Source organism: Mytilus trossulus, chromosome 11 (assembly GCF_036588685.1).
Source record: "Mytilus trossulus isolate FHL-02 chromosome 11, PNRI_Mtr1.1.1.hap1, whole genome shotgun sequence".
Taxonomy (NCBI): domain Eukaryota; kingdom Metazoa; phylum Mollusca; class Bivalvia; order Mytilida; family Mytilidae; genus Mytilus; species Mytilus trossulus.
In genome coordinates this window covers 37,325,238-37,469,416 of record NC_086383.1, presented here as the reverse complement: position 1 = coordinate 37,469,416, position 144,179 = coordinate 37,325,238, and the positions used below count along the sequence as shown (strand labels likewise).

Here is a 144,179-nt window from a genome sequence, read left to right as displayed (position 1 = left end):
TTTTCAGCTTTAAAGAACAGTTTGTTTATGTTTGTTTTAAAGATTCCAAAATGTTTGACCAAAATTCTAACAATTTATACATCCATTTAAATGACTATGGTGTGTTGATGTAGCAAATATTTGTGTTGACTTGAATTGACGGCTGAAATAGCAACATATGTGTCGTGTTATTAAAAACTGTAATTATGCAATTACGTTACACATTCTGAATTTTGATCGGATGTATGCTTGTAAAAGACATTTAAGATGCTTCAAATACGTTGTCAATTGTCAGTTTGTTTCGCTAGTGATCAAAAGCAGATCAGTACAAAAAAAAGGCTTGAGCTCGTTATCAGGGAAATTCTTTTCAGAATTAAACCAGTACAATGTAACAGGTATTGCCTAGCAAATTAAATAATATCCTTATGCTCATATGTTACAGTTCATCTTTTTTCTGTTGAATAGTAATGTTGATGTGTTGTAAGGATTTCAAAAATGTTTGTTATAATTGTCGGCACCATACATATATGTGTCATGTAGAGAAAAACAATATTCTATAAATGTATGGTATTAGTTTTTTTCTTATCATTGATATATTTTATGATTGTGTGTATTGTAATGTCTTGCATTACAAATTGAGTATTCATTTATTTTTCCTTTCAATCTATATAGAATAATTGATCAGAATTGAATCGTCCATTGAATAAGTTACGTTTGTTTGCAGCAAAGATTCCGATATGTTTCTAATGAACTTCAAACAATTTATATATTATGCAATTATCAAAATTAAGTTTTCTTTTTAAATAGTAATGTTGATGTGTTATAAGGATTAAGAAATGTCTTTAAATGTCTATAAGCTATTTTTATGAATTTTACAAAATGTGGTGTTTGAATGAAGCAGTCATTGATGTTGCTTTAAAGACATAAACAGCAACAACAATACATATGTAAAGTAGATTCAATCTATATTAAGCTATATACTGCACACATCAAGTTGGTGTTCTTATGTAAGCTTGACAAGACTGATTTTATGATTCAAATATGGTGTCCGTTGTTTGCTCATTTTGATCGTGGTCAACTGCCAATGAGTAAATAGTAGTTATTGTAATATTTGTAAGGGAAAACAATTTCTTGTTCAAACAGATATTAAATTTGTACGTGTATTGCATTACAGTTTGAATTGTAAATACTTCTCTAATCAAACTTGAACTTGCTACTTACTCACTGAAAAAACGCATATTACATGAGTCTTTTTCAGCATCATTGTTTTTTTTTTAAATGTTTGTGTATTGCCATGTAATGAATTCCAAAATTGGTATTAATTTATTTTTCTTTTCTTAGAAATGTTGATTTGTGATCAAGATTAATAAATATATTTTGATGTCTATAAGCTATTTCTATGAGCTTTACAAAATGTAGTGTTTTGATGCAGCAGTCATTAATTTTGCTTTGAAGACTTTAAAAGCAACATACATGTGTGTGTATAGTAGAGAAAATCCATATTAAGCATAAAACTGCAGACATAAAGTTGGTGGTCTTATGTAAGCTTGACAAGACTGGTGTTATGCTTCAAATATGGTGTCAGTTGTTTGTTCATATTGATCGTGGTCAACGGCCAATGAGTAAATAATAGTTATTGTAATATTTGAAAGGGAAAATAATTTATTGTTCTAAGAGCCATTACGTGTATTGCATTGCAGTTTGAATTATAAATACTTCTCTAATCATACTTGAAAGTGCTACTTACTCACTGAAAAAAAAATGAATATTACATTAGTCTTTTTCAGCATCATTGATTATTTTTTTTATATTTTTTATGTATTGCCATGTAATGAATTCCAAAAAGGATATAAATGTATTTTTTCATTCAAGCTATATAGAATAGTTGATCAGAATTGAATTGTCCATTGAATAAGTTATGCTTGTTTGCAGAAAAGATTCCGATGTGGTTCTAATAAACTCCAAACAATTTATAATTATGCAATTATCGGAATTAAGTTTTCTTTTGAAATAGTAATGTTGATGTGTGATCAGGATTAAGAAATGTCTTTAAATGTCTTTAAGCTATTTCTATTAGCTTTACCAAATGTGGTGATTTGATGAGGCAGTCATTGATGTTGCTTTGAAGACTTAAACAGCAACATACATGTGTGTGTAAAGTAGAGAAATATGTATTGAGCTATGTACTGCAGACATCAAGTTGGTGTTCTTATGTCAGATTGACAAAATTGGTTTTATGCTTCAAACATGGTGTCAGTTATTTGTTTATTGTCCTCGTGGTCATCGGCCAATTAGTAAATAATAGTTTTTATAATATTTGAAAGGGAAAACAATTTCGTGTTCTAACAGCTATTACGTGTATTGCATTGAAGTTTGAATTATAAATACTTCTCTAATCAAACTTGAAAGTGCTACTTACTCTCTGAAAAAAATGAACATTACATTAGTTTTTTTCAGCATCATTGATTATTTTTTTATATTTTTTTATGTATTGCCATGTAATGAATTCCAAAAAGGATATTAATGTATTTTTTCCATTCAAGCTATATAGAATAATTGATCAGAATTGAATTGTCCAATACATAAGTTACGTTGTTTGCAGCAAAGATTCCGATATGTCTCTAATGAACTCCAAACAATTTATATATTATACAATTATCGGAATTAAGTTTTCTTTTGAAATAGTAATGTTGATTTGTGATCAGGATTAAGAAATGTTTTCAATTGTCTTTAAAGTCATATGAAACGAGTGAGTGGTGAAAAATAATGTTTGTCCAATTCTTGAATCAATGCATGTATACATCGTAAACTTAGTCCGTTGTGCAAGATTTTATCATTATTTTCGCAAATATATCATATAATCGTCATTTTTTTTCTCTCTGTTTGTTAGGATTAAACAAATATGGCTGCTCATTAAATGCCGTGTTTTGAAGCCGAGTTTGACCGATTGTCACCTTATAGTAAACACATCACAAAAAAACATGGGTATTGAGCACGTGATTAACACGTATAATCAGATATTTGTTTATTTCAATGACAGATCCATGCGTATTGTGGTCAACGGATTTTTACGAGGAGGGTTACGCTCGGGTCACTATGCATACGGAAAATTTGTCGGCGAATTGCTTCCTGGAAGCAAGCAATTAAAAATAAATAAACTTCTTCTAAATGTGGACAAATTAAAGAATTTTCCTCAGAAAAAAAGTATATGTGCATAAGTTGTATAATGAAAACTACCCATTTAGTTATAAAAAACATATGCATATTTTTTTTTAATTTGAGGTTTCTTATGACTTTAAGCTATGTCTATGAGCTTTACCAAATGTGGTGTTTTGATGAAGCAGTCATTGATGTTGCTTTGAAGACTTAAACAGCAACATACATGTATGTGTAAAGTAGAAAAAATCTATATTAAGCTATACACTACATACATCAACTTGGTGGTCTTATGTAAGCTTGACTAGACTGGTTTTATTCTTCAAATATGGTGTCAGTTATTTGTTCATTGTCCTCGTGGTCTTCGGCCAATGAGTACATAATAGTTATTGTAATATTTGAAAGGGAAAACAATTTCTTTTTTTAACAGCTATTACGTGTATTGCATTGCAGTTTGAATTATAAATACTTCTCTAATCAAACTTGAACTTGCTACTTACTCACTGAAAAAAAAACGAATGTTACATAAGTCTTTCTCAGCATCATTGATTATTTTATAATTTTTATGTATAGCCATATAAAGTATTTCAAAATGGATATTAATTTTTTTTTCTCCATTAAAGCTATATGGAAAAGTTGATCAGAATTGAATCGTTCATTGAATAAGTTATGCTTGTTTGCAGAAAAGATTCCGATGTGGTTCTAATAAACTCCAAACAATTTATAATTATGCAGTTATCGGAATTAAGTTTTCTTTTGAAATAGTAATGTTGATCAGGATTAAGAAATGTCTTTAAATGTATTTAAGCTATTTCTATTAGCTTTACCAAATGTGGTAATTTGATGAGGCAGTCATTGATGTTGCTTTGAAGACTTAAACAGCAACATACATGTGTGTGTAAAGTAGAGAAATATATATTGAGCTATGTAGTGCAGACATCAAGTTGGTGTTCTTATGTCAGATTGAAAAAATTGGTTGTATGCTTCAAACATGGTGTCAGTTATTTGTTTATTGACCTCGTGGTCATCGGCCAATTAGTAGATAATAGTTTTTATAATATTTGAAAGAAAAAACAATTTCCTGTTCTAACAGCTATTACGTGTATTGCATTGTAGTTTGAATTATAAATACTTCTCTAATCAAACTTGAACTTGCTACTTACTAACTGAAAAAAAAGGAATGTTACATTAGTCTGTTTCAGAATCATTGTTTATTTTATAGTTTTTATGTATTGCAATGTAATGAGTTTCAAAATGAATATTTTTTTTTTCCATTAAAGCTTTATAAACTAATTGATCAGAACTGAATCGTCCATTAATTAAGTTACGTTTGTTTGCAGTAATGATTCAGATGTGTTTCTAATGAACTTCAAACAATTGATATATTATGCAATTATCGGAATTAAGTTTTCTTTTGAAATAGTAATGTTGATGTATGATCAGGATTAAGAAATGTCTTCAATTGTCTTTAAGCTATATCTATGAACTTTACAACATTCGATGTTTTAATGAAGCAGTCATTTATGTTGCTTTGAAGACTTAAACAGCAACATTCATGTATGAGTAAGGTAGGGAAAATCTATATTAAGTAAAATATGGTAGACATCAAGTTGGTGTTCTAATGTCAGATTGACAAAATTGGTGTTATGCTTCAAATATGGTGTCAGTTATTTGCTTATTGTCCTAGTGGTCATCGGCAAATAAGTGAATAATAGTTTTTATAATATTTGAAAGGAAAAACAATTTCCTGTTCTAACAGCTATTACGTGTATTGCATTGTAGTTTGAATTATAAATACTTCTCTAATCAAACTTGAACTCGCTACTTACAGACTGAAAAAAAGGAATGTTACATTAGTTTGTTTCAGCATAATTGATTATTTCATAATGTTTATGTATTGCCATGTAATGAGTTTCAAAATGGGTATAATTTATTTTTCCATTCAACCTATATAGAATAATTGATCAGAATTGCATCGTCCATTGAAGAAGTAACGCTTGATTGCAGTAATGATTCAGATGTGTTTCTGATGAACTTCAAAAATTGTATATATTAAGCAATTATCAGAATTAAGTTTTCTTTTGAAATAGTAATGTTGATGAGTGATCAGGATTAAGAAATGTCTTCAAATGTCTTTAATCTATTTATATGAGCTTTACACAATTCGATGTTTTGATGAAGCAGTCATTTATGTTGCTTTGAAGACTTAAACAGCAACATTCATGTATGAGTAAGGTAGAGAAAATCTATATTGAGTTATATACGGCAGACATCAAGTTGATGTTCTTATGTAAACAGTTATCAAAGGTACCAGGATTATAATTTAGTACGCCAGACGCGCGTTTCGTCTACATAAGACTCATCAGTGACACTCATATCAAAGTATTTATAAAGCCAAACAAGTACAAAGTTGAGGTGCACTGAGGATCCAAAATTCCAAAAAGTTGAGCCAAATACGGCGAGGGTAATCTATGGCTGGGATAAGAAAATCCTTAGTTTTTCGTAAAATTCAATGTTTTGTAAACAGGATATTTATAAAAATGACCACATTATTGATATTCATGTCAACACCGAAATGTTGACTACTGGGCTGGTGATACCCTCGGGAAAAAAACGTCCACCAGCAGTGGCATCGACCCAGTGGTGTAAATAGTTATCAAAGGTACCAGGATTATAACTTAGTACGCCAGACGCGCGTTTCGTCTACATAAGACTCATCAGTGAAGCTCATATAAAAATATTTATAAAGCAAAACAAGTACAAATTCGAAAAGCATTGAGGATCCAAAATTCCAAAAAGTTGTGCAAAATACGGCTAAGGTAATCTATGCCTGGGATAAGAAAATCCTTAGTAAGCTTGACAAGACTGGTTTTATGCTTCAAATATAGTGTCAGTTATTTGCTTATTGTCCTCGTGGTCATCGGCAAATGATTAAGTAATAGTTATTGTAATATTTGAAAGGGAAACCATTTCTTCTTCTAAAAGGTTTTACATGTTTTGCATTGCAGTTTGAATTATAAATACTTCTCTAATCAAACTTGAACTTCCTACTTACTAACTGAAAAAAATGAATGCTACATTAGTCTGTTTCAGCATCATTGATTATTTTATAATTTTTATGTATTGCTATGAAATGAGTTTCAAAATGGATATTATTTTTTTTCTTCATTAAAGCTTTATAAACTAATTGATCAGAACTGAATCGTCCATTTATTAAGTTACGCTTGTTTGCAGTAATGATTCAGATGTGTTTCTAATAAACTTGAAACAATTTACATATTATGCAATTATCGGAATTAAGCTTTCTTTGAAATAGTAATGTTGATGTGTGATCAGTATTAAAAAAGTCTTCAAATGTCTTTAAGCTATTTATGCGAGCTTTACAAATTTCGATGTTTTGATGAAGCAGTCATTTATGTTGCTTGGAAGACTTAAACAGCAACATGCATGTATGTGTAAGGTAGAGAAAATCTATATTGAGTTATATACTGAAAACATCAAGTTTTTTTTTTATGTAAGCTTGACAAGACTGGTTTTGTGCTTCCAATATGGTGTCAGTTATTTGCTTATTGTCCTCGTGGTCATCGGCAAATGAGTAAATAACAGTTATTGTAATATTTGAAAGGAAAAACAATTTCTTGTTCTAACAGTTAATACGTGTATTGCATTGCAGTTTGAATTATAAATACTTCTCTAATCAAACTTGAACTTGCTACTTACTCACTGAAAAAAAATGAATGTTATATTAGTTTTTTTCAGCATCATTGATTATTATATAATTTTCATATATTGCAATGTAATGAATTTCAAAATGGGTATTTAATTTTGACATTGAGCTACATAGCACAGTTGATCAGAATGGTATATTCTATTAAATAAGTTATGCATGTTTGTTATAAAGATTTCGATATGTCTTTAATGAACTTCAAACACATCATATATGCAACAACAGAAATTTGATGTTCTGATGAAGCAATTATTTGTGTTGGATTGGATTTCCAACTGGAACAACAACATATATTTCGTGTTTAGACGAGTAATAATCAACCAATAACGATAACCATATTAATTTCTGCTGTTTTGTCTGCTTGACAAAGACATAACTTGCGTTTGTTTACATATGACGTCAATTTTGAGTTCGTTATGCTCGTGGTCAATGGCTGATGAGTTAATAAGAAGGCTTGAGATATTTATAGGATAAGTAAAAGCTGTATTTAAATGTATGCAATGTAAAAGGTATTATACAGTTTGTCAGACTGAAATTTTCTTTTGAAATGTTTATGTGATATAAGGATTTCAATATGTTTTTTTAAAAATGTCAAGCTTTTTCCTTACACTGAAACAATGTGGATTTTTTTATGAGGCAGTCATTTGTGTTGCCTTGAAGGCATGAACAGCATCATACATGTATGTGTCAATTGGAGAAAAAACATATTGAGCCATATACTATTATCATCATAGTTGTTGCTCTTATGTAGGCTTGATACGACTGTTTTTATGCTTCAAATATGGTGTAAAGTCTTTGTTTATTTTCCTTGTGTGCAGTGGCTATCGAGTTAATAAGTAGGATTGAAATTCTTATTTGTAGATAGTTCATTTTTTATCCGAACATATGATTTCAGGTTTTGCTTTAATCCTGGTACTTTTGATAACTATTTGCAGTTTAACAGTTTAAGTAAAAACATAATTATCTTAATCAACCTTGAACCTGCCACTTACAATCTGAAACATTAGAATTTTACTATTGTTGATTTGATGATTGATTTTGGTATGCTCGAGGTCAACGGCCGACGGTTGTATAATAACAGTTGCAATAATTTTAAAACCTGTCTGCTATTCCGTATATACTAATAATGCAACCTTTCCTAATTCATTTCAGAAACAAACAGGTTGATATGTACTTAGAAATAAATGCAGACAAGTCAATAATAATGTCATTGTGTATGGTGCCAAAACTGTGCAAAAATGATAGACTTGACATTAACACATCAAGATAGAGCAGCATATGTTAAAAATTGTATCTTTCATGAAAATGATCTAAGTCCTCAAAAGCTGGATCGCCTTTTGTTTGTATTTGTTAACGCCGTTAGTGTATGTAGGAATTGCATACACCGGTCAAAATAGGTGTCTCTATATTTATAAAAAGTGAAGACATGTACAAGTTATGTGACTTTCCTTTTTTTCTTTTGGTCTAAAGCAGACTACAAATGCATAATGTTATTTAAGAATTGAATGCTTCTTTTTGTAACTTTATTGGGGTGTAAAAGCGTTGACCGAGGTAAAAAAAATGTATGCACGGTGAAAGCCTTTACAACCCTATGAAGTTAAAAAAAGAAGAATTCAATACTTATAATTACATTTTTAGCTATGATCATGAAAACAGGAATTTTATATTCTGTTTATTTAATTCACCTGTGCACTTTTTTCTTGAACCACGTGTTGTCATGAATGAGAAGTTTTATTGAGTGATTCAATTACTTAAGGAATAACACGTGGTGTGAAGTTAGCCAATCAGAATAAAATATTAAAATAACACATACATCTAAAGTAGTTATAACTAAATAAAAACAGAACAACATAAAAAATAACAGCGGCCATGATTTTTTTATTTATTAAGATACACAGGTAAAAGTGAGGCTCATAACAATTAGACACGATTAACTGTTTTGCGATTTGTTTTCAGAAAAATGGAATTTACCTTTATATTCATATATGCAAGTAGAAATCTAAATACTTACATGTCTCCAGATGGTATAATGTCCTCACGCCTGAAAATATAAATTATACAGTTAATTGATTTATACTCAAACCTGAACGATAAAATATATTCAGGGGAAAACAAGCAAAATTTGAAAATCGGTAAAATACTCTATTTCTGATCACCGTGTTTTTCTTTAATCCTGTCTTAATACTTATTGAATTATATGAATATATATACGTGTTTTATCTGTAGCAAAAAAAAAAATAAAACATATCTCACAGACAAGTTTAAACCCGTAGCATTTTGGCGCTTTTCCCTAGTCAGAGGCCTCTGGCTTTGTTAGTCTTGTATGCTTTTTTATTTTATTTTATTTTGTATAATTCGGAGTTTAGTATGACGTCCATTATCACTGAACTAGTATACATATTTTTTTAGGGATGCCAGTTGAAGGATGCCTTCAGGTGCACGATATTCTCGCTGCATCAATGACATTCCGCTGTTGTCTGTTCTATGGTCGCGTTGTTGTCTCGTTGACACGTTCCCCTTTTCCATTCTCAATTTTATACTACAATCAATTATGTCTGAGAGTTTACAAAATAACACATAATTAACATTTTATAAATTGTTCATGTCCGACTCACTTTTTTATTCCCAATCTTCCAGAAAACTTACACCAAAAATTGACAGCTTAGGTTGTATTCACTCTTAAATACTTGAAGAGGAATATGTTCCAAATTTATCAAAACAAATTAGGCCGAATACGTCTATTGTGTAATTTGCAGTTAGTTTATAGTTACATGTTTATTTATTTTGGTGCGGAAATTGTGACATGTTTCTCAGACCGTATGCAAATTACCATAAACAAACGGCTGCAGCATGTTATGCCCTAGAAGATTGACAATTAAAAAAAAATAGTCAGAGACGTTTCTTCGAATGTCTGTCTTTGAAATTAAGAATCATCACCTTGTCATGGCAACTTTTTTTAAATCGAGATTATCAATCATCACAACATCGATACTGAATTTGGTGTAGCAATTAACCTGATTATAGTATACAACGTCAATGTAATCTGTATTTCAAAATAATAACATTGCATGTATCTTTCATTATATTACGTTATTTTGATTGGCTAACAGCAATGTCGAGCCCTTCTGAAGTTGACATTTATTACACAATGTAATTTAACTTTCATAAAGGCACGAAGTCCAACAGGTAAATAAAAGCGTGACCGTGCGCACATTTTTAGAATGAAGCGCGGACAACCTACTGCGGTCAACGAATTTACGCCCCAATGTATTTACAATTCTAAAATTTTTTTTTTTTCAAATAGTGCAGCATTTCAAATCTTCATGTATGTTACGTTTCTCCTTGTACATAAATAAATTAAATGTTCATTTTGTTCTTATTTGAGCAATTCTAAGTAGCCATTATATTTATATAAATAACTAAGTAAGTATTCATATCCAATAGTGAATCAATGTAAAAGAGGGACGAAAGATACCAAAGGGACAGTCAAACTCATAAATCTAAAACAAACTGACAACGCCATGGCTAAAATGAAAAAGACAAACAGAAAAACAATAGTACACATGACACAACATAGAAAACTAAAGAATAAACAACACGAACCCCACCAAAAACTAGTGGTGATCTCAGGTGCTCCGGAAGGGTAAGCAGATCCTGCTCCACATGCGGCACCCGTCGTGTTGCTTGTGTGATTACAAATCCGGTAAATAGTCTAACTCGGTAGGTCAAATTCATGAAAGGGAAGGGGATTGTAGTTACGACGTGAGGAACATATCCGATATCATTTGTGAAATGGTTATTCCATAACGGTCAACCATCTCGTGATGGTGTCCGTAAAATTTACGAAGGGATGATTTCAACTTCACCATTTGGAACTCTTGATTTAATAGCTTCCTTGTTAGCAGTAACCCTCTATCAAGAAAATCATGATAGGAAATGCAAGCACGGTAATATCGTATCAATTGAGAGATATATACCCCGTATGCAGGTGCTGTAAGTAACAGGGTATCAATTGTTCGCTGAAAAATGTCCTTACGCGCTATTTACGTTATTTTACCTCTGATAATCAATAGCAAACACCAAAGACAAGAATACAATTGAGGAATTTTGTTAAACGTTAACATATAATACACGTGTTACAAGAAATAAGAAACAAGTAAGTAACAAGGTATCGGTCGATCGCTAAAAAGGTTCTATACGCGATAATAGGGTTATTTAACCTCATAGAACAAAACAAAACACCATAGACAAAATACACGTATTTTAAGCGATTTAGAAACGAAAAAGTAACAAGGTATCAGTCGATCACTGAAAAGGGTCCATACGCGCTAATATGGTAATTTAACCTCTGAGATATAATAGTAAACACCATAGACAAGAATACAATTGAGGATATTTTATCAAGGTCCAACGTATAATTCACGGATTTGAAGCGAATAAAGTAAAATAAGTAACAGAGCATCGTTTCAGCGCTGAAACATGTGTTTTATCGCCAAAGGGTTATTTCATCTCTAAGACGGTAGCTATAACCAATATTTCAAATGATTGGGCAGAGCTAACGTTTTAATTTGGAAAAGGATAGTCTTTTTGAAGATGTGTTTGATAAGTATGATAGCCGTTAAAATTATAATTGATTTATAATCACCTATCAGTGTCACTAAACGGATATACAATTGAACTGAGTGTATGCTAGGGGACGAATAACTGGATATTTCATTGATGAGTTAATCCCGACACACCTTTTGTTAGATGGACTGGTAAAATAAGCAAACAGATTAAACCCCTTCAGGTCAAGTGAAATTAATCATGTTATAACACCAGAGACAAGATTAAAATTGAAAATATTGTTTTTTAAATGTGCAGCATATAACACGTGATACAAGCAAATAAGGAAACAATTATTTAAAAGGCACCAGTCGAGCATTACAAGGGATACAATCGTTCTTAAATTTCATTTAATCTCTTGAAACCAAGAACTGTTACCAACGATATGGCAGTAACGTACAAAAAGAGGGACATATAGTGAATTCTAAGCAATGAACACGAGATAGGCAACAAATAGGAAACAAATAAGTAAAAACAAATATGTAACGAATCGGTAACGATTATAACTAATAAATAAAACATGTAACGAATATGTAACGAATAAGGAAAAAAGAATAAGTAACAAATAAGGAAAAAGAAATAATAACAAATTAATAAATAATGAATGAGTAACGAATGAATAATAAATAAGTAACGAACTTGACGACACTTCTCCTTCCCCCCTTTCAAAAAAAAAACTGACGTGCATCTTTTTGTTTCTGTGTGGTGGCTTATACTGGGTATATTTTGAAGTAGTGTTTACTACAATAATTTGACCAGCAAATTCATTTTTAGAGTGAAAAAATAAAACGTGAATATCAGTCTTTCAGAAAATTTTACACAATACTCTTTTCTTGGATTAATACACAATTTTCAACTAAATAAAATATTGCAGCTAAACCTCTTTAAAACCGGCTGAAAAGTTCAAAATACAAACCAGAAATTGTCTTAAAAACGAATATTCAAAAGCAGATGCGGTGTGTATGCCAATGACCACATGACACAGAAATGAACAGCTATTGGTCACCAAAACGGCATCGAGCAACGGCCAAACACAACGAATAGTCATCTATAAAAGGTCCCGACACCACAAATGCATGAAAGACAATTCAAACTAGAAAACCAACGGCCTAATTATTATAAAAACAAATTAACGAAAATCCAATATGTAACACACCTACAACCGGCAACCACCGAATAACAAGCAACAAGCTCTTGACTTGGGACAAACAGATACATACAGATTGTGGCGATGTTAAATGTGTTCGCGGAACCCAAACTGTCTTCCTTACCTGGGACAGTTGTGTTACAGTACAATTATGAGACAGAACTTTAAAACTCAGTTGGTATTAAAACTATTGTCAGTTAAACACTTGATTGATGTATTTACCTGAACAATACTACTTCGAACAAAGGTATTTAACAGTAGATACATATTACACTATACTAAGTTGTAGATTGTGCATGTTTTATTTAATGTCTAGTTCATTTCAATCATTTGTTACTTGACTGAATAGTTATATCTTGTTATGTTGTATGCATTTATTTTGTATGATTATTAATCTAAAGGATGGGCTGATTCCAAGAACTTACCCACAATCAGAACATCTGAATACGTGCCCATGGCGTTGCTCCTTTATTTCAAGGACTGGTGCACAATTGCTATCAAAAAGATTTGATTTATTTATGTTTTTTATAATTTGTAAATACATGATTTATTTTGAAATTATTTAATTCTATGTAAAAGTACTATGTAAAAACTATTTGAAATTAAGGATAAAAGTACAGGTAAACACACTAATGTACAATGTACAACACTGTTGTTGTCATTTTTCAATAAAGTATAATGACATACGAAACTATCATAGTTTCATAATATGTCTTATCATTTAACAGTATGCTAACATTATATAAAATGTACATTTGGATATTTGAAATATTCTTCAATATTTGATAATGATGTTAACTTTATAAAAACACTCTTTTGTAGATAATATTTTGTTTTCATATTAATCAATGTAAAGTGATTACTTCTATTATCAATGCATATACTGTTATGATTAATTGTGTTATCAATATGATCAATGCAGTGCTTGTCATATGTTTTGTATAACTCACTTCATTATGTCGGCCTGTTCAATACAGTTGTATTAATATAATGCAAGAATTCTTCGACTTCTTAACAGTCTGTTTATATATTCTGCTATTGTCATGTTTGGACCTTTTATACCTAACTGTGTGACGTGGGATTTGCTTATTGTTGAAGACCGTACAGTGACTAATAGCTGTGTCATTTGGTTTCTTATTAAGATTTGTCATGTGAACAATCATCCCGACTCTGCTTTTTCTTATAAAACATACAACTTACATGATTACATCTGTCATCTATGCAAATAGTATTATGATTACGTGTGACGTGTGATTTTTTTTAATATAAAGTTTGTATAATACAACAGTAACTACTAGGACGTCTCTATTTACATTTCAAATTAATGTTTTTCGTTAACTTGTTCACGCTTCTATACCAAAAGCACTAAAATTATTAGAAAAACATCAGGTTTTATTTTCGAATTTTAGTCAGTGATGACCTTTGCAATATTAGTGACCTAATTAAAAAAAAATGTTACCTTCAAGTTATATCGTCTGATACGTACGGATGATATGCATGAGAAGTGAGAGTAACTATCTAATTATATTTTGTATTACTTGTGGACGGTGTTATTCCATTACTTTAAACGCTTCGTTAATCGGAAAACACTGTCAACGTCAGTAGTTACCAATATAGTTTATTTTACTTATCAAAAAGAACGTGTTTATTGAAGATCTATTTAAAAAGAGTAGGCATGTTTCAAGCTATCAATCTTAAGTTGTGGTATGTGTATTTGTCAATCATTTCTTGAAACAATGTATATATAAACTTTAAAAATAATTTACCCCTATATTTTAAATTTTTGCAAGGTTAATGATGAAAAATATATCAGTTAAAAAGACATCGCATATTTTTTTTATTTACCTAATATTATATGTCCCTATCAGTTGTCTAATGTCATCTTCAGCTACAGATTTACGACTAAATGATATTTTGCGAAACTCTGGAAGAGAATTTAAATGTAGTTTGTCAATTTCTTCTTTTAGATTATTGATCTTTTGTACCAAACTTCCATCCTGTCGGGTCTTATCTAGTTCATGTCTCTTTCGGTCTAAGTTGTGTCCACCAACAAGCACGGATTTTGCATCTGACAACATATTCATCAGTTTGTCTTTCTCCTTTTTGGATTGTTCTTTTACCAATGCAATCATCTGAGCTACAGATTTGTCAACCATGTGTTTAATCATGTTGCCTTCATCATTTATGTCTTTTATAACATTCTCAACGGAATTATCAAGCACATTCAAGCTTTCCTCAATCTTCTTTATGTTTTGATTTGCTTCATTCGTCTTGCCACGAAGTTTCGTTTCATTATCTCCACGTAGTTGAAGGAGTATATCGACAATCTTGGAAAATGTATGCCCATTGTGTTTTCCTGTCACACAACTTGTACATATCTGTGCATTACATGTGTTACAAATTAAGGTAAGTTCTTCTTTGTGTTCACTACATTTCGATTTACCTTCCGGGATACGATCGGAGGCTTTCTGAAATTGATGGTTTTTCGATAACTTCTGTCTATTATGTACAAACTTACAATTTTCACAATAGTATTCTTCACAGTCTATACAATAGTGTGACCCAGGGCCACTCATACAAATCTCGCAGGTTTTAGACGCAGCTTGAGCCATTGTGGATTTAATCAAAATCACAGGTATGACAGGTGATTGTATCACATGACAGCGATTTCTAATTTTAAATCATGGACGATAACTAGTGTATGTAAATGATTGACAAGATTGTATTTGAACAATTTAAACATTATGTGTTATTGTATGTTAAACAAACTTTAGTTTACAATAAATACAATAAATACATGTATAATATTAATGGACATTTGTATATTTTACGTGTAATATGATTACACCAATATAGCTAACGTTTGCATAATCGTAGTGTGTTTTAAACAGGATATCACCTAATATTTACAAAAACGTGTATTTTAATATAGATATTGTACTCGATAGCATTATAAATATTGTTTATCGTCTGATTTATTTTTCACCAAAAGATAAACAAATATTAAGATTAGATTTTATATTGAAAATAATGATTGATTTTATAACTGCAATTAAAATTTTAAGACATTTTATCAAATGCGTATTCAAATATCATTATATAATTCACTACCATTCATAGCCTTAAAGTTGTCTACTTAATGCATGTATCTTTAATTAATTGATGATTGCAACGAAATATGTTGGTGTCTGCAATATATATACTCTGTATTATTTTTGATATTCAAATTTATTTTCGCAGATATATTCTTCTGAAACATACACGAGCACATATTGTTACCAATTCATATGTAAAATCAATAAACAGATGTGTTGTAACACAAGGAACCAATAAGGCATCAATAGTAAGGAGAAGTATGTGTGTGATGTCAGAATTGTCGTTTTGCTCTTATAAACATATTTACTCTGAGTTCAAGAGAACAAAAAAATCAAAATTCATACATTTGAAAATGTCACATTATAGATAAATGGACGAAATTACTTCAGCCTTGAAGTGGAAGACGATATATTATCATCTCATTGTTCTTCAAAACCGCATGTAATGATCAAGATAACGTACGACACAGAAACGTCCACTTATGACAAAGCTGTTGATATGAGCGACGGGGGAGATCAGAAAGATTTGCAAAATCAGAACTTCTTGTTCACTATCAAACAAATAACCCAAATATATAGTATGTGTAAATATCAAATTGCCGTCTACTGACCTTGATATCATGTTCTTGATGTTGGGCTATTTCGTAGACCCCAAATATAAGCAATAGGTTGACTGTATTTGTTTATGAATTATAATATTATGATAGACCAAAATGGCATTGCAAAAGTTATAGTCAATACAATTTGTTCTGATGTTGTTACGGCCAGAAATCGCCTTTAAATTGTAGCCAACAAAAGACACAAATCAATAGTAAAATTTAACAATATTTAATATACAAAAATTTACAATAGGTATTACACAAATATTACTGTCAACTTAACTGTCAAAATATGAGTCCAATCTTTTATCTTTATCTGTATCCAGAAATCTTTCGGAATCCAATCTGAATGTTACGTTCACTACTAGGGTCACAATCCAGTATAATGTTGTTTGTAGAATAAAGTGTCAATCCAAATGCTGTGAATACTAATGTATATCAATGTCTATGTCCAAGTTTAATTATAATTATGAGAGTTTAACTTTAGTGTCTGTATATATATAGTTGTGACAAAATATTCTAGAACACGCTAAAACAGAATGTGCCAGAAAATTACAACGGAAGGTTCTAGTAAAAAGTAGAAGTTTAAATTACGCATCTTTTACATCACTGGGTCGATACCTCTGCTGGTGGACTATCAATCCCCGAGGGTATCATCAGCTCAGTAGTCAGTATTTCGGTACTGACATGATTTAACAAACTTGACTAAAATTGTCCGTTTATAAATTTATAAATTATTAAGAAACTAAGATTTCAACTCCCTCAGGCAAAGTTGGTCTTAGATGAATTTGGCTATTTTATTTTAGGTATTTTTTTATATATAGCTCTTCAACGGTTTCGGTACTTATACATCTTCGGATTTCAAATGTTTGGCTTTGAGCGTTCCTGATGAAGGTAAATCCAGAAAAGCGCTTCGGACGCAAGAAATTAATTACGTGTTGTTTTCAATATATTATAAGGATCATTCTAGAATCGTCAAATAGAAAGTTCCAATCATTCCATAAGTATCTGTGATTGTTCCTGAACAGTGATTTCTAAACTGCACAATTATAAGATTATTGGGTAAACAACTATAGGCCATACAACACAAATTAGGTCAACATAAATAAACATAATAATTACAATATCATAACAATGTGTTGCACTAATTAATATTCAATTGGCATGTTTTGATTGAAAGATTATTTTTTTTGGAATGTTAAAATGTAATTGGAAAATTTCAATAAGAAGACTCGAGTTCTCAATATAGTTATAGATAAAGCAAAAAGACAGGCAAGTACGGTAATTTCAACCTTAAGCGTCTATTATATCACTCAGGGGTCATCGATCAGTCACCGATCAGTATTCACGTCAAACTCACATTACCAATCAGCCTGAACTGAAATACATTTTTCAAACCCTATGAGTGATAAGACGTTGATAATGGCGACAGTTAAATAAATTGTCCGAAAATACTCTTAAAATTAAATGTACTGATCTTTCATCGCAAATTTTGATACAATTAAGAAATATGAATGTTAGATACTTTAAACTAATCCCATACAATATAAAGTTTATTTTCTCTAAAGATCGAATGAAAACAAATAAAAAGCTGATTACATTTGTTATAAGATTTTTAATGAGCTATTGAATTATCATATGACAAGACAAGTTAGTGTTATGGGGCAAAGTATTTTACCCAGTAATTTGGATAGGCATAAAGGAAAATATACCTCAAGTTTTTGAGAGGAGGTATTTTAAAAATGCTACAAAAGACAAAAAAAGTATCAAGTTGAAAAGCATTGAAGACCGAAAAGTCATAAAAGTTTTGCAAAAGACAGCTAAGGTAATGAGAACATTAAGTTTAAAGTAGTTCGCTTCTCCGTTAAAACATTATTTTCATAACACTGGTATATATTGAAAGGGGATTTTTAAAAGTGCCAACACAATATATAGGTCAATGTGCTACCTTTTGTGGATATAAACCATTGAAATGATGGCGGAAAAATGTTCTCTCTTGACTTTTCATAGCTTTATCATTAACATGATGGCTATACATGTAAAATATTTATAAAAAATAAATGGGGTCAGTTGGCAAATTTTTCAAGGCCTTCAAAAGAATAAAACCAGAGGATTCCGAAAATCTGTCAAAAATTCCAATACATGACAAGCAAACATCCTTTAGTCAAACCTTATATGTACATGTACAAACATGCTGAGTAGTTCGCCTCGCAATGTACATGTGTTTTGTTGATGTGAGAAAAACAAATCTAAAAATTGTTTAGCTGACACAGTCCTCTATCATGGAAATCATTATAGGAAGTATGTTCGGGAATATCTACTGGGAGAAATATACTGTGCATGCAGTTTCATGTTGATATTAAGATGAATCAACGGTAAATTCCTGATTATTCTGTTATCTTTTCATTTCAACATAGAAGAACTGACTTATAAGCCAAAGGCAGCTTCGGGGGTCACCAATTTACGTCAATGCCTAAAAAATGAAACAAACCTTTCAACGTCATTAAAAAATAATAATAAACATTTGAATATACTTAAAAATCATACACAACGTGTTACACTGAAGACAACTCAAGATTCCAACATTATAAAACAAAAGCCGGAAGTTTTAAAAAACGAACTGAGATTATCACCGGAAATAATATATACATAACACATTTATGTTTATTATACTGAACTTATGTCGCATTCATATCCCGTGTTCCAATAATAGAAAACATCATAAATATGGCATTAAACATTAACAAAATCAAATATATTGAAATATACATTCAATTGATTCATCTCGAAAATATAAGGACAACAATAAGAAAGAATTATTTCATATCGGCAAAATCATTCTCTATATGACTTTATTATATGCGAAATTAGCCGTTTTACATTCTGATTTTGTTTGATTTTTTCTGATTGACGTGATTTATGTGAAGATTGAAACATTTCAAAGCATATTAAAAAGGAAAATGTGTAATAACAAACACAAAAACATCAAAATGAGAAAAAAATCATTGAAATCCATAAATTAAAATCAATTCAAGTATTTTTATAATTCTATAAGCACAACATGGAGAACTTTCTTTTGGGTTGTTTTAAAAATGTATTGAATCAAAGACTATAATTTACTCATTTTCTTATCTACATGTCATTAAGTGATTTTGATTGTGAATATTTTTTACGAAAATCGATTACGCATGACATGGATTGAAGATACATTTATATCGGGTTGTCTTTCTGCTTACGTGATTTATTTTACAAGGGGACAGACACTTTCACGTTTTAAAGGAACTAACATCAGATTGAAGTATTTTAACGGGAGCATGGCTTATTAGTTTGACGGAAGCTAACATGGTCTTGAACTATCTTGAATGACCGACCGCAAGGAAATCTATTTGTCTGTATGGAAATAATTTGAAATGGAGGAAAAAAGATTGAAAACCATTTTTTTATTTGTTGTTAATCTGATTCAATATTCAAGTAACCATTTTCAAAGATGGTTACAAATGTAATACCTATTTGTCCGATTAAGCTAATGTCAGAATAGTAGTGTACTGTATTTATGTCACGCAGTATTGTCCTTTTAGTGGCATTTTCAAAGAGTATATATAAGGAGAGTTTGACTAGCCAAAACACGAGATTCAGCCAACCAATGTTTCTCTTAAAGTCAATAATTAGGCAGTTGTTATCAAATAGTCCGTTTGTGTTGTTTGCTTTTGTTGCAGTTAAGTGTTTCTGTTCTTCCGTTGCTTTCCTCTTATACTTGATGTCTTTCCCTCTGTTTTATTTTGTAACACGGATTTGTTTTTTCTTCATTGATTGAAGACTTTTGATCAGGGGTATGTTCCTGTTGCCTCTTGAAAATAGAATACATGATATAGATGACAACAACAAAGCACAAACAGTCAGTATGTGTTATGTTTACACTCATACTACTTCCACTTAAGCTGGGTTTTTTCTTATTCAAACGTGTAGTGATAAAACAAAGAAAGACTTGATTTGTATTGTCCATGAGACAAGTATCTACTGATGTCTTTTGTCGTGAATGTAAGTGAAATAGTTCCTTTTGATTCATTAAAATTCATAAGATACCTTATATACAGGTGAACCACATAATTATGTGTTCCATGAATTACAATCATTCTATAAAGGAAAACGAAGAAATCGACAAAAGCACGCATGTATCCGCGAAATCTTACCTTCTTCTCAACCCACAAAATATCGTACCCACGGAAATACATGAACCCACAGAAACAAGATTTATTTTCACAACAAATTTGTTGCAAACAATATTGTTCGCCTTTACAAACGTCAATATGATTTTAGATCTGAAAATAGCAAATAATTTGTATTTCTAATACTCGGAGAAAATTATTTAGATATTGTTTTCTTCTGTTTTTTTATTATGAATACCGTTGATAAATGATAACAATTACCCTGTTATAGTATCCTTCGAATTTTGTTCTTCGTCTAGACTGTTCCTCTGTTAATGTGTACGTTCAAAACTGACTTGGTGTGCTTGTCTAATTGAAAGCTTAGTTATAACTGGAGTTGCTGCTGGAACTGCAACTTATAACTGTCTTAGAACTAGAACTTAAATTTAGTTAAGATAAGATAAAAAAGGTGTTAGGTATAATTTTGTTAAATAATCATAAAAATACTGAACTCAGATGAAAATCTAATCGGAAAGTCCATAATCACATGACAATATCGAATGACAAAACACATAAAAAACGAATGGCCCATAACTGTCATATTCCTGTCTTGGTACAGACATTTTCAAATGTAGAAAATGGTGGATTAAACCTGGTTTTAAAGCGCTAAACCTCTTACTTTGATGACAGACTCATCAAATTCCGTTATATTTACAATGATGCGTGATCCAAACATACATAATAAATAAAACAGTCTAAATATGGGTACAGCAGTCACCATCGTGTTAAGTGATATGCAAACATTTCTTGTTAAACAGACATTGTTCTTTTTTCAATCGTTGGTATTTGTTTATTGTTTTGTAATATGAAAATATAAGTATGAATTCGTGTTGCTGTTGACCAAACGCGGACCCTGACATGTTCTTTTCTTTCAGTCTCTTGGCTATGCCATTTTTCTGGTTCTCGCCATAATATTTTCTTTGTATAGGTATCATACATTGTTACAGGACACATAACATTATTGTGTCTCATTTCCCTATGTTTCACAACTTTTCAATCGTCTATTATGGGCATCTATTTATAAACATTAACTAGTATGTGCTAGTCGTCGATATTGAACATAACCACCACCTATAACTACCTGGGAAATTAACCTATCAAGTATCATGGAATAGACCACTTAAACCATGATGATGTGGGATGTGCATAATAAGTATAACAAAACATGTTTCGGGTATTTACACTAGCAGAGCGTACAGCTTTTAATTATCTCATAAAAGATGACAGCATCTATATATCTAAGGCAGATAAAAACAACACAACTGTGGTCGTAAACACACTTGATTATATTAATGCAGGAACTAATCACTTAAACAGTGATCATTACAAGAAAATAAATCATACAAACACAGAGCTTATCGCTAGATCTATTTCAAAGATTGTAAATAAACTATTTACAAACAAAGAAATTGATGAGCACACTTATAACTTCTTAAGTGACTGCAAAAATCCTAAACATGGATACATGAACCTTCTTCCAAAGATACATAAAATTCGGCAAGACTCATTAGAAGCTATCAAAATAGATGGGTATAAAATTGGAGAATTAGATGTGCCTTTTAGGCCTATAATCAATAAATGCAATTCTCCAAAAAGAAGAATTGAAAAGTTTTTAGATTTAATATTAAAACCTTTATTGAGGAAACTAGAGTTTTACATTCAAGACAAAACAGATTTTATTAATAAGACCTGTGTACGTAGCTGTACACTAATTACCTATGATGTAACTTCGGTGTACACAAACATGAACATCGACAATTTACTAGATACAACCAAGAATTTCTTAGATCAAATTGATCGAACAAAGTTTAAGTTTAAAGTACCAAACAAATCAGATCTAATATCTTTTGCAAAAATTATATTGGAAAACAATGAGTTCCAATTTAATGGGACTTTATATAAACAAGTTATAGGGGCACCACAAGGTGGAATATTATCATCCACTGCCACCGATCTGCATCTGTCAACAATACTTACAAAAATCTTAGACAAATTTCAATTTAAAAATAGCATTAGTATGATTTGTCAATATCGTGACGATGGTTTCATGATTACAGAGTGCAACAAGTCACAACTTGATGAGTTCTTTGCAATTGCAAACAACATTGACCCTCTACTTAAGTTTACGTATAATTTCTCCAATACAGAAGTGACGTACTTAGATACTTAGGTGTACAAAGGGGAGCGTTTTAAATCGAGTGGTCAAACCAACTGAAACGTATCAGTACCTCCCAATTACAAGTGCACATCCTAAACATACTTTAAGAAGTATTATAACAGGTGAAACAATTCGTCACATAAGAAATAATAGCAACGAACCTGATCTCAACAAACATCTTCTGACTTTGGAGAATAAACTTATAGATAGAGGCTATGATAAGTTGGAAACTGCAAAAAACATTAAAGATGTGAAATACAAGATTAAACGATGCAGTACTCTGTCAGATAATTTTAGACAAAGTGAAATTCTACTTACACTAGTAACTAAATATAACCCTAAAGTTATAAATCTTAACAGAGCTATTAAAAAGCATTGGCAAATTTTGCAAAGAGATGAATATTGTAAAACAATATTTAAACAGATGTCTATCATTGCATATAAACGCAGTAAACAATTAAAAAAGAGCACCTAGCAAAAACAAGACTTTTACATAGGGAGACTTTTGAGAAGGGGCCCTTGCTAAAATAAAACTTAGCTAAACAATCCTGAAACAAATGGTATTGTATCAATGCTTTTTGTTGCCTTGACGACTGGAACAGCAAGTTGTATGTATGTGTCATGTATTGAAACACCATAGGGAGCTATATACTATAGCCAGCATTGTGTTTCCTCGTATGTATGCGTGACAAGACTGCTTTAATTTATGCTCCAAATATGGTGTCATTGTTTTGTTCGTTTTACTCGTGGTGGTCAACAATAAATAAAGGACAATGCTAATCATTGTAATATTTGAAATGGAAAATAATGTCCTTATTTTACAGTTACTTATGTGTATTGCATTGCAGTTTCAATTATATATACTTCTCTAAATCAAACTTGAACTTGCTACGTACGGACTGAAATTTAAAAAAAAATGGTTACATGAGATTTTACACCGTCATTGATGAATTACATAATTACATAAGTTTATGTATTGTCATGTCATGAAATGCAAAATGGTTATTTAATTTTAGACATTACAGCTATATAGAACAGTTAATACTTGTTTGTTATGAATCTTGTATAGACGAAACGCGCGTCTGGCGTACATTTAACATTTTAATCCTGGTATCTATGATGAGTTTATTTGCAACCACTGGGTCGCTGCCACTGCTTGTGGAGATTTATTCCCTCTAGGGTATCACCAGACAAATAGTTAGCACTTCTGTGTTGACTTGATTTTTAATCGATATGTTCATATTTATAGATTAACTTTTAATTTTTGAAAAACTAAGGCTGTTCTTCCTCAGGAATAGATTACCATACCTGTATTTGGTAAAATTTTAGGTATTTTTAGTCCTAAATGCTTTTCAACTTCGTTCTTTATATGGCCTTTTTAAACATGTTTTGATTCCAGCGTCACTAATGAGTCTTACGTAGACGAAACGCGCTTCTGGCGTCAATATAACATTTTAATCCTAGTATCTATAATGAGTTTATTTGCAACCACTGGGTCAATACCAATGCTGGTGGAGATTTATTTTCTTAAAGGTACCACCAGCCCGGTAGTTAGTTAATACCAAGCTATTTCAATTTGCATTTGTAAAATATGGTGGGTTGATAAATAAGTAATTTCATCTGCCTTTGCGGCTTGAACAGTCACATACATCTATGTGGCTTGTAGTGAGCACCCGTTATGCACCATATATTTTGAACATTATAGTTGCTGCCCTTATATATGTTTGACAAGAGAGGTTTTATGCTTCAAATATCAATTTCCATTCGTTTGGCTAGTGGTCAACGGTCGATGAGTAAACAATAACGATTGCAATCTTCAAAGTGGAAATTGATTTCTATATTTAAGAGCTTAGCAGATATCTATGTTGCCTTGAATACTTGAACAGCAACATCCATATATGTCTTAATTAGAGACAAAAATATTGAGCCATATACTGTCGAGATCAAAGTTTTTGTTCTACTGTATTTGATTTATGTTTCAACTGCGGTGTCAGTTTTCTGTTCGTTGTCCTAGTGATAAGCACAGCCAACGAGTATATAATAATGACTGCTATATATATTGAGGGGAAACTATTCCATGTATTGCATTACAGCTTGAATTATAAATACAGTACTTATCTTAATCAAACTTGCCCTTGCTACTTACTCACTGAAAAAAATGTTACTTTAGTTTATTCACCATCATGCATGCTATTTTTATAAGTAGGTGTATTGCCATTTCATTAATTGCAAAACGGGTATTTGATTTTTGACATATGACGCTATAGAGAACAGTTTATCAGATTGTATTCTTCTAACGAATAAGTTATGCTTGTTTGTAATAGAGATTTCGAAATGTTTTTAATGAACTTCAAACATTTTCTGAATGCAATGAAAGACATATGAAGCAATGTTTTGTATTGGCTTGAGTTGACTCCTGGAACAGCAACATATGTGTTGTAAAATAACAAATGACGTTAAATATCACGATTTTTGGCTGCATGTTTGCTTGAGGAAGACATATGTAATGCCTCAAATATGGTGTCAATCTTATTGAATTGAGTAATTAACAATGGTTGTCATACTTGTTTTATTTGACTGCTTTACCATGTGTACTGATAATTCAACCTTGTCTAATTCTTTAGAGAAATAATCAGATTGACATTTATTTACAAAATATATATGCAGAAAAATATATTATATTGTCACTGTGTTTGGTGCCAAAAATATGTTCACATTGACATAAACAAATTAATGCAGAACAGAGCAAATTGTACCTTTCTTAAAAATAATCTAAGTCGTTGAAACAAATACAATAGATATAGGAAGATGTGGTGTGAGTGCCAATGAGACAACTCTCCATCCAAATAAAAATTAAAAAATTAAACCATTATAGGTTAAAGTACGGCCTTCAACACGGAGCCCTGGCTCACACCGAACAACAAGCTACAAAGGGCCCCAAAATCACTAGTGTAAAACCATTCAAACGGGAAAACCAACGGTCTGATCTATATAAACAAAACGAGAAACGAGAAACACGGATATATTACATAAACAAACGACAACTACTGTACATCAGATTCCTGACTTAGGACAGGTGCAAACATTTGCAGCGGGATTAAACGTTTTAATGGGCCCAAACCTTCTCCCTTTTTTTGAAACAATAGCATAACATCACAAAATATAAAAACATACGATAAAATATCAATTAGCAGACTTAACTCAATCAAAAAAAAAGTATACATATACCGTAAGCATATGTCTAAAACAGTATTCCCATACCCTGTAAGTTACATCTTATTAAAATGAAATCCCCAACAATAATTACTAAACAACAACATAAGACATGTAGGAGGTTCATTATTGCAGGATATTAGTTATTTGTCTACAATATAGTAGACATACATTCCTTGTATAAATACGGCATTGTTTTTATGCCCGGGATAAGAACATTCTTATTACTAATAGTATATAGAACAATTCATGCTATTGCAAACAGTAAATTTTATCAAATGAATATGAAAAAGATATACACAAAGAAACTGAAGTATTGACTAATTACAGAAAACTAAACCCGAGTACAAAATAGACACACATCCGAATCAGTCCAGGCGTCAACGTAATTAAAAAAATGTGACGTCACATACGATGGCGAAAAGGCAGAAACGTTATGCCACATTTGAATTTATAAAATTTAGAAACAGCATGACGTCACATATGAAAAACTATCATTCAGAAATGAGATAGAATTAGGATTGATTTAGAACTAAATACTGATAATTCATTTAAACAAAATGCATATGGCAATACTTATTAATAGCGATTAACTGTAATATATATATATGTCCAGTTTGTTATGAATCCAACTTCAAACGTAAATAATCGTACAAAATTTAATATAATTAATAAAGAGGAGGTGATTAATGTTTCTATCCGTCACACCTAAATATATAATAAGAAGACGTCAACACATTTGACAAAATCTGATGAGAATTACAAATATATCATTAAACATGTAAACTAGATACATGAATTTGGGATAAACAAGCACAGAAACACGTCTTATAGTAATGCGAATACACATTCAGCAAAATAGTCACAATCGGGAATAAGTCACGTTTGGTAATTAAAAGATTAGACGACATAATGACAAATATGAGTAGTTCACTGTATGTATTATAGGTTCAGGTTATGTGTTCAGTCTTGTAGTCTTTGAAAGAAAAGAATAAACAATGCGTATTATTTAAGTATGAAATGTTTTTACACACTTTATAATCAATGTTGTCCTTATCCTAAACGTATAGACAGTTGTCAAAATAGTTGACAGAAACATCAATAGATATAAAACAAAAACATGGAAATCCCAAATGTGTATTTGTAATTTAATCACCTAATCAACAGTAATGTTAACTCTTCATATCGTTTTATATATTCGCTTGGCATGCATTTTAGCACATTTGACTACCAACATTTTGAAATTATTAAGAAACTAGCGGAACCATTATACAGAATGTATCAGGAAAAGTAATAGATTTAAACTTGTTGATGCACGTCAATCTGCATTTCATGAAATTCTTTTATTTTATCGTGTATGCAGGCATGTTTTTATTTTTGATTTGAAAAAAAAATGAACCTTCATTGTATGGGATATTAAACGTTCAAATTGTGCACAATACAAATTTTCATTTTATCTAAATACTTTACAAATCATTTTACATGTTGGATTTTCATATACCAACTTATAAACCATACAAAACGGCATGTGTAATCTTTCTTTAAAATTGAAATTTTGTTTTGATGCTGGTATAATGTACTTTATAGAACTTTTAATAGATTGAATCAGACCGTAAAATATACCATACGTGTCACTATGATTTCACGAAGTTAAATCTCAACACCATGAACAGTTCTAATGTCTTTTCGTGGCTTAACATAGCAGAAATGTCTTTGCTACTTTAGTTAACTATTAAAAAAAGATGAACCTTCATGTAATGGGATATTAAACGTTCAGATTGCGTACAGTGAATTTCTTTTTGTTTTTTGTGGCTCAACATAGATGATTTTTTGTTGCTGCGTTATCTAACTATTAAGATATATTTTGAAGAAAGTTAATAACCAAAACGCTACTTTTAAATCCCACTAACCTTTAATCAACGTTCAGATTTGTTCAATTGATCTCAAAGATATTTGTGTTGGCTTTGTGCAGTTTATGATATTTGTAGGAGAGATATACATGTATTTTGATCTTACCATATGAGTAATGACCTATAAAACATTACGTTATGTACTATATATTTTTTGTATTTTTTTTATTAACACTCTTTTTTTTGAATTTTAAAAGATAATATTGGATCAGGGTAATCATCTTACTCTGCAGAAAACTCAATTTCACTTTGTGATAGATATGGTATGCGCTTTTGTTGAAAGTTTGATCTTGTTGACGAAAAGAGAATAATGATAGTATGCAGTTTGTATTGCTCTAATAAATGCTTGACAAGACAACCTTTATGCTTCAAATATGGTGTTAATGTTTTGTTCGTTTTGCTCGTGGTGGTCAACAACCAACCAATTATAATGATATTTATTGTAATATTTGAAAGAAAACCCCTTGTACGGATAAAATTCAATCTTTATTGACTAGAATTTTAAGTTTTTCTAGTCGGTCGTGTTTTTCCGGGCATTCCGGATTCCTGCACCAGAAAAAAAACTAGCCGCCACGAAATGGCTAAATGTGGTGCTAAAAAGTGATGTTGAAACACAGACAAAAAGTCAATCAAATCATAAAGCAAAATAACATTATAACAAGAGAAAATTTTAACAATACATTGGAAAACAAAACATCATATTTTGGAATGATTTTCAGGGTCATAGGTCTTGCGAAACATGTAATTGGTAAGCTTTCTTGACATAAACACCTGTTTAGTGTAATGGTTATTACAACTGTTTTAGTGAACACTAAACCAGAATCGTTAAAATCCATGTTAAGGTTATGTATTTTCCAGTTTGTTACATGTTTGAAATACCATTTCAATCAAAAAGTATCATTGATTATAGTTTCTGGTACATATTTTCTTTTATATTTGTTTTTTTTTTGTATTTCAACCAACTTTAAGTATGTTCGAGTACTCTCAAGTCGTATTTATGTTTTAAATTGAGCTGTTGATACAATTTGTTATGCTTTTTTTCATTCAATGTGTACTTATTAAATATTGTATCTCGTCAGTCTATTTTTCATATACACCAGTATTGATGAACGTTTGGTATGACTTTAAAAAAAAAAAATCATAAAAAAATGAATTTGAATGACAAAACCTAATGATACAACACATCAAACGAATGACAACAACTGTCATATTCCTGACTTGGTATATCTATTTTCAATTGTCGTAAATGATGGATTAAACTTGTGTTCATAGCGCTTCACGTTATATGTGTAAATGTATGACAGTTGCATTAAATGTCATGAAATTACAAACGATGCGTGAACAATGCAGACATAAATTTAATAAAATTGTCAAAATATTGGTACAGCATTCATCACTGTTCCACAATCTTAAAACAAAAAATATTAAACAAATAAGCAGAACACACATCAATATAACCCAACAACCCCCTGTTTGATTTGCGTGTCTGAAGTTAGAAAATGCAAACGTCACACAGGAAGAAACACAAAATAATGTTGTCGTTCAAAGAATTTTAAAAACACTTAAGTTGACATGGGAAATGGTGGTAGACTATTTTAAGAATTCCAAAGTTTAGTTAGAACTTATTTCAGAGAAAGATTAAGATTTAAAATTATCACGAAGTTCTATAGAATTTTTAAGAATCCACATATGGCAATACCATTACGCAAGTAATATAATTTTGTCATTCAAAGTATTTTCACAAAATTGTAATAAATCAATAGCATAACGGTGGGAACTTTAAACGTACTGAGCCACGTCATATGTACGAAATAAACACAAAAAGTCACACGTACAAAACAGAACAGCAAAAATAAAAGATAATACAAACACATTGACGGGATGTGAAAGTACCGAGCCTCGTCAAAGGAATACCAAAGAAAACAGACAAAGCAGTTAAAGTAATATTAATAATAGAACAAAAATTAATAAAAGAACAATATGACATTGTATGGGATAAAATAAAAGAAATATCTTAACGCTTGATCAAAATTCAGTCACGGAGAGCATGAACATTTATAAATATGGTTTAGAATTGGTTTTAAATACATACGCTATTATGATATCAACCAATGTCACTACGCATGATCTATACTTCAAGACAATTATGAATTATGTGTGAAGTTGATACGGAATATTTGTAAACAAGGTCTTAGACAACACATGGAAGTGTTCAAAGACCTTGACTGGCTATACAGCCCTTGCACGGTCGGTAGTTATAAGTACCTTCCGATGAATTTTTTGTAAAACTCAGACTTTTTTCAACGTCACCAGTGCTTGGGAAAAAACAATTGACGAACCAGGTGTATGTCAAAGAACTTCACGTCCTTTTTTTATAAAAAAAAGTTCAAGGTCTTAGTACCATCGGATGAAGTTTTTGTAGAAAAAAAGGACGAGAGGAACTTTGACATACACTAGGTTCGTCAAATTGTTTACCTCAAGCACTAGCGACGTTTTACAAAGTCTGATTAGAAACTGCAAGCTCTTGAAAAAATAATGTGTCATATATTCTGGAAATGTATGTCAAACTCCAGGTTTAAGTCTAAAATGAGCTGGACGAAGCCGTGTCTGTTACTCAGCTACTTTCTAGTCCTGGAGGATATATAAATGGGACCCAATTAGAAAGTTTGGTTTGTAAATGTAACAGCTCAATATATCGGAAAGTGAAATTAGATAATCTGACCTCTTTGATCTTCTTGTTTTTGACAAGTGTCTGAAGGAAATCCGACTCATATGAAAATAAAAAGAGGCGCACAGTTCGTTGCCATAGGAATGCCGACAATTGGTTGGAAAAGTTTACCTCCAAAGTCAACAAATATGTCGTCGATCAGAAACTCAAGCATGTTGATCACTTGTTAATCTGTGCAGCATGCTTTACCTTTGTGTTTACATGTAAAATATACTGAGTTAATTTATGTTCTCGCACTATGTACAGCCAACTTATTTTTGTATATTCATATAAGCTTAACAGCAAAGTTAAGTTTTCGTTAAACTGTGACATTATTCTGTTTGGCCGCATTTTGTTCAAGTCTAGGTTCTATCGAAATTGATTAACTTGTTTTTCCCCTTATTTTATTTATTTTGTATTAAGATAGTGCCACGAATAAGCTATACTCGTTTCGTGTTTATTCACTTGATGCGTTAGTAAGCTTTCTGGTTGAGTTGAGGTGGTACCCAACACCTTCACTACATTTAATTTGGCTCGTTTCATTTTCATAAAATTTTGACAAAGTATTGACAAAAATATAAAAAAATCAAAACAATTGAACCAATCATTTTCTTAGAAAAAAATACACTGGTTATATAGCAGTTTGATTGACACACGCTAATTTTGATCATTGAGAAGCTTAAAATTCCCACAACAAAACAACGTAATTAAACTGTTTAGCCGATTTTACAGAGATATCTCCCTGTTATATCCCACCTTAAGCCATTTAAATTGATATTTGGCAGTGTGTCTTTCTATGTTGTGAAGATGACATAATTGTTTCGGGTAAGGGTGATTTTATTGCATATTAAAATGATTAAACCCGATATATTTGAATGCTTTTGTTCTTATTCCGGAACATGAGGTACTGTGGTTGTCGTTTATTGACGTAGTTCATACGGGTTCATCGTTTTAATAGATATTATACCGTTGGTTTTTCTTTTTGACTATTGTCCAGTCAAACTAAGATTTAACCTCAAACTAATTGCAACAGAAAATGTTTCAAGACTAATCTATAGCATTATGCCATATGTATACACAGAAAAAAAGTCCCATACAATCTAATTTGAGAACAACTCAAAATCAGTATTTTAAATTTCCAAGGGAAGTACACATTGGAACTCTTGCAAAAATGAGTATGTTTTGGTCGGATTTTTTTTCCTGAAATTTATGTTAACTATGATGCTTTGTTGGGGTTATACGTTTGTATTTGACTAACTTATATTATATTCTGCTCATGAAATATACAAACTGAAGTATTATGAGTAGTTTTATTTTTTTCATGCATTTTTTTTTTTAAATAGCAAACTTGAAGCTTTGTGACCATTTTGAAAAGAAAAAAAAAATTAACATTTGGTATAGTTTTTATCTGTCTATTATATTACTTTAGCATCTTACTTATCTCAAGAAACTTAAAACCCCAAAAAGAAGAATACATGCTTAATTATTTTGATTAAAGGAGTAGGTTCATTAAGATCACCTTTTGGCCCCAAAATATAGCAGTTTAAGAAAATTGTGAATATCTAATCGTTAAGATATTTATTGAAAAGTAGAATACTTCTGCTACATAAATATGGGTTGTTTTTGACAATAAAATGCACATATATCGACTACTAGACTAAGTATCATTAAGTCATGCTAAATTACTGAAATCTTCACAATTTGTGCATTTTCGTAAAAATTTAGACGGTTTCCGCCTTAAATGAAAATGTCCGCGTTCGTGTTTATCAATAATATTGAAATATAAGTTGTATTTGATGATAATACATAATATATATAAAGGTTGAGGATGAACACGGATGCAGCCACTTTCATTTTTAACAAAAAAAGATCTGAAAAGTGACGATTTTTGTCATGTTTGATAGATATTTCATATTTAAGTTTGAGTCGGAGCGTTTTTAATGACTTAAGATATTGTACATAACCTACTTGCATCAATTGTAATAGACACTTTTACAAGTGTTTAAAAAGAAATGTATAAATTCTTTCGCTAGATTAACTTGAAAATTGAGGCCAAAATCGCCACTAACTGGACCTACTCCTTATAAATTCTTTACCTTGCCATGTTGAAAAATTCAAGAAATGGTCATCTTCAATATCATATAAAGTGCAAATCTAAAATATGTAAATAACAGTGTACTTTTTGCGTACTGTCGTGTAGAAAATCAGTCAATGCAGCAGAAGTCCGGGTAATAATAAAATTAATCTGATTGACTTGTGAATTTTCAATTGCATTAGTCATTGACCAACCATGATGTAAGACAAATATAACCTTTGCATTTAAAGTGACTATGCTAAAATATTGTTTTCCTAGCATAACTAAAATGACAACATGGACAACAAACCAAGCAAGACTGTTGACATTTATTTGAATTCGTTTGTATTTCAAGTAGTCTGGTATAGACATGTTTGCAATGACAATTACTTTTGCATACGATAGTCTTTAATACAAGTCAATATGAACGAGGCTTTTGGGTTGCCGGGCTACGGCATATATCATGTGTTTATATTTTGTTTTAATTTCCTGGATCAATTGAATTTTACGTTTTAAAAATATTGATAAATCAAAACAAGGTGAACATCCACCAATTTTATATCGATATTTGTATATCTTTACACTTCTCATTGTTACTATTTACATTGTATATACGATTTTGAGGAACAGGTAAGGTGTGTGACACGATTCCGTTATAAATAGTATTAACGTCTCCTTTTACATTGAAAAGGGATTGGAAATAGTTTTATACTAGTTTGGCTTCATAAATATTTTGATATGAGCGTCACCGATGGGTCTGATGTAGACGTCATGCGTACTAAATTATATTTTTGGTACCTTAAATAACTATATTCTTCTACACCTATACGAACACTTTTTTTTTATATTTGGCAAATTATGTAGGGACTGACTGCACTAGGGTAACAACAACACACACACAACTAGAACAGTGAAGTTCACACATAACACGCCAAGAAAAACATGAACACGGAATAGATACACCAAATATTGTTTATTCCCTTCTACGCTGATAAACTGTGCACTGCCTCTTTTGAAAAAAACACATATATATATATATGAATTTATTTCTGTATGTATATAGATATAGGAAGATGTGGTGTGAGTGCCAATGAGACAACTCTCCATCCAAATGCATGTATTATTACTCGAATTAATTATTTTATTTTTTATTTAGTTTCCCGATCCTCGAAAAATTCAAAACCTAATCTTGGTATAAAGTGGGTTTTTTTTCTCAAGGGAAATTAATTGTGTCCGTCCGTATACACTTGTTCATTTGAAAACAACACGGACTTTCAGAGTAAAAAATGTCTAGACATATCTGCTAAAGCATTTGATTTTAATTTTTTAAGCATTTCTAAGCTTCATTGCTATTAAGATATCAAACGTGCTTACACTAATTATAAACGCTTGCATCTGTAGGTAATGAAACTGTCATAGCATACTATTTATTTGTTTAATTAAAAGAAACAAAAACACCGCTTTAATACCTTTAAATAACATTCCTGATACTTGTATAATCTATCACAAATCAATAAAGCGGTGAGGTATAGATTACTTACAGATCATTTAGGCTAACATGAAAACGTGTATATAATTGCTCACTGCGTTATAAAGCTATATATGTACCATGGATTCACTTTTATTTACAAGTATATGCAGACGATATAGTTAGCATAATGAATATGACATTTCTAAAATTTCTCTTTAAATAGACGAAACAACTCAGGTTATATGTAACTTCAAATAACAATCGAAAACGGGGACATACAATTTTATTGTAATTCTTTCACATAATGTATCACAGTTGGATATCCATAGAGTGACATTTAAATTACGTTACAAAGTGGTTTTTTGTTTTGTTTTTCATTTTGAAATCAATAGTCTACCAATTACAAAGTCTTTTAGAATGCGCTATGCATTGATTACCCATCGGTGGCCTTCTGTCGTTGTCTACTCCTTGATCGGCTTTGACACTAAGCTGGTTCTCGGCTGACTACTATACTTTGTTCATAGACAGCCGGTGTAAGCCGATCTATTGTAGAATCTGATAAGTCGACCAATCAAATTACGTGTATTACACAGCACTTCATATTGTACAGATGAAGTTTTATTTTTAAAATGCTACAATCCAAGAAATGTTATCGCAAATAAGAAGGAATAATCTTTTTTCCTTCAAAACATCCGATGGAACCTTTTTTCACAGGTCAAAATGTATTGTCAAAATCACAGCATTCGGTTCAAAAGTTTCCATTTTGTATGACGTCACGTGAAAATCGTTCATGCAGTTTAGCGGGATTTTATTTTCATGTCAAATTTATACCCTTTTTCGATATTTTTTCTTTATGTAATGCAATATATTATTTAAATTTAGAATGAGGATGTATTTTACGCATTAATTAATGCTTTTCTATGCAAAAGGAAACAGATTGTTCTGTTTGTTTACGTGTTCTGATATTGTACGTTGCTATGTAACAAAGTATCGCCTAATCTCGTTGAAATCTCCAGGGCAAAATGTTGACCTAACAATCGGGTCATACCGGTTGTTTAAGTGAAGCGAATACACGCGGATTCCAGTTTACTTTGACACATTCCATATTTCCTTTCTCAATTTTATGATTGGGGTACAATTTTACAAAAACAAATGGCTAGTACATTTTAAACGACAAACTAATCAGTCCAATTCTCATATGAAATAGAAAATAATTTATGTTTCGGTGTTAAATGTTGTTATTGATGTCAGCCTTCAGTCGTCACTGTTCTTGTCAAATGATGGTTGAATTTGATAATATACCAGTTTCTCAACGTTTGACATTTTACAAACAAGTTATGCAATTTGGATAGGAGAACCGATATGAAGGAATGTTCAAACTAACAAGTAGAAAACTATGTCACTATACGAAATTAAAAAAATCACAAGCAACTGTTTTAAAAATTAAAGGAAAACTACCTCAACCATATTCAGGGGGATATCATGTCAAAAGGCGTTATACTCTGGTACGTATTCGATGAAATGCAACCAACAGTTCAAACGTTTGCCAAGGTATATATATGCTTCTTTTATATGTCAAAACTGAATAACAATACATTTCAGTTATGGTTAAATTTATCATAGCAAAATAAATGTTGGTGCCAATATCTTCATAGCTTCTAGTTTTAAACAATGTGTTTCAAATGATCAATACGTTGATATGATTCGCAGGGAGGAAGTGTATTTTTTTGTCTACGAAAACATTTGCAAACCTTATGCATATATCTTAATGGTCGTATTTCAAATACTATTTCAATAAACACGGATGCTATAGATGATTTTTGAATGTACGTTTTATACTTTCAAGCTTATTAACTAACACTAGTCTGAAGTTGATGAAATCTGGTTACTGCATTATATATTTGAAGCTGCATTTCTAAAAACACGTTATTACATGGATCCCTTATATTAACCTAATAAGAAAGTCTGGGTTTTGATATTAGTTTTTCTTCCAAATGACATACTGACATATTTCTGAATTTTAATATTTACACTGGCAAATACAACTGTGTCACTTTTAATCCATTCGTCTCGGTATGCTATTAAAACATTAAGTTATTCATGCGTCACATGTACGAACAGTTTTTTTTTTAAAGATATTCTGTTTATAAACATTACCTTGGCAGTTCATCAAAATTATTTGAATATATCAGATATCAACTGCCACCAAGGTACACTTGTAGATATATTTTTGGAAGTGAAACCAGTGAGTATGACGTAATTGTATTGTTGTATTTATGTAATTGCATTGATTTGAAACATAAATAGTTAAGATGGTACACCCTTAGTTTCTGCGATTAATTTCAATTTAAAAAGAAATTCGTTGGCTTGATATTTGCGTACAAAAAGTTAAATATGTAGATAATTATGTATATGTATAAGCGCCTACAAAATGTACAAACAAAACAAATAACGAAACAAAAAATTAGATGCAAAAATTTATTAATATTTCGGATAGCATATGTCCCTCATACATAAATATATGTATACAAGTCTCAATTGAAAACAACGGTCAAACTTATGATTGCGTTGGATAAAAGCTGCAATTTTTCTACGTCTGCATGTAAACACATTTCGTTTTAGAGAGGTCGCAATTAAGCACAAAGACCATGTTCCAAAAAGACCACAAATGGAATATGCATATAAATACACTTTTTCACTTTCTTTGTTTTTTGTCCAACGCAATCTTAGGTTTGAACGTAGTTTTAAATTTAGACTCGTATATATTCATTAATACTTTTCCTTTACGGAGATAGTGATCAATGTTTATATATATACAACTCGTCTAACCATCAACCCAACAATGTTAGACCTGCAAATTTGTTATATATATGCATACCGTCTTCGTTAACGGTACACATAAAACTTACGAAACTGTGCAATTGATTCTCCTGTGTCTTGTTGAGAGTTGTATCAATGGTATCATCCCATATTATCTGATATATCTATTGTGTGTTCAGATTTATTTTCCCTTTGAGCTACTGTTATATCGTCAAGAAACTAAAACGCAGATTTGAAGGGCCAGAACGCGAACAGTATCAAATTGATCCAGTCATAAAATTCTTTTAAATCAACCGCCATTAAATTTAAAAAAAAATGTGTTGATTTATATACAACAATTAATCCGGACACTTGTAGTAACTTAACTGTTATATTTGGTACATTTTTACATTGATCACTATGTCCGGAAATGAAAGTTATAAACACATTGGAGATAAATTAATATATAGAAATGTATTCACTACTGTTCTGTTAAGTAATCTCACATGGGAGAGACTTTTTTCTAATTATACCATCCGAGTCAGGATATTGGAAGAGTAGTAAACATTTTTTTATTTATACCCGTTCACTAAAAAAGTTAAATTCTATTGAAAATATCAAGGCCGTTATACAATTGTGCATATTTAAAAAGATAGCCATGTGACAACAATTATAATGTCTCAATCATAAGGTATCTAACAGATAATTTTGCCATTTTGTATTAGTCAATTGACGTGTACTAACAAATTAAAAATAAACCATTTTTAAAAAACATCGATTTTGTTTTTGTTGAAATTGTATTATACATTTAAATAAACACTTCGTTACAAAAACTAAATTCTTAAGTTGTTTAAATCACATATTGTGTCTGACCGAGTTCATATAACAATGTATGTGTCCCTGTTCCTCATGTTTACACAACCTTGGTTTGTACCCTGATATATTCGTGTATTTGTCACAAAAAAGTAAAAGACGTTATGTTATTATATGGTATTAATTCCATATTATCTAACTGGTATGCAAGTAACGTTTGACCGCATTTTGAAAAATAGTTTTGTTTGACAATTTGTTAAAAAAATCCATCACTTAGTGTTATGTACGGTATTGCTTTAATGAATTTTAGGTTAGAAGTTCAGTGTGGGATTGTTTTTAAGGACCAAATTGTATAAACAATGTTGTAAAAGTAATTTGTCAGTTATAATAATTATATTCATAATTTAATTTGCGTCAAAGCTTTGTGTGATCATCACAACTTAACAAATATGTGCATTTGTATGGAAAATATAACTAGTGGTTATTTTTTTACACCAATATACCAAGAGGTAGTTTGTTTAATGCACAAGTCAACGTTATATCAATTAGTATATTAATTTCAAAACGTTTGTCACATGTCAATTTGTTTTCTGATATAATACTCGAAATATATCCAAGGTGAAATTGAAACAATGTATATCAAAACGATAGACAAGGATGAGGTATTTTATACCATAAACATACAAAGTTTCGGAAGCATAACGGAACTAAATTCCCGTGTCGAGTAGATAGTTAAACATTGTTTCATGTACGGAAACATAACACTATACCTATACAAATTGCTATAACTGCCATTTGTTTATAAGTTCCCGTTTTCAGTTCAATCAAAAAAAAAAAGATCTGGTTGGAGTAGAATTTCCCTTAATCGTCGCCCAATTTACAAAGTTTACCACTTTGAAATTATATAATATTCCGGTAAATGAAATATAGAACATTTGAGTACAGGCTTACCAAACACGTAAACACTATACACATACAAGGTACGACTGAAACACTTCCAGTTACAATCAGTTCTGGCAGACAGTCAATTGATGAAATGTAAAATTAAAAGTCTTTGGTACGATCCTGTTATGGTATCCTATGTAGTTTTAAAAAGATTCTTAAAATAATTATAGATATAAATAAAGTAAATATGACGTAAAACAATCCGACAAAGTTCGATAGTTCTGAGGAAATTCATACTTTAAATAGTGAATATCTCCCTGTTTTGGGAAACTGACAATAGAATTTATGTCGAAAAGTAGTTTGGTTTACACACATAATATTTTTATTGCTTCAAAATAATTATGTTTTAACCCAGTTTTCTACAACTGGTTTTGAATGATTGGGAATGTGTTTTGTGATTTTTTTCTAAGAGAAGAATCCAAATTTATATATATTTATTAAAGAAACAAATCTGTTATAATAAAAGTTATTATTGCAGATATCACAAGTAACTGCTAATATGAGATCAAATCGAGAAACATCTCACGGGGTTTTAATCGTGTACTAATGCATTGAACCACTAATTAAATAAGTTTGATCTATCACATTTGAATCAGTGCTGTTGAAATAATTTTAAGTTTAAAAATTTAAACGATTATTTTATGATATTAATCAACTTTTCATTAGGGGTGCCACATATGAAATGGATTTTTTTCTTTAATTACACCTTGTTGGAACAGGGTTTATGTATATCGATTATTGTCAGTTCGTTATCGACTGAAACAAATATCATATACAACACGTTATGCTATCCGACTTTTTTTCCGAATTTATAGAAAACTGCACCACATACATCCTGCTGTAGTGCAGTAGTCCTAACTGACGCTTTAATTCATGAGCTGAATTAACAAATTATCTTTTTCTACAGGCGGATTAAAACAACTGATGTGGATTCTACTTCTGACTGCGATGAAATTGGCATGTGTGGTCAACTGTCAGCTATCGGGTTTGTTACGCAATACATTTCTGCATTTCTAGCACTCATATACACATTCATTTTGATGTGACCTTTTCATCGAAAAACATATATCAATACGTAGAAGTATTTTTTTTTATAATTATACTGACTTGCAATATCAAACAATCCCAGTTAGCTTATTTGTGATTTAAATGTTGGTTGTGTGTTATCTACCTATGCATATTTTGATTATTGGACCCATTGTGTATCTTATTAAGTGCATAATCGAAGATATGTCCTAACTAATCTATCTGACTTCTTGGAATTTTAGGCATACTGTTAAATAGAGTGCACCAGAGAATGAGTTGGGTTTTTTTCCGAACCAATCTTCCTGATTTTTTTAAATAAGAGCAAGAATGTCTTTTTTCAGTATTTTGAAATGTTTTGTGCGGTTTATTTTTATTTATTTTTTTCATTTATCGAGCACTCGTCAATTTTTTTAAGGTGGTTTGCGCATTACATCGGGTTTAACTGAAAACCGCGGACGACTAGAAATATATCACAAAGGTGAATGGGGAACAGTTTGTGACAATCACTTTGATAATGTTGATGCAGGAGTAGCTTGTAAACAGCTTGGATACTGGTATGAGTGACATTTTTCAATATATTAGTATTACATTTTTACAAATTGATACTAGTCATTTTTTTCAAGCACAATGTGTACATAGTTCTGGTTTTACGTTAAACTTTGGAACTAGATCACACCCGCGAAATTGCGGGCATTAGAGCTTGTGAGATTTTGTGTCTGAAGAATTTCAGTCAAAGATTTCATACCTGGATAATATAAAAAAGGTATCAAAATGCATAAGTTCATGGAAACATTTTTAGTCCTCTCCCTTGTTTCCAAAGTCCAAAGTTATTTTGTCTGTTCAATTCCATTATTTTCGCGTTTCTGTATACTATGAACATACGTAGAAACTTTCTGGTAGTAAGACCCTTCACGGCCAAGCTAGGAAACTGGATACGTAACTCACATTAAATATGTACCAATACAGTGTGTTTAATGTCTTTCCTTTTACAACATAACCCATGGTGGTGTTCCTACTAAAGGAGGAAGATAGAGAACATACATACATACATGTACATACGTATATTATAAATAAAGTATGTGTGTTATTAACTATGAATTGTTTCTCCTAGACGATCACTGATTTATTTTTTTGGATAGTTTCTATCAACGCAAACATATTGTTATGTCCACGAGTACTCTTAATGTGTGTGCTAGTTTAAAAGCGGAAGTCCTGTTTGACTTACATTTAAAAGCAAAATTGCGGACATTTCAAGCTTGGTTGAAAGCATGTTTACTATTTAAGCCTACTTTTTGTAACAGAAATTATGTCTGGAGAATTTAAGAAATGAAATCAAAAGTCATATAGGTACACGAAGACAGATCAATATTTCTAAGCCCTCTCTTTTTTATTCAAAAACCATTATGTTGGTTTCTGTTATATTCCCCGGTGGTCATGTCTGACTTAAAAGTCGGTTTGATGGCGGAAACTCAGTGCTATATTATATAGACAGTCTCTATATATTATAGTAGTATAAATGTAGATAATCGCAAAAATAGTTGTCCTTTTTTTCCACGTCCGAGAAGATATAAAAACTATGTGTAAAAGTTACGATATACAAACCACGATATAGACAATGCTCTGATTGGCTTGTTTATATTTTCATTTTTGTTATCTATCATACGATTGGTTCTCAACACGATAAAACCGGAAGTCATGTGTGACATGCAAAGCGAATTGATGAAGGAAGTAATTTTCAAAAGCCTTAATTTTCGTTTTTCTACCAAATTATCCAAACTAATAGTCATAAGAATGGATGACAAATGCGACTAATCATGGTACCTATAGGACAAAGAGGCATGATAGTTCAGTCGAAATGTGAAACAATTGCTCAGAATGTGGTAAAAGCATCAAACTTTGCAGAGTGTTAGTTGAGGTCATTACTAACATTTATAGCTATGGACCCAATTCAGAAAATCAAAATGGCGGCTCTGGGCGGCCATTTTGAAATCATGTCCAAAAAGTTAATAAAAATTATTAGAAAAAATATAAAAAATATGTAACTTAACTAATTTTGATAGACTTTCGTATTTTTTATCACAAAGAATATAAAACTGAGGACTATTTAAGTAATAAGTGGCCATTTTGAATGGTGGCCATCTTGAATGGTGGACTACTTGAATGGGGGCCATTTTGGAAAGGTAGATTTCCAATATATTATTATTCGCTATCCTAAATTTTTTAAAAATTAATACTTAGTTTTTAATGCATTTACAACTGGTCATTTATTTATGACTGTTGCTTTTCATATAAGATACATTCACCAAGTGTTCCAATAAGGTATGCATATGTTAACAAATACGTGTATTTCAAGAAATACGTAAATTCTTTCGATTGCAGTTTAGCATGGCTTAGGTACTTTTTTTACCATAAAAAACGTTTATATACAATATGAGCACTGTATGGTGAAAAGGAAAAATACGTAGGTATCAAAATCAATGGAGCTGAGTAAATCTAATCAATAAATAGACTTGAAAGAATTCCGTAACGGGAAGAGAGGACATGTGATGATTTACAATGCCAAGCAAATACAAAAAGAGCAGATATAGACATTTGAGCTGGTAATCAGTCATTTTTTGCAAGCATACAACTGTTCCACGTTGATAAAGGCCATGTAATGGGAGAATCACAATGCGAAAGGTACTAATCCTGTCAAAGCAAATTTTAATATATTTAGTCAGGAAAAACAAAATAAGTCACGGATTGAAAATACCAGTAGAATAACCAGCCACAGTTGTGATGAATCAACAAGAACAATGATTGAAGAGATTTTTGTGATGAGGTATCTGACTATCATCATGAAGCATCAACAATTGTGATCGACAATAGAGTATGTGACTGTCACTTTAACTACTAACCATTGTTCTTTTAGCCACACTCAGTGCTGAATATGAATGTTTCAGTAGCCGATATCATGCTAAATGATCGTTAAAACTGCACGACAAGGCAATTAGATAGAATTCGAGACACAGAAAGAAAGTAAAAATCTGTTATCCATTGAAATGGGGCTTGCCAAAAATAATAGAAAACAGTGACGGCTCACAGTCTGGAACAGATATTGTTTAAATATTTGAAATTGATGATATGGAAAAATGGTACAGTAAACGTTCTTAGTAAATATGAGTTGTCATGAAAGGAATGATTAATACAACATTTATGAAAAATTGAATACTAGCTACCATAGATGATATACAAGCACACATGAAATGTCGCGTCTTTCTCTGGATTCTCAATGAATATGTTGGGGAAATTCTGAAACAGGCGGCCTCTTCACAGTCAAAGTAACTAGAATAGTTTGAGAAGTTAGGCTTACTACTTTAAAAAGGTTTACAGGGACATTCATTGCAGGCTATCAAAATGAATCCGTTCCGCAATCTTTGAGACATCTTACTCTCTATCGGAGGACTGATAAGTTACAGTTGTATCCTTTCGACGACCAATTGCACAATTGAACTATTACAGAGAAATGGTGAATGTTGTATTCCACAGATCGATATTACTTGATTTTGTCTCGATGTTTGGCCATCCTGTATCATTCATAATACGGAAACTTATGTCTGGTGAAATGCTTCCTGTTAACAGCTGTTATTGAGTGTCCCTGTTAAGCTTTTCTTAGTATCAAGCATATATATTTTGCCTGCTATGGCTATGGTGGTACCCTTTAATTATGAGTTCTGTTTCAAATTTTCAAGAATACCTGTGTTGAAAATCAAGAGAACTGATTTGTCTTGCGTATATGCTTGCAGATATCCTTTGTTAGCTACATTTCTATTTTGTTAGATACGTTGTATTAGTTCTTAATTCCATGATAACTACAAGTTGTTCCAGGCATTTATTGTACAATTTAGCGTGATCTGCAAGCTTGAAGATTGGTACAATACCTCTGCCAGACCGTGTGCCGTCATCCTATTTTTTTTTTTTGAAAGCACAACTCCAAGGAAAAAAGATTCTTGGCTTTCTTTCTGTAGTTTTTTTTGCTATGTTGTCAAGTTTTGTCAATCATCAAGCAGGATACTAGTGATTTGACATCTCCAGCTCTTACTTTAGCTAAGGAAATATGTTTTGGAGTACAGGTGCACAGTGACAGTCATGTCCCATTTTGGTCGATTTTTAAATTTCGATGTATCATGTAGATCTTCAGATACATCACCATAGAAAAAATTCGTTGCAGGCATTGTTTGTGTTGATTCAGTATCACTTTACAGTGTCTAGTTACTTCTTGTTTTCGTTCAACTGGCAATTTATCTTCAACATCAGAAGTATGTTTTTCCTTTTACGGATGAAATATTTTGAGGTCTGAAATTCGTTTGACAGGACTTGTGTCCTTTGGAGTGCTTCTGCAGTTACATTACCCTCATTCAACTGTTCAAATTGAGCGAAAGGAAAACCAATTCAAGACCCAACATCGTCGTATACCTGCGTCAAAAAGAGTGATTGCCAGCTCAAATGTCTATGTCTGTTCTGTTTGTATCTGCTTGGCATTGCATGCAAAACTTCACATGTTGCAGTTTCACACACTCCGTCGAGTCTAAACGCCCATTATGTTCTTCTGATATCTAGCTCCAGTGTTTTAGAAATCTTCAATTTTTATCTTTTCCAACAACAACGTTCGGTCATAAATTATATCATATATACGTAATGTCTGTTTTAAAAAGTTACTTAGATAAAAGAGAGACGAAAGACACCAAAGGGACAGTCAAACTCGTAAATATAAAACAAACCGACAACGCCATGGTTAAAAATGAAAAAGACAAACAGAAAAACAATAGTACACATGACACAACATAAAAAACTAAAGAATAAACAACACGAACCCCACCAAAAACTAGGGGTGATCTCAGGTGCTCCGGAAGGGTAAGCAGATCCTGCTCAACATGCGGCACCCGTCGTGTTGCTTATGTGATTACAAATCCGGTAAATAGTCTTATTCGGTAGGTCAAATTCATGAAAGGGAAGGAGATTGTAGTTACGACGTAAGGAACATATCTGATATCATTTGTGAAACGGTTATTCCATAACGGTCAACCAACTCGTGATGGCGTCCGTAAAATTTACGAAGGGATGATTTCAACTTCACCATTTGGAACTCTTGGTTTAATAGCTTCCTTGTGAGCAGTAACCCTCTATCAAGAAAATCATGATAGGAAATGCAAGCAAGGGAATATCGTATCAATTGGGAGATATATACCCCGTAGATAAACGTGTAAGTAACAGTCAGACATTCTTATACTGATATCTTTATTTTGTAAACATGTGCATGCTTTATCTGACCATTTTATAAATATCCAATACAAATTAGTAAAAAAAGTGTTAATGTAAACAGTGAATTAATAAGTTTAGCGAATAATGTTATATTGGAAATACATGTTTTCAAAATGGCCATCATTCAAAATGGCTACCAAAAAATCAAAACATATGAAGTCCTCAGAGTGATGAACAACAAATGATGAATATATACCATATAATAACGTCCTGCAGCAAGCGCTTAAGTTAAAGTGAACACAGTTACTAAGGAAATGCAAATGTGTAAAGGCAGTATTGTTGCTCTACTCTATGTAAATGTGGATGACAATGTGATAGAATATGATAGACAGAGTGTGGTTTGACAAAACATGTACATTTCATTTTTGTTAGATATTGTTACCGTCAATTGAGAACATTTGAGCAGTTGATGTTCCTATAACATTTACTTGTATGATATGAAATTCATTATGTCTGCAATCAAGGTGTTTGAAAGTTGTTTCAAATGAAAAATATCAACAAAACGAATTATCCTGTAATCAGCCAACTATTATAAAATACAGGTATACAAAAATCGGTGGCAGGAAGATTGTTTTTAGAGTAATAGTTCATTTTATGATCTTCTTCGTGGTCGCGTTTTAACTATGTCGATTACTTTTGAACATTAGAGTTAATGATTCAGATTTCAACAACTATAGTTTCAAGTGTTGGGTGTGAACTTTTGGATAATAACAAAAAAATGTACATTGTCGGAAAATATAAAGTAATTTGTACCCGTGACGAAACAGAAGAATAACTCGGGAGGGGTATAGGCTCGCTTTTCGTCCTGTTTATATAGCTCAAACAAATACATTTGTATATCTTCGACATTGTTTTTTTTTAAATTTTTATCAAATAATGACTACCTATTTTGGCTTAAAAAAGATTTTTAAGATGGCCGCCATTCAATATGGGTAAATTTTCTAAAAACTTTGTTTAACAATACAATTTGAATCAGAACTGTTATTCTATTACCTAGGTTTCATGTCAATATCTTCTCTAATATTATTTTCATGATTTTTTTTATTTATCTATAGAGATAAAACGGCCGCCATTTTAAAATGACTGCTCTTCCGCAAATTTCAACTTTCAGAGTGGGTCCATAGCTTAAAATGTTGTCCATGACATACACTAACACTATGCCAAATTTCATGCTTTTACCACAATCTGAGCAATTTTGTCAAAAATATGCACAAATCGACTGGACTATGATGATAATTCATCGTGGGAGGAAAAGAAGCGACACAAAAAATGATGTCTTCAAGTTTAATGTTATAGATGCATTTTTTTTTAAAAGATTTTAAATAGTAATTCGGCGTCATAAACATTCATCTAGTCTAAAGTCACCTGAAATCACCCCTAGTTTTTGGTGGGGTTCGTGTTGTTTATTCTTTAGTTTTCTATGTTGTGTCATGTGTACTATTGTTTTTCTGTTGGTCTTTTTTATTTTTAGCCAATGCGTTGTCATTTTTTTTTAGATTTACGAGTTTGACTGTCCCTTTGGTATCTTTCGTCCCTCTTTTTTTTGTTATAGTTGAACATATTATATTTGCAAAAGTGATGAAAGGGAATAACCCAAGTTATACAAAATCATAAATGACGTATTCATTCTATGTAAATACAACACAAAGTACATACGATATTGTCGAAATACAAACCATCGGATAAGAGTTATCAAATCATCAGCAATGCCATTAAATAAATGAGAAATATTAGAGGACACTATAAAGAACCTTATAGAACTCCTGTGTAAATATTCTAAAGGAGAAAAAGTGAACTCGAAACACAATCGCTTTTATATGGATAATGTATTGCACATTTATTAAAAAAATAACACCTTACAGAAAAACGTCAAAAAATAATTTTATTCTTTATTTGTTTTGTAATTATGTCATCAATTCGTTTCACGAGTCGACAATGAATTAATCCTATACATCAGTAGTGCATTTCTTTTTAGAAAAAAACTGTATCAATAAATACATATATTCATATGAAAATGTGAAAGTACCTGATACTTCATGTAAATTTGTATATATGTATATGTAGCTCAGGAAAAATGCACCCTGCATCTCTGGTTACTGATGGTAAAGGTGCAATTTGGTTAAATGAGGTGCATTGCTCTGGTTCAGAAAGTAAATTACTAAATTGTGCATACAATGACGATTCCACTAACTGCCGTCATAATGAAGATGTTGGTATCCATTGTTTCCTCAGCTGTTCAACAGAAGATCAAGGTATGAGTTTGTTTTTAAGTATAACTAAACGTTATAGTATCAACGTGTACTAGATAATGTTATTGTAGTTGTCCTCAATATGCATTTACTATACTGTGTAACGGTTAATAGTATGCAATGGTCACAACTCGTGTCTACTCAAGATATCTGTGATTGAAATCATAAAACTTTGCTCAGTGATCGAAGAACAAAAATCATGCTCGAAACATGAAATCCAAGATTTTTATTGGTTGATTTTGAAGAATGAGTACAAAAAACTGACTCGATTGTTTTATGACCGCAAGGCCAGATGTTTGCTATGTGACCGATATTTAAAGCTACGACTGTTTACATAAAAAACGTTAAAAGCTACACACGTTTACGTTACTCCAGTTTCTGTCAATCGTTTGTTTATGAGAAGAGTGTACCTATACAAAAAAAATACTGTCTACATTGTACTAGTGTTCTTGACTTATAGGATTCAAAACTGATCAGAATTCATTATACCTCTTACACAAGATATAACGCAGAGTTTCAACTATACTATGACAGAAGCTTCACGAATTCCTACAGTTCCTTTTAGTCTGACTAAATTAGATCGGAATTGTTAAGGGTTTAACCGGACAAATTTCCTCAAACACTTCTACAATGAGATATGTTGATCACTAGTAAAATATAAAACTTACATTCCTGCGTATCAAAAAAAAAATGTTTGAACAAATGTTATAGTTAAATACACAGTCTGTTTTTTTATTATTCATTCGTTTTGACATAGCAATACATGTGTATATTTATAAATGCATTTTTGTTCTATGTAGTAACATTCAGCTGCGCCTTTTTTTTATCGGTAATATAGTGTCTCCGTAAGATGCACATGCATTTGATTCCAAAATAAGTTTTCGTTAAATTTCCTTTGCATCGTAGGCCTTACATTATATGTTCATGTTATTGGTCTGAAAGGTATATGAATGATAATCGGCGCCTATAACTAAACAAAATGTTTCGAACATTTTCATTTTAAGATAATCTAGTTTTCAAGTTTCAAATAACAAGGCATTTTTATTCATAAAAACACATTATCCAGTAGTGCTATACACAACAACATATACTAAATCTACCAAATACTTCAAATTAAAAAACCGGTATGTCATCATAATTTGAAGCAGCGATTACCAAAAAAAATCATCCTATGTAGATGAATAATTCTTCTTTGCAGGTGGGTTGCGTATCTCTGCAGGTATTGCTGTGAACCAAGGACGACTTGAAATAAATTATAAAGGGGAATGGGGAACAATTTGTTATAAAAACTTTGATAATGTTGAGGCAGAAGTGGCATGCAAACAGCTTGGGTATTGGTGAGTATTACGTTAAAAACATGACGACAAAGATGATTGCATGTAATATACTATTTTGATAGAACAAATTTATTATACAAAAAAGTATGAAGTCTGATTATGCAAACATTATCTTAAAAGCAAGTTCAAGTTTGTGTTTCATCATTATATACATGACTTTAAAATGTAAGTACTGATTCAACAAGTATGTGCGATCCTTTACAATAAAGTACGTTTTAAGCTGAAAAAAACAAACCATGCCATCTTCTGAGACGGGAATAGTTTTATCGTTCTGTGTGATATACTTTGCATTCCATCAGTTCGGTTATGAATATGCATTATCTGACTTATATATACCGTCAACAAAATATTTTTTTTATAAAGATTTGCAATATTTAGTATCCTATTTTATCTATCTAAAGTGGTATATTCCTGTTCAAAACTTTCATGTCTTGATACGCACTACGCCTCATTTAGAATATGAAATACAACTCAATAATTAACCTATACATCACCTTTTGAAATTGATCATTCATACAAAATAAAAATATTACTGCAACTGCATGAAGAAAGACAAAAATGAATTGTGACCATTTAAGAACAGTGTATGACAAATACAAGTCACATTGTACGTAATTTATTGTAACACCTTAGTTCATATTAAAGGGAGTATGTTTATTTTGTATTTGTAATGACCATGATGATACATCTATCGCGGATTTTTTTTTTTAAACAATTTAAATCAATTGGATGAAATATTCAGAAAGATTGTCTTTTGAATAGCAGTCCATATTTTTACCAGATAATTATGATATAATTGTTTACCCTTCCCAATCGACCCTTTTGGGAGTCACGTCAAGGTTATTTAATAGAATATACGAATATCTTAAAAGTTGATAATTTGATGGACTAAAATGTATGCATAATTTTTAAAAAGGATAAGAAATGACACGATGACGAGTATAAGTACATGTTAGTCACAGTTTTATTTCCTGTACAGTGTGTATCGTCCTGAACATCCATGAATATTTGCCTTTAGACTTTAAACAATAAACCAAAAATCAAACAACCTATTCAGCTTGTCCCAATAAGATTTTAAAAATCTTATACACGAATATGTTAAATCTGGCTTTATTCTTTATAAGACTACATTAAAATGCATTGCACATATATCATGTATATATTAATGTTTCTGTCTGGTAGCAATAAATTAACAAAACTTCACGTTATTAATGTTTTAACCAATATGCAACCAACGACGATTTCTTTTACACTTATCATTGAATATAAATTCCCAAATCGGCAACAACAAACTAATAGACGAATATAATTTTAAAGTAAATTATAGTTTTCTTTTTATCGAGAAAAATATTGACCTCAAATAGGTCATTATTTTATGCTTTGGAGCATATTTTATATTTTATATATGACATCACTTTAAGCGTTGCGTTACTTATAGCTAACTGGGCTATGAATTTGTTATGTATTCGTTTTTAATTCTAAACCTAGTCACTACTTCAGTGTAATAATGCATATCTTTTAAATAGTCATTTTTTTTTTAAATAGTTATCAAAAGTACCAGGATTATAATTTCATACGCCAGACGCGCGTTTCGTCTACATAAGACTCATCAGTGACGCTCACATCAAAATAGTTAAAAAGCCAAATAAATACAAAGTTGAAGAGCATTGAGGATCCAAAATTCCAAAAAGTTGTGCCAAATACGGCTAAGGTAATCTACTCCTGGGGTAAGAAAATCCTTAGTTTTTCGAAAAATTCAAAGTTTTGTAAACAGGAAATTTATAAAATGACCATATAATTGATATTCATGTCAACACCGAAGTGCTCACTACTGGGCTGGTGATACCCTCGGGGACGAAACGTCCACCAGCAGTGGCATCGACCCAGTGGTGTAAATAGTTATCAAAAGTACCAGGATTATAATTTCATACGCTAGACGCGCGTTTCGTCTACATAAGACTCATCAGTGACGCTCACATCAAAATAGTTAAAAGGCCAAATAAATACAAAGTTGAAGAGCATTGAGGATCCAAAATTCCAAAAAGTTGTGCCAAATACGGCTAAGGTAATCTACTCCTGGGGTAAGGAAATCCTTAGTTTTTCGAAAAATTCAAAGTTTTGTAAACAGGAAATTTATAAAATGACCATATAATTGATATTCATGTCAACACCGAAGTGCTCACTACTTGGCTGGTGATACCCTCGGGGACGAAACGTCCACCAGCAGTGGCATCGACCCAGTGGTGTAAATAGTTATCAAAAGTACCAGGATTATAATTTCATACGCTAGACGCGCGTTTCGTCTACATAAGACTCATCAGTGACGCTCACATCAAAATAGTTAAAAAGCCAAATAAATACAAAGTTGAAGAGCATTGAGGATCCAAAATTCCAAAAAGTTGTGCCAAATACGGCTAAGGTAATCTACTCCTGGGGTAAGGAAATCCTTAGTTTTTCGAAAAATTCAAAGTTTTGTAAACAGGAAATTTATAAAATGACCATATAATTGATATTCATGTCAAAAACTGTTTGCAAAATTATGTATTATTCTTGAAAATGACGATGTTTCGTCCCAGGCGGATAATCCTGGCTTAACAACTTTTTGGAACTCTTGGTCCTCGGCGGTCGTTAACTTGGTAGTTGTTTCAAACTTTTTCATCTGAGCATAGTTGTGTGTGGACGTAGCGTGCGTTTGGTGTATACAAATAGTGTTTAACCTGTCACCTCTGGATGGCTATTAATCGTTTGTTTCTCTGTCCTATATCTTCTCCCATTCATCTTTTTATTTATTGTATCAATGTCGTGTAATGTTGTAATTGTAATATTATAATTAACACTGCCATTAAAGCAGGAGGGTTGGCATGCCACAAAACAAGGTTCAACCAAACATTTTTTTCATTAAACGCCATGTACCAAGTCCGGAAGATGGCCATTGTTATATTATGGTTCGTTTCTCTGTGTGTTACGTTTTCAGTTGGGTCGTAGTTCTCTTGTATTTGACATGTTTCTTTCAGTTTAAGTTTCTAACCCGCACTTGTTTTTTTCTCTACCGATTTATGAATTTTGAACAGTGGTATACTACTGCTGCCTTTATTTATTGGAACCTGGTATCGTTCAGGTTGATTCTGAAAAAGAATTACCTATAGTTTGAAATGAACAAACTATGTTTTAGAGCAGATATAATTGATATATGCAATAATAACGTTAATACTTGAATTATGTTTCCCTGCTATATTGATCATAAGAATACACTTGACAATGGTAATTAACAACATTTGTTTTTAACTGTTAATAAATTATATATATGTGTTTAGTTATACATATCTGCAGTGGCTTTTAAAAACCCCAAAAAATTGTACAATTGTATTGAGACATGTTAGTGTGTTGCTGAATCAATTCAGAAAGTATCGAATATCTAACACTAGATATCTTTCATTTATCTATAGTTCAGGAATCATGCATCCACCTAGAATCACACATAATGGCGACGGTGTAGTTTGGTTAAATGATGTTACGTGTTCTGGTTCAGAAAGTAGATTGCTGAATTGTTCCTTTGATATCAATATAGAACAATGCAGCCATCGTGATGATGTTGGTGTTCATTGTTTTCTAAGCTGTTCACCAGAAAATGAAGGTATGGGTTTGTACGAAAAACACCTATTAAGCAATCACGTGGATTTTACGTAGCTTTTAAACCGTTACCCTTCCGCAATATTTATGCAATATAACACTGAACTTCGGTTACATTCCTGCAAGACGAAACAACATCCTATATAGAACGTCGTCGCTAACAATTCTGTTTTGTAAGCATGTACATACAATTTAGTAATGCCTGCATTTTAGAGTGCAAGCTATATCTTCAGTAACACACGTGCGTTATTACCTTGAAAATGTTTCCTATTTATACGTTATCACGAGTTTTTGGTAAACGAAACGGTGAAATAAAAAACAGGTCAACACAAGAAAAATAAATGATACTATGTGACTGCATATAACTAATGAAATGTACGTTTTAGTCAGAATATTTTTAATTTTCTACTGTTCTTGAAAATAAACCTTTTTGTTGTTGGTTGGAACAATGCTTCTAATATACTAGTAATTGATCCAGGAATCTATATGCAAATTTACTTAAAGTATCTTAAGGTAAGGTTTGCGTACAGAGGGAGATAACTCGAATTCAAATAATTGAAAAAAGGAGAGACCCGCCATATTGATCAATTGCTTTGATTAACCAATGTTCGAAAACTACAATATTATCGAAAATAAAACAACACGTACCTCAAAATCGTCGTTTTGATGTCATTTTATCAAAATTTGAATCGAACAAGTAACGTGATGAACTTCAGTTTGTTAGTTTTCATCTATATGAGGTTTAGCCATAACGTCTTTGTGCAAAAACAATTCATGAAGTTTCGCGGAGTTTTATCTTATTTCATGAATGTACATTTGTATGCCTCCGCCGTAGCAAAAGGGGCATTGAGTTGTATCCTTGTTTGTTTGTACATTGCTCCAAAAGTACTTATCATAGTGTACGTCCGTTGTTACAAAATTAGTTTCCATTCTCTAACTGTAGTATTCCTCAACCAACTGATATAAAACTCATGCACAATGCTTTTTGCCACAAAAACACAGAACAGATTTGAATTTTGATGTCGTCACTTTCACAGTTCTAGATTTATGAATGGTCGGAGAGAGGATACCTTTCTCCATTCTCCCGTCCCCTTTCTCTTGTCTCCAACCATATTACCAAAAAAGAAACTAATGTACGGGGAGGTGATTTCAATAAAAATTGGTCTAATATATTGTGTTTTTATGGCTTGTCCCCGTCTTGTCGTTTCACCACATAGAAGTTTTCTTTATTATTCTTCAAGAACAACGGTCACATTTTCACTGACTGCTAAATAGTCATTTTATTTAGTTTGTAAGTCTGATGCACGCCGATTCCGATTTTTTTATACAGTATAAAAAGAAATCATAGAAACTCAGGATTGAATGAAAAATTAACATAATGCGCCATGTGTTTTACTTATAGCGAATGCATATATTCTCAGATTATTTTATTGCATAATTTTTACGAATGACAGAATGTTGAACTTGGTCTTTTCCGCAAATACGACAACCAACGCGTTTACATCATTCGAAATGTATTTTATTTTTATCAATCGCTGTTACAACTGACGGAGTGTACTAATAGTATTTTTTTATTGCTGCATTAAGACACAACTATTGTATTGTGTCGTCCTGGACATGTCTGAAGTATTTGCCACTGGACATTTTACAACCTCTTATCAAACAAACTTCTATGCATATCAGTCATAGTATCAAGTAGTGCTATAAACAACAACATATACTAAATATACCAAATACTTCAAATAAAATAACCGGTAGGTCATCATAATTCGAAGCTTCGATTACCACAAAAACTCATCTTATGTAGATGAATAATTCTTCTTTGCAGGTGGTTTGCGTATCTCTGCAGGTATTGCTGTGAACCAAGGACGACTTGAAATAAATTATAAAGGGGAATGGGGAACAATTTGTTATAAAAACTTTGATAATGTTGATGCAGAAGTGGCATGCAAACAGCTTGGGTATTGGTGAGTATTACGTTAAAAACATGACGACAAAGATGATTGCATGTAACATCCTATTTTGATAGAACAAATTTATTATACAAAAAAGTATGAAGTCTGATTATGCAAACATTATTGGTGAATCTTAAAAGCAAGTTCAAGTTTGTGTTTCATCATTATAAACGTGACTTTAAAATTTAAGTCCTGATTCAACACGTATGTTCAATCCTTTACAAAAAGTACGTTTTAAGCTGAAAAAAACAAACCATGCCATCTTCTGAGACGGGAATAGTTTTATTGTTCTGTGTGATATACTTTGCATTCCGATAGTTCGGTTATGAATATGCATTATCTGACTTATATATACCGTCAACAAAATATTATTTTTTATAAAGATTTGCAAAACTAAGTATCCTATTTTATCTATCTAAAGTGGGATATTTCTGTTTAAAACGTTCATGTCTTGATACGCACTACGCCTCATTTAGAATATGAAATACAACTCAATAATTGACCTTTACATCACCTTCTAAAATTGATCATCCATACAAAATAAAAATATTACTGCAACTGCATGAAGAAAGACAGAAATGAATTGTGACCATTTAAGAACAGTGTATGACAAATACAAGACACATTGTACGTAATTTATTGTACCAACTTAGTTCATATTAAAGGGAGTATGTTTATTTTGTATTTGTAATGACACATATATCGCGTTTTTTTTTTTGTTTTTTTTTTAACAATTTAAATTCAACTGGATGAAATATTCAGAAAAATTGTCTTTTGAATAGCAATCCATGTTTTTACCAGATAATTATGATATTATTGTATACCCTTTCCAATCGACCTTATTGGGAGTCACGTCAACGTTATTTAATAGAATATACGAATATCTTAAAAGTTGATAATTTGATGGAGTAAAATGTATGCATAATTTTTAAAAAGATAAGAAATGACACGATGTCGAGTATAATGTTTCTGTCTGGTAGCAATACATTAACAAAAGAGGGACGAAAGACACCAAAGGGATAGTCAAACTCGTAAATCTAAAACAAACTGACACTGCCATGGCTAAAATGAAAAAGAAAAACAGAAAATTAATAGCACACATGACACAACATAGAAAACTAAAGAATAAACAACACGAACCCCACCAAAATCTAGGGGTGATCTCAGGTGCTCCGGAAGGGTAAGCAGATCCTCAACAACAAAACTTCACGTTAATAATTTGTTAACCAATATGCGGCCAACGACGGTTGATTTACACCTATCGCTGAAAATAAATTCCCAAATCGGCAACAACAAATTAAAAGACGAATATAATTTTAAAGTAAATTATAGTTTTCATTTTTATCGGGAAAAATATTGACCTCAAATAGGTCATTATTTTATGCTTTGGAGCATATTTTATATTTTATATATGACATCACTTTAACATGTTTAAGCGTTGCATTGCCTATAGCTAACTGGGCTGTGATTTTGTTATTTATTCGTTTTTAATTCTATACCTAGTCACTACTTCAGTGTAATAATGCATAGCTTTTAAATAGTCATTTTATGAAAAAAAAACTGTTTGCAAAATTATGTATTATTCTTGATATGACGATGTTTCGTCCCAGGCGGATAATCCTGGCTTAACAACTTTTTGGAACTTTTGGTCGTCGGCAATCTTTAACTTGGTAGTTGTTTCAAACCTTTTTGCATGTGAGCATAGTTGTGTGTGGACGTAGCACGCGTTTGGTGTATACAAATATTGTTTAACCTGTTACCTTTGAATGGCTATTAATCGTTTTTTTCTCTGTCCTTTATCTTCTCCCATTCATCTTTTTATTTATGGTAACAATGTCGTGTAATGTTGTAATTGTAATATTATAATTAACACTGCCATTAAAGCAGGAGGGTTGGCATGCCACAAAACAAGGTTCAACCAACCATTTTTTTTCATTAAACGCCATGTACCAAGTCCGGAAGATGGCCATTGTTATATTATGGTTCGTTTCTCTGTGTGTTACGTTTTCAGTTGGGTCGTAGTTCTCTTGTATTTGACATGTTTCTTTCAGTTTAAGTTTCTAACCCGCGCTTGTTTTTTCTCTACCGATTTATGAATTTTGAACAGTGGTATACTACTGCTGCCTTTATTTATTGGAACCTGGTATCGTTCAGGTTGATTCTGGAAAAGAATTACCTATAGTTTGTAATGAACAAACTATGTTTTAGAGCAGATATAATTGATATATGCAATAATAACGTTAATACTTGAATTATGTTTCCCTGCTATATTGGTCATAAGAATACACTTGACAATGGTGATTAACAACATTTGTTTTTAACTGTTAATAAATTATATATATGTGTTTAGTTATACATATATGCAGTGGCTTTTAAAAACCCCAAAAAATTGTACAATTGTATTGAGACATGTTAGTGTGTTGCTGAATCAATTCAGAAAGTATCGAATATCTAACACTAGATATCTTTCATTTATTTATAGTTCAGGAATCATGCATCCACCTAGAATCACAAATAATGGCGACGGTGTAGTTTGGTTAAATGATGTTACGTGTTCTGGTTCAGAAAGTAGATTGCTGAATTGTTCCTTTGATATCAATATAGAACAATGCAGCCATCATGATGATGTTGGGGTTCATTGTTTTCTAAGCTGTTCACCAGAAAATGAAGGTATGGGTTTGTACGAAAAACACCTTTTAAGCAATCACGTGGATTTTACGTAGCTTTTAAACCGTTACTCTTCCGCAATATTTATGCAATATAACACTGAACTTCGGTTACAATCCTGCTAGACGACATAACATCCTATATAGAACATCGTCGCTAACCATTCTGTTTTGTAAGCATGTACATACAACTTACAATTTAGTAATGCCTGCATTTTAGAGTGCAAGCTATATATTCAGTAACACACGTGCGTTATTACCTTGAGAATGTTTCCTATTTATACGTTATCACGAGTTTTTGGTAAACGATACAGTCAAATTAAAAACAGGTCAACTCAAGAAAATACATGATACTATGTGACTGTATATAACTATGAAGTGTACGTTTTAGTCAGAATATGTTTAATTTTCTACTGTACTTGAAAATGAACCTTTTTGTTGTTGGTTAGAACAATGCTTCTAATATACTAGTAATTGATTCAGGAATCTATATGCAAATTTACTTAAAGTAAATAAAATAAAACAACACCTACCTCAAAATCGTCGTTTTCATGTAATTTTATCAAAATTTGAACCGTACAAGTAACGTTTTGACCTTCAGTTTGTTAGTTTTCAGCTATATGATGTCAGGTTTAGCCACACCGTCTTTGTACAAAAACAATTCATGAAGTTTCGAGGAGTTTTATTTTTTTCATAAATGTACATTTGTATGCGCCTGCCGTAGTAAAAGGGGCATTGAGTTGTATCCTTGTTTGTTTGTACATTGCTCCGAATGTACTTATCATAGTGTACGTCCGTTCTAATATATTGTGTTTTTATGGCTTGTCCCCGTCTTGTCGTTTCACAAGATAGAAGATTTTTTTATTCTGCTTCAAAAACCACGGTCACATTTTCACGGACTGCTTAACTGTCTTTTTATTGGGTTTGTAAGTGTGATGCACGCCGATTTCGATTTTTTATACAGTATAAAAAGAAATCATAGAAACTCAGGATTGAATGAAAAATTAACATAATGCGCCATGTGTTTTACTTATAGCGAATGCATATATTCTCAGATTATTTTATTGCATAATTTTTACGAATGACAGAATGTTGAACTTGGTCTTTTCCGCAAATACGCACACAACCAACGCGTTTACATCATTCGAAATGTATTTTATTTTTATCACTCGCTGTTACAACTGAAATGTACTAATAGTAGTTTCTTATTGCTGCATTAAGACACAACTATTGTATTGTTTCGTCCTGGACATGTCTGAAGTATTTGCCAATGGACATTTTACAACCTCTTATCAAACAAACTTCTATGCATATCAGTCAACTTTGAATCAATTAATCTAAAAACAAGGATGGCATTGTAATATGTGACTCTACACATGCACGGACTCATTATAAAATTCGGGAAATTGTTAGTTTCTAGTCTTTCTCCGTACAAATGTATGTATAAGAAATAATAATAAAGTAGTGACAACGCTCGGAGTACTTTTGTGAGTTTTTTTTCTAAATTTTTCGTTTCTGTTCTCCAACTTTAGTTTGCTTTTGTTACATAAAAAATACCTAATACTTTATAATGTTCCATGTTTATGTAAGAGGGGGCATCAACAGTTTCCCATGTACACATTATCCATTTATTCCAAACTCTCTAACATATTATTTCTTTGTGTAATGCATTATAATCATAATAATAAAACTGTGATTGAAGAGAAGCCATGATCAATTTGGATTTGACGGTCTCAAATTTCTGTTTTACTGTCTTCCCTACGCGTGGACAGTAAAACTGCATTTGCAAACATGAAATCGCCAATTGACGATGGGGATTCCTCAACTACAATGCCGTTACTCCTGTGAACTTTATTGAACTGATTATAATTTATTAAAATGTGGAAGATTTTCATATTACAGGTCTACATAACTGCATTTCTTATGTTAAATATCAACAATACATATACGCCTGGTCATTTGTATTCCAAGGCCATCGTCTGTTTCGTCTTTCATCATGCACAGGAGCATGTAGTTTGTTTGTTTGATCAAAGACTCCAAATCTGAATATCATGTGTAACAATTAGACAAATCATACAAGTTATCTGTCTTTCTCCTGCAAGGCTTTCCACTGCTTCGTCATAAATATTTGATCATATTTGAATAACATGTGTTGATGTCTAGATTCAAATGAATGGAATAAACACGGCTTCTGTAAATGACTTTACTATAGTCAAAACTGATGTCTTTTCATCCAAATGCTGCATACAAACAATTGACCAAACATGGGGCAATGAAACAATTTTCATTACTTTTAATGGCAATTTGAATGCTTTTCTAAGATTTAAAATATTGCAGTTTGAAGCACTGAAAGAATATAAGAGTTTCCTTCAAAATCAGAGTCTTGTTTATGTATTACACTAGTTTGACCAAGTTAAACACCTGTTCTTCCGACTGATAGCTGTGGGCAGTCAAGTTAAGAGACGACATCAACATTTTAATGTAGGATAACAAAAACTTAATTAATATAGTTTGTTCACTTACTCTATTTTAAATGATTGGGTAGCCCTCCTGGAACAAAATGATGTATTATATTGATATAATATCACCAAGAAAAAAATCAAGGTTTCATGCAAACCTTACCTTAAATAGTTATTGTAGACTTGTCAATCCAGGACAGACAAAGAATAGCATATTCAACATATGCCATTTAAAACGGAAGTTATATATAAGAACACAAACTACGATAATCCCAGTTAGCTAAATGTTTAGATCACATATATCAACAATATAATCCAGTTTGAATCACTTCACATGGAACATATGGAAAACATCTGCTTTATCTTTTAAGTTATTTTTCACTGCAGGTTCGTTGCGTATAATGTCTGGTTTTGCTGTGAATCAAGGACGACTGGACATTAATTATAAAGGTGAATGGGGAACAGTCTGTAGTAGAGACTTTGAGAATGTTGATGCAGAAGTAGCCTGTAAACAGCTCGGATATTGGTATGTTTGACGTCTACAACAAAATAACCAACATTGACTTGAAAACAAAACAAAATAAACACACCTGAAAACCAAGTGTACTTTACAATGATATTCACTTTCCCTGTTCAATTTAATATTAACGAATAAACATCAATACCAAACAACATATACAAATCATAATTCTAAAATAAACAAGAAATAAGCTTGATAATGACTAAGAATGATCTTCGCCAAATGGACTAATAAGGGCATATTACTAAAAACAACACTAGCTTTGGTATATGTGCGATTAATATTCGGACATGCATTCGGGATAAAAAGCAGATACTTAGCCAAGTATCATACAGCGGTTTTGCTGTTGTACTCATCAAACACATCTGTATTGCACATTTAAATAATGCCAGGTCAAAAACGATGATCTTCAGATGCATACTACATATGTTTTCCACATATGGTACTTCTTTAAAAATGTTTATAGTTTAAATAGTTATTTTAATGATTAAGATTGTATTTCATAACTTATTAAAGCTTTTAACCACGCTTTACGATATCCGCAGCAAATTCTTTCATTAGGTTGACTTTGTCGTGTTTTCTTTAGACACATTCAATGATATTTTGTCAATAAAAGGGTACATATAGGTAAATATGAATAAGCTTGCTCACTTCTGTTGTAACAAAAACATAAACAAAACAATTGGATGACACACTAAATTACACACACCAAAATCAAACGCATGGTTTTTAAGAGAAAACCATCAAAATATCCCGACGCTTATATTACTCCATTAACAACTGCAACGTTGCGCATGTTTTCATTACACCACGACGTTACACTTCAAATGCAGCGTCGAAAAACTAGTGTTATTCTTTTTTTTTATGTTGTTGGCTGATTCTGGTTCTGGTCACTTTGTGATGTCATTTTCTCATTAATGATTTCATGTTGTGTACATCGATTTACTAATGTTTACCATATTTTTTATGTCACCTTTGAATGCAGTACTGTCCTATTAATGGAAGAAGGATAAATTGGACGGAAGTACATGCATATGGTTAAATTTCCATAAATATTGTTTTAGATGTACAAAACTTTTGTCATATGAAGTTTAACTTTAATGGTGCATATCATCTGTCATTGTAATTTTTCTATATTCAACTAGATGCAAATATATCTGACAATCTGCAAGTAAATCGAAACATTTTTACCTTTGGTTTATTTAAAAAAGAATAGTATTTGTCCTGGCACATCATTTGTTGAAACACACCCCTTCAATTACTTGAAAATTTGCTTGAGAATTATTTCCCAAGTCATCTACAGTTGCTTACTTAAATTGTTTAACTTTTTAAAATATAGTAATCTACTCCTGGATCGCGTCCGCAAAAAAAAAGGGCTAATATAATCCCTTGTTTTAATCATTCATCCAATAAGTTGTCGTTGCTGTTTGTGATAAGTCTTTTTTCAATAACCTCCATTTCATGCACAACTTTGTGCACAACGCAACTAACACATCGAACTAAAGATAAAGGATACAACAGATACAGTTAAGTCAGTCTCAAATCTTGACATCTAGAAAATGATTATGAGGGTCCGTTGAAAAAACAAATACGACAAAAGAAATGATTTCAGCTTTCCAATTGTGTACTTTCCATTTCGAAGTAGCAATATTTCAGCAGCATCTTTTATATATCTCCAAATTGATACAATATCCCCGTGCTTCCCTTTCGTGTATGTAAACTACCGTTTTAGACTATTTACCGGATGTGTTATGGAGCAACACGACGGGTGCCACACGTTTAGCATGATCTGCTTACCTTTCCGGAGTACCTGATATCACCCCTAGTTTGTGTTGAGGTTTGTGTTGATTATGCCTTTGTTTCTACGCAGTGTCATGTGTGCTAATATTTATCTTGTTTTTTTTTCATTTTGGCAATGGCGTTGTCAGTTTTTTTTCGATTTTTGAGCTTGACTGTCTATTTGCTATATTTCGTATCTCTTTTATCATGTTTATATTGAGGAAAAGTTCCGACTTTGGTTGGACATGAATTACTTTCATCACTACAGTTATATCATGAATAACAGAACAGATTGCGAAGTAAAACATTCTGTGGATTTTTATTAAGTTTTTTTTTTAAATTGGTAAATGTACATTACTAAAGTGACGGCTTAGAAATATCTATTTGCTGAATACTTCTGCAATATAAACTAAAAAATTAAACTAGTTATCAAAGTATAAGGATTATAACTCAATACGCCAGACGCGCGTTTCGTCTACATACATGTAAGACTCATCAGTGATATCTATTAACGATGAATAAAAAATGAAGAAACTTAACCTATGTCGGTCGGAATTAATAGCAACATGCACTATTACTTGTTCTGCAGCCATCAACATCTTTTTTTCAAAATTTCACCACACAATTTGTTTTCAATATTATGAACATTTGATTGAAACTTTAGCTTTTTTGTTGGATTGTTTGACATTTTCAGACTTTGAAAAAAATCGGTCACCTTTTTGTAATGTGTGGAAGCATTTTATTTCACCCAAATATGTTGCTAATAAAAACAAGAACTATCTTTAAAAAAGATATCCGACGAATTTAAATTCAAGTATATTTAAAACTATCATTTCGATAATTGTCAGAAGCACAATGATTTAATGATGCAGGACCTCTAATACAATCTCCATCTGAATGTTACTACAAGAAATAATTTACTAAGTCTACTAGTTATATTAAGGCAATAGTATATAAGAATATTGTGATGATACCTAAACATTTTATTTGTCAAAAAAACTAGTGCACATAAAAAGAAACAAATATACATTTACTACTGTTTACATTAAACCCAATTCATGGTTAACAAAGCTAGAAACTATTGGAAGTATAAGTAGTTTCTTTCTGTTTACATTCACCAAAACCCCGCAGAAATCTCACATGCGTAGGTGCGTTCTAAAAGTCATGAACGTTCGTACAACAAAGTTTAAATTAAAAATTAAATAATTATATAATTGTCCCGAATAAACAGCTGTCATGGATGCAAAGGGCTATTGGAGAAACAATTGTTTTAATACAAATATAAATCTTTGTAAGATCTAGTTCAACTATTTATAGTTTTTCACTTGCTTTCCATCACGATATAATTTTCGAGACGTTTTTTCAAACACAACTAAATCACCCTGCATGACATCATTTTGTTCAATCACAGAAAGGATTTTTTCTTACCCCAGGAGTAGATTACCTTAGCCCTATTTGGCACAACCTTTTGGAATTTTTGGTCCTCAATGCTCTTCAACTTTGTATTTATTTGGCTTTTTAACTATTTTGATATGAGCGTCACTGATAAGTCTTATGTAGACGAAACGCGCGTCTGGCGTAAAAAATTGTAATCCTGGTACTTTTGATAACTATTCGAGCATGCGTAGTCTGTTGCCATAGTGAAGCGTCCTTATGTTCAAAGTGCACAAACCGAAACTATACCGACTATGTCGGAAAAAAGAATAAGTGCATGTTGTACTCTTCGTGTATCTACAGTACTTGCAACCTTAGGCGTTACTGTTTGACGTGAACTTGACTGATCGGTGAATGATCGGTGACGGATGTTTGACTGATCGATGACTGATCGGTGATCGGTGACCCATAGGATCCGTCAGATAAGTCAAATAACCTATGTGAGAGTTAACGTGACAACGGTCATCGATCGATCGGTAAATCAAATTTATGCACGGATCGGACGGATACGTATATATTTCAAATTCTTATGTAAACCGAACTCAACAGTGTTTACAATCCAAGCGGACCTCGACGAAGACACCATAATTTACACGTTAATTTGGTTGCAATAAAAAAGTAAAAATAGTACAACAGTTATATTAAATGTCAATTAAAGCGTTATTAAATTGTTTGTGTTTATTAATAGTTTTGTATTAAATATTGTAAACATTAGAAACATAAATAATACATAATAGTATATAGATAAAACTACTTTTTATGAATTTTAAATTTACATACAACTTTATCCGAAATAATTTCACCATGAATTAAAATAAGTCAATAAAATACATGCAGCGTATATTGTAATTTTATATAACAAAATTTACTCACGGTACCGGCACGCAGACATCATAAAAGTAATCATCTTCCCTGTGTATTACTATAATCCCGGGAGAAAAAAAAAATCCCACTTTTTTGTTGTTGTTGACACTATATTTACATAAATTGCACATACACACGTTAGAATAATCCAATATACTGGTATTCTATAAATGAATTCTCATTTCCTTTTTTGTAAAGTGCGAATATCCTTTCGATCCCCAGCAATGTTGGCGAACAAAAATGTATATATTAAACATTTTTTATACGTTTTGCACCCAATGCAAATCTTAAAAAACTATCCGATATATATATATATATATATATATATATATATATGCAAAAACATGAATCCAGTGATATGCAATGCAATCCACAGTTCTATCAAAATACATATTTGCCATTATATAACTGTGTCCCATATTCGTACGTCGGCAAGAAAAGGTAAACAAAATTATCAACAAGAATGTCTGTGTACCTGTGCACGTGTATTTCAATCTGTAATTGGGTCATTTATAGTAAAGGTTGTAAATTGTAATGTTGTTATGTATGAATGAAAGTTACATGTACTTTAAACCGTAACAGGTAAACCTATAGTGTTTTGTTTTTATTAATGAATGAAAGTTACATGCGTTTTATTGAGAATGAACAATGAATATAACAAACATTAACATTAATTATATGGTTTAGGTCAGGCAGACCGAACAGAGAGAAGTCTCCCTCTTTTTGTATTGTATTGTATATTTGATATGTTTTTCTGTATTTTGTTTCTACTTAGTTATATAATGTTCAACTACGTTCAGTGTATCACATTTGAAAATAATAAGACTGTAAAGCCAAAACTAGAAAATGGCTAATTATTGTATCAATTTAACTTCTCTTAATGTAAATGGCTTTGGAAACGATTTTAAACGCAAATCCATGTTTCTTTGGTTAAAAAAATTTCAAAGCGACATCATTTTCTTGCAAGAAACACACAGTACTGAATCGTATGAAACTTTATGGAAAAGGGAGTGGGGTGGAGATATTTATTTTTCGCACGGGGAAACGAACTCTAAAGGTGTTGCTATTTTGTTTAACGGCTCAACAGATTATATATTAAAGGAAAAAATTGCAGATGAAAACGGAAGGTATCTCATTCTAACTGTTGAAATTGATAACACAGATTTTGTTTTTGTGAATTATTATGCACCGACCAAAAACTTTGAAAATGACCAAATTGAATATATTGAAAAATTAAAGATTTTATTAAATGAAAAGTTAGAACAAAATCTCGTTTTGGGTGGAGATTTTAATACGATACTAAATCCATCTTTAGACAAAATGGGTGGTTCAAAATATAACACACCTGTCAAATATACGAGTAAATTAGAAGATTTTATAGAAGAATTTGACTTATGTGATATTTGGAGGACAAAAAATGTTGACTCTAGATTATATACTTGGCGTCAAAGAACCCCGCTTATACAATGTCGTTTAGATTTTTGGTTGATATCGAATTTTTTGTCAAGCAGTGTTACAAAAACATCCATTGTTCCGTCTATAAAATCTGATCATAGTCTTATCAAGTTGACACTGTCAGGCGAAAACTTTAGTGAGAGAGGTCCCGGTTTCTGGAAATTCAACTCGGGTTTATTGACAGACAAAGATTATGTGGATATAGTCAAAAATACTTTATCAGAATGTGATGATAAATATCAAAATTTAGAAAATAAAAATTTAAAATGGGATACCATTAAAAGTGAAATAAGGGGCGCAACCGTCAAATATTCCAAATATAAAAACATGAAATTGCGGGAAAGAGAGTCCAGTTTAAAAAAACGACTAGACGAAATTCAGAAAAATCTCTCTCGTACATATTTAGATAAAGATATAAATACACTTTTAATTGAATTAGATATTGTTAAAGAAGATTTAGAGCAAATAGTAAATAATCAAACAAGAGGGGCTATTATACGATCACATGCCGAGCACTGCGAAGGCAATGAAAGAAATTCAAAATATTTTTTATCATTAGAAAAACGTAATTATAAAAATAAATGTATTAACAAATTAGTTGTAAACGACATTGAAATATTGTCACAAGAAAAAATTCTAAACGAAGAGAGAAATTTCTACGAAAATCTGTACTCATCAAAAGAAGACCCTGATAAATATTCAGGTGATTCTAACTTTTTTGATTTAAATTTTATTCCTAAGCTAACTGATCTGGAAAAGGATATATGCGATGCAGATATTTCAGAATCTGAGTGCGTTAAAGTTTTAAAAACATTTAAAAATAATAAAAGCCCTGGTACAGATGGGCTTACCGCTGAGTTTTACAAATTTTTCTGGATTGATGTAAAAAAATATGTTTTGGAAAGCTATGAATATTCCTTCGAGACCGGAACCCTCTCAATAGACCAAAGACGGGGTATTTTGACTCTTATTCCAAAGAAAGATAAAGATAGAACACTCTTGTCGAACTGGCGACCTCTTTCTCTCTTAAATTTTGATTACAAATTATTAGCCAAAGTTATTGCGGAAAGAATGAAATTATTTCTTCCGAAACTTATAGATCCGGATCAGACAGGATATGTGGCTGGTAGATATATTGGTGAAAATCTACGACTAATTGCTGATATTATATTGTTTACTACTTTAAAAAATTATCCAGGGCTTATATTACTAGTCGATTTCGAAAAGGCGTTTGATACGCTAGAATGGAAATTTATTCAAAAAGCATTGGCTTGTTTTAATTTTGGTAGCAAGTTCCGGAAATGGGTCTTAACTTTATACTCAAATATATCTAGTCTTGTCGTTAATAATGGATTTAGTTCTAGTCCGTTCAAAATTGAGAGAGGTGTTCGACAAGGGTGTCCTTTGTCTCCTTTTTTATTTATTTTGGCCGTTGAACTGCTGGCAATAAATATTCGTAAGAACAACCATATATCAGGTATAAAAATTGGGGATACTGAAATAAAAATTTCACAGTTGGCTGATGATACCACTTGTTTTTTGAAAGATGTATTTTCTGCGCAAATTTTATTAGATTCCTTTAATGATTTTGAGAAGTGTTCAGGGTTAAAAGTCAATTTTTCGAAAACCGAAGCAACATGGATTGGAAGAAATAAATTTAACAAAGAAGGTTCCCTTCCTATTAAATGGACAGATGGTTTTAAAACCTTAGGTTTAAAATTTAACGCTTTTGATGAAATGGTTTGTTCTAACTTAGATACATGCATAGAAAAAATGGAATCAATTATTAAAATGTGGAGAATCAGAAACCTTTCCTTGATCGGTAAAATCGTAATTCTTAAATCACTTGCAATATCGAAGCTTATTTATGTCATTTCATCTACACATGTACCAAGATCTTATGTAATTAAAATACAAAGGGACATTAATAACTTTTTATGGAATGATAGTACTCCGAAAGTTAAATCGGAAGTTATTCAAAAGTCTCCTAGCGAGGGGGGACTGAAAGCACCAAATTTTGAAGTACAGCTGTTATCCTTTCGTATCATGTGGGTAAAACGATTTTTGTCAGAACATGACTCTAAATGGAAACATGTTTCCAAAGCATTCTTCTCCCTTTTTGATTTAGAGGATTTATTTATGAGCAGATGTGAATTCGAGTTTTTAAATTTAAAAGCACCTCTTTTTTATATAGAAGTGCTATCTGCTTGGAAACGTTTCAAGGGTATTTTCATCCCGTTAAATGCATTTCATGTTAGAAAAGAATTTATTTGGTTCAATCCGTTTATCAAGGTTAACAGAACGAGTATTTTTTACAGATCTTGGTACACGAAAGGCATAAGGTTCATTAATGATATTGTAGATGATAAAGGCGAATTTTTGTCTCATGACGCTATTAACAAAAAATATAATTTGAATGTTACTTTTGTAGACATTCTTTCTATTAAACTTGCTATACCACGTGACTGGAAAGATTTGTTATTACAACAACACATGTCACCTAAGAGCAACTCTTTTGGATTCGTTTTTGAGCATGAGAATAAAAAAATGCCTATTAGCAAATTATATACTAAAGATGTATATTCACTTTTTATCGATCGGGTAAGTGTCTTCCCATTTCACAACAAAGGTGGGAAGAAAGTTTTAATATAGAAATTAGTGACGAAAAGTGGAACAATATTTATTCGCTAGCTTTTAAATGTACTATTGAAAGCAAACTACAAGCTTTTCAATATAAAGTGTTACACAGAATAGTCTCACATAATTATCTCCTTGAAAAATATAAACTTTCTTTAACTAATGAGTGTGCCAGTTGTAAAGAAATAGAAACTATAGAGCATAAATTTTTTGAATGTATAGAAATAAAACGATTTTGGAGAGAATTTTCTAATTGGTGGCATTTAGTTTTTGGAGTAAAAATATTTTTAAATAAAGACAGTGTCATTTTTGGTATATTGAATTCTGATAACTTAGTGTTAAACTATTGTATTTTACAGGCAAAATATTACATTCATTATGTAAAGTACACACAATTAGACAGATTGTTTATATCTGTGCAAGCTTTTCTCAAATTTTTGAAAAGACGTCTGGAGATATTAGAATATTTATATCTTTCAAAAGACAAGCACGAGTCATTTGTCGACAGATGGGGGGAATTTATGGAAGTTATTAATTAATTAAATTTTATTCTCGATATGATCATGTATATTTAATGTATTCCAAAGTATCTTTTACTTGTATCATATACCGATTATTCAAATCATTTACTTGTATTTGTTTTTACTATGTCTTATTCGTAAAATATCAATAGTATGACTATGCCATATGTCAATCACTTATATATTGCAAAAATGTATGTATGTATGTATGCACTGTAGCTTGAACACCAAAAAGATCAATAAAAAATAAAAAAAAATAGTATTATATGTCTCAGTTAACATGAACTTCTACCTACGAAAATGCCGATAATCCACCTTTGGAGTTTTGAACTTTTCTTAGTTTAGAAAAGGTCGTTTTTCATAAAATTAAAAAATGTCAAATAAATCATATTTGAATTTTATTCACATTGTTCAAAACTACCAAAAAAGTATTTTTTATTTAAAAAAATGACACTGTTTTATTTTGAAATCAGTTATTTTCAACAAGGACGTATATTTAGATAAACGTCCTTGTTTCCAACAACTCGAGATAAATACTTTCATTAGAATTGAGATATAGTAAGAATTAAAATACTTAAACTTTTATTTTGTGGAACAAGCATGCAGTTATTGAATACTTTGATAATACTTATCAACCGCCATATATGATTTCAGTACTTTTGGTTCATCAGGATTGGTTGTTTTTCATAAATTATGTTTACTTTAGGGACAAATATATCAATTTTTTGTACGCATTGCGTAAAATGCTAATTTTTCTTCTCATATTTGACAATATTGTAATTTCAATTGCAATCAGTTGCTATAAATTCCCTTTATTGACAAATTTTGTATAAAATTTTAATATTTGAAGAAGTATCTATTTACTTTTGATTTTGTTGAACCAGAATGTAATCAATTCTTCATTTGAATTGAAATTATTGACAAACATTTGATTTTTTTACTGTATATAGGTTAAAATTAATGGTTTGTTCATAAAATCAGAGACATATAATTGTATTATATGTATCTGATAAAATTTAAAGAATGTTAGAGAAATCATACAAAATTTATTCGCAGTATTTAAAATATCCAAAATGTTTTAATTAGAATTTAGATGCAATAAGATTTAGAATCTTAAACTTTTATTTTTGTGTGAATAGGAATGCAAATATTACTTTATTTTTATACAAATTATTAATCGCCATATTTTTTCAGTACTTTTTGTACATCAAGATTGGCTGTTCTTCATGAAAAATGCTTACTTTAAGGAACAAGATATCAAATTTGTGTATGCTTTGCCTAAAATGCAAATAGTTCTTCATTTTACTCAAAATTATAGACCACCATTGGATTTTTGTACTTTTTAGAGTTAAGAATAGTTTTTATTTTCATGATATTAAAAGAGTGTCAGAGAAATCATACTAAAATGTAATTTGCATTGTTTAAAATAACCAACATTAGTCTTATTTTTATTAAAAAAGATGCTTTTTTATTTGGAATCAGTCATTTTTACCATCTTGAGACAAGTCATCTAATCAGAATTGAGATATACTGAGAATTTAAATACTTTAACTTTTATTTTTGTGAATAGGAATGCAGATATTACTTTATTTTGATACACATTATTAACCGTCACATCATTTCAGTACTTTTTATACATCAAGATTGGCTGTTCTTCATATAATATGCCTAATTTAAGGAAATAGATATTAAATGTTTGTGCACGTTGCCTAAAATGCAAATATTTCTTTATTTTACTAAAAATTATTGACCGCCATTGGAATTTTTGTACATTTATAATTTAGTGTTTTTTTTTCATGAAATTAAAAGAGTGTCAGAGAAATCATACTAAAATTTGTTTTGCGTTGTTTTAAATAACCAAAATAAGTCTTCTTTTATTCAAAATGATGCCATTTTATTTGAAATCAGTTATGTTTACCATCTTGAGACAAGTCTTCTAATCAGAATTGAAATGTTATGAGAATTAGAATACTTAAACTTTTCTTTTTGTAGAATAAGAATGCAATTATTGATTTATTTTAATACACATTATTATCCGTCATATCATTTAAGTACGTTTTGAACATCAGGATTTGCTGTTCTTTATAAAATATGCCTACTTTAAGGGAAAAAAATGTTAAATTTTTGTATGCGTTGACTAAAATGCAAATATTTATTCATTTTGCTTAACATTATTGAAGGCCATTCAATTTTTGTACTTTTTATAGATTAGAATAGTTTTTTTTTCATGAAATTGAAAGAGTGTCAGAGAAATCATATTAAAATTTTATTTGTGTTGTTTAAAATAAACAAAAAAATAGCCTTTTTTTATTAAAATGATGCTATTTTATTTGAAATCAGTTATTTTTACCATATTGAGACAAGTTTTCTAATCAGAATTGAGATGTAATGAGAATTAAAATACTTAAACTTTTATTTTTGTGAATAGGAATGCAGATATTACCTTATTTTGATACACATTATTAACCGTCATATCATTTCAGTACTTTTTAGACATCAAGATTGGCTGTTCTTCATATAATATGCCTACTTTAAGGAAAAAGATATTAAATTTTTGTGCGCGTTGTTTAAAATGCACTCAGGCGTTGAGTTAACGAAGAACGTCGTCGGACATTTTCGTATTCCAGCGTAGTATGCAGCCACTGATTAAAATGACATTTGGAATAAAAATGGCTTAAACGACGCAAAGAACAAACACATGCCATTGTTCTTTTTTAAGTTTCAAGAAAATCAGAGAATAAGATACAATATCATATATAAAAGAGTTAAAACAGTTTTTCATAACTGTAACGTTGGATATTCGTTTTTTTTTTCCACATAACTTTGTTATTTTAATCCTCAAATATATTAGATTTTATTTAGTATATGATAACAAGCTTTACAAACATAATTTAAAACATATATTGAATTTGTGTTAATATTGGTCCGTGTTTGCTATCATTTTTCTTTTGTTTTGCGGAGGAAATTTCGGAGATTCCGTGATCAATCCTAGGGGTTGTAGGAACGTAACGTAATAGCAATTTTAAAGGTAATACACCAGGACTATGTCAGCTTTTGAGACGGGAATAATTGTATTGTTCTGTTTAATGACATTGTATTTCAATACTTAATGTATCGATACGTATGTGTGTTAATAGCAAAAGAGGTTTTATAACAAACAAAATATGTTTTAGAGCAGATATAATTTTGACAAGGCTACATGCAACATTAATGCTAGTAATGGTCTTGTGTAGTCTTCCCCTGCTTAATTGATCGTCGGAAAGCATTTTAGTGTGATAGTTAACAAGATGTTTTAATTTTTGATAACATTGAGTAATATGCATTTTAATTACCGAGAAAATGTTGAGTGTCAATTTAAGAACGTATATACGTCTATAGCTTTACGTAACATGCGTAACTGCAGACCCTTCTTCAAAGTCCAAAGAGACAGTGCATTAATATTGAAACAATTTTGTGTCGGCATAAATGCATAGACACAGTTCTCGTTGCACAATCAATGCTTAAACTATTCTCATGATTTCAACTGAATACTCAAAATAATTGACATATCCCAAAACAAAAGTTTCAAATATTTAACACTACATGTAGAGCTTTCATTTATTTATAGTTCAGGAATCATGCGTCCACCTAGAATCACTAATAATGGTAACGGTGTCATTTGGTTAAATGAAGTACAGTGCTCTGGTTCAGAAAGTAAATTACTGAATTGCTCCTTCAATAACAATATAGATTACTGCAGTCACCATGATGATGTTGGTGTCCATTGTTTTCTCAGCTGTTCTTCAGAAAATGAAGGTATGGGTTTGTCAAAACTTTGTGAACATTTCATATGTCTGCGGTTTTCTCTTCTCAGAAAAAAAACATGATATCAAGTGCCTACAAAACTTACGAAGATTGCATTTTCGTCAGAATAAGTTTATTATTTTACTGTACTTAAAAAAAGTCTTTTATACTTATATTTGATTTTAAAATAAAAAAACAGAAAAAGAATAGCACATTCAACATTTGCCACTTGTAAAGGAAATCGACTTTCGAGTTTGAAATATTTTTAAAATATCGTGTTTAATGTACGCAGGTAGGTTAATGCTGTTCGAGAGTAAATCGGCTATTTATTCATATAAAAAACAATGAAATTTGAAATAATTTAGATTTTTTGTCTTGAAACTTCCATACCCAGAACTTATTTATAACATCCCTAATATCATCCAAAGTTTTAATTTAAGGTGTCTCAGAACCCCCTACCTGGTTGCCATGGTAACGGGCACCTTTCAAAAATGGCGTGTAAACGTCCAACTTCAAGAGCCTGGCGCACCCCATAGAACTAGACAAATGAATAAAAATAAAGTTGTATTTGGTTGACAAACATGTTATCTTTCACGTAACAGCTGTTTCATTCTTTAAATGTGCCCTTTTATAATAGAAAATGACAGAAGTGACATACAATCCAACCGTGGCCACACCAAAAGTCAACTATTTTGCCAATTTTAGAAATGTTGTAATCATTTTAAAAACAAGAAACAACAATCTTCGTATCTGTGAGCTTTCCAAGAATAAATATGCCAAGTTGTAAAGAGATCAATAAATGTTAACGGGGTGTGCCAATGCTATCTTTATAGATGAATGATATCCAAGTCCTTGCTCGGCGACATTTAAACACTGAATTGATTCAGATCATGACAGATGGATTATTCCCCTTTTCGGCGTGAAAATGCTGGGAAAGAAATAATAGACATTTTGATAGTTTCTAACTAGAGATTAACACATTAAAGATGTAAAATAATGTTGTTGTTTTCACATTTTCATTCTTGAGTTGTTCATGAATCTTTAAAGAATCACCATGCATACGAAGAGAAAAGGGGGGGATACTCTGACGTTATACTTTGTAAGGGTTTTCGTAACCAAATGTTCATTTCTATCTACACATACATATACGTGTGCCGATTGCAAAAGAATTATCTTGCTTACTTCCTTAAATTTTAATATCATAGGGTCTTTACGACTTTTAGATTACCAAGGTTAGCATAGTGAAATAACGCGATAACGAACGGCAATACAGTATTTCTAAAACAAAATGATTCTCCAGATAGAACACTTTAACCAATCACCACTGCATGGTAGTATGAATCCCCGTGAAGACTTCTATCAAACTCATGTTTTACGAGAAATATTTATCTGCCCAGACCTGTTAAAGATTTTTCAATGTTTTTTTTATTTAAAAACATTTTTAATTAATTCACTGAATTTGAAGGATCAGTTACTGTCACATCACATGTGTGAATGGGTCTTTTTTTTTAAACTATATCAGCATCAGCTATAAGCAATAATTTCTAGAGCTTTGTTCATTTTTTGAACATGCATCACTCATTCATTGCCGTTTTTCCAGTACAAAACAGTAAATTAAAAAAAACATTAAAAAAAGAAATTTCTTTTAGATAAAACTATTTGTTTATTCAATAAAGTTGTATGCATGTGACAACCTTGAGTTCAGTATGAGTATTTTCTGCCTATTACAATCATACAAGTATGACTATTGATATTTCAAAGGTTCAAAGTCAAAGAAACTTATAATTTTTCATTCATTTCAAAAAGTTTTCTCAAAATTAAAACAAAAAGCATTGCATATGTCACATTGAATTAAAACTGATAATTCTGATATAATAATGCACACAATATATACTTCCTTGTAGTTTCCATGATCCATAATAAATGTAGACATATATCATTCTGCTGGTTTTCATATGATAATGCTGTACTAGATAATTCCTTATTCCTTTACTTGTGTTTTTTTTTTTATCTCACATGTATCATTCAAAGAATATTCCTATATATTCATGTAAAATGTTGTGAATTACAATTTCGCTAACTCTATGGAAATTTATCCCTTTCCGAACCCATTGTATAAAAAAATTTAATCAACGTGTGGTTGCTGGTGATCTCAAAAGATCATTGGATGATTTTAAGGGTCATGACCTTTTTAGCTAACTGAATGAATCAAAATATGATAACAGGTGTTAATGAAATTGACAACTTCGTGCAATGTGAAAGGCACTCGAAGGGGGATTTTCGGTTAACAAAAAAAGAAAATGTCTTTTTAATCATTAGAGAAACAGATTCTTACATAGTTACTCGTGGATTATCGGATTTATCCAATCTCAATAGTTAAATTATAGATTTTAAAGTCCTCGCCGAGGCGGCTTGGACTTTAAAATTGATAATTTAACTATCTCGATTGGATAAATCCGATTATCCACTGGTATCAATGTAAGAATCTATATATATATACCAGTAAGTACATGCTGGTACCACATATGATGTTTGAATTATAATTATCACTTAGTTCACAGTTTTATGTATATATCCAAAATTATCTCAACTACTGCACATGATGCATAATGATATGAACATTCCCTTGTGTGTGTTGATCCTTCAAGAAAGAAGTGCACAGTCATTTCCTCTGATGTAAAACATTTGTTTCTCTGTCTTCAATGTTTAAGAGTCAGTTTTAACAGTAATGAAATCCTTCCTTTTAGTGTCATACTGAAAACTGCTGCATTCCAAAGTTACATGTGACATGGCATGGTGTTTTCATATTCAACACTGTTATATTTTTGTCATATGTCATCAAGATTTTATCTTAAAAATATTGATTTCACTTTCTTTTCATGTATATATCTAAAGCTATCCTTATACATGGTTACAATTGTCTGACAATTTCCTTGTATATATATATGTTGATCTTCATAAGACAGAAGTGGTCACTCTTTTTCTTTGATAACTTTTTTCAAAATTCAGTTAGGCTATCATAGTTAAAACTAACTTGTATGACACCATTGCCTCCAAGTTATCTTCATGCATGTACTGAAAAAAATATGTAAACCATTAATGGCATTTAAAAGTTATTGATATTCATGTTATGATACAAATAGAAAACTTCAGTCAAAATTGTCACATTTGTATATTCCTTAATTATTTTTGAATTAAAAGTAAACTTGACACAAAGTTTAATTGATGAATTGTCTGTAAAAGTACAATAAATTGTCATACAACTTTCTATAACTGATATTTACCCATCACATTGCTTTGCCAATTTGTTATTAATAATCAATATGACTTTTATAATCAATATGGGGTGGGGGTGACTTAATACACCAGATAACTTAATTATATTCACCTAAACTGAGGGTCTGGATGGTGTTTACAGAATAGTTACACCAAGCATGTAATAATCCCTTAAGCAAAAGTGCAATATTTAAAGATTGAGAAATTAAAGATTAAGAAAACACTGATTTATAAAAGAAAATGATGGTGTGTAAAAATACAAAGAATAGAGAATACTGGGCAAAATAGATAAAGATTAATATAGAAAATGGTATATAAAATATAGAACTGAAGGACCCTAGCAGGAATCATTCATTATAATATAACTGATACTTACATTTAATTGTGTATAGACCTCATATTTGATGTTATAGAAACTACACTCTTTATGCATTAACTGTCAACTTATGTGTGCCAGTTGTAAATCAATCTGAAAAAGAAGTTACAACAATTACTGAAAGGTTTCAATTAATACTCAATTGTATACACACCAGGTTGTAAAATAAAATACACCAAATTAAGATTGATCAGTTGATGTAAATTGTTTAAAACAAGTGTATAAATATTTGAAAGGATCTACACAAACACACAAATACTTCAGATACACATTATCATAGTGAATCAATATTAAAAATACATATTTAATTTAATCTTATGTCTATATATAAAATAAACATAAAGGCATAGGTGAAAGGTGGCGGGCCTCAGCCGGCATGTTGATCGGGCATTTTAACAAAAATTAATGCTACTCCTTTAATACGTTGCATGGTTGATCATGGTTTCCCAAATTTAAACATTTGACCCGCATGAATGCATCCCTGGTCAGTCTGCAAAATGTGGACGTGAAATTATATTTGTAAATAAGTCAATAGTCAATAAAGATTGGATTGTTTATAAGCAAGTAAGATAGTGTAAGCGTGAAAAATTATTTCAAATTATTTCAAAGGAAGTTTCAACAGACTGACCACATCATGTTGACAGCGAAACGTGTAAATAACCATATTTTTTAAGTAAACATGCAGCTTTCTCTTCAGATTATATCCATAATCGTGAATGAAATGGATATATCCAAGATCCTCGGCAGAAGGCTAAAATAATTTAAAACTAACGTACCTCAAAATATTAGCAACCCACATCTATATTCACGTGTTGTCGCGAACTGAAGACACTGACTTCTATCATAACAAGGTGCCCGATCAGCTGTTGGTGACAAGCTAAAATCTGACGTCGACGAAACGTTCTAGCCAATCACGTGTCGAATAGTTGGGAAAATGACGTCAGATTTATATTGCGATGCAAACACCGAAAATCATTGCTATTTTTTCATAAACTGCATTAACCTACCTGCGTACCAAGCACACTGTGTAACCACATCAGTAGATGAACTATATCCCTTAGAGTTTTGATGAATTGGCCGAGTTTTTGATGAGTAGAAAAACCGTGTAAATCAAATGATTATTACAATTTATTTGTTTCTGGCTCAAAGGGGTCAGCCTTTAAAAACTTTATTTTTTTCACCACTATAAGATAAAGTATTTGATCGAAAAACTGTCCATCCAATTCAGTTAACATTATGTATTTACTAACCGCTCCATTGATCAGGATATACCGCCTACAGTCCGATCCTTACGGAGGTTAAACTTTGGTATGCCGGCTACTTTTTGTCTCCTAGTAACAACAGTGAGTCGTTATTGTGTTTTTCGTTTCGATAGTTTTCGCTTTTTTTGCGTAACATTTCGTCAACCAATCAGCGAAACCATTCTCCACCATCTTCTTCCTCGCGGTTTATGGAGCAGACACGCCAATCAAAATCAGAAACAGAAACTGATTTTGAATGCATGTTTATATAAAGTTGTTATTCTCTCTATGGCTTTCTCATTGATGTTTGTGCAGACAAAAAATAAATCCCGTAGGACATTTTAGTAGCATGACATTAACTCTCTCCTATTTAACTTTAAGCATTTAAATGTCATTGCATGTTGTGTATATTTGTAGGACTCTAAAGTGCGGTGGTACTCTTAAGTGCGATGGTCATGCTTAAGTGCGATGGTTGCTCACGCTAAAGTACGATGGTTGTTTGTGTGCGATGGTTTAGCACTATAAGGGCGATGGAACAAAAGAGAAAATTTAAAGGGGTCTAATTTTAATAACAAGTCTTTTTGCAAAATCTAGTTTGCTATAATATAACATTTAATGCGATTGGCTTTTACTTTACTTGTAGTCTTATGTGACTATTTCTAAATTTAGAAGATTACCTAGTAATAATTCCTTAAAAGGTGATGTAGGTGTCACAAAAATTCTATGTTTCCTTTAAATGAATTTTAAACAATGCGGACATATATTATTGACTGTTGGTTGATTAACGTTCAGTGACAAATATTTCATGCATGTTCAGGACGAGAGCGTATTGGATACTTGATGTAGCTTGCAGTTTATATAGCCTATTAATGTAGACACATCCCCTTGTCAGTTTCAAATACAAAATTTGGTCATTGTCAGAATAGATTAAATCTATTTTTAAATGCTTTAATCTAAATATGAGAGAAAGGGGTTGTTGTTCGAGATTTCCCCTTTTTCGTAGCGAGTATTAACACATGTATTTTACTACAACGTACACACTGATATTCTAATGGACAATTTATGAGTTACACTAGAAAACGTGTACCTTAATTTTACCGACGATTATACTCTTCAATAAAATCGACAATATTTTAAGGTAAACCTTATTTAAATAATTGAATATGCATTTTGTCGAGTCCATTTTGAATTTCATCTTCAAGCATGTCCTTTATCGGTGTGTATAAACGACTGTCAACGTCTAAATACAACTACGTTTCGTACATCTATACTTTCGCGGACCATGGCACTTTGACGTATAGAGATCATCGGACTTTAGCGTAGACCAACGCGCTTTAGCGTGACCATCGCATTTTAGCGTCCCCGTTGCACTTTAGAGTCCTACATCATTTACATATTTAATGTGTTCTCTATCACTTTTGCAGGTGAACTTAGTGATGCATCTAAAAATTTAAAAACTTCAGGACGCCCCGCACATTGATGTATTCTTCGTTTTTCCATGTAACGTTTTATCATTGGGTTTTTTTTGGGTGAAAAATAAAAGCAAGAATCAGCGCAATTTCAGATTGAGACTAGAATCTTTTTTAGTACAGCCGCAACGTGGAATTGTATTTTGCCAACTCAAAACGAGTTCTATGCAGTTATTATGAAATTGACACTGTAATGTAGACAAATTGGATGTGTAAAATATATATGAATATATGCAGTGAGTGCAAATGAGATAACTCATCATCGAGGTCCCAATTTATTAAATCAAAGTACAAAACAAAAAGACATAAGGGGCTAACAATTAGCTTCTGAAGCCATTCAAACGATATATTCATCTTTATAAAAATGCATGTTATCAATTATTTTTACCATTCACTCTCATAATATTACAATTGGCTTGGACATGTTGAAGACTATTTTTCCCCACATTTAATGAAAGAAATCACCGATGTTTTGATAAGCAAGATAAACCTGCAGCAGTTTTAAAAAAAAATCAATTTCATTAAATGAAAATGGCTTAGGGTTCGATAGATAACGTGTCTCGCCTACTTTATAAATCTTATCAATGTTTAAAGAACTTAGAAAGTAGAAAAAAGGGGGGATTCACTATATACGTGATTATAGAACGTGCCGCTAGAATAAATAACATTTTTTGCTTCGAAATATGTGAATCGGTCAACTAAGTTCCCATAACCAATTCGTCTGTCGTCTTTCTAGTTGTGCCCAGCTGATTGTTTTTCATACATCTGTCAGTATTTATTTTTTTTTGCCGAAAACCCGTAGTTCATAGCTGGTTGAAAGTCAACGTTTCGTTTTTAATGGGAGTTATAAAAAAGTAGAAGTGTTATGATTGCTTATGAGACAACTATCCACAACAGACTACAATGATGCAAATATTAACAACTATAGGTCACCGTATGGCCTTCAACAATGAGCAAAGCCCATACCGCATAGTCAGTCATAAAAGGCCCCAATAAGACAATGTAAAACAATTCAAACGAGAAAACTAACGGCCATATTTATGTAACAAAATGAACGAAAAACAAATATGTAACACAGAAACAAACGACAACCACTGAATCACAGGCTCCTGACTTGGGACAGGCAGATTCATAAATAATGTTGCGGGGCTAAACATGTTAGCGGGATATCAACCCTTCTCTAACCTGGGACAGTGGTATAACATTACAACATAAGAACGAACTATAAAAATCAGTTGAAAAGGCTTATCTCATCAGATAGACATAAAATACAAGTAGACGTGGCCGGGTACTTATACATCCCGACACAAAAAGACATAATGCACAGATATGATAGTACTAACAGTTATCTGACAGCTAGTTCAAAGCCACTAACAACCAAAAAAAATCATCCCTCTAAGACTAAACAATCCGTACACATCCAACATACAATGGATTTAGTGAAAAGACGTCATAAACAGCCAGAAAAAAACATGACTAAGTTACGGGTATCGACGGATGGTAGATCCATAGAAATGTATATGTATATAACAAACTAGTAATATTTAGTTAGCTTTTAATCTTTGATAACAAAATCAATATTTTTACCAATTAAAACAATATTCAATGACCTTATTACAGTGTTGAATAACCAATAAGGGTAACCTTTTAGAATAAGTTTATGTAAAGAAGAAACACGTTTACATGGATCATTTTTTTTATTTCCGGGCACGGCTAACAACATTTACGTAAGAATGAGGATGTGCTATCCAGTTTGAAATAAGTTTTTTACAGGTACAACCAAACTTCAAAACCAAATCTTTATACCAGTGATACATAGTTTGCGTTCGTTAAAATCTAAAACGTCACAACAGACACGGGCTTAGCGAACAATTTGTGAAATATAAACACCGTAAGATGGTGCCAAAAGAACATCACCATCTAAAAATGGAAAATTAACAATATGGAACGAAAAATCGTCTCGTAAATTTTAGTGTGTAATTTCCCTTTAAAACCGAAATATCTAAATCCAGGAAAGGACAGTTATTACCGAATACATTTGATTTATTTAAAAGTAAGTTCCTTGGGGTAAATTTTAGCAGTATATTGAGAAAATTCAAAATTCATTATGTCCCTTTCATAACTTTGCGTAACGTCGCGTTAACTTTGAAGACGTAGATGTGTTCTCCCAAACAAAACATCCGGGAAAAAACATAGACAACCATTGCAAATAACACGCATTTAGACACTTTCAGGATGACACAAGGTACGTGAAACGTCTTGTTATTTTCTTCATTTTAAGAAAATCGCTGTTTTAAAGAAATATTTGCACAAATAAAAAAAGTCATTGCAATTTTGGACGGATAGCAAACCTTGAGCCAGACTATAGTATCTGCTTACCCAATAAAGATCACAAAATGGAATTTTTAAAGTTTCTAATTGAACATATGACTTAAATTATTTTAGAAAGTCACAATATGTGCATACAGATAACACGATATTTCTAACTGTGAATGTAATTTTTGTTAAGTGTTATCAAAACACAAATTACAATTTAACCGGGTAACCAAATGTGTAACAAATAATCACAACGATATATTAAAAGTTTGAACACAAATGCATCTGCTTTATTCATTTAATTTTATTTTACTGCAGGTTCGTTGCGTATAATGTCTGGTTTTGCTGTGAATCAAGGACGACTGGAAATTAATTATAAAGGTGAATGGGGAACAGTATGTAGTAGAGACTTTGAGAATGTTGATGCAGAAGTAGCCTGTAGACAGCTCGGATATTGGTATATACAATATAACATTTAAAGTTTTGTAAAAAATGCTTAATTCAAACCCAAAAAAACTCAATTTTATCAAATCAATGAAGAATTCCAGTTCAAAATAATATATCTAACAATTTGAATGTAATTATCAGCTACATTTCACTTAAATTTCAAAACTGATGTATTCGCCGAATGTTTAAACAAATTATGTACTGAAACATTTTTGAATGACTCATTAAAACCATTTAAAAAACTGTATACAGTTTGGCAAAATATTTAATTGGAGTACGCTTTGAAAAATATATGCTAAACAAAAAGTGATAAACTTTCATTGTTAAACATTTGTTTGCATTTAGAAACTGATTTAAACATGGACTGCTTAAAATAACTTTGTACTGAAATGTTTTTGTTTTCAAATGACTCTAAACATCATTTAAAGGGTTGTAACATGTCATAATGTCTGTGTGGAATGTATAGTTGATATGAAGTACTTTACTGTATGTTTTTGGTTTAAAAAATACAAACTGCAATAGTATAGTAGTTTGGGTTCACAAGAATAATGCACTTGCTACCATGTGTTAAAAGCTTTGACTAAAACAATCAATTTTTCATACTATGTTTCTAATAATGTTTTATTAATGTTAAGGGTACCGCAAAACTGATAGTGTTCAACATAGCCTAGGCATAAAATGTAATGGTCAACAAGAATTGCCAGATAATGTAAAAACTTCCTCTGGATAAATGTAGTAAACAGAAGACAAAATTGATAAGTGCAATCAATTTGGGTACCTCCTTAATAAGGAATGGTGTTGATGATGCAAAAAAATGTCTTTAAACGGTACGAAGAGTTGTTATACTGGTTTGTATTCCACTGAATATTGAAGGGACCTTACATAATATAGATTCATACACAGAAAGTAGATAATATCTAACCTCGTGTATCTGAAATGTATTTATAGTTCAGGAATTATGGATCCACCTAAACATACAGCAAATGGTAACGGTGTCATTTGGTTGAATGATGTGAAGTGTTCTGGTTCAGAAAGTAGATTTCTGAATTGTTCTTTCAATAACAATATAGAATACTGTAGTCACCATGATAATGTTGGTGTGCATTGTTTTTTAAGCTGTTCAGCAGAAGATGAAGGTATGCATTTATTCAAAACAAACAACTCAAGCAATACAATTTTACTATGTGACTGTGATAATGCTTCTCCTTCCCAATATGTATTTCTAGTAAAATAACACTGTAACCATACACGCATCCAACAAAATTCAGAAAACATACAATGAAATTTCGGAAACTACTTACATGTTATCATACATAGTAAAACATTCGTTCCCAGTTCAGGAATTAGACATTAAGCTGATATTATAAATAATGGTCACGGGATCATTTAGGTAAATTACACTATCAGAAAGTAAATAACTAAATTGTACCTAGACAAAAAAAAATAATACACTGCTATCACCTTGATAATGTTAAAATATATTGATTGCTAAGCTGTTCGTCAGAAGAAGAAGATAAAAACACCGCTTGAGGCAATCCAAACGTGTATAACTATTGAACTGATACTTTTAATTTATATTTACCACTGGAGGTTGCATAGCAAACCATTCTTTCGACAAAATCCAGGATACAACAACTGAGGTTTTTAACGTGTCTGTCTTGGTAACAAGCACACACTACTGATTAATAAAGGGTCAATTAATGAAGCAATCATGTTTTGTGAACATTTGTCTTGATAACGTCGACGCGATTTTTGATAAAAAGCTGTGGTCACCATAGAACGAATTTACAGTCAAATTAAGAACATTAGTGTTTAATACATGCCTGCAAAATTTAACATACTAAAATGAAACATATACCGAGACCATTTCATAATAGAAAATCAATAGGAAAATGGCTTATGTTCTATTTGTCATACCAAAATTATGAGATTATCGGTTACAGTGTACATTTGTAAAAACATGCATGGTAAATTTTTTGTAGCTATCTCCATTTCGCCCTGAACATTTGTTTTTATACTGCACACGATAGTTTCTAGATATTAATGCAGATTTAAAAAAAAGAGACTATGAACTTTAAACTTATAATTTTGACAAATACGAATATGCAAACACACAAATTAAAACGGTAAGTGTGTTTTAATTGGCGGCTTACGCTTAAGACATTAGCATGTCGCTTGTGTGTCCATTCATTTGACGCGTACTGCTTATTTCGTTTTTAGTTTACTTGTGTGATGTCGTGAATTCATGACAGATGTGCATTGTTGATTGCGTTTTATATGGTATACTTTACACTTATTGTATTACGTTTTCTTTCGTATTGGGTAGTCTTGTGTTTATTAATACTGTTTGACTGAAGCGTATTGTTTTTTGTCAACATATCTTTGATATCCCAAATTAACGGGGGTTTGGCTAACCATACAATCAGATTCTACCAATTTTTGAATCTTAAACCCTCTTTTACCATGTCATAAATATGCCAAATATTGTCAACAATACGTAGTTTTGTGTTTGCTATTTATTTATGACAATTTATACTACTCATAGTTCTTATTTAAATACTATCTGCACATTTGCTGCTTGTGTGCAAATTATAATTGATGGCGATCAGATAACAAGATTTGTTTTATTGTCAACGTTATCGTCAGGTAATATAATATTGAAAAAAAGCCTTTATATACAAAACTATAACATGACAAAGAATTTATCTGTTTTTTTAATAAAGACAATCTTCTATACAGGTGGCTTGCGTATTATTCCGGGTTTTGCTGATAATCAAGGACGACTGGAGATTAACTATAGAGGTGAATGGGGAACAGTATGTATCAAGAACTTTGATAATGTGGATGCAGAAGTAGCGTGTAAACAGCTCGGATATTGGTATGCATAACGTATATAGAAGATTAACCATTATGCACTTCGATTATAAAAGTTTAATGTCAATATGTTGCTAATCCAGAAAAATACTGGCCTGGGTTAAATTTTGTAATTCAATATATAGCAATTAAAAGGTTTATTCGACAGCTAGGTTCACGAATTGGAGCAAAATACACCAAAAAATCGAATCAAATAACAGTTCAAATGTGAATCAAAAAATATAATATCTAGCGATTTGAAATTTTATACTTCAGCTTTATTTTCATTCTTCAATAGATATCGATATATTTCAAAATAAGATAGCAAAATGTCAGTTACATTAGCAGTGAGCATTTTGTAGTAAGAAAGTCAATAAAATGAAAATAAACCAACATTGACTTTAAAAGGTATGTTCCGATAAACTATGTTCACATTACATTGTGTTTTCTTATAAAATAAGTATAATACTACAAATTAAATTCATCTGCATAATATATTGATCATTTGCGCAAGTAACAAATAATGTATATCCAGTTAGATAGCACACGACAGTTTCATGTCTTCGGCTTTGCAGGTCAAGTCAATTTCACACGCTATAGAATCCAAAGTTTAATTTTAATAGGCTTGGATTTTGTTTTTGTTTTTAATGTATCTGAGAAAAGTTTGTATATAGCCATACATAATTATACTGTTCTTGCAACTATTTTAAAATAATCAATATTGATCATAATGAGGTTCTAATGTTTTGGACAATCTCACTAAGCCAAAAATGCTAGGAAAGGTGGGGTTCAATCTTACCATGATAACATGACTGGGAACATTTTGACATTCAATTAAGAAAAATATAAAGCGTATTCACCACAGCAAAACAGATTGCACGTAAACAAAGAGTCAGTTCGGTTTGGGATGAATATTATTAATGTATGCAACGTTGCATTTATGTGAACAGTTGTTAAAATGATATACTGTATTCGACTCAATATATAACATGTATATGATGTTACTGAATTAGAAAGTAGCTAAAGAAATAGCTAAACCCGTGTATCTTTAATTTATTTACAGTTCAGGAATAATGCATCCAGCTCATCTCATCAGCAATGGTGACGGTATCATTTGGTTTAATGATGTCAAGTGTTCTGGTTCAGAGAGTAAATTACAAAACTGTTCCTTCAATAACAATATAGAACACTGCAGTCACCATGATGATGTTGGTGTCCATTGCTTTTTAAGCTGTTCAGCAGAAGATGAAGGTATGAATTTTGTCATCATACATATTGTATGCCCTGCTATTACAAGTTATGTGACTTATGTACTACTGCTTGCTCTTCAAATTTATACAAACTACAAGCAAACACTTGATAACACAACATGCATCCAAGAATATTTTGAAAACATACAATGACATTTAAAAACTACTTTAAGGGGGCTCCTGGGTATAAATAATTTTTTTTTTCTAATATAGGATTTCGCTATATTTTTTAGTAAATGAACTTTATCATATACTTAAAAGAAAAATGAAATAAAAAAATGGGGTCACCGTTTATTTAAGCTAAAATCTGCCTCTGGAAAAAGCATACATTTTTGTTAATGTCCTTTTTTTCTGTTGAACTAATAGGAGAAAAAGAGGAAATATCGAAATAAAAAAATAACCTAATATAAGAAATCGCTTAAATTTTACAATAATTTAGTTCATGTACAGCTTACTTGAAAACAATAATAAAAAATATAGGTCACCGATGAGTTAAACAAGATATTTCAAATTCAAGGCCAAAAAATGGCATTTTAGCACCAAAGGGAGATAATTTGGAGCTTTTTCAAGTTTTAAAGTCATCTGGGGCCAAACCAAATCATTTTTGTGGGTTGTTTTTTGTACCACATCAAAAAGTAACAACTAATAGTGTAATAAGTAAAATTTGTAATGAAAAGGTAAAGGTTTAATTTTTTGCTAAAAATGTTGTACCCAGGAGCCTCCTTAACGTTAGCATATATAGAGTTTCATTTGTAGGGTTCACAATTATTACTTTAACAAAACCCGCGTTAAGGTTTGTGTTGATTTTCGTATCCAAGTTTTCGTATCCAAGTTTCGTATCCAATCTTAGGGAGGGATAAATCATACTTTGTAAAGAACCATTTTGATTCAAACAAAAAATTCTCTGAAACCGATATTATCAAGATGCTTGATTTCTTGATTGACAACATATTTGTTACGTTCGGAGGACGTGTTTTTCAACAGACTGTCGGCATCCCAATGGGAACAAACTGTGCCCCTCTACTTGCTGACTTGTTTCTTTATTATTATGAGGCTGACTTCATGCAGGAACTTCTTAGGAAGAAAGATAAGAAGTTAGCAATATCCTTTAACTCTACTTTCCGCTATATAGTTGACGTCCTTTCACTAAACAATTCAAAATTTGGTGACTATGTGGATCGCATCTATCCCATCGAATTGGAGATAAAGGATACTACAGATACAGTTAAGTCGGCTTCATATCTTGACTTACATCTAGAAATTGACAATGAGGGTCGGTTGAAGACAAAACTTTACGACAAAAGAGATGATTTCAGCTTTCCAATTGTGAACTTTCCATTTCTAAGTAGCAACATTCCAGCAGCACCTGCATACGGGATATATATCTCCCAATTGATACGATATTCCCGTGCTTGCATTTCCTGTCATGATTTTCTTGATAGAGGGTTACTGCTCACAAGGAAGCTATTAAACCAAGAGTTCCAAATGGTGAAGTTGAAATCATCCCTTCGTAAATTTTACGGACGCCATCACGAGTTGGTTGACCGTTATGGAATAACCGTTTCACAAATGATATCGGATATGTTCCTTACGTCGTAACTACAATCCCCTTCCCTTTCATGAATTTGACCTACCGAATTAGACTATTTACCGGATTTGTAATCACATAAGCAACACGACGGGTGCCGCATGTGGAGCAGGATCTGCGTACCCTTCCGGAGCACCTGAGATCACCCCTAGTTTTTGGTGGGGTTCGTGTTGTTTATTCTTTAGTTTTCTATGTTGTGTCATGTGTACTATTGTTTTTCTGTTTGTCTTTTTCATTTTTAGCCATGGCGTTGTCAGTTTGTTTTAGATTTAAGAGTTTGACTGTCCCTTTGGTGTCTTTCGTCCCTCTTTTATTGTGATTTCGAGTGAAAGTAATAGTGCAGTCTCATAGGTAAACAGCCGATTGTTTACTTTGGTTGGAAAATATTCATTGGTGTTCCTGTATTCGACAATAAACGCTTAATCATTGTTCGCGTTGATTCTGTTTTGAATCGTCCAAAACGTACATTTGACAATGTTTACAAAAGATGTGTCAAATGAAATTTTTATAACACTTCCCTGTTTCTTCTAAATGTCAATAATATGTTTTCATGACCAATTGGTCAGACGATAAAGTATATGGGTTTCTAATTTTCCTAACAGAAAATACTTTATATATAATTGTTCATATTCGACTGTAAACATGGTCCACATTAAAAGAAAACATGCACACGAACAGATGTTTTAGACCATACACTTATACATGTATTACAATCTTTGTCAAAGTATATATGTTATTCACTGAAATGTTAAAAGTTATTTCTTATCTTGATATCGCATATATTGATTAAACATTTATAGACTGAAATTATGTTGTCAGTCATGAAAGGATACTGAATCGAACTAATATTATGCAAGTAATTATGGTATCAGTAGGACGCAATGATTAATCTATTCTAATGTTAATGTATCACTGTTAGTATACAGTCGAATATAGTCAACAAGTACATTTATTAAGATATCAAGTCATAACACATTTTGTCTTCAAATGAGGCAATACGAAATAACAAATAAATCATAATAAGATACAAACGGGGTCGGTAAGTTCCATAATGGATAAGAGAGAACCTGTAATAGTATATGTAGACCCTATTTGCCATTATATCCAGTAATTATGGCATTTTGAGGTTTTTGCTGAAGTGAACATTCTTTTTGTTTAACAGTTATCGTATACTAACTCTAATTTGATTTTTTATCCACTTTCGTCCTATCTCATGATAGAATGTACATTTATGTTCTCAAACCTGTATTGCATTTAGGTCGAAGAAACTGTTTTTTTTTGTGTTTATATCTATATATCTATAATCTGTCAATTTACCATGTTTTATATATATATTGGTTTAGGCTACAGTAGTCAATGGTAGTCGTTTGAAAAGAGAAATATTATTTTTCCTGCGCAAACCCCGAACATTTCATTTTTCGATGTTTGACATTTGAAGAATCAAGTTATCATTTTTCAAAATTTATCACTGTAAGGTATAAGTAAATAGTAGATTCACAATATTATGATTTCCTCCAGCTGGGTATCACAATTATATTTTAATTAGAAATCATTATCTTTCATCATTGCGATCATTTATTAGAAAAACCTTATTACATGAATAGGCAATTTTCAGTCAAGTATATTATTTTTTTTCTCTTGGCTATACAAAAAAAAACACCAATCGCACCAACCTTAACAAACATTATTCCTAACCTGAGGTTTAACTTGTATGAATTTGTCTAAATATTGAAACGTTTAAAGTTTTTTCTTATACATTAAGTTATTTGAACATCAATATATTAGGGTGCAACACAAGAATGTTTTTTTTTAAATAATATGTAAAGATTTTTTTTTGGTAAAAAAATATTGTCAATTGTTTTTATAAAAAAAAATGATTAGTTTGAATTTTATAGTAATTTTGTAAAATCAGAAGCAATTTTTGGCCGGTGTAGTCTCCTCCTTTGTATTGGTCTTGTAAATTGAAGGAATTTGATATGATAAATTGATTTCAAATAGGGAATCGATGTGCTAATTTCCGATATGTATTTTAGAAAATGCGTTTATATTTAGCAATACAAGACTGCAAAAAACGTTCAATATCCGCTATTTATAAAAACAGGGTTTCTTTCCAGTTGAGATAAAGGTTATAGTTGTATAACAGTGTTTGAAAGTCACGAATTGATTGAAAGAAAACAAACTAGAACCACGGAAAAAATCAAAGATAAGAGGAAATCAAAGGAGCGATAGGAACAATATAGAGCAAAATATACAAGCAACATCATACTATTCAAGAACTAATCAAGAACGACTGTCATATTTTGATTTTGTAAAGGAAATGTAAAAACAAAATGGCGGACCAAATCTGGTTTTAAAGCTAGTCAAACCTACCGGCTATATGAAATCGGTAAATTGTTTAAAACCACATATATAATACATATCAAGAACATTGTTTTTTGCAGGAGATTTACGTATTATTTCGGGTTTTGCTGTGAACCAAGGACGACTTGAGATTAAATATAAAGGTGAATGGGGAACAGTATGTGCGAATGACTTTGAGAATATTGATGCTGAAGTAGCATGTAGACAGCTCGGATATTGGTGTGTATTACATTTAACCCAGATGTAAATTCAGTTTTGATTTTAACCGGGTTTTTTTTCAAGTGCATCTAGGAAGAATTTTATAGTTTAGAAATTCGAAATTGTATGTCCAAAGATTGGAATATTTTTTTACAGCTAAGTTGTGCAATCAAAATTTCTTGTTCGATAATAGATGATTACTTTTAAAGTTAAAGGTTGAAGTCTTCAGTCCGCATAAAGCCAATAAAAATATGAAAACCTATGGAATAAAAATAGAAACAGCAAAAATTGACTGGTGAAAGTATGTTTATACAAATTCCGTAGTAAGAATATAAGATTTAAAACTTTTACAAATTGTAACTTGAAAGTAGAGTTGTATAATTAGCTCTCATACCGCCTCTTTGTATATCCCTGTATCGTGTCATACATATATTACACTAAGATAATTATAGTAATTCAATGATGCATTGATTTCCGAACATGTGTTTTTATTCAAGGAATCAGTAACATATACCGTTATTTTAGTTCAAAGGTATCGGTTAAGTATTGGTTAACCATTTATATTCGATCTCACATACTATAAAAAGTTTCCAAACCAATCAATACAATAATGGTTCATTTGCATATACGTGAATACATACATCAATTTGTATACGTTTAGAATAATCTTGGTTTGTTTAAACGGAACACAGGCTTAGTTGTAAATAGATATAATAGAAAAATCTTTACTTATCAATTGCTTCAGGTATCATTGGGGTTGAACAATATTTATATAAAAATTAAAGTGGTCAGCAATGCCACCTTGACACTTGACAATGTTTACAAACCGCCCACGTTAATTCTTCATGAATTGATAGTGAGTACATTTAAGAATCAATTCGACAAACATATATTTGATTGTATCAATAGTGCCAAACGTTACTGCATGACCTACAGAACCAGTTTTGAAATTGAGTTAATTTTATTATATAAAGCTAAGTTTTCTTTGATCAATTGGTTGTACAAATATGTTTGTGATAATTTATTTTTAAATCTAAGTACTCTAGAGAATACAGATCTCTAAACAGTAGCTATCTTATACTTTGTTATCTTCCATTAATTTACAGTTCAGGAATAATGCACCCGCCAGGTTTTATAAGTAATGGTATTAATGCCATTTGGTTAAAGGACGTGAGGTGCTCAGGTTCGGAAGGTAAATTACTCAATTGTACCTACAAGATAGACACATCACAATGTAATCACCATGATGATGTTGGCATACATTGTTTTCTCAGCTGTACAGCCGAAGATGAAGGTATGATCTTAGTTAACACAAAATAACAAAAACAAATCTACATACCTCTGTACTTGAACTTATATTGAATATGTATGTTAAATACCATTTGAAATTCGATAAAACTTCATTCATATGACAAAATCCTGAATACCTACTGTGAAATAGTCAATACACATGTCGTGTTAATAGAAAACGGAAAGTGTTTATTCAGCGTTGTGATGCACAGTGCAAAACAGTACGTTTGGTTAAGGGAACAAGTTTTCTATCCAATTGACGTTTTCAGATGGTCGAATTGTCAAAATGTAATTATACAGTATTTTGGAAAACAACCCCATGAACACGGTTTTCTACATGTATAGTATGTAAACTGACTAGAGTTTATACTACATTCTGAAAGTATTCAATTGTGTCTTCGTGAGAGAAAAAATGGCTTGCCAGTGGTTCGCGTTATTTCCCTGCTTAAATCATTTATTACGTGTAGTTTGTCTTGCTATAATGCCTACAATATTTTACAAGTAAGAAAACTTGGGGGGTTGTTCTACTTCCATTTGATCATAAGAGATTACATATTCAACGTGTTCAAGTAAGGGATTTTCATTTAATTTTTAAGATTATTTAGAGTATCATGATGACTGATACAAGCATTCATCATGTACATCGCAACATAGACATATCAGCTGTATTTATACGAGGCTAGGAAACAAGGTGTATGCCAGCTTTTATTGAGCTATTACACCTGTTTCGAGCCGAGTACAAATACAGCTGATATTTAAAGACACCATACAGTTATTGTCTTTATCCTGAAATTAATTCTGTATATTGTTTTTGTTTTAAAAGACACAACAACTAACATATTTAGCATTTATTTTCGATTTGTAATCCCTTGCGACCCCTGTAGTTATATCAAAATCACACATTACGCTGAAGACGGGATTGCAAAACAAGGTGAATAATTATATTTTTTTAACATAACACCTATTTTCAACAATAAAAAGAAATAGCAACACATTGTTAAATTTGAAACAGAAGCGTACGAGTTGTCCTACGCTTCAGACTTGACATTCACTAAACATGCATGCTGAAATTGATTTGGTTGATTTTGTAACACAATCATACACATTCAAGTTTTGAAATTGACAATTGTCATCGTCATTGGTATGAAACTGGAATACAAATTCTGAGGTCACACAGGTTCAAACAATACTCAGTCCGGCAGTGGACGAAGCTTTTAAGCGATATCTGTATAGTATACAGATACAGCATAGCGATATCTGTAGGGCTGTATTTGTATAGTGTATTATCTGCAATAGGTTGCTATTGAATTTTTTTTTCTCGTTTTTTAAGCACTTTTCAAAAGGGAATGCAATAAAATAAGTCAATATTTATTACTATATACTCTTCGTTAATAAATATTGTTAACTTTAAACCAGCGATGCAAGAATTTAATGAAATACTGAATTATTTTTAATTGTAAACGTTTAGACTTGTCAGTATAGGAAATACAACTTTCTTTAATCATGTTAAACCAACGTGCCAACATAGTTCTATAGAGAAAATATGTGTCACCGAAATAATCAAAGTTTGAAGCAACTCATAAACGATCCTTTGTCTAAAGTTATTGAAACATGTGTTGTCTGTAGGTGAACTCAGAATTTCTGCGGGATTTGCTGTGAATCAAGGAAGACTGGAAATCAATTTTAAAGGTGAATGGGGAACAGTTTGTGATAGAAACTTTGAGGATGTTGATGCAGAAGTAGCATGTAGACAGCTTGGATATTGGTTGGTATTACGTTTACAAAAAAACAATAAGTTTCTTTTAAGTATGCATCTTACGTTTAACAATCGAAATATAACTTCAAACAAAATAATTGTTTTATTTTAACACCCCCTTCCAACCATCCCATTCTCGGCCCCCAAAAAATGAAATACAAATAGTTTATCCTATTTTTTTTTTATTTTGCACGGTACACCATCGGTTATAGTTAATATAAACACATTTAAGGTCAAATATTTGTTATCATATATCGTTTTTGTAGAAAGTAACGTTTTACCTATAGTAGAGTGAAAACGTCAAAATGACGTCAGTAATCGCCAAACAATGAACGATATGCAACTAAGAATCAGAGAGACGTTATCATATTATCGTATAAAGTTAAATTTGAATCAACTATATGGAACGGGGACCCAAGTATTTGCCCCATTGGAACGCATTGAAAACCATAGTAAATACATAAGGTCCTGTTCAATAAATAATTTTGATAGCCACCTCGGGACTTCTGGTTCATGTTGAGCATTGATATTGAAGTGTCTCAGTACATTCTCAGTGCTTCATGACCGACATTCCGTTGTAAAATTTTGTTTTTTATTGACAACAGGGTCAGTCTGTCTACCTCCGGGAAATAATAAAGGCTATAATTTAGGCAATTTACTCTTTCTACTGACGCCAGATTACATTTAAATCAAGCAATTTTTTTACAGAAATTCAAACTAGAAAGCCAACCCTTTCAAATATAAATCTATATTCAGTTACAGAACTAGTGATATGATAACACTACACAATTTATAACAACAGTTATGTGTTTTTCTTAAGATTTACATTCGTGGATACCGGACTGGTTGTCCTAACTGGGATCCTATTCCATATTACCAGCTGCTTCAAATAAGACAATAATACAAAAGTGTGTTTCTTTCATTTCTTAATGGATGACTTTTGACCTATATTTAAAAGCAAAAAATGCACCATATTTCACTCTTACGACCGGGAAAAATGGGATCTAAACATGTTTTCTTTTCGTATGATATATAACATAGCTGTGTGTTATATAGGTGCATTACAAATGTACACATATGTTTAGGTCTGAATTTCACTCGCCTATACGTTCAGCAGCATATAAGAGTATCTAAATCAATGAGTATCGTGTGTATATATTCAGTCTATTTTACACAAAATATATAATTTATGAAGCGACTCAGACAGAAGTGGTCCATATAGATTATATTGATACATCTGAGAACATGTATATGATGAAACAATATTCCATATTCAGCAGAATTAGAAAGTTTGTATATCCCCATATTAAAATTAGCGACAATAAACTCATAAGTAGCTTTCCTCTATTTATAGCTCAGGAATCATGCATCCAGCTGATATCATTCCTAAAGGTAACGGTGCTATTTGGTTGAATGACGTACAGTGCTCTGGTTCAGAAAGGGTATTATTGAACTGTACCTACAATAACGACTTATTACACTGTAGTCACTATAATGATGTTGGCGTACATTGTTTTCTGAGCTGTTCGACAGAAGATGGAGGTATAATTATGTAAACCAAAATGATTGAAGCAATCTAATGAAAAACATGCTTTTAACATACCACTGGACGTTTGATAACAATCATTCGAATTGGAGTATAGTCAACCAGTATACTCATAATATAGGTACATTTAGCACGAACACAGTAATATAACAAAAGGTTTGTCCGTGTTTGTTTATGTTACCAGATAATGTCAATTTTCAACATAAATCATCCCGGTCTACGCAGCCAAGATTCAGAAACAATATATGTATCTCCATTCTACAGCAAAACAAACAAATCAGTCCATCTAAAATAATTCTTCATGGTAAAATTAAAAAATCGGAAATTACGCGAAATGATTTTATTGTCTTGACATGACAACGAAACGTTGTAACGTCACAAATATTTTTTCGTAAACCACAAATAAAAAAAAACAATTGTGCAGCGAACAATTAAAAGGCTGTTCCACATCAAATGAATTTTGAAAAGAAGCTAATAACTGTAAACTGATGCAATACATTTATGGTTTCGATATATCTTTGAGTGAAATAAGGAAGATTATTTGCTACTTCTTGTGAAGAAACTGTCTTTTCCAGTCTCATATGATAGTTTCTTTCACATTGATTAAAAAAAATGTAGTTTCTATATAGTTTAGCCATTCAAACAGGAGAAAAGTGGCTACTACCGGTTTATCGAAAGTCATTTTTAGTTTTGAGTAATAGGTAACTCTGAATACTTTTTAACGAAAAAATATCAAAAATGGCTACTTCCAGTTTTTGAAAAGGTCTGTTTGATGCTATATACATGATATAAGAAAATATATAAACGACATATAGTGAAAATATTTTTTCAAAAACTTTGCGGAAGAAAAAAAAAAATTTTTAAAGGAAGGCCTTTCCACATCAAAGTAATTGTAAGGAATCTAGTTCCATATGATAGCTTTTTTCACATAAATAACAACAATATTTCGTTTCTATATAACTTTGTTTGGAGAACGGGAAAATAATTTGCCACTTCCGTACAGCGAAAGTCAGTTCTAGTCTTCAGTGAGAAATTTATCTATATAGATATATTACAAAAGATATGGATTCCAAGTACTTTATATGAAAAATAGTGCAAAAATAACTACTACCGGTTTTCTTAAGGTCACTTCTGGTTGTTATTTTTCAAGGTCATCTGCCAACTTACCTTTGTTAAAAGGTCATATGGCTTTATGATGAAGCAAGTTGAAGTTATTTTCAAATAACCTTATATAAGAGATGTCCAATAAAATGACATACGTACCTAACTCGACGTACGCAGGTAACGTGACCGGTTATTCCTAACAAATCAATTTTATTTACTGTGTTACTCAACTTTTAACTAAGTATTCCTAAACTGAAATTCATTCAATATAAATTTGATCAATATCACATATTTATAAGATGATGAAAAACTAAAGAAATCTGGATTTTTATAAATGACGTGATTATTGAGATTCCAGCCTAACTTTCACAATCATAAGATCACGTTTATATGCGTATATTAACCTATCTAGCATACGACTTATTTGAGTTGTATTTCATGGTTTTGACAATTACTTTGATTTTCCGATATACTTTGCAAAATTTAATGAACCTTTTGTTATTTGATATTTGAATTGATTCTGTGTGTCGTTATCAGATAGATGCTTCTTTTCTACTTTTAATGTTTTATATTTAATTTCCGTGGGTATTAATCATGTTAATTTCTATCGATTGTTTTGTAATTACAGAAAAAAAAATTACTCAAATTGATAATCAGAACGTTTCTCTGTTAAATTTGAAAACTGGGATTGAGTCATACTTTATTAAACATCATTTAGCACTCAATATCCTTAATTTACAATCTCCTTTTTTCAACAGGGGAAACGTTTAAAGTCAACGGGAAGTGTATATTATAAAATAAAACATTGATACATGGCTGGTACTTCTTTAAATTTAAATAGTTGCAAACTTTTCTTTAAAATGAAAGTCAACAAACATTAAAAGAACGAATATTGCAGTTGATAATAAAGTGTGTACAAAAAAATAAGAACACCAATCCGTTTTATAGATTGTAATTTGGTAGGTGTACTTGATTAGCCAATGATGACTTATAATTTGCATATAAACACTGACCACTGTGGAAAGTATCAAATTATAGTACATAGTGTTTGGCATGTCCCCAAGTATCTCTGATTTAATTGAGAAGACTTCATAAGTATGAGTTGTGTGTCTAATCCATTTTGCTTTAATTCAGCAAATACAATATGTTTAAACTAAACTCTGATTAAAAATGGATGAGAATGCCAATGTTCATAGTTGTTACTTGTTTTAGACAACCATTAAATCATTTCAGTCTTTCCGGAAATTTTCTGTTACTCTTGTTCATCTAAATAGAAGTAGATTCTAAAGCTATCGCATATATTGATTGAGGTATGCGACAGATCCAATGACAGAATCACCAGTGAAGGTGTTACACGACTGACAAAAAACACATTCATTGCTATAATCTTGTATATGGGATTGACAGGTAGCAGGCTAGCCTCGAATACAAATTCAATTACAGACAACTCTCGTTATCTCGAAGTCAGGTTGACAAGAGAAATATTTCGAGATACACCGAAGACGCCGATTCAGTAGTTTTTATGTGATTTTTTACGAAGGTCATAATCCTCATTGTATACACACCCAAGCTCACAATTAATTGTTTTGTAAATATTTTTAATACTTTGTTATAATATTACCAATTTATCACTTATCATTTATATATATATTCTAGATTAACACTTGTAGAACAAAAATAGCATGTCTTAAATTAATATAGTGGTTAGTGACCAGAAATTTTATTACACGTGTTCGTCAGATAACTTTTCGATCCATTTATATTCCGGAGGTCATGTTTTGACATATGTGTATAAGTTCGAGATAGATAATGAATTTTGAAAGCTTTTGTTTACCTCAGGATCGTAATTTTTGTTCGACTAAAACCGAGATTTCGACTCATCCAATTTCGACTCACCAGGAGTCGAATTACATTCATTGATATTGAACAAAATTTAGGACCACTTGAACAGCGGTATACTACTGTTGCCTTTATATAGAAATGTGTACAATTATACTTCACCCTCTTTTTTGTACATATCACAAATTAAGAATAACAATAATCACAGACAGTCCAGAAAAGCAAGATATTTTGTATTGTCAAATCGACAGAGTGGCTGTACCACCATAAGTGGTTATAACTGTATAACAGCTTAAATGAAGTGCCCAAGTGTCCATTAGATTACACGTCAGTATAACATTTTTGTATTCAGTGAGCTACTAAATAACGGGGAAAATCCAATTCAGTATGTAGTCTTAAACTTTTAAATATCATATAAGATCCCTAATGTTCAGACATTGCTGTTTTTAAAAGTAATGATCAAACGCAAACGACAAATTTTCCAATATTTAAAAGAGGGTGAGGCGTTCGATCATTGAATTTATACTTACAAGCGGAGCGATGCAAAAACTAATTTGGACAGTTATACGCTAAAATAATATTTTTGAAAACATGAGATTTTAACAATTATCTAGCGATCGAAAAGGTGGGAGTACGCTTTATACTACTGTGTTCTCGGATGCAAATTTAGGTATACATGGGCAAAAACCTCGCCCCATAATTTGGTATAGGTAACGACGAAAAAGTACTTTTGAAAAAATAATTCAATGGTATGAATGTATAATAATTAAATTGTGCAAGTAACATTTAACTTTTTTAAAACAAAACTGTCATACAATAGACATTGATATCTGTCAATTACTTTCATACTTGCAATTCAAATTAATAATCATGTGATATTTTCACATATTCTCTTTTGTAGTACATGTACAAAATGTAATTCCTAAGTTAACCCTTCCGGAGCATCTGAGATTACCCCTAGTTTTTGGTAGGGTTCGTGTTGTTTATTCTTTAGTTTTCTATGTTGTGTCATGTGTACTATTGTTTTTCTGTTTGTCTTTTCATTTTTAGCCATGGCGTTGTCAGTTTGTTTTAGATTTTCGAGTTTGACTGTCCCTTTGGTATCTTTCGTCCCTCTTTTTTCAATTGTCTACCGAAGTAAACGATTAACATTACTACGATACTATTGAGGACTGTCTCGGTATCAGTAGTAATTCATTGTAACGTAACACAATGTCAATTATACTTTTAGACTTCACCTGATCATCAGCATCCTATTTCTTTAGCAGAACTAAGTATGCCAATTCTTAACTTATACAATGATATGGTATAAACATCATCGTATCTGAATAAGACATGTAGTCGTAGAAATGTCTTTGGGTATTGATATTGATAGAATTAAAACACAGATCGAATGCATACATATTTCAAAAAAGATGGCGATGGTTGTGTTTACCATGTTTAGGACTTTTGACATGATTGAAGCTATAGTATATTCAGTATAACTGTTAAATGCAGATAAAAGTCTGTCTTATATGCTTTGAACGACAAAATTATTTCATTTACTTAAATTACTCTTACTTATGGATTTTTACATACTATGAATGATAAAATTATTCATTAAAATACTTTAAACTTCTGTTAAGTCTGTTTTTTATTTTATACATTTGACGTGATACTGTACGTATGTATCCCATCATACTTTGAACCACACCTTATTTATTTATTTTTATTACATTTACTGTTGAGTCTGTTGTTTGTTATATCAACTTGACTATGCATGTATATATACCTTCATACTTTGAACGACAAATTTATTTTTATGTCTACCTGTGCGAATTTCAAACGCGCAATTTTACACCAGCAATGAAAACCTTCTATTCTTTCCGGGTAGACTTTATATAGATAAATTAAGTGGTATAAGAAAAGCAAAATGAGTATATTAAATTTGATGTATGCCTTTTTGTGATTCTTCGTTACATTTGTTGTTTTTATAGTGATGCAAGTATGTTTGTTTTGTTCAAACTTTTAACGACAAAATTATTTTTATGTCTACCTGTACGAATTTCAAACGCGCATTTTTACACCAGCAATGAAAACCTTCTTTCCTTTACGGGTAGACTTTATATACATAAATTAAGTGGTACAAGAAAAGCAAAATGAGTATGTTAAATTTGATGTATGCCTTTTTGTGATTCTTCGTTACATTTGTTGTTTTTATAGTGATGCAAGTATGTTTGTTTTGTTCATACTTTTAACGACAAAAATATTTTTATGTCTACCTGTACGAATTTCAAACGCGCATTTTTACACCAGCAATGAACACCTTCTTTCCTTGACGGGTAGACTTTATATACATAAATTAAGTGGTACAAGAAAAGCAAAATGAGTATGTTAATTTTGATGTATGCCTTTTTGTGATTCTTCGTTACATTTGTTGTTTTTATAGTGATATTAAGATGATAACACAATAATGACTGCTGTACCCCTATTTTAGACATTTTTACTCTTTGAGTATGTTTGTTTTGTTCATACATCGTTGACAATGTAATGGAATTTGATGCGACTGTCATACAAGTGAGAGGTTTAGCTTGCTATAAAACTAGGTTCAATCCACCATTTTCTACATTAGAAAATGCCTGTACCAAGTCAGGAATATGACAGTTGTTATCCATTCGTTTGATGTGTTTGGACTTTTGATTTTGCCTTTTGATTTTTGATTTTCCTTTTGAATTTTCCTCGGAGTTCGGTATTTTTGTGTTTTTACTTTTTACTGGTGTATTCTTTCGAACCAACTGACAATTCTATAAGCAATTTTAACATATAAACATCTTTGTGAAATTTAAAGGCGAGTCAAAAACTGCTTTATTAGTAGTTATTACAGGGTTTTACTTAGATTTAAGTGATAAGCAATTCAATCGGAAACAAAACATTGCGTTTTAACTCTTTTTGTTAACTTTTACTCGAATTTTAGGAAACACGTGCTATTTATCAAATCACACGTAAAGTATTTTGAAATGCGTTTGATTAAAGACAGTTCAACTTTATGCTATAAGTATAGAATGATGACGTCATTGAATGTATAACATAAAAATAAGAATATACAATTTAGCTGAAATCTTTAAAAAAAAAAATATGCCCTTATTCGTCCTTGATCTTGAATAGTTGGAAATTGAACAATACTAAAATGTTTTACGAGCGAACAAAACGCATATAACAGCTTAAATACATAGTTTAGTTGTGTGTTAGGTGGGTTCAAATATCGTCAACAAAACACACAAATGTTGAAACAACTCTCACACATATTAAAAATCATTATGATAGAAATTTCTTCTCTGTAGATGAATTGCGTATTGCTGATGGTTACGCTTTGAATCAAGGACGACTTGAAATTAACTATAGAGGTGAATGGGGAACAGTATGTTACAAGAACTTTGGGGATGTGGATGCTGAAGTAGCATGTAGACAGCTTGGATATTGGTTTGTATCTTTTAAGGTAGTTTCCGATATTAAGGGAGATAACGACGTGTAACCGATGTTAAACTGGTTCCATGTTATAGTCTTAGAACATATCGCCTATATATATACCCGTTCCGTTGTCGTCTGTTCTCCAACTTACAACTTGTGAATTGGAAAAATGCTGCTTCTAATCACAGACAGTGCTAGAAGCGTTTCGTTGAAAAAAGGGAAGGTCGGTGGTCAGATCTGTTTCACCACCTAGCGCAGAATCTGTTCGTTAATATGTATTACTGTCCCTTTGCGGATAGTGTCTTCGAACGGATATTCGACCTTGGACCATAAGTAGAAGGCCGTGGATCTTTTTGTCCATACCATGTCGTAGTACTAGTAGCTGCAGTGCATGTAACCTGAAAATAGTGATTGTGGAACAGCGTAGAAACGGGGAAAAGAAATCGAGCTGGTTGAATTGTTATCAAATCAATAGCTGCACATGGTAAGCTATTTTAATTTGTCTATTCATATTGTCAATACTCATTTCACTGGGTGGAGAAGATTTATGGTTTCGTGTCTTGTATAAATTACTTGCCCAACACCTCTTGTTTTTCTTTCTTCTGTTCCCTTCTAATATGGTCTACGGTTTATATTGTTTAAGGGTAAAACGCATTCTGGCCTTATATCACACTATTATATTACACGCTTAATGAGTGCCTTTGTTAGTCCGTTTTTTTATTTTTTTGTTTATGCATGATTATATTTATTTTGCACTGTTATATTAAATTTCACACCTTTTCATTACAAATACATTAAACTTTCAGGTAAATGAAGCATCAGATGATCTCCACAAAAATGTACGCTGAAAGTTTTTGGAAAGTATGAATAATAACTGTAGAGGCAAAGAAATAACCAGAAAAACCAGAGGAATTGAAATAAAAGGAAAAGAAAGAGGCCCCACGTAGTTCAAATGATAAAGATGGAACAACATAGTTAATAGAAATTGACGTCAACGGTTGATTTAGTGCTTGTAACATTTCGCAAATCCCTTCTCAAATTTCTAATACATATATATAGATCAGTGTTAAGATTTTGATTTTCGAACAAGACGTCCTTCAAAAATTAGGTACACCACTCAGGTAGCAGTTGTCAAACCTATTAGAGTGATGTTATATATAAAGCTGTGACAGTTTAAATGAATCTAGCAAAATAACTGGTATTTTTATTCGTAATGCCACTAATAGCAATATGATATATCAAATTGGTAGCAACCTGTGGTAATCAATATGGAAGGATTGATAATTTTGACTTAGAATACAGTGAACTTTAATGATGCGATGACTATCACTCAGTATTTAACTGAATCGGTGGAGTAACAATATACATATTCTGAAATATCCCAGTCTGTATGTTTGCTTAATTATTGAGGAAAGTTAAAAAAAAAATTGAAAAAGTTATAATTTCATCATGTTTTTGTTATGTTACTCAGACAACTAAAATTATCATTTTGTTTCATAGAACTTAAATTATTAATAAAGGACAAGGTCACAAAGTCGTGACAATTTTTTGTTATCATTTACTTGCGTGACTGGTAAGGTCTATTTTAATTGTTAGTTGTAAGAAAAAAATATATGGGGATTTCTGCTAACTGCTGAATAATTTATTTTGCTCATTTCAGACAACAGTAATGCTAATATATATCGCATTATCTAAATATATGTTTACATTTACATAACAGCCATGATTTGTAGCTATGCAATCATTGTAATTCATCTCTTTTTGTCTGTAGTAATTCTTTCATACCAGAAAATAAGCAAAACACATTTTGTGTTCCATCTTCTTGTCCTGGTGCCACGGTAACTGTTGTTCGTAGTAACTAAAATTGCTTACATTTGATTGTCTTGTGAAACAGTATTATTCTGTGGAATTTTAACAAAGGATATGACAACATGTGTCACACTTTGTAAACACAATTCTATCAGATATACAAAAAACAGCTGTTCTCACTGTGTCGTTAGAGTTCGAAAAAACGTTTCAGGTCAACAAATAGTCTGGTGACCCATATTATTTTTTTTAAATTTCATCGTTTTGACCATCTTATGTCAAATTAAAAACAAAATCAAGACACCGCATTTAAGAAATTTAAGAAGAAAAAAATGTGTGTCTGTGTGCAGCAGTGTTGTGTTGAGGAAATTGGAGCCGAAATGTAATAAATATAAACAAAACTGCCTTTACTCGTGTTTTATTTACCATTTTAATGTTAATTTTGTAAAAAATGAAGAACAAACCTTTCAAAATACATGCAATGGCTTGAAAAACGTCAGGTATGTACTTATGCAAACACGTGTAATTCTCATCGGATTTTGTCAAATCTGTTGACGTCTTACTATCATATGTATGTGTAATGATAAAGAAATATAATTTCATTTATTAGATTTGATTTTGTTCAACGTAATCTGAACGATATTTTACGTTTGAAGTTAGAATCAAAACAAACCGCACATGGCTATATAATATAGTTAATTACTACCTCAGTTTGCTATTAACATGAAGTATAGATAGCTATGTGCATTGTTATAACATGTAATTTCAGTATTTAGTTTCAAATATAATTTTAAATCAATTCTTATATTATCTTATTTTTGAGATATAGTTTAAGTCATTTAAATATAACGTATTTTTTGTGCTGTTTTAAAATTTTAAATGTGACGTGATTTTTGTGCAGTTTCACCATTTCGTATTTGAGGCCTTGACTCAGTCGGGTATGTCTATATTTTTGTTGGTTTATGCAATGTCTCTGTGTTTTGTTTCTGTAATAAGTTATACTTCAGTTTTATCATGTATATATTTTTTTTAATTCACTTGATAAATGTTGATAGAATTTATTGTTTGCAATAGCGTAAATTGTTCTAAAGATGTTCTTATCCAAGGCAAAAAACCCTTGCCGTATTTGGCACATTTTTTTTTGGATTTTTTTATCATCAGTGCTGTACAACTGTGTTCTTGTTTTGACTTTCGAACTTTTATATATGGGCGTCACTGGTAAGTCTTGTGTGGAATAGGCGCGTTTCTGGCGTATAGTATTTTAAACCTAATGCCTTTTGTTAGCTTTTATTTGTGTGTTGCTTTGTCTAATATGTTCTCCACTTTATTTGTATTGTAGTCCTGTAATTTTAATGTTATATTTAACATTGCCATTAAAGTGCGAGGTGTGGCATGCCACAAAACTAGGTTCAAAACACCATTTTTTTTCTTTAAAAATGTCCTCTACAAAGTCAACAATATGGCCATTGTTATATTATAATTCGTGTCTGTGTGTGTTAAATTTTTACGTTGTGTATCCGTTGTGTCGTTTGTTTTCTCTTATATTTGAGTGTGAATTCACATTACTATAGGAAGTGTCACGGTACTCTTCTATCCCAAATTCATGTATTTGGGTTTGATGTTATACTTACTATTCTCATCGGATTTTTTCTAAAGCTTAGTCCGTTTCTGTGTGTGTTACATTTTAATGTTGTGTCGTTGTTCTCCTCTTATATTTAATTTGTTTCCCTCAGTTTTAGTATGCTACCCTGATTTTGTTTTGTTCATGGATTTAAGAGTTTTGAACAGCGGAATACTACTGCTGCCTTTATGTACCAATTTAAGTGACTGTTACCATGGTTTTTTTTTACAGTATATGAAAAAACATGCAATCGTTGAAAAAAAAAATTGCTATATCTGCAAGAATCCATCTTACGTAATATCCAACAATGGAACGAATCGTTCAAAATTTTTAATTTGAAATTAAGTACGATTGGACCGTTTAGTTTATACATGTAATACCGTATTCGATGATTATCGATACATTTTTGATTTGATTTCCATAAAAAGTACATGATTATATGTTTCTCTGTATGAAACCTTATTTTATTTACAGTTCAGGAATCATGCAGCCATATGATCTTATTAGAGATGGTCGCAATGCTATTTGGTTAACTGCAGTAGAGTGCTCTGGTTCAGAAAGTAAATTACTGAACTGTAAATACAATACAGATACGTTACAATGTAGTCACTATCATGATGTTGGCGTTCATTGTTTTCTCAGCTGTTCAGCAAATGATCAAGGTGAATATTTGGTTAAAACCAAAGCTGAAAGCAATGCTATCACACAATTGACATGGCTGTGATAAACTTTTTGTCCTTAATTTGAAGTGATACGCCACTGGATGTTGGATAAAAACCTTTATATCCCTTTCATACGAGCAAATATTGAAAATTTGCAATGTAGTTGTCGAGACTTTTGTCTTATTTGCATGAACCGACTTTAAGATTGTTGATTACGGTGCAATTTTTTTGAAATAGACATTAAAAAAGTGCGAAAACAATATGCTTACAACCGTCTTATTTTTGTGGCGATTTTTGGGGGAAAACAACCTCAGCTGTTGTTAGCAAGAACTTTTGGTACTCAATGCTCTTCAACTTCGTACTTTATTAGGAAGTTCTAACTTTTTTTTAATTTGAGTGTCTTTGATGAGTCTGTGTAGACGAAACCAGCCTCTGGCGTATATACGAAATTTCAATCCTGGTTTTTATGCTGAATTTATTTATTTCGTACCGGTTTAGTGAAATGATTTGTTTTTAATCTACATATATGAAATATGGACGGAATACATCTACATCTATGCAAGTTTGTACGTCATTACGTATACCAACAAGTTCCGGTTGAATTTAACATTACAATTGAAACGTTTGATTTTATTTAAATGATCATTCCCGCTGCAATTGTTTGTACTTTTCGGGAATTTTAAAATCCAGCTATTGTCATTTGTTGATGTTATTCATCATTATCTCTTGTTTTTCTAACATATATTAAACCGGTTTTTTTTCTGTTTGAATTGTTTAACACTAGTTATGTTTAGAGCCCTTGTTGGCCTGCTGTTCGTTGTGAGTCAAGACATCATGTTGAAGACATGAGAGATTACATTTCTCAGTTTGGATTGGGAGTTGTTTCATTGGTTCGCATTTCACATTTTTGTATATTCAAGTAACAATTTATTGTAATCTTCGTTGTCATTAGCATTTAATAATATGAGAAACCAATTCATTATCAAAGATATTTATCAACAATAGGTCGAACGAAAACATTTAAGTCTTTTAAAAGTACATAAATTTGAACACCTCTCACGGCGAGTGTTTCTGAATTTTATTTATTCCTTTCCTCTACAGATAGTTTACGTATTACTGATGGTTTTGCCGAAAATCAAGGACGACTAGAAGTTCGTTATAAAGGTGAATGGGGAACAGTTTGCGATAGATACTTTGATAATGTTGATGCAGATGTAGCCTGTAAACAGCTTGGATATTGGTGTGTATTACGTCTGAATCAGATTCCTTATCCAAAATTTAACTATATCCAAACATTCCAGTAAACAATATTATGTTAAAGATGATAACAAATAGTTTAATTTTACTGTTAATGAGATAATTATGTCAAATATGATACTAACTGATATGATGCCTTAATTATTTACACATCGTATGCGTATTTTAAGAAAGGTTCATTCCAGTTGAGTTTAACCTAATGTCATTTTAGCAGTTCTGGGTAAGCGTTGATCTCCATTCTTATCATAGTTTTATAACCGGTTTAAATAAGTGACGTTGTGATTGCATAAATGTGGTCAGTAGAACTCATATTCGTATCATGACGACATGTGCACTTCATATTTTAATGTCATTGCTTTTCATCATGTCTGTTGATGAATAACTTGACAAGGATGTGTCATTGCGATACATCATTATGCATACAGTTCACTATTGACCCAAATGATCATTAGAATTAATTGCAGAACAGAGTGCGTTTTCACAAAAAAAAATCAATCCGATTAATGAATCAATATTTTGTATACAGACTAATGATGTGTTTATAAGCTGCTGTTAGGAAGTTGATTTCTCTAACACTGAATGTGAAAAGTATTTGACTTGATTATACTCCCTCAACTTGTATTTAAAAATGTCTGAGCCTTATACCTCTTTTATTTTTATAGTTCAGGAATCATGCAGCCAGCTGATCTTATTAGGGATGGACAGGGTACTATTTGGTTAACTGAAGTCAAATGCTCAGGTTCAGAAATTACATTACTGAAGTGTATCTACACTACAGATACATTAAGCTGTAGTCATCATCATGATGTTGGAATCCACTGTTTTCTCAACTGTTCAAAAGAAGATGAAGGTATGTTACTGTCAAAACATATACGGGATATGTATCTTCCAGTTGATTCACTATTCCTTGGGTTTTTTTGCCAAATTTTATTTCCTTTAAATAGAGGAAATACTCACAAAGCTATAAAATGAAAAAGTCTAATTTTTATAGTTGTAATAATACTTTCAAAAATGTAATTGATTCAATCAAGAACTGGCTGAGATTATGGAGTATTTGTTTTACCTATATGTTCCAATTGTTTTAACCTCAACAAGTTACATTGTATGTCCTTTGTTTCCTGAATATGATTACTTGGAGCAGATGTGTACTTACATCAGAAACCCGGTGGATATCACTTGTAAAGCATGATTCATTCCCTTTTTGTGAGCATCTGTGATCACCTTTTTTATGGCGATGTTCATGTCGGTCAGTCTTAAGCTTTCTGTACAGTGTACAATTAAACTTCAAAACAAACTATTTATATCTTTTGATAAATATAGTAAAGATTTTAAAGAATTTATAAACAGTTAAAAAATCTGTTATAAAAAGGATTTTAAAGTTAGTGATCTTCCAGTGTCAAATTAAATTAAACATATAAAGTAACTATACATTCTGCCAGTGCGTTATTGTGCTACTGTTATATTTGTAATTTTGGCTTTTAAATTTAAACTTTTAATTTGTGTATTTAGATTTTATAAGTCATGTTGAAATAGTTAATTGTTTTATAATGATTATGCTACAAATACAATGCAGTTTGCTGAGTCTCAATCGTTGAAACTCGAGCATCTGTCGATTAATGCTGACGTAACAATGATGTGTCAATATCATAAAAATGTATGCGAATGTCAGGAGATTAGCTTGCTTACTATAAGAATTAAACCACTTTTTTTTTATACATTATGTAAAGTCATGTACGAAGTCAGGTACTTGATATTTCATAAAAAGCTTTTGCTTAAACTATACGGAACTTTCCATATCGAAAATTCCTTTGTCGTCGATTTTTTGCTATGTTCTATTCTTTCGTGTTGGCAATTTGTTTTATCAATATGGAAAAAATAGACTGTCTCGTAGATCAAGGTCGATATTTTTGTTTAAATTATGACATTTTAATTTACACACTCTTAACATCAAGACTGCTAATGTTGGAAGGGGGTGTTATACTTAATATTCTAACATGACGTCCTTCAAACGCTATGAGTATACACCCGTGGTAAAATATGAATATATTGCTAGGGCTGTTCCTATTGTACCCCCACGTCATATGTATATTTTAATGAATGAGCTACCCGACGTCATAGAACAACGACGTCAGCATATAAGCATTTTACGGGAAAATACACGCTTTTGAAACCGAAAATTATCAAAACAAGAAAACGTAAACAAACGATGCTAAAATGTGATATTAGGCATTGTTTTTTGTTTTTTTAAACATATAAGACATTTGAATAAATTATCATTAAATTCACCCAAAACTATCTAGTAAATACATTATTGTAAACAGTTTAAGCATGTCACTTATTCAGTTTGTTCCATTCTTTTACGCAAATTGAATGGTGCGTTTATTTATGGGAACGGCAAATATCAGCCTCCACCTAGAGCGCTTTGATCCAAAAGAATTGGCGTATTTGTTCTATTAGAATCGAAATAATTCATTGGGGCTTGAATATATTTATATTTTACCACGGGTTGTCCCTTTATGCAGATAGTTTACCCCTCGCTTCCGCTTAGGGTAAAATATTTGTCATAAAGGGCCAACCCGTGGTAAAATAACGATATTTTCAAGCCCCCATGAATTATTTCTTAATCAAACTTAAATTTCTTATCAACAGGTGTCACACCGAATGAAGATGTCACACAACCAACAATTAGTGTTGTTGTCGTTGTTATTATATTTGGTGTTGTTGTTGTTCTAATTGGTGCTGTTGCTACCTTGCTGGTTTGCTGGTTTCGACGACGTAGCTCTCAACTTAGAACTGCAAGATCCACTACAGAACCTGGACATCGATCAACTCCAGGACCTGAAAGGTCCTTTGACGAACCGAACAATCGATCTCATCCAAGAAATAGAAGATCTCTTGGAGAAGCTGACAATCGTGATACAATAGTTTCTCGCTCCAGTAATGATCATTATGACAGAATTAATAACATGGAACTTAGTTTGTCTTGCTCAAATTTAGATTATCTGGAACCAAGTCAAGGAGAATCTACTTCTAATACAGAGCAACAACATGATTACTGCGAGCTGATAAACACAAGCGGAAATCCGAACGTGATTGAATCAAGTGTGACAATTAATGCTTCCCCGGCTATGCCTACAACAAGTTTGACAACGAGGGTTAATTCGGACATGCCTGATCCAAGGGCGAAACGACATTCTCATTCGGATATGCCTGAATCAGCTGCGTAACTAATTTATTGTATCCGGATATGCCTGAATTTTCAGAACACGATCTATCTATCCGGATAGTGCAGATTCCTTTATGTGACAAAAAATCATTTAATTAAGTACCGTTATATGTTTATGATCACAACAGGTTTCGAGCATTTTGATATTCAGTCTCATATGGCACCACCGATAAACATTGGCATGGTGGAAACATACAAATAATATTAATTATAAATGTTATCTGTTTTTGACAACCAATTTCAATTGTTAGTTTCGAATTACTTACTTTTTTTTCAAAAGTTGCTATTCATTTTTTTTTATGTGTAATAAATGATGTTTAGTAGGTTGGTTATTCTGTTATGCCTTCTTTTTATAATGATCTGTTAAGCATTGATTTTAATTGTCGTCACATATTCAAATATCAAGAAATAATTCAAACATATTATTATAGACGTTACCATTTGTTTACAAACATATTGTACACATTTTACGAGTATTACGTTTAAACACATTTATTTAAACCTTAAAAATATATATCGGAAGATATGTATGAGTGCCAATAAGACATCTCTCCATTCATTAAACAGTTTACAAAAGCAAACAATTATAGGTATTTTTACGGTTTTCAACACAGAGGCTTGCATGTCATATCTTGTTTGGAGTTTTAATGTCTGGTTTTTTTTAAATGGTTTTTGGTATTAGTACAAGAGTTTCCAAATTATCTACATACGTGTAATAAATTAAGAGCAAAAATACCATCCATCACTATGGTAATGAGCAGTAAATAACAAAAGTATAATAGAAATGAAACTTCTGGTTCAGGTCAATATGTTAGTCGTACTCATGATTATGAATCTTAAATTTAATACTCGAATACTTGATCATGATACTCGAGTCCTCGCGAGTAATGGGATGAATCTTAATCGTTTATTGAAAAGATAGATTTTAAGTCGGATGTAGTGTCTTTGGTTTTAACCTTTCATAAATTTATTAACGAAAGATAACGCACTCACACCACATCTTCCTATATCTAATAACATAATTTGCTTCTCTGATTGTATGTGTCAATTAAACAATGAATTACCGACCAACGTGTCTACAGCTCACCTTACTTAATAGCAATTAGTCTTTGTGTACGTGTTCATGAACCACATTCCAAAAAAAAAGAATGTTTGCATATTAATTCCGACAAAGAAGACAATATATGTAGTATTTGTTCCTGAGGAGTTTTGTTTTCTTATATTACGACTTGTCCATTAATAAGTGTTGCTCTGTCTTTCTTTTTGAGGGTGTTTTATTACGCACTATATTTCGTCTGATGTTCTTTTTTTTGTCTTGACGGGGTCATTTTTTTCCATTTTTGATTTGTATGTCTCATATTATCGCCTATCTTTAAATTGTAAATCAAACAATTATCTCATATTATCGCCTATCTTTAAATTGTAAATCAAACAATTATGGTGAAGTTTCAAATAAAGAGTAATTAAACTAATTTAAAGTACATCTCATACTGTACGAATCACGTTTAAATAGAAGTTCGGATTAACAAACAAAGATACGTTTCATTATTAACCCCTGAGAGTGTTAATCCGTGTAAAAAAAACGTTAACAGAGTCTCAAGTCAGTTGCTAAGGGTTCACCACTGGTAATTTTGATGTTTTTCGTGTTTAAATATTGATCTGGTCAACAATTTCAGACGAAAGACTGTTTAATTTTGTATTTTTGATACAAATAGTTCACCTGAAAATATCCCTTTGGAAGGAACGAACGTTGCTGGTATTACAATTATATATAGTAGTCGAATGGTAGACGTATCTACGAGGTAAATGGAACTAAAGTGAGTGGAAATGTGAGGTGAAATATCTGTATTCAAGTACTATAAATGTGCTCGAGTACTCGACGTTTCGAACGATCACCTGAGTACTTGAGTACTCGTTGCTTTCCCTTATTTTTCACAATAACATGATGCAAACCATTATGTCTCTACTTTTAAGATAAAATAATGACACTATTGTTGTTATGAAGATAAGTGATACGTTTTTCATTGCAATTAACATAAATTTGTTTTGAATAAAATATAATGTAGTTTTTTCCATCAAATTGGACGCTCGTGGTGTACTATAAAACTATGTTATGCGAAAAAAATGAGCATAAGCATTTGATTACAAAGCTATTTCTACTGGTCATATTAAAGAAGATAAAAACTTCATCAAAACGTAAAAAAATCAATATCGCCATCATCCCAAGCAGAGGACAAACAACTTTTACACTACCAAATCATGTGAGCATGGCAATTGACTTGTAAGAGTAAAAAGTTGGATCTCTACAGGTATTTTCATCCCTCAAACGTATGTGTTGTCTAAGTCAAGCATATGTCCATCAGATCAGAGATTATGGTACGTCGATCAACGCAATTGTATAACACCATATCATTCTCAACGAGAAGAATACGCATACAAATGGAACTTTTACACGGAATAAAACATCCCGAAACCAGCTTATTTCGACAAATATATAATGTGGCTTGTTGAAGTAGAATTTTTATTACGCATGTGAGAAATGCATGTAGAAAAAGATGCACTATTATCTCAAACACAATTATATATCGAACTAGTAGCATCTGTTGCTATGCTCTGTAGTGTCTAATAATCATAAATTGGTACTGGCATGCAATGCATGATAACAGGTTTCAAATATATAAAGCCTTATGTAGGTTCAAATGTAAGCATTATGTAGATATCCCTCCGGTATGACTTTAAGTAACAATAGCAAGAGTACGTATTGTCTCATTTCAAATTTTACATTTCTCGCGTTATGGTAAAACCTTTCTGTTGTTAATGTTAAACAATATATCTGAGCATTTTCTAAGTAGTAAAACATTTAATTCGAATTAAGTTCTAAAGAAATTAAATGAGTTTATTGATGGAGAAATAATGTACAGTAATCAGAAAGACTAAACCCATTAAAATATACTATTATAAGTCCTCATTTCACTACTGTATCTCGCAAAGTTTATGCAAATACAAATGAAGAATTTAGCACTTTGTCCTTTCTGTTCAACATTTAGTTGTCGTGTGGACGGATGTGTGGAGTTTTGTGCGGACTGTTATCAGTAACAAATGTTATAAGGCAGTGTAATAATAACTTAAAAAGTAACATATCACTTTATTACTCTACATATATATATACATTCAGAATCGTTTTTTTTTTGTTTTCACATATTAAAAAACAAATAGCATGATATTAATAATTAGCACGACAGCAACAAAGTGAACAAATGGCAAAAGAACACAATAATCTGAAATCACGGTAGATTTAAAGATAGACATGGTATATACATGTGTAGGCTATATGATTTTCTTTTTCTTTGTTACTTCTTCAATGCGTTATCTAACGAAAATTAGGTGTATATTGTAAGTTACATGGTGTGTGAATGACCTAATACGATATATATGGCGTAAGTAAATTCCATATGGGGTGACAGCGAAGCTCGAATCCCCATATGCAATTTACTGACCCCATATATATCGTATTAGGTCACTAACAAAACGTGTAACGAATGTATATTAACGACTATCTTCATCAGTGGTATGTTGACTATCGGCCTATCAAAGTGCTCGAGTATTAAATACTGTGTATTAAGATCCTACTTCCATTTGTCTATGCAGAAAACAAAGGCCAATACAATCAACTTTTAAGTTTTAAATATATTTTCTGAATTTATTTCAAACGTTCATTACATGTCACAATTGCGTTGACTGTTGAATCCTATCAGATTGTTTTGAAAGGGAACTAATTCAGCTATGTCAAAAATAACCATGATAACAACTTTTTAGCTTAAAAATGTTTTAGGAAATTGTTTCAACATTTCATTATCAACTTATTCGTCTGTTAAATCAAAGATAACCCTCAACACCGTGTTGTTTTTCTAAATAGGTTTTGACGTATTTTTTTCTTTTGAAAGTGAAGTAATTCCTTACTAACCCTATATGGTAACTGACCATGTGTGGTTGCTAACCATATATTTTCTAGGACATCATATAACAAATATCCATAGTCACCACTTGTATCATATATCTATATATCTATAGAAGGTAAGATAACAGTGAATACAGATATTGTATTTTATTTAATGTACAATAACTTTATCAAAACTATACTACAAAATATTAAAACGATAACATCTATAAACACATTGTACAGACATAAATGCTCATTATGTTATATTTTTCATTAAACATTAACCATGTTAAAATAAACTACAAAATAATATGTATATTGAAAAGAAACCAGAAAACAGGCTTTAACAAATTGTTCGATGTGTTGATAATTATTAACCTGACTTGACTGACCGGACTATAAAAGGCAATAGTAATACTTCATAAAATAAATGAATTATGCATATGTAATTTTATCTAACGTTACTGAAAGAAACTCGTTAAGTCGACAATATTAAAACAGCACATAACCGCTCTTTTCAAGCTATTGGCATGTACTGTTTAATGTATTTTGTTTTATTGAAGGTTTTCACACACAGCTACAACCAAAATAGTCTTGCATAAAAATGCACAAATTATTGTAAACATGTAATAAAATGACCCGGTCATTTGGAAGATATTGTGTTGTTATTTTCAAAGGAGTCGCATCAAAGTACAACTGTATACAGTGCTGTTCTTTTTTCATTTATTTTCCATCACAGAGCGTTTATTTGATGATTGTTTTGAACGTTTGTTTTCTGTTGAACTGATGAGAAAACAATTGATGCCAACATCTTCAGAGTGACGGCCATTTGTTGCGTCAATAGTGTAAGTAAAATTCAGTCATGTACTTTCTGAACAAGAGCAGTCTACATAATTAAACCAAATAGTCCCTTGTTTGTCATTTACAACTGATGTAAAACAAGGAGACAATCTGTCGCCTACATTATTTTCAATTTTCATATATGACCTAATAGCTGAACTGACTGAATTGAATATTGGCATAGACATCTCAGACAGGAAATTATCTGCTGGAATCATCTGTCCTGAACTATGAATAAACAAAGTCATTATAGATACGTGGGTCTCAATATTCTCTTCTTTCCTTTTTGGGATAACTATTCTATCATGTTCTTTCACTATCAAATTGAATACTTACAGATTACGTTGTTCCTATGAAGACAAGTTTGGAGACGCGTCATTTTAATTCTGAGTAAATCAAACCAATAAAACATATAGCTGATTAGATATGTTAGATATTTGTAATATTCGCTTATCCGGTTCCTAGAATGGTTGTTCGATTTTGGAGGAAATCTTCGAAGTCTACGACATACTATACGTATCAGCACTACAGTAACAATAACAACAACATCTACTATTGTGTATATGATTACGTGTTTTGATGTGCTCCTGTAAAGAGAAAATAAAATGTGATATGTTGTTCAGGCCTGCCATTACAAGTAAAACAGCTTTGTGAATATGACAAGGTTTCACCCAATTGGCACGATTGTCGTCTGGCGATTAAAACTACATGAGATCCAATTAAATTTGTATGTAAAAATAAATGATCAAATAATACATAAACAGAGTTTGTTTTTTCAATGAGATGGTTCCAATAGAACATCTAATTGTAAGGTTTTAACTTGATCACACAATGTACTATTATGCTTTCGATATTTTTTTTAACTCACCGTCTATTGTTATGATTACTTGGGCAGCATGCCATATGTTTTGCGACCCAGGTTCTACAGTTTTATCTCAATGTTGGTTTTTTTCTGACAAAGATAAATTTGTGATTTATGGTTGCATTGATTTTTTGTAAATATGTATGGCTGCATAGTATATCAGTTATATTTTTATGTCAGTATGGATTGTAAGAAAACAAATGACAGCAATATTGGAACTTTAATATCGGATAATGTTAGTGCATAGTCGCATAATAAATCAGTAACACAGTCTTTACAATTTTGTCTGCGTCAATTAAGAGTGCCAGCATATCTTCTTTTATTGAAAACATTGAATCATATTTGTTGTTTCGATACCTCAGGCTGACTCGCATAGCAAAATTATTTGACCGCATCAACCAACACTGACCATTTTGTAGTAAATTTTGTAAATAACAAAATAGATAACCTCATAATAAATCAGTAATATTTCTATGTCAGGGTGGATTGTTTTATACTTATGAACGCAATACTGGAACACAAAGACACCATTTTGTCTGCATCAAAAAAGACATGTTAGAGTGCCAGCATGTCCTTTTTTTATTCAAAATGTTTAATTGTAAAAAAATGAGTAGCTTAGATACCTCCGACTGGCTCTCGTAAAAAAATATTTGACCGACTCAATAAAAACTGAATATATTTGCACTTTATTATGTGAATCTTATAGTCGCATAGTAAATCAGTAATAGTTGTACGGCAGGATTGATTGTTTTATATAAATGACAGCTATATTGGAACAAAATGCCTACAAAATGATATCCGCATCAATTTAAGTGCCAGCATTTCCTTTCTGTTCCCTAATAAATGATCCGTCACCAAAGTCAGTAGTACGGCTTAGTTTATATAACGGCATCATCCAACACTGATATGACTGATTCCATTTGTAGTTAATAATAGAAGTGGGACATTTAAGAACGTATCGTATCTGTTTCGGATACGTTGACTTTTCTGAAGATATCTATTGGTTATTGTTACATTAAATTCATGTATTAATTGCGAATACGGAAAATAGTTTGAAAAAATTGTGAAAGGGTGATGACACATTTTGGTCACTTTCATTTTTAATACCTGAATTGTTTTTTTAAATAATTGTTTAATAAACGTATTATATGTGTTTACATACTTGATTCTTGTGTGTCAACATCCTGACTTCTTATATCTGTTATTACATTTATTGCCACTAAAGTGATGTTTTAACGGAATATATTTACACTTCGATCGGGTTAATGCAATTACAGTTAATGCGAAAATTGAAGTTAACTAATGAAATATGTTATACGGCAATAACGTGCGTTTACCTTTTGTAACAATTGGTCTGAAACAAACTGTAGCATTGTATTATTTACATTTACCTCTTTTTTTACTTTTATTTATAGTAATATTAATCTTTTTGCTGTAATCAATCAATATAACACACAAAGGAACAAAATATATTGACATAGTAAATGCATAACACATGACTGATAAAAATAAAAATAATGTATTCACAATCCCCCCTTTTCTATATAGACAATTTGTTGTAAAACCTACACACGCAAAAAATGCCTGCAGAGCACCATTATTACAGTGCTAACGGTTTAAAAAACAAATAGTGTACGTCACATAATGTAAAAAACAATATTTAAATGTATAGTTCTCTGTTACATAAACATGATTTTGTCTTTTTTTGTTACATGGTTACTAAAGCTTGTATGTATACAAAAAAGAGTAAACATGTGATTGTTTGACTTCCAGCAATGGTTATTTGTTTTTTTTTTTAAATACAATGAAACATTGTGTGGTTTTGTTTCCATCGTATTGGACAGGATAACACTTTGTTCGTGCCAACTATTTCTGTATTTGAAACAAAGATAAATTATGCACAATGTTTTTAGAAAAATTCAAATTTAACAAAGACTAATACGGTATAATCAATGGTGGTAGTAAAACTTATGATAACTGTTCTTACTTGAATAGAAGAAGTCACTGTAGTATTTTGCTCGGCAGAATACCATCCACAACGAATAGGAGCCGGCTGTGTGCAGTTTTGTATTCAAAACTTATAACTTTTACATAAGCAGGCACTCAAGGAGTCTAAAAAACAAAATAACACTTGTTAGTTATTCTACACATGTTAAGCATAAGTAACGAATGCCAGTAGGTACTAAAAGGCCATAAACATTGCAATATTCTACATACCAAACATTAAGTAAAAGTCAAAGAGTAGACAAACAACAACAAAACCTTTGAAAAAAAGGGAAGTTAGAGAAAAACGATTCCAACGAAAACCCGTCAAAATTGTAGATGCAATAAATGATCACCAGTTTCTAATACAAATGTTTTTTTGTCTAAATATATGGTACCCCAATATCCGAAACTCCCCGATACATAGAACAGAAAAGAAATTACTTGTACATATAACATCTTTATCTCCAAGACATGGTCGAATGACAACGTTTAAACTGAATTGACGTTGATAAAAAGAGAGTTTATTCTTTGAGAATGAGTAATGCGACAGTTTATGCGTCTTCCAATTTACAATCAGTATCCCCTAACCAGTTTTATATATGGTTAGGACTGAGAACTTGTGGAGCGTGTTTTGCACTAGCTCATCCGAATAACTATTTGGTCAATACATGTGTACTAAGTACACTCTTATTCATGGATATAGCACTTCATTGAAGTTACGTAAAATGTAAAATAACCAAAAATACTAAAAAAACAAGGATTATCATAACATGATATATATTATATATATTTTGAAAAATGGTTTCTTTCATTGGAAATTTTAAATCACCATTCTCATCTAGCGTCCGCCTATGTCAATATTATGTAATCTTTTTGTCATCTATACACATGGAAAAACACCAAATTGAAATTCAAATTAAAAAAACACTTTTTTTATTTTTTTGTTTAATAATTTTTTGAAATAGAACTAGTTAAACATTATTTAGATATCACGTGAGTTTAGTCAATAAATATCGACTATATCAGTTCTTATCTGCACATTCAGCTACTGTAGTCGGAAACACTAAAACAGATATTTTTATCCTCATTGTTTTCAACAGTTAAACTAAGCGAGTTTAGAAATTTATGCTATTGACACCTTGTAATTGGTCATCCACAACTCATAACTGCAGCAAGATAACAGATATCCAGCATGAGGGAAGCAGGTATGTCGCTGTGATAATTGCACGTATTGTTGGTCATCACCATTCCACTATAAGTCGTTTTGAGAATAAAAATCAGACAAGAAACGATATAAAAGACCTTCCGAGGTCAAAAAGACCCCCTATAACATCTGCTAGGAAAAATAAAGCATAATGAAGGTTTGTCAGAAGGAAACCCATGGCAAACAATTCAATCCTAAAAAGAGAATGATAACCATACAGGAGCCTTTAAACAACAACTGTTCCAGATCGGCTCATCGCTACTGGCTATCGTGCGATAGTACCATTTCGGAGACCTTTGCATACGAACTGACAAACAGATGCTCGTATCGATTACAGTGAAGAGCTCGCCAAAGTTGCACATTATATAACAACTTTCCCTCCAATGATATCATAAACAGACAAAGCAGAACTACAAAAAAGGAAGATCTTGATGTAAAAATATCATACAACCTACGTTTCTTCATAACATATCGAAGACGGTATCCCTATTTTTTTCTATATGTCACGGTGCTCTCAGTAATTTTGATCTTTTTAATGATGTAAGAATAATTCATGTTTCGTGTGAATGTATACAAAATCTAAAAAAAAAAATAGACATATATGTTATAAAAATTCAAGTATTGGTAATCATTAAAATGTTTGTGTTTGGCTTATCAAATCACGTGTTCTTCACTTATAATATCATGTTGTTTTGAAATTATCTAATTTTTCGCTATTTCGCACTTAAGTTATGGTTTATATATTCATATATATCTTAATAATCATATGAAGAAACATATTGCCCCAAATTGGTTATTCTATATGTGAAGGCCATTCATTTGTACTGTATCGATATCGTTGTTTATTTTATATCGATGACATTCCTGAAAATCGATATAATTGACGAATAGTATAGACTGTAAATGTATTCCTTATATATTATGAGCTCTGTTAGAACGACAAAATACAATGCAATTGAACATTTCCAACAAACTGTGAACGTATGACTATAATAATATTTGCTGGAAATTCTGTAAAGTAGCATGCTTAAATATCATAAATGTATGGGGCATGCAAATACAATAGATGTGTACTGTCGTTTTGTTGACTGTTGTTTCCTGGAAAAGAAAATGTAATACATGTATTACAACGTAACAAAATGTCAGGTCAACATTGCCAAAATAATTCGTTCTTGCTAAATCCGTTTCGCATGTATTAAAATAGAAATGCTTAAAACAGAAATTTAAAGTATTTGCATTATACGTTAAACATGTTAGAATCATAGCATTCATATAATAAGTTAAGTGTTTGATTTTTTCAACGAAGTTTTATATTATCGATTATTACTATGATATATTATTACTCTAGCTGTGATATAGTATTACTCTATTTATGGTATATTATAACTTTAGCTATGAATTATTTATTTCGCTTTAAAATACATAAAAAAAAATATAACACAACTACATGTAGATTTTTAAATAAATATGAATACATACATATATTTATCATGGTTATTATGTTTAAATACAAACATATGTGTGTGTTTGTTAGTACTAAAATGAATAATGATTATGTATCATAACAAGCCATGTTAAAATGTTTCATTAGCCCAATAATACAAAGATTATCTTGTACTGACATCTATTTTATCGTATATGCATTTGCTATTTTTGAAACATAAATTTTGATAGCGTATTTAGTCATTTATTTTACAATATACATTTTAACAGTATGATGGACATATTTTCTCTACATTTGTTTAAATATCAATCGACATATCGTATCAAACAGCATGACAATTCTACAATATGATAACTGTGTTAACTTTTACGTACTTGAATAACAAAATAAACTACAGTTTCTTTGTTCTGCTGGATATCCTTCACAATACTGTCCTCCATACATAGGTGTTGGGTTTGTGCAATTACGTGTTCGAAATTGGTGAGTTCCACAAAAGCAGGCACTCCAAGGAGACCAAATACTCCAACCTCCATTGACTGTTGTATTTAATGAAAATTAAAATCCGATTGACGTGTGTAAATGCACGTTACACAAAAAGGGAGATGATTTTAAGAGTGAAGTAAAAAATCAAATTGAAACATGAATTTAGTTCAAAATTCAAAGGATAACAATTTCGAAACTGCAATAATCAAATCTTCCATACAAGGGCAAAGGTAAACAAAAGTCACACCTGAAACAGGCGATCAACTAATTCATTCCAAAGGAAGTGAATGATACCAGACATTGACATTTTGATCAAGATAAAGTTAACTTGGTCAACTGTATGTTTTTTTTCATCAAAGCATAACTGACAATAAACGAACCACACGTCTACAAAAAACAGATCAGGAAAGCTATAAATCGGGTAAGAATTAGAGAGAGTAACATAGTAAGTTTTGGCAGTGAAATGAACTGCTTTGATACCAATAGAACGAAATTGAAAACATGAAACTAATTAAATATTAAAACATATATGAATGTATACTACCAGGAAATGTCAGGAAGGATATATTAGAGATGCATTCACATTCACAAAAATACTATAATCGTAATTTTTAATGTTTTATGAACCAAACAGGAAGTGTTGAGGTATACAATATGACACTGCTTTGTGTCAGATTCAGATTGTATAGAATATTAAAGATATTTCGTATCATATCGTTTCTATTATACAACACTAAAATACAAATTGTCATTGAGAAATATTTTCCATAAGAAAAAATGATAATTTCTGAATTTAATGTATAACATTCAAATGATCATGCATCATTTGTTCTTAACCTAGGCTGCAGTGGTCAATAATCTTGTTTTTGTATTTGCTAACATCATGCCCTCATTCTTTTTTTGCGTTTTGTATTTCAGAGGCTCTATACTTGACTATACGGTATATGTCTAGCTCATCATTAAAGATCACGAGCTTATATATACTAGTATATGTTCATATCTTGTCATCTACTGAACATATAAAAATATACATTCTTACTTTCTTTTTTTAAATAATTTATAAAAAGCTATGGATTAAACATGTTTTCTTTACTTTTAAGTTGATCATACATCATAGTTTGTTTATCTGAAATCAAACTTGCCTGTTGTTGGACATGTGAAAGAACAACTCACTCCAATATCATGGTATGACCCACAATCTGTTGTTAAAGGGTCATGCGAACATGTCATTAATCTACTTTCAATACCGGAACAATGAAGATCATCTAGCAATATAACACCTGTGCCATCCACTACATTATATGACTGCAATGCCTTTCCAGAACTATCAAAAAATGATTAACATATATAAATAGGCACTACAGAAAAGTATGGAAAAAAGTAAAATCACAAAAATACTGAACTAAGAGGAAAATCAATTCGGAAAGTCCATAATCACATGGCAAAATCAAATAACAAAAAGCATCAAAAACGAATGGACAATTATTGTCATATTCCTGACTTGGTACAGGCATTTTCAAATGTAGAAAATGGTGGATTAAACCTCGTTCTGTAGCGCTAACCCTCTCACTTTAATGACAGTCTCTTCAAATTCCGTTATATTTACATTGATGCGTTAAAAAAACAGGCACAATTAATAAGATAGTCAAAATATGGGTACATCATTCATCATCGTATAAAATTTTTAAAAGGAACAATTTAACAGAACACAAAAAAATCTTCTATATGTACTAGTCAACACAGTTAAAATTATCATTTATTCTATATTTTTCAGTTTAAAATTTCTAAATTAGTTTCTTTCTGTATTCAACGTCAAAAATGATCTGTTAAGTATTCTTTTCTTTTTAAATTCGAAACAAATACCACGAAAATCCTGAATGTTATCTTCTCTGCCGGTAATCGAGTTCTCCATGAATCAATGCAGCCTTTAAATTGTTTGATGGCAATAATTGGGCTACTACATCAGGTTTAACGTTAAATTAACATATTGTATCTATTTGTAAATGTTTACTTTTAAACGGTAAAATATTAGTTTTGATCAAAGTGTTATTTCGTTTCTTTTGTTGACTACATGTAGTATACATTTACGTTGATATGCGTTTTAAAAAGGAAAATTATTATCGAACGATATCAAGAAGACAATATAACATATCTAACTTTGTCATTAACAATTTACTAAATTACCTCTCATCCTTTATTCTGCACGGCCGTTTTCAGATTCATTATTGTTATCACTTTTACATTAAAACTGAAAGCGCAACTAGCCAGATTTCAGCTGTATGAGTTAATAAATGTATTGAATCGTTTTTTTTTGTCATATTGATATGAAAACAATAACTGGCATGATGTTTCTTCCTTTTGGTTTTTGTAAGTTATGTCTGTGGACCAAATTGCATTTTCAAAACACACATACCAGAACCCAAGTTGTTGACATGCAACTGTTGCATCAATGTCGTCGAAGAAATCTCGACAAACTGTTCCCCAAACTCCTTTCATATAAATCTCAAGTCGTCCTTCGTGGACCTGGGCTCCATCAACAATACGCAAGTGGCCTATAACAATTTATAAGTATCAAAAGTACACCTGACATTTAACTTGAAAATTGAATGTTTCTTTTGTAAATATATAATGGTTTAAAACATTGAGTACATGTGTATTTAGTCAAAGCATGTACGAGATACATATATCAAATAGTTATCAAAGGTACCAGGATTATAATTTAATACGCCAGACGCGCGTTTCGTCTACATAAGACTCATCAGTGACGCTCATATCAAAATATTTATAAAGCCAAATAAGTACAATTTGAAGAGCATTCAGGAAAAAAAATCCAAAAAGTTGTGCCAAAAAGAGTCAATAAATGTTTTCAAGCGAGTTTTGATAATGTTATGGATCAACAATACAAAAAAGAAACCTATAAAACACAGACGATCGCAGGTGCTTAAACGTAGTTTCAGATCAATCTAAAGGGATAATGTTCATCGTACTATAATTATACAATACGTAAGAATGTTTCCATACACGATAATTAAATCAAATAATAAGAAAATAGAAAAAAATTTCATATTATTGTTGTGCATGCAAAAAGAAACATCTTTTAGATTTATATAAGTTTCCATTCAAAAAGAAACATATTTCAATGTTTCTCGTTTTTTAGTTGCAATTCAAATGCACATTTTTATATCTCCAACGTCATTTAAGAAAACACGCATTAAATAACCTTGTGTTGGGCAGGTGATGAAACATCGGATGACAACATCGTTTTTGTGTCCACAGTGCGTTACGTAAGAATCATACGAACAATTAACTAATTTATCTTCATTTCCTACGCAGTCGACATTAGCTAACCAAACTGTTCCGTTTCTATCATCTACATTTTTAGATGGCAATACAATACCAGTACTGGAACAAAAAAAGATTAAAAGTTCGCTTACAAGGAATTAGTTGAGCTATGTTTGTAATGAGATTGTTTATGAAACAGAAAATTAAATATCCCAACAACAAAAAACACAATAAGTACTGATCTGAGAGTCGTCCCAGCTACTGGCAGATAGTTCAAAAAGTCACTACAAATTAATAAAAACAGCATGCATCTTAGACAAAACACATTTTAAAAATATAAGTTAAATAAACAAAAAGTAAGTGTAACAGGATTATGTAATGAAGTTTTCCAAACAAAACTTCCATAATTAGCTTTCCCATGGTCCCATATTTTTTTATTTTTATTTTATATTTGGCCTTTTAAACTTTTTTGGATTCGAGCGTCACTGATGAGTCTTTTGTAGACGAAACGTGCGTCTGGCGTATATATAAAAATTCAGTCCTTGTATCCAGGATGAATTTATATACAAGAATATATAAGGTTTTTAGGTGGGGATCACTACTGTTCGATTTTTTTCAATTTTCAAATAGAAGGGTGTGTGGTGACGCCATTTACTACCTCTATATTTGGTTTGATTTGTTGTATCGTCCCATACAAGAATATATATGATTTAGGGGTGGGGAACTCGACCGTTTACAAGTTCTCAAACAAGAGTGGGTGGGGTGACCTTTAGGGACTTCCCGTTTCTTTCATGTGATTTGTTTTATTGTCCCATACAAGAATGTGTATGCTTTAGGGTGGGGATCTGGACAGTTTACAAGTTAATAGCACATTCTCAAAATTAAGGAAGAGGCGGTTACCTCTAAGGATTCGCCCTATATTTTATTTGATTTGATTTATTGTCCGGTGCTCATTTCTAAAGATTGCATGTGTTTACCACTTTAATTTTTTAAGTTATAGTAATTTTATTAAATAAAATCCCTGTGGGTTCTTTAGTAAACCCCTCCCATCTTTATGCCCCTGAAAATACCCCTTAACAGACTCCAATGCACACACGAAAAATTGATGGCTCCTCTAGGCATGTTGGTCTAACATATTATAAAAGTAAACATGACAAGCCGCTAAGGAGAACCGCTGTAGACAAGTTCATTTTTAAAGTGGCGGAAGAAGTAGAAGAAGAAGAATAATAAAAATAATAAGAACTGAACAAAAACAATAAGTCTTTGTTTGGGAGAATTAACAATCAGTGTTTATTTAACATTAAATGAAACCATTTACAGACGAGAATATCCAAGCATGTATGAACTTACTGATCAGATATAAAAACAACAATATTATTCAAACACTTTCAACTCTTAATTGCACAAAAACGTTGATGTTTTGTTTTATTCAAAAAAGACAGTTTGAAGATTAAAAATACATGCATAATTATCCGTTTCCATTTAGTGTGAATTGAAACCATTAAAAGATGAAAAATAGAATCACTGAACATATTTTGAAATATAAATATTAGAACAGCACGTGCATTAGGCAAATTAATTTATATCTGTTTAGTATGGAAATAAAAAAGCAACGTTAATAGTATTCCATTATATCTCGTTACTTGTTATTCATGTTCACGATTCACAAACTTGAAAGCGACATCATGTTAAAACGCAAAATAAAATCGACAGTGGACTTTCTAAAAAGAAGTTTCATGTTACATATTATGAAGGTAATCTGGAATTGATAATATATGTTATGCACCTTTCATCACTGTTGTTTCGTGTATTTTAATAACGAATACTCAAATCCCAATATTGAAAGCCAGCGATGTGTACTGTAAATACGCTGTATTATTAAATGTTCATTGGGCAAAATGCTTGCGGACAAAAGACATTTTACAGTGTAACTTTTAGTATTTTTTCCTCTTTCGGTTTTTTCTAACTGTTACCTGTAGTGTTACAAATTGTTCACAATGAAACTAACACATTTTACGAAATCTGCATGTTTAATATTATGCAATATAGATATCAGGAGTCCTTAATTTGCATCCAGCTTATATCATTATAAGAAATCCATATTTTGAAACACTAGTTGAAAATTGAACCATCAAATGCGTATAAATCTATTTTTAATACAAATACAGACAACTAACATACTATAGTTCTGATCTGTTATTAAGATTAACTCGACCAATCCCTAACAAATTACCGATCAATGCGAATTCAATAATTGTGTGTTCCAGACAAACTCGACTAATACAAAATTCAACTCGGCCAAATTCGACATGTATTGATAGATAATTTATTGTCATGAAACCATACAGAGAATAACAAAAAGTGTATGCATAAAAATAAACCTGCGTTGAAAAATGGAAAAGTTTAAATTGTAGAAAGAGAATATTTGTTATGTATAAATATTATAAGTTATGGTTGTATAGAAGGAAGTTAATTAAATATTAATACACCGTATACAATTGCTGAGTTTTCTGAGTGTCTTTGCTTTTCTTGGATTTCAACAGTGTGTTAAATTCTAAAATGTTATGTCAGGATATTAGTTAATTTGGAATAAATCCTCTTCTTTCATCTTGTTTAGCCTGGCAAAACATTTAAAGATATTCGTCTCTGATATCTCTTTTGTACATATTACACATTTGCAAGGTCAATGCAATGCCATTTCCACTTTTATATTGGCAATGTATGATTAGATGTTCGGAACTAAACAATGTAACAAAGGGTAAATATATCTCGGTCATTGATAATATTGAAAAAAAATTAAATTCAAATTTTCCTTTCTTTTTACACAAGTACACATGACTGCCAAAATATTATGTAAAGGGTTATGAAAATCTGATTAACTCTCATAGCTTGCTTTCACAAAATATGTTGTCCTTGCATTTTTAACTGAAAAAAGCATAAATACCACAAAACTTTTTGTGTATACGGAAGTTGGTTGGAAGACGCAGCCTTGTTTAAAAACTATAAACGACGGATCCAAAGCAGCAGTCCGCACAACACTTATTTGAAAACTACAAATAAAGCAACACGAATCCTAACAAATACACGTCGCACCGGTTGTTTCACATATATCAATTGTGTGACAAGTAATATTTCGCGGTATCATGTTTAGGGGGAAAAGAAGTTCATATACTGAACTGAACATTGCAAACCTTTGAAAGTCATGTAACAACCTAACAACGACCAACACAATCTTACTAAAACATATGAAAAGTCGTAGTGATATCGTGGTCCTAGTTTGTTGGGTGTACTACCAATACTTGTTAGACAAAAATAACACCAAAATATAAATACCAATATCCTAGTTGTTTGCAAGCAACTACTGCATCAAAATTGTTAAAAGAGTCCTGACAAACAGTTCCCCATTCATCAAATAAATTTATTTCCAATCGTCCTTCGTTTTCATTTTGACCTCCAATAAGACGCAAATTCCCTGTAAACACATAATATTTTTTATCACGATGTATCCGAAATACTTTCGAAACCTGAAAAATAATAACATGAGTAAACCAATACAACATGTTACTATCGTATACATGTGATATGTATTCGGTGCTCCAAAGTATCCGAGGAAGAATTGAGAGACCCTTAACAACATTCACATTATTGTACGATTTATTTTCTATCTTAGAAAGACTGCTTAAATGTTGAATGCAAGACAACTCGATATGTAACGCATCTAAATTGTAGCTCTAAAGTACAATATGTTGATCCAATGATGCACTCATACCGTACTACAAGGTTTTATCATGTAGTAGATCAATTATCACAAATGTCAATGTATTGTTTCAATTTCAAAACCAATAAGGTCACCTTACATTTTGTATTGTTGTTTGCATATAAAGTATATGATTTGGTTTTTTTTTACAGTTGATTGTCTCAATATGTTTGATCGATACTCTTTTTTTAAATATTGCTTGTATTGCTTACCAACTTTTGTGCACTCTTATTTGAAAATGGGCTAGCCCACTGTTATAGAACTTGCCAAATAGTTGTAATCAAGGAATACTTAAATTGTCGTTTACTGTATACCAAAAACAGCAATGGCTGTGTTTTTACTTTTTACTTTTTTTACTGATTAAACAAAAATATAAATTACGTATTACCATGCTCTTTAGTTGGATAGTTCAATAAACATTGGATGCCAACATCACGGTAATGTGAACAATAATTCGTATCACTATTTGAACAGTCGGTTAATTTACTCTCAGTTCCATTACATCTTAAACTGTTAAGCCAGATGGGTCCAGTCCCATCATAAATAAGACCATAACGAATGGCTTTGCCAGTGCTGTAATGAAACAAGCACTTTTTTAGTGTAAAATATTTTCTAACATACTTCAATATTAAGAAAAAGACAACCCATCAAACAAGTTAGTAAATCAATAATTTAATTGTGGCATGCAAATATGGTTTCGATTTTTCTGAAATTTAGTGTAACAACATCGGATACACTTTAATAATTTAATAAATGTGAAATTATGTCTAGAAATGTCGTGTTGGTGATTTTAACAATCATGTTATATGGACATTTTTTGATGTTTGATTAGATCTTGGTCCACACCGCGAATGTTCAGAGGCCGTTTTGTTCTCAAATGAATCGTTTTATATTTTAAATGTCCGGGCTTTTCATAGTTTAATGATTATATGAGTTTTGATTTGTCTCATTGCTGAAGGACATACGTTTGCTTGCAGTTGCGTACATCCATTTTATTTGTAATTTGCTATACAATTGTGTCATTGGCACTCAAATTACATCTAATTACCTTATCATGTTCATAAAGAGGCAACACGATCATGATCATAAGTCATTGTGTAATATTCGAAGATCTATATTTGTTTTATAAATATAGAGGCAAAAGATATCAGAGATACATTCAAACAGTAAAGTCGAAAATCGCAATCAATTAAAATGATAGGGACAAACAGACAAACATACATAATGCAACATAGAAAAGTAAAACAGAAGCAATACAATCCCACATATTATGGAAGTTATCTCAGGCGTTGCGGAAGGGTTAGAAAATCATATAATTATAACGATTCACATTTCTATTTATCATACCGATAGCCTAGCTGTCTGCATGCTACTGCTGCATCAATGTCATCAAATTCGTGTTCGCAAACAGTTCCCCATACACGGTTTAAATAAATCTCCAATCGTCCTTCGTCTCTCCGCATACTAGTAGTACTGTCAACTAAACGTAAATCACCTGTCGAATTTCAAAAAAGAAGTGCACAGTGGTTTTTTTTTCAATTGAGCATTAGTATATCCTTTATTCGGCAGGCCAGCTTTCTTATTCAAGTTGATAAGACAATAAATGTTCAATTAATTGTATTGTGTATTCTAATGATACAAAACTATACATGGCCTAGTGCAAATGTAGCGCCTGCCAACAGATCGAACTCCCTCGCATTATGTTGTTGCGTGCCCAAGGTCAAAACTATGTTACTGAGTAGTTGTCGTTTGTTCATATTGGTCATGTTGAAGTAAGTAAGGCAGTTGAATAGTTTATCATGCAGTGCATATCTTATTTGTATTAGTTATTAGTTTTCAGTTTTTTTAATTGATAGACGTATTTTTCATCAACAATTTTGTTTATTCTATATATTAATCAGCACATACGCTTTTGCCTATTGAAATATAACTATATGCGTTTTATTTCCCCTTGAAGTATAATTGAAAACCGTTTAAAACAATAGAACGTGTCCTTATTTATGACAAACATCCAGCATTTTATTTTTGTTTTGTTCAATGAACAGGATCAACAGTATTTAAGTACATGTTTATGATTAAAAGTTCACATCGACATCAATACCCTTCTATGATCTTGTTTCAAATGCAGACGACTTCATAAACTTCCCATTCCAACAAACAATAACAATTATATTTTGCTGTTTATTCCATATGGACGTCCCATTGCAATTTTTACAACATACTAGTCAGTTCAGAGTTGGAATAGAGGGTCTGCAAATGGTGTATTCTAATAAATAGCGTCCCCATGAGCACGTTAAGGATCTGGGCCAACGTACAGTTTAAACCAGTGTTCAATTTGATTGTTTTGATATGGTCCGAGTACACAGTTATTTCGTAGTGCATTTCATTTAGACAATAAATGAAAATTAAAAAAATCCCACCTGCTTTTTCTCAATAATATTTTTACAGTTTGTTTTACTACTTATGGGACAAATTACATCAAAATTTTAGAAAACTTCATCAGCTCTAACTCAAAATATGGACAATTGTATGTTGAGGGGGTCTTGAAATCTTTTGACAGCTTCCGAAGTGCTATTTTTTTACCTTTTTCAGCTGGACCTAATCACTACTTTACATTAATATTTATGACCAAAATTTTTTTACAGTGTCAATTAACCCCCAAACTTGCAATATGAGGCATAAAACATGGAGAAATCAATTTGGAAGGGGTATAACAAACATTGGCAAGTAAAACACTGTCCACACTAAGGTCTATATTCGTGGACAACGAAAATCAAAGGACGATAACTGTGTACTCGGACCATATGTATTTAACTTGACACGGTTTATTCATTTGCCATCCATATCCATACTTGAACATAATACAGAAAACAGAATAATCCATTGTAAACGAGATAACGAAATCAATGAAAAGGATAAATATCAAGTATGCCACGGTTTGTTATCAAATAAAACAGCTGCATATAACATGTATAGAATATATCACAATATTGTTTTAATGAAAGCTGAAAAATAGGGAAATGTTTTTTTTTTATCTGGATTAATGTTGAAAAGGGCTAAACTATTAGTTTTGATTACTTAAAATGTTTTAAAATGTTACTGTTAAGGATACTTTTCATTGTTGAAAAAGCACTTCAATGCACGTTACTAACTTAATTCAGCAAAGGAAGTAAAAGTCATTCAATAAGAACTAAATTTTGTATTCATATATATTATAAAATGCAATAGAAAATTCATAATGATACAAAACTTTCTGCATGTGGTACGCAGGTTACATTTTTTCATTGTTGATTTAAGACAAACTGTTGAATGTCATACACTTAAGTCATACACAAAGAGCTGATTCTAGCCAAAAAGAAACCAAACTTAGAAACATCACTGGCTAAATATTGGATATATGTATGAGGGGAACACATCCGTCAATGTAAAATGATTAAGTTAGCTAGATAATGCTATTGATTCAAATATTATTCGTACCAGTATCAGGACATATGACATCACAATCAATACCAACATCTTCACCATGGTGACAATTATGAGATTTGTCGTATGTACAGTCTATCAATCTACTCTCATTTCCAGAACATGTCACATCATCTAGCCATATCGTTTCATTTCCATCATTTACAAATTCGGATCTCAACAATATGCCAGAACTGCACAAAAAATAATAAAAAGGGGTAAGCAGCAGCGATTTGAACTCATGCCACTGAGATATCGTGGCATCAATTGAGTTACACTAAGTCCGACGCGCAAGATTCGACCACCAGTGAAGCATATGTGGCCGAGTATAGTGTAAGGTGATTCGTATATCTTATATTAGTACCGTTGTGCAAAGTTTTAGACTATATTCACATTTCGTCTAAATAACAAAGGATAACATAGGATTTAGAGGTGCAACTGGGAAGCTGATGTGCTTTGGTTACGCTGAAAATGTCATGGTTTATTACAAAGTGAGCGATAGTCCATTCGCTGGAGTGCAATGGTGTTGCATGACATTTGAATTTTGTTTTCGTGTTAAACGTGTTACGACGTTAAAAATCTAAATTGATTCACAGACAGGAGAATAAAAATTGAAGATCAAAGTTCGATTGCCCAAAGAAATGGAAACAGAAAAACACGACAAATTCAAGTCCCAAACAGTTTTGAGCATTCGAGGTGGAGGTTACAAAAATTAAGACAGCTAAATAGTGAGAACAAGGTGGCTATAAGTTAATATTGGTCTCCAGATGTGATAACCAGTTTTCGGAACATGACTTTTTGCTATAATGTATGCCACAAACGGTTTGTACGACAAATAATATGTCGTGATCTTTATATAGTATTCCTCAGATCTAAAAAAAAAAAAAAACATGTTTGACCCATACGCATTTGTTTGCACCTATCCCAAGTCAGAAACTTCTGGCCGTTTTTAGTCTGTCATCTTTTTTTAGTTTTAGCTCCTTGTGTATATGACGTCCATTATCACTGAACTAGAATACATTTTTGTTTAGGGGCCAGCTGGAGAACGCTTCCGGGTGCTGGCGTTTCTCTCTGCATTGAAGACCCATTGATGGCCTTCGGCTATTGCCTGCTCTTTAGTCGGGTTGTTGTCTCTTTGACACAATCCCGATTTCCGTTCTTAACTATATTCTCATAATTTTGTGTGGACAACTTAAAGATAATCATTAATACGAATACAGAACAAAAAATCGCCACCATGCGTCTATTTCGTTTCTTTTTTGTATTTTGTTAGAGTTAATTAACTTAAAAGAGATGTTGGACCTATATACGGAGAAAACATGGTTAAATGAAACATTATCTTATGGGTTTGTTCTGCGTTTTTTAAAAGCTCCTTTCAAAATATTTGTTAATCTTATACGATATCCATCTTCAATTCGATTGTGTATAGATTAATTACTGTTTCAACAGTTTAGTCAGCTCTAAGGTGTATTCTCTACACATTTATCATTGTTTATCAATTTGTCTTATAGCCAGAAAAATATATTATATATACTAACCAATAGCCTAGTTGTCTACAAGCCACACTAGCATCAATATTGTCAAAGTCATCGTCACACACAGTTCCCCATGTATCATTATAAAGGATTTCTAAGCGTCCTTTATTTTCTTGTGATCCTCCAATAATGCGGAGATCTCCTGTTGATAGGCAGGGAAATAAGCATAATTCACTTAGTGTTTTTTTTTATTTCTTTTATCCATTTGAAATAGGGAACATACTTTCATTCTCTGGACAATACTCCAAAATAAAAACATAAACATATTGTTCTATTCAATGTAAATCGATTTCTATTTGAAATGTCTCTTTTTTTTGTTTTAACTTAATGTTTAAAAGCATTAACTTCATCATGGTATGCATGTAGCACCAAATGTACTTTGGAGGTATATCAAGATTTATATTATATTAAAAAATCCCTGAACAGGAACAATTACTTCAACCAAATTCAGTGTTTTGTGCGCATTGAGTAAGGTTAGTCGAATTGCATTTTGTGTGAATATAAACATATATATACAACTCGTCTAAACATCAACCCAACAATGTTAGATCTGTAAATTTGCTTTCGCAAATTTTTGGTTCTTCCCTCGCCGGGATTCGAACCCATGCTACTGTGATATCGTGACACCAAATCGCCTGCACTGCAGCCGTCCCGCTAGACCACACGACCACCTGGGCTCTCAAAAAAAGAGCTTTCGGTGGCCATATGTTACCTTTCCACGTCAGTTTTTATCTAGCGGCGTACTACAGTACATGATATATAAGGCATGAAGATGTTATTGTTACAGATCAGCTAAATTATCTATAGTAAAGGATCCTACAAATTAATGTAAGATACAGTCACAGAAAATAATTATATTCATAAGAACGTCTGAGTCAGTGACAACCCTACAACAGATGTATCCATCGGATCGGCATCAATGATGGTGATACATGGCTGTGTACATAATGTATATACAACTCGTCTAAACCTCAACCCAACAATGTTAGATCTGTAAATTTGCTTTCGCAAATTTTTGGTTCTTCCCTCGCCGGGATTCGAACCCATGCTACTGTGATATCGTTCTTATGAATATAATTATTTTCTGTGACTGTATCTTACATTAATTTGTAGGATCCTTTACTATAGATAATTTAGCTGATCTGTAACAATAACATCTTCATGCCTTATATATCATGTACTGTAGTACGCCGCTAGATAAAAACTGACGTGGAAAGGTAACATATGGCCACCGAAAGCTCTTTTTTTGAGAGCCCAGGTGGTCGTGTGGTCTAGCGGGACGGCTGCAGTGCAGGCGATTTGGTGTCACGATATCACAGTAGCATGGGTTCGAATCCCGGCGAGGGAAGAACCACAAATTTGCGAAAGCAAATTTACAGATCTAACATTGTTGGGTTGATGTTTAGACGAGTTGTATATACATTATGTACACAGCCATGTATCACCATCATTGATGGCGATCCGATGGATACATCTGTTGTAGGGTTGTCACTGACTCAGACGTTCTTATGAATATAATTATTTTCTGTGACTGTATCTTACATTAATTTGTAGGATCCTTTACTATAGATAATTTAGCTGATCTGTAACAATAACATCTTCATGCCTTATATATCATGTACTGTAGTACGCCGCTAGATAAAAACTGACGTGGAAAGGTAACATATGGCCACCGAAAGCTCTTTTTTTGAGAGCCCAGGTGGTCGTGTGGTCTAGCGGGACGGCTGCAGTGCAGGCGATTTGGTGTCACGATATCACAGTAGCATGGGTTCGAATCCCGGCGAGGGAAGAACCAAAAATTTGCGAAAGCAAATTTACAGATCTAACATTGTTGGGTTGATGTTTAGACGAGTTGTATATACATTATGTACACAGCCATGTATCACCATCATTGATGGCGATCCGATGGATACATCTGTTGTAGGGTTGTCACTGACTCAGACGTTCTTATAAACATATATATATATATATATATAAGTACGTCTGAGTCAGTGACAACCCTACAACAGATGTATCCATCGGATCGCCATCAATGATGGTGATACATGGCTGTGTACATAATGTATATACAACTCGTCTAAACATCAACCCAACAATGTTAGATCTGTAAATTTGCTTTCGCAAATTTTTGGTTCTTCCCTCTCCGGGATTCGAACCCATGCTACTGTGATATCGTGACACCAAATCGCCTGCACTGCAGCCGTCCCGCTAGACCACACGACCACCTGGGCTCTCAAAAAAAGATATATATATATACAACTCGTCTAAACATCAACCTAACAATGTTAGATCTGTAAATTTGCTTTCGCTATGAGGTGTCGGTCAATGTGATCAGTCATGGAACATTTAAATTTCGAAATGTTAAAAAGTTAATCATCAAGGAGGCCTTATCGATGGACTTTCGTCATCAAATAAAAAAGTCATAACAATGTCTCATTTCTTATCTTCAGTTATTTCTGACACATAATTATTCATTATCTATGTGGCACCACATTATATGCAAATGTATAAGACATAAGAATAGCCTCATTTTTATTTTTTGTCATATTTTGACAAAATATCTGTCGTCGATTACAATATACATTTAACAGGCATTGGAGATATATGTACTAGTGTGCACACGGCAGAGGTGTCGAAAACTAGTTAGTTGATAACTGTTAATCGGACACTTTAATATGACTGGAAACATTCTTGCATCTTGCTTTTAGATATTGTGATATTAGAAATTACCTGTTTTAAGAATATGTTTTGAATGAGCATGTTTGAATCCTGATAAGCCTTATGCAAGTGCACTAATACATGTACATGCATCATAATTTTATTGTTTGATGAAATATTTTAATATGAAAAGTAAAACAGCTGCATACTTTGTGTAGAGAATGTAAGACCCGACATATATTATGAGATGTCATGAAATGCATTTTAATAAGGTTGAAGCGAATATATATGTTTAAATGATAAACATATTCGGAACATTCGTCAAAATGTTACATTTAAATATACATTGACCACGATATGACTATCTGCAAGAATAACTTTGACTATACCATTTTGTTTTAATTTTGAAAATGATCATCGATTATCTTAGTTAGTTATTCATGATTGACACTAGCTGTAATTTTCGTTCTTATGTAATATTTATTCATGTGTGTATACGTTATCATGTTCATGTTATATTTAAGTATAAGATATCATGTACATCTACCTGTATTTTGGCTTTTAACATTACACACTTGACTTATTATGTATAGAAGAAACATTAGTCGTTCCATCTCTTCTGAAAATAAATTCATGTATCAGATATTAAGTTTGGTTTCTCCCTCAAGTATATCTCATAATATGTAAGTACAAATGTTCTAAAATAACATCGTCATTAGTAGCTTATAACAAGATGTTGATGTTGATATTAAATACGAAAATAACTATCATCGCACCTATAGACTCACGCAACCTAGGCATGTCCAAATTAAAAAAATACTGATAATGCCAAAATGCAATAGTCAAGCAACCAACAAAACCATATTAGGACTGAGAAAAATGAGGCAAAATTTAAACCTTATCAGCACCTATTTATATATATCAAGATGATCCAGTATTTTTTTTATGAACTCAACATTGAATTATGTAATCAATAGGTCATGCACGATACTTTTGTGTTCAAAATCAAAGCGCATATAATATAAGCTTAGATTGTAATGACTTTAATCCTTGACCATTACATAAACTCGAAATTAAATTAAAAAAGAAACAATATAACGCAGTCATTAATGATTATCATGATTATAGTTAAAAGTACAATGAAAAAAGATGGTTTGAAGATATTTTAAACCATTGGTTGAAATCATTAGATGTAATATACAGGATTATGCTTCTATAATATCAATATTTATAGTCATGGGACATAGCTTATTTTAACATGACGTCCTTCAAACGCTTTGAGTACACACCCGTAGTAAAGTATGAACATATAGTCTGGGCTGTTCCGATCGTACTCCCCCGTCATATGCTTTGTTTATGAATAAACTTACCGACGACATAGAACAATGACATAAGAATGTACGCATTTAACGAGAAAATGCCTGCTTATGATACCGAGAAATCATCATAACAAGAAGCGTAAACAAACGATGCTAAAATGTGGAATAAGCATGATTTTTTTTTCATAAAAGACTTATTACTAGTAACTTCTCATTCAAATTCATCCAAAACTATCGAAATAGTATAACGTTATTGTAAATAGTTTAAGCATGTCACTAATTCAGTTTGCTCCGTTCTTTTACACCAATTTTATAGTGCATTTATTTATGGGAACGGCAAATTTTTGCCTCAACCTAGAATGCTTCGATTTAAAAGAATGACCGCACTTGTCTAATTAGAATCGAAATAATCCATGGGGGCTTGAATATGTCTAGATTTACGACGGGTTGTCCCTGTATGCTGATATTTTACCCATCGCTAGCTATCGCTCAGGGTAAAATATTTGACATGATAACATCACGATATACTCAAGCCCCATGAATTATTTCTTAATTATTGTTGCGCAATTTGTAAAACGACAAAATATCAAACGACCCCGTAAAGTTAATATCAAAAATGTATCTCGTATATGCACATATATACACAGGCTTCTTATATTAAAATGTGTATTAACTGTAGTAGTCATATAAACACAGTGCAATCATTCATATGGTTTTTAAGTCATAAACATGATAAAAAGGCTAGAAGGTAATTATATGAAATATAATATTCATGAAATTAAAAAAATACTCACTGGTTATTAATACATCCCAATCTTATTCTTTCAAATATAAACTTTGTTCAAATGATCAGTTGATATGATAAACGCAGTTAGATATATTATCAAAATATCTTTATATCCAGAATCAGGTTTAAACCAGTATACCTTTAATAATCAAACTCTTTTTAAAGTCGTATTCCTTTATAAATACGGACAAATGGTATGCATGAATAACTTATAACAAAAAATTGGGAAATAACTGTTGTAAAGTATATCTAAGCTAATCATCATTCAAGTTTAAACTTTAATAATTAAAGATTTTATGATATACATCTTTTTTTAGATATAAATCAATTGAATAAAAATAGGAGAAAGGTAACACACTAATTACATAGTGTTAATTCATGTTAAAAAAAAAAGGAGAAACAAAAATGTAATAAAAGGATATTAAATATAAGTCATGTACATATTCTGCAAGCATTATGCACATTGCATTAATTAATCTATATATTATTTTATGTCGCTTTCAAGTTTGTGAATCGTGAACATGAATGCTCAGACGTTCTTATGAATATAATTATTTTCTGTGACTGTATCTTACATTAATTTGTAGGATCCTTTACTATAGATAATTTAGCTGATCTGTAACAATAACATCTTCATGCCTTATATATCATGTACTGTAGTACGCCGCTAGATAAAAACTGACGTGGAAAGGTAACATATGGCCACCGAAAGCTCTTTTTTTTGAGAGCCCAGGTGGTCGTGTGGTCTAGCGGGACGGCTGCAGTGCAGGCGATTTGGTGTCACGATATCACAGTAGCATGGGTTCGAATCCCGGCGAGGGAAGAACCAAAAATTTGCGAAAGCAAATTTACAGATCTAACATTGTTGGGTTGATGTTTAGACGAGTTGTATATACATTATGTACACAGCCATGTATCACCATCATTGATGGCGATCCGATGGATACATCTGTTGTAGGGTTGTCACTGACTCAGACGTTCTTATGAATATAATTATTTTCTGTGACTGTATCTTACATTAATTTGTAGGATCCTTTACTATAGATAATTTAGCTGATCTGTAACAATAACATCTTCATGCCTTATATATCATGTACTGTAGTACGCCGCTAGATAAAAACTGACGTGGAAAGGTAACATATGGCCACCGAAAGCTCTTTTTTTGAGAGCCCAGGTGGGCGTGTGGTCTAGCGGGACGGCTGCAGTGCAGGCGATTTGGTGTCACGATATCACAGTAGCATGGGTTCGAATCCCGGCGAGGGAAGAACCAAAAATTTGCGAAAGCAAATTTACAGATCTAACATTGTTGGGTTGATGTTTAGACGAGTTGTATATACATTATGTACACAGCCATGTATCACCATCATTGATGGCGATCCGATGGATACATCTGTTGTAGGGTTGTCACTGACTCAGACGTTCTTATAAACATATATATATATATATATATATATATAAGTACGTCTGAGTCAGTGACAACCCTACAACAGATGTATCCATCGGATCGCCATCAATGATGGTGATACATGGCTGTGTACATAATGTATATACAACTCGTCTAAACATCAACCCAACAATGTTAGATCTGTAAATTTGCTTTCGCAAATGTTTGGTTCTTCCCTCTCCGGGATTCGAACCCATGCTACTGTGATATCGTGACACCAAATCGCCTGCACTGCAGCCGTCCCGCTAGACCACACGACCACCTGGGCTCTCAAAAAAAGATATATATATATACAACTCGTCTAAACATCAACCTAACAATGTTAGATCTGTAAATTTGCTTTCGCTATGAGGTGTCGGTCAATGTGATCAGTCATGGAACATTTAAATTTCGAAATGTTAAAAAGTTAATCATCAAGGAGGCCTTATCGATGGACTTTCGTCATCAAATAAAAAAGTCATAACAATGTCTCATTTCTTATCTTCAGTTATTTCTGACACATAATTATTCATTATCTATGTGGCACCACATTTTATGCAAATGTATAAGACATAAGAATAGCCTCATTTTTATTTTTTGTCATATTTTGACAAAATATCTGTCGTCGATTACAATATACATTTAACAGGCATTGGAGATATATGTACTAGTGTGCACACGGCAGAGGTGTCGAAAACTAGTTAGTTGATAACTGTTAATCGGACACTTTAATATGACTGGAAACATTCTTGCATCTTGCTTTTAGATATTGTGATATTAGAAATTACATGTTTTAAGAATATGTTTTGAATGAGCATGTTTGAATCCTGATAAGCCTTATGCAAGTGCACTAATACATGTACATGCATCATAATTTTATTGTTTGATGAAATATTTTAATATGAAAAGTAAAACAGCTGCATACTTTGTGTAGAGAATGTAAGACCCGACATATATTATGAGATGTCATGAAATGCATTTTAATAAGGTTGAAGCGAATATATATGTTTAAATGATAAACATATTCGGAACATTCGTCAAAATGTTACATTTAAATATACATTGACCACGATATGACTATCTGCAAGAATAACTTTGACTATACCATTTTGTTTAATTTTGAAAATGATCATCGATTATCTTAGTTAGTTATTTATGATTGACACTAGCTGTAATTTTCGTTCTTATGTAATATTTATTCATGTGTGTATACGTTATCATGTTCATGTTATATTTAAGTATAAGATATCATGTACATCTACCTGTATTTTGGCTTTTTACATTACACACTTGACTTATTATGTATAGAAGAAACATTAGTCGTTCCATCTCTTCTGAAAATAAATTCATGTATCAGATATTAAGTTTGGTTTCTCCCTCAAGTATATCTCATAATATGTAAGTACAAATGTTCTAAAATAACATCGTCATTAGTAGCTTATAACAAGATGTTGATGTTGATATTAAATACGAAAATAACTATCATCGCACCTATAGACTCACGCAACCTAGGCATGTCCAAATTAAAAAAATACTGATAATGCCAAAATGCAATAGTCAAGCAACCAACAAAACCATATTAGGACTGAGAAAAATGAGGCAAAATTTAAACCTTATCAGCACCTATATTATATATATTAAGATGATCCAGTATTTTTTTATGAACTCAACATTGAATTATGTAATCAATAGGTCATGCACGATACTTTTGTGTTCAAAATCAAAGCGCATATAATATAAGCTTAGATTGTAATGACTTTAATCCTTGACCATTACATAAACTCGAAATTAAATTAAAAAAGAAACAATATAACGCAGTCATTAATGATTATCATGATTATAGTTAAAAGTACAATGAAAAAAGATGGTTTGAAGATATTTTAAACCATTGGTTGAAATCATTAGATGTAATATACAGGATTATGCTTCTATAATATCAATATTTATAGTCATGGAACATAGCTTATTTTAACATGACGTCCTTCAAACGCTTTGAGTACACACCCGTAGTAAAGTATGAACATATAGTCTGGGCTGTTCCGATCGTACTCCCCCGTCATATGCTTTGTTTATGAATAAACTTACCGACGACATAGAACAATGACATAAGAATGTACGCATTTAACGAGAAAATGCCTGCTTATGATACCGAGAAATCATCATAACAAGAAGCGTAAACAAACGATGCTAAAATGTGGAATAAGCATGATTTTTTTTTCATAAAAGACTTATTACTAGTAACTTCTCATTCAAATTCATCCAAAACTATCGAAATAGTATAACGTTATTGTAAATAGTTTAAGCATGTCACTAATTCAGTTTGCTCCGTTCTTTTACACCAATTTTATAGTGCATTTATTTATGGGAACGGCAAATTTTTGCCTCAACCTAGAATGCTTCGATTTAAAAGAATGACCGCACTTGTCTAATTAGAATCGAAATAATCCATGGGGCTTGAATATATCTAGATTTACGACGGGTTGTCCCTGTATGCTGATATTTTACCCATCGCTAGCTATCGCTCAGGGTAAAATATTTGACATGGTAACATCAAGATATACTCAAGCCCCATGAATTATTTCTTAATTATTGTTGCGCAATTTGTAAAACGACAAAATATCAAACGACCCCGTAAAGTTAATATCAAAAATGTATCTCGTATATGCACATATATACACAGGCTTCTTATATTAAAATGTGTATTAACTGTAGTAGTCATATAAACACAGTGCAATCATTCATATGGTTTATAAGTCATAAACATGATAAAAAGGCTAGAAGGTAATTATATGAAATATAGTATTCATGAAATTAAAAAAATACTCACTGGTTATTAATACATCCCAATCTTATTCTTTCAAATATAAACTTTGTTCAAATGATCAGTTGATATGATAAACGCAGTTAGATATATTATCAAAATATCTTTATATCCAGAATCAGGTTTAAACCAGTATACCTTTAATAATCAAACTCTTTTTAAAGTCGTATTCCTTTATAAATACGGACAAATGGTATGCATGAATAACTTATAACAAAAAATTGGGAAATAACTGTTGTAAAGTATATCTAAGCTAATCATCATTCAAGTTTAAACTTTAATAATTAAAGATTTTATGATATACATCTTTTTTTAGATATAAATCAATTGAATAAAAATAGGAGAAAGGTAACACACTAATTACATAGTGTTAATTCATGTTAAAAGAAAAAGGAGAAACAAAAATGTAATAAAAGGATATTAAATATAAGTCATGTACATATTCTGCAAGCATTATGAACATTGCATTAATTAATCTATATATTATTTTATGTTGTTGAACGGTAATCTCGGTAACATATGTAATATTGGCTAAATTGTGGCTATTAGTTTGTTGTTGTTTTGATGGCAAAAAGGGGGGATGAGGGCAGTTTGAAAAAGCTAGAGAGCCCGGAGATGTTCGTCGCTAGTGAAACTGTCAAGCTTTGTCGATTTTTTTTGCAATTTAACATGTCAAAAATAAATACCATTGCGTGACTTTAACTCGCAATTCGAAAATAAGTGAAAACAAAATCATTGAAAGGATAGTCAAGAAAAGAATTGTTACTCAATCTAGTAAACCACGAGAATAAATGTTTAACATTAATTTTCATATTTTGATCTGACAACAACAAAAAATTAGAACGTCCGTTTGAAGTGCCTTACAGTGATACAATGCTAAATCAAAAAGACAAAAACAGGGTATTAGTTATGTATTCAGCACACTTCATAGTATTGAAACCGTTCTGATTATTAATTCGTACGCTTGTTTATAAGAGAATCATCGAATGACCGATTAACCTAAGACTAAAAAAAATATGTGGAGAAACCAAGGGAAGAGATGATTAAACTTTTGTCTCTGTGAATCTTTTTACATGTACACTATATTTGACTTTCCTTTGAACCTATATGGAACTGAGACCACCTCCGATTGTAAACACAAAGGTTGAATTTGATTTTTTCTTTAAAAATATATGTTATTATAGTGCAATGACATGTATTACAAAATTTAGACAGTTGCTTGTCTTTTTGTCTCTTTTGTATGCTTTTAGTTTTTGTGCTATGGTGGTTTTAATTATTTATGTTCAACAGAATATTGATAAGCTTCCTTTGGTAAATGTCGATGTTTTTTTCATCTTTTGAGAACAGATGTGTTCCTTTCGTCCATTCTTTCGAGATTTTCATTTTGAATCTTCGATATTAAGATTATGTCTGTATTGCTTTTGATGATTTCGATGACCGTTGTCTTTGAATCATTGGTGAATTTTTAAATCTTCATTTAACAAAAAGTGAGTCGGCCATTTATTCAAATATTCTTATACTTATAACCGAATTCATGCTGAATCATCAGTATTTCATATCTCACTTCATATCCCATTTCATAATTTTGGTTCAGACCTATAAAATGTACTGACATTATATTCAAATACCCGTTTTTTTTATAAAACATTGAATGATTCATAAGTGGAAGCCTATATCATATATGAAAATAAACTTTTTTGTAATTTACTTTGTAACTGATCACCTACTGCAACCCAAGAAATTAACACTTTGTAGCACTAACTTAATTTAAATGTTTTTAATATAACATACTCAATTAAAGCATCTTCAAGTTACAAATAATTGGTTTGTATCCGTTTTCGTTTGTTATACGAATTTGATTTATCAACTGACAATGTCGTGTCTACAGAATGACATGAATGATATGAGAAGTGTTATATTACTAATATGTACTGAATTGTAAGCATATGACTAAAACGTATGACGTTTCGTGTTATTGCAGTGTGCAGTTGAAGATAAATATCAATATTTGTAAAATATTGATTTGTAAATAATCTAGTTTGCATTGGTTCATCAATTGAAAATTAAGCTTCTTGGTGACAGTAATGTATACAAAAGCAATTATTACATGTATTACATTAGGATGTTTGGTTTTGTTTTGATCAACGAAATGATTGAAATGAAAACAGTTTCATGACCGGTGAATGACGCAGTTCTTATTCTGTTTTAGCACGATTGGTATCTTAATTTCCACGTATGCTTAGAAAAGCTTAATCATGTAAATAATGTAGAACGAAATAAGTTAAAAAAGATTTTACGTATTAAAATTTAAAAAAAATCAATGTAAAAAGAGTTTGTGTTGTTTTCAAGATGTTTAAGTGTATAAACACACAGATTTATGTACCAACTTGTTATGTTAGATAAAATTCCCCCGAGTGAATATTTTGAATTAATTCGCGAATCGAGAAAGGAATAAAAAAGAAATAAAAGAAAAAAATATAATGTATAAGTATTTGTTTATCTATAGGATTACTTGTTTCAACAGAGGCCGTACACAGTTTACAAATTATACACAATGATCTTGAGGTAATGGTTCTGGGTACTGATATTGTTGCTCTCTTAATAACGTGGTATAGTATTCTTTTAGTTGTCTAAATGAATAACTGTTTTTACTGTTTAGTTTATTAATCTGTTAATGGTGGTATCCATTTGACGTAGTTCTGTACTTTTACATCCCGTCATTGTGTTATTGTTCTATAAACATTTTGAAATTCTCGCCTTTCATATTTACCCTGATGCTTTTCTTAGATCTTATATTTTTTAGTTTCTTTGTTACAAATGACGGAACTCTGTACTTATACATCCCGTCATTGTGTTATTCTTCAATGATAATTCATATATTCTTGACTTTCATTCGTGCTAGTATGTTTTTTTGGATACACCATAAGCTTGTTGTGTTTCTTCCTTACATATGAAGTGAATATGTACTTATATATCCCGCCATTATGTTTGTGTATCTTTATTAATGTTTTTTTTTATATTTGTTGCTTTTATAATGATTGCAATAACATGGGCGACAGGCGAAGATTACTACGATTTGCTTAATCAGAACTCCCTGTATAAAAATCAAATAAGTATATGATTAGTTCAAAACACCTGGATGTTGGGCTTTTTTGAAGACCCATACTAAAAGCAATATGTCAATTTTATTTATTCATGCAATATTAGTTTTGGGTTCCTAAAAATAGA

At 31.5% G+C, this 144,179-nt stretch overlaps 5 protein-coding genes across 5 annotated transcripts; 3 read left to right on the top strand and 2 right to left on the bottom strand.

Moving 5' to 3' along the window:
* Nucleotides 1-8,869: 8,869 nt before the first annotated feature.
* LOC134690019 (E3 ubiquitin-protein ligase TRIM71-like) lies at nt 8,870-15,226 on the bottom strand. Its single transcript, XM_063549989.1, has 3 exons — nt 14,460-15,226; nt 13,040-13,108; nt 8,870-8,903 (listed from the first exon to the last, which is right to left on the bottom strand). The coding sequence occupies exons 1-3, from the start codon at nt 15,224-15,226 to the stop codon at nt 8,870-8,872; spliced, it is 870 nt and encodes a 289-aa protein (XP_063406059.1).
* A 6,452-nt stretch (nt 15,227-21,678) lies between these two features.
* On the top strand, nt 21,679-22,683 carry LOC134690018 (uncharacterized). Its single transcript, XM_063549987.1, has one exon. The coding sequence runs from the start codon at nt 21,679-21,681 to the stop codon at nt 22,681-22,683; it is 1,005 nt and encodes a 334-aa protein (XP_063406057.1).
* Nucleotides 22,684-47,004: 24,321 nt separating this feature from the next.
* On the top strand, nt 47,005-59,762 carry LOC134690017 (scavenger receptor cysteine-rich type 1 protein M160-like). The gene is made up of 6 exons (XM_063549986.1): nt 47,005-47,182; nt 48,378-48,516; nt 51,963-52,150; nt 53,975-54,113; nt 56,584-56,771; nt 59,614-59,762. The coding sequence occupies exons 1-6, from the start codon at nt 47,005-47,007 to the stop codon at nt 59,760-59,762; spliced, it is 981 nt and encodes a 326-aa protein (XP_063406056.1).
* Nucleotides 59,763-80,816: 21,054 nt separating this feature from the next.
* LOC134690016 (deleted in malignant brain tumors 1 protein-like) lies at nt 80,817-109,222 on the top strand. The gene is made up of 14 exons (XM_063549985.1): nt 80,817-80,826; nt 81,216-81,354; nt 82,293-82,480; nt 84,084-84,222; nt 85,261-85,448; nt 89,477-89,639; nt 90,701-90,888; nt 92,511-92,649; nt 93,995-94,182; nt 100,450-100,588; nt 104,478-104,665; nt 105,767-105,905; nt 106,585-106,772; nt 108,572-109,222. The coding sequence occupies exons 1-14, from the start codon at nt 80,817-80,819 to the stop codon at nt 109,147-109,149; spliced, it is 2,574 nt and encodes an 857-aa protein (XP_063406055.1). The 3' UTR covers nt 109,150-109,222.
* Nucleotides 109,223-126,684: 17,462 nt separating this feature from the next.
* Nucleotides 126,685-136,396, bottom strand: LOC134690014 (neurotrypsin-like). Its single transcript, XM_063549984.1, has 6 exons — nt 136,393-136,396; nt 131,947-132,085; nt 130,424-130,602; nt 128,294-128,441; nt 127,335-127,519; nt 126,685-126,713 (listed from the first exon to the last, which is right to left on the bottom strand). Exons 1-6 carry the CDS (start codon nt 136,394-136,396, stop codon nt 126,685-126,687), a joined length of 684 nt encoding a protein of 227 aa, XP_063406054.1.
* Nucleotides 136,397-144,179: the final 7,783 nt, after the last annotated feature.

Coding starts and splice junctions, on each gene's coding strand:
- LOC134690016 (XM_063549985.1), top strand. Junction 82,481..84,083: donor CTGTTCAGCAGAAGATGAAG/GTATGCATTTAT, acceptor TCTTCTATACAG/GTGGCTTGCGTATTATTCCG. Junction 94,183..100,449: donor CTGTTCGACAGAAGATGGAG/GTATAATTATGT, acceptor TCTTCTCTGTAG/ATGAATTGCGTATTGCTGAT.
- LOC134690019 (XM_063549989.1), bottom strand. CDS start 15,226: ATGGCTCAAGCTGCGTCTAAAACCTGCGAGATTTGTATGAGTGGCCCT. Junction 13,109..14,459: donor ATAGGGACATATAATATTAG/GTAAATAAAAAA, acceptor TCTTTTTGATAG/CAATTGTGCACCAGTCCTTG. Junction 8,904..13,039: donor TTCAGATGTTCTGATTGTGG/GTAAGTTCTTGG, acceptor TTATATTTTCAG/GCGTGAGGACATTATACCAT.
- LOC134690014 (XM_063549984.1), bottom strand. Junction 128,442..130,423: donor TGTCATATGTCCTGATACTG/GTACGAATAATA, acceptor GAAATTCGACAG/GTGATTTACGTTTAGTTGAC. Junction 127,520..128,293: donor TGCAGACAGCTAGGCTATCG/GTATGATAAATA, acceptor GTTTCATTACAG/CACTGGCAAAGCCATTCGTT.
- LOC134690017 (XM_063549986.1), top strand. CDS start 47,005: ATGCACCCTGCATCTCTGGTTACTGATGGTAAAGGTGCAATTTGGTTA. Junction 48,517..51,962: donor TGCAAACAGCTTGGGTATTG/GTGAGTATTACG, acceptor ATTTATCTATAG/TTCAGGAATCATGCATCCAC. Junction 52,151..53,974: donor CTGTTCACCAGAAAATGAAG/GTATGGGTTTGT, acceptor TCTTCTTTGCAG/GTGGTTTGCGTATCTCTGCA.
- LOC134690018 (XM_063549987.1), top strand. CDS start 21,679: ATGTTTCGGGTATTTACACTAGCAGAGCGTACAGCTTTTAATTATCTC.